This window comes from Rhamphochromis sp. 'chilingali' (genome assembly GCF_963969265.1).
Source record: "Rhamphochromis sp. 'chilingali' genome assembly, chromosome: 13".
NCBI classification, from domain to species: Eukaryota; Metazoa; Chordata; class Actinopteri; order Cichliformes; family Cichlidae; genus Rhamphochromis; species Rhamphochromis sp. 'chilingali'.
Window position 1 is genome coordinate 2,014,358 of NC_137940.1, and position 141,593 is coordinate 2,155,950.

General features: G+C 43.8%; 9 protein-coding genes across 13 annotated transcripts in view; 6 read left to right on the forward strand and 3 right to left on the reverse strand.

The window, feature by feature from the left end:
- Positions 1–8,493: 8,493 nt before the first annotated feature.
- LOC308408332 (fibroblast growth factor 4-like) lies at positions 8,494–15,245 on the forward strand (the record flags this gene model as incomplete). The annotated part of the gene is made up of 3 exons (XM_080900530.1): positions 8,494–8,785; positions 11,631–11,734; positions 15,069–15,245. The coding sequence occupies 3 exons, from the start codon at positions 8,494–8,496 to the stop codon at positions 15,243–15,245; spliced, it is 573 nt and encodes a 190-aa protein (XP_080756656.1).
- A 7,678-nt stretch (positions 15,246–22,923) lies between these two features.
- Positions 22,924–37,002, reverse strand: immt (inner membrane protein, mitochondrial (mitofilin)). 2 transcript variants are annotated; one of them, XM_080901731.1, is made up of 14 exons: positions 36,851–37,002; positions 35,195–35,262; positions 33,812–34,001; positions 33,302–33,428; positions 31,578–31,670; positions 29,604–29,741; positions 29,343–29,476; positions 27,926–28,029; positions 27,490–27,625; positions 26,683–26,812; positions 25,447–25,670; positions 25,224–25,355; positions 24,167–24,296; positions 22,924–23,930 (listed from the first exon to the last, which is right to left on the reverse strand). In XM_080901731.1, the coding sequence occupies exons 1-14, from the start codon at positions 36,890–36,892 to the stop codon at positions 23,323–23,325; spliced, it is 2,256 nt and encodes a 751-aa protein (XP_080757857.1). In that variant the 5' UTR covers positions 36,893–37,002; the 3' UTR covers positions 22,924–23,322. The 2 variants fall into 2 exon arrangements, with proteins under 2 accessions (XP_080757857.1, XP_080757858.1); XM_080901732.1 differs by lacking the exon at positions 31,578–31,670.
- Positions 37,003–37,455: 453 nt separating this feature from the next.
- On the reverse strand, positions 37,456–41,970 carry slbp (stem-loop histone mRNA binding protein). Its single transcript, XM_080900840.1, has 8 exons — positions 41,533–41,970; positions 40,459–40,602; positions 39,878–39,991; positions 39,701–39,772; positions 38,987–39,109; positions 38,724–38,879; positions 38,527–38,635; positions 37,456–38,088 (listed from the first exon to the last, which is right to left on the reverse strand). Exons 1-8 carry the CDS (start codon positions 41,589–41,591, stop codon positions 38,029–38,031), a joined length of 837 nt encoding a protein of 278 aa, XP_080756966.1. The 5' UTR covers positions 41,592–41,970; the 3' UTR covers positions 37,456–38,028.
- A 5,068-nt stretch (positions 41,971–47,038) lies between these two features.
- On the forward strand, positions 47,039–65,930 carry ccdc142 (coiled-coil domain containing 142). Its single transcript, XM_080901675.1, has 17 exons — positions 47,039–47,356; positions 47,959–48,027; positions 49,953–49,999; positions 50,325–50,528; positions 50,740–50,958; positions 51,297–52,612; positions 53,777–54,054; positions 54,769–54,855; positions 56,238–56,423; positions 56,843–57,003; positions 57,383–57,535; positions 57,710–57,824; positions 61,948–62,125; positions 62,274–62,384; positions 64,854–64,954; positions 65,179–65,347; positions 65,480–65,930. Exons 3-17 carry the CDS (start codon positions 49,997–49,999, stop codon positions 65,586–65,588), a joined length of 3,390 nt encoding a protein of 1,129 aa, XP_080757801.1. The 5' UTR covers positions 47,039–47,356; positions 47,959–48,027; positions 49,953–49,996; the 3' UTR covers positions 65,589–65,930.
- A 3,710-nt stretch (positions 65,931–69,640) lies between these two features.
- On the forward strand, positions 69,641–73,950 carry LOC308408957 (E3 ubiquitin-protein ligase TM129-like). Of its 2 annotated transcripts, none has more exons than XM_080901438.1 (7): positions 69,641–69,893; positions 70,325–70,383; positions 71,415–71,672; positions 72,969–73,129; positions 73,208–73,367; positions 73,452–73,524; positions 73,605–73,950. In XM_080901438.1, exons 1-7 carry the CDS (start codon positions 69,689–69,691, stop codon positions 73,790–73,792), a joined length of 1,104 nt encoding a protein of 367 aa, XP_080757564.1. In that variant the 5' UTR covers positions 69,641–69,688; the 3' UTR covers positions 73,793–73,950. The 2 variants fall into 2 exon arrangements, with proteins under 2 accessions (XP_080757564.1, XP_080757565.1); XM_080901439.1 differs by having other exon boundaries at positions 69,794–69,916.
- A 1,651-nt stretch (positions 73,951–75,601) lies between these two features.
- atoh8 (atonal bHLH transcription factor 8) lies at positions 75,602–87,287 on the reverse strand. The gene is made up of 4 exons (XM_080900274.1): positions 85,585–87,287; positions 84,707–84,862; positions 83,295–83,486; positions 75,602–76,182 (listed from the first exon to the last, which is right to left on the reverse strand). Exons 1-4 carry the CDS (start codon positions 86,212–86,214, stop codon positions 76,156–76,158), a joined length of 1,005 nt encoding a protein of 334 aa, XP_080756400.1. The 5' UTR covers positions 86,215–87,287; the 3' UTR covers positions 75,602–76,155.
- Positions 87,288–100,194: 12,907 nt separating this feature from the next.
- On the forward strand, positions 100,195–118,337 carry abhd18 (abhydrolase domain containing 18). 2 transcript variants are annotated; one of them, XM_080901288.1, is made up of 14 exons: positions 100,195–100,349; positions 102,457–102,565; positions 105,949–106,033; positions 106,117–106,226; positions 109,328–109,403; positions 110,916–111,000; positions 111,404–111,431; positions 111,827–111,965; positions 113,649–113,738; positions 114,297–114,398; positions 114,681–114,880; positions 115,420–115,553; positions 116,675–116,837; positions 117,416–118,337. In XM_080901288.1, the coding sequence occupies exons 2-14, from the start codon at positions 102,474–102,476 to the stop codon at positions 117,471–117,473; spliced, it is 1,362 nt and encodes a 453-aa protein (XP_080757414.1). In that variant the 5' UTR covers positions 100,195–100,349; positions 102,457–102,473; the 3' UTR covers positions 117,474–118,337. The 2 variants fall into 2 exon arrangements, with proteins under 2 accessions (XP_080757414.1, XP_080757415.1); XM_080901289.1 differs by having other exon boundaries at positions 106,117–106,217.
- Positions 118,338–122,885: 4,548 nt separating this feature from the next.
- LOC308408229 (uncharacterized protein) lies at positions 122,886–125,673 on the forward strand. Of its 2 annotated transcripts, XM_080900400.1 has the most exons (5): positions 122,886–122,904; positions 123,223–123,861; positions 123,934–123,993; positions 124,081–124,175; positions 124,605–125,673. In XM_080900400.1, the coding sequence occupies exons 4-5, from the start codon at positions 124,108–124,110 to the stop codon at positions 125,440–125,442; spliced, it is 906 nt and encodes a 301-aa protein (XP_080756526.1). In that variant the 5' UTR covers positions 122,886–122,904; positions 123,223–123,861; positions 123,934–123,993; positions 124,081–124,107; the 3' UTR covers positions 125,443–125,673. The 2 variants fall into 2 exon arrangements, with proteins under 2 accessions (XP_080756526.1, XP_080756525.1); XM_080900399.1 differs by having other exon boundaries at positions 123,223–123,993.
- A 4,151-nt stretch (positions 125,674–129,824) lies between these two features.
- Positions 129,825–141,593, forward strand: part of rnf103 (ring finger protein 103) — a 13,489-nt gene continuing 1,720 nt past the window's right edge. The window contains exons 1-6 of the mRNA XM_080901800.1: positions 129,825–130,444; positions 135,032–135,180; positions 137,534–137,649; positions 139,224–139,646; positions 139,738–139,870; positions 140,693–140,779. Coding sequence (XP_080757926.1) covers positions 130,219–130,444; positions 135,032–135,180; positions 137,534–137,649; positions 139,224–139,646; positions 139,738–139,870; positions 140,693–140,779 — 1,134 coding nt within the window. The 5' untranslated portion in view covers positions 129,825–130,218. The remainder of the gene's footprint in view (positions 130,445–135,031; positions 135,181–137,533; positions 137,650–139,223; positions 139,647–139,737; positions 139,871–140,692; positions 140,780–141,593) is intronic.

Genomic DNA, 141,593 nt, shown 5'->3' on the forward strand with positions numbered 1-141,593 from the left:
TCTGCCATTGATGAGCTTCAGGCTCTGTCTTGGGGAATCTTTCACTCAGATCAACCAGTACCAGAGAAAATCAAAGTCAACAACCAACAAATAGAAGAATATGTAATAGGAAAAAGAAGACAAAGGACTGTAAACGGGAGAACTGAAAATTATATAGACTGGCTAAATAATGATGGTGAAAAAATACAAGTCCTTAATGAATGTTATCAGATTAATTCAGGGAAAGACATTAAAAATATAATTCATCACTTTGCAAAGAATGGAGAAACAAGGACAACATACCTGAAGATCAATAACTGGATATATGAAGTTGAGCATAAAAAACTGTACGTGTTCCTGGTTGGAAAATGGCTTGACAACAATCAAAGAGACGAAGACGCTGAGATTGCTAAGATTAAGAGATGTATTAATGCACAGGTGGGCAGAGAAAGTTACACAGACATGAAAAACAACATTTTAACAAACAATAGAAATAGCCAAAACAAACAACAAAAACAAATCTATGCTGAATATGTGGGAAATATTTTTCGTGGAGAGCACGCACATGTCAACCAAGGACTATCCACTGAGGCCTGGTTCACAACATATTTCACTGCATCAGTTATAAGTGAATCTGTGAGAAATTTCCGAACATTCCCTTTGACACTTATGGCCTTGGATATGGCTTTAAATCAATATGACTCAGCTGGCCTGGATTTCTTCTTTGACAATCACCCAATGGCAAGAGGAGGAAGCTGGGTTGACCCAGAAAAACGGGGATTCACTAACTCAAGAGAAGAGTTCTTAAAATTGGAATATGACCTGTTTGATAAGTGGAGTAAAAATGGTAATGTAGATGAATGGATTGATATGATAGCAACTGATTACAAAATATTTACAGAAAACGCAAACACAAAAGCTGATTACAAGAATTACAAAGAAAAATTTGAGCAATCTCCCAGCATCGTAGATATATCTGAAGATATTATGAAAACTTCCACATCTGGAACACTGGGAGGATACGATGATGGCTACGTCACAAGGCGTGACTTGAATTCCGCCTCAGAATTCGAGAATACCTTCAAACATGAATCCTATTTCTCTAGAACATCTGCATCGTTAACTGAAGAGGTCCATGCTGCACTAATGGCAAGATATGGTAAAAATCTGGCAAGAATGCGTCTTCAGGAGGGATCGGCCCGAATGGAAAACGGACAGTTTGTATGTGAGCTCGTGTCAGAGAGAGCTGGTGCTGAGCCCGAGGAGTTCAGGGTCGATTTATCTCCACAGAGTCAACATTACAGTGAAAAGATGTGGAAGAACATTGAGACATCAGTGCATGAGATGGAGCAGCACAGTTCAGCAGCCTCCCATCAGGTCAACAAACATGTAGAGAGGACTGGAACTGCTGTTGGAGCTTTGGGCCTGATGCTGGGACTGAAAGGAGCTGCTCGTGCCTTTGAAGAGGGAAACATCAAAGATGGTGTGACGGGGTCTCTGCAGACGGCTCATGGAGTGACGGCTATGACAACATCTGCTATTGCAAGCAAAGCTCTGACTTCAAACACAAGAATCGCAAAAGCTGCAGCAACAATCATGAGGAGCCCTGCAATGAAGCGTGCTATGACAGTTATACCAATAGTGGGAATTGGATTTGGGATCTACAGTGTGGCAGAAGATTTTAGAAGAGGAGATGCACTGGGATACATTGATGCTGCATTAGATATTACCATGACTGTGTTAGATGTTGTTGAGCTTGCTCAGCCTGAACTGGCACCTTTCATCGCACCTATAAATCTGGCTCTATCAGTAGTGCGGATGGCCATTGATGATGTTTATATGGGCATCCAGAATGAACTGAACAGCCTCCCAGCGGACGCTGGAGTTTTGGACAAAATAGCTGCTGTTTTTGTTGGCTTGGGAAAAGGGATCATGCACTTTGCTATACATGTGGCTAGTGTGTTTTATGACTGGCGTTATGATGAAATTGAGGAGGGACGAAGACTTGTTGCACAGATCTCAGATTATCACCAATATTATAAAGTCACAAAGCAACAGGATGGAACGACTGCCATTGATTTTGCTGCTGGCGCCTCCTCCTGGAATGGAGGAGGTATTAACTTCTGCCTCGCTGATGAGGGTCAGTCTGAGCTCTGCATGGACTATTTTGTTTCTCGTGATGAGAGTCCAAGAAGACAATGCTGGAGCATTAACACAGATGGAAGCAAAGATATAATTCTTGGTCTGGGAGAGTCACATGGATTAGAGCACGCGACATATGAAAGAAAAATACTCATGTTCATACCAGCTGGATCTGTGACAGTGGTTTCAGGTTATAAAACTCTTTCCTATTCGAGGTACGGGACATACAGGGGAAACAGAGACTCTAATCGATTTTTTGCAGTTCAGAAATCACAGGACGAACACATGATTGAAGTCATGTTGAGCTACTATTACAGACTTCATGGGGAACCAGGGGATGACACATTCTTCCTCGGTCCACAGAGAAGTTATGTCGAAGGCTCAGGAGGAAGGGACACCTACATCATTCCTGAGAATGGAGGGAAAACGATCATTAACAACTACGATCCCTCCAGAGCACAAGACACTCTGCATTTCAGTGTCGACTACAGCCACATTTCTGTGTCTAAATCAGGAAACGATGTTGTGCTGATGTATGAGGGCAGTCATACTGTAAGAATACAAAACTGGTTTTTAGGAGAAGATTATCGTCACATGAACATGATGTCAGGAGACGGAGTCTTATTTGAGATTTCCTCCACGGTGGTTTCTTCAGTTCAGCTGGTGGCCAGAGGAATTAACAAGATGTTCGAGGCACGCGGTGCAGTTGTTGATGCATCACAGCCACTTTTACGCACAGTTACAAACATCTTTGGGTCTCAGTATGGTGATGAACTCATTGGAAATGGAGAAAGGAACCTGATAGATGGGGGAGGAGGGCGAGATCGTCTGATTGGTGCTGAAGGAGAAGACATTTACATGGTGAAAGGCAGAAAACGTTCCTCTGTGCTCATTGAAAATTACTCCAGAGACGAGAAAACTGACCTGGCCATCATAGAAGCAAATCTTCATACGTTTCGAGTCAGAGTAGAATGTGATGATGTTCATCTGGTGGCTCAACATGGCAGCACTCTTCTTCGTGTTACTGTAGTGAACTGGTTCAGGTCATCAGCACACAGACACTTGCTGTTCATCACAAAGGATCTGATCACCTTCACAGTGTCAGATAACAAAGCTGACTGCCTGCAGAGGAACATCTTCACCACATGTATAAAGAGCCTCAGCATTGACTACAGCAGCTCCCCGTCTCCTCTGGAGGTGGACCTTGAGAAGGATGAGGCTTTGGACAGCGTGACAGAGATCCGCGGGTCAAACTATAACGATGTCATCAAAGGAAACAAAGAACACAACGTTGTCGTCCCTGGATTAGGAGATGATTTCATTGAGGGGAGAGGAGGAGAGGACTGGTACGTTATCACAGCAGGACAAGGAGTGAAAACCATCAACAATCTATCACCAGATCTAACCTTGGACCTGCTCTTCCTTAAAGAACAATATCAGGATATAACATGTAGATGTGAAGGTCAGAGCATCATCATTCGGGTACACGGCAGAAGAACTGTTATTTTACAGAACTGGTTTAAATCAAAGAATTATCAGCACCTGCAGATCAAGACCAGTGATGGAGTAACAGCTGAACTGAAGCCCAGCATCAGCAGCTGTGGATGGGATTTAATGCTGCCTTTAACCATCGACTACAGAAACCAGAGATGTGAAACCTGTCTGGGGAAATGGATGAAACTCAGTGACTCAGTGAAAGAAATGTACGGCTCCTCAGGATTTGACGTCATGGTTGGAAACAGCAATGATAATTTACTGGATCCACACACCGGGGGGGCACTGATGATAGGAGGGGAAGGCAAAGACACTTACATAATCAAACATGTGGATGAAAGCATAATCATTGATAACTTTGCAGAAGATCAGAAAACTGACACTGTGCTGGTAGATATGGATTTCCTTGATGGAAGTCGAGTCATACTGTACTCAACAAGAAATAATGTTCATGTTAGAATCATGAAAAAAGAGGGAATATTAAAATTCATTCTTTTCAATTACGGTAATGATGAAAAATATCAGCATCTAGAATTTCAGAGCTCTGATGGCGTCCATTTCAAACTCAAGTCTCTAAACTCAGCTGGAGACGACTCTTTCTATCAGGTAGAAGCTTTCAAAGTGACTCTCACACAGTCTCCGGTGGACTGTCGTTTGGACCTCAGCGCTCAGAGAAATCTGTCAGAGGTTCACACAGTGCAAGGCTGCCCCTCCCAGTCGAATGTTATAATAGGCAACAACCGAGACAACGCTCTGATTGGTGGGTGGAAGGACGACGCCTTGGATGGAGGTGATGGAGATGACACGCTGGTAGGAGGAAATGGAGCTGACATCCTGATTGGTGGGAGAGGAGACGACACTCTTTATGGTGAAGATGGAAATGACACACTGATGGGAAACTCTGGCCAGGACGTCTTCCTTCCTGGACCAGGAGCTGATCTGGTGGACGGAGGTCCAGGCAGAGACTCGGTTCTCTATCGGGGTGATCATGAGAAGGGTGAAGGGGTTTATGTTAACCTGCTGACGGGCCAAGGCCACCATGCTGACGCTGAGGGCGACGTGTTGAAGGATGTGGAAACTGTGATCGGCACCATCTATTCGGACATCTTAGTGTCTGGTTATGAAAGTTCTCTTCTCAAAGGCTCAGATGGTAACGACATCTTGGTGTCCACTGGTGGAGATTATCTGGTTGGAGGTGATGGAAATGACATTTACATGTTCACTTTCAGCAACGGCTCAGTCACCATAGACAACTGTGCGACAGACAACGCCACAGATGTCTTGTATTTAGCGTCCCAGTCAACGCTGGCATGTGACTATCAGGTTTCATCTGAGAAAGTTATTCTGACTTTTTATGGAACCAACCAAGAAGCTATGAAGATTTCTCTAAGGGGCTGGATCAGTGACAACAATGAGTGTGGGCACCTGAAGCTGGTTCTGAGAGAAACTAATGTTTCAGTGGATCAACTGCTCCAAGAATGTCAGTCACGATGAGTAAACGGTGCTTTGCTTGTCAGTCATCTGCTGAAAAATCTGGTGGTGTTTTAATAAAAAAAATGTAAATCAATGCATTTTAGTGTAAAAATGCTACAAAGTGTTTTACATGCTAAAGTTTCCTGAAACTGTGCAAAACGACTTAAACATTTTTGTATGGTTCTTTAATTATGCTAAGCCTGAAATCAGCCTTCAGAAGACAAAAAGAAGATGTTGAAATGGCACAAATAAATTGTAAACCTTTTCCGTGTTACAATTGTGAGTTAATATCTATTAATGCATCGTTTTTTTCTTGAAATGTTTATCCATCCATCCTTCCATTTTCCTCCAATTACTGGAGGTGGGTCGTGGCGGAAACAGCCTCAGCAGTGTGTAAGACCCGACCTGACATATAGACACAGACACAAACATGCATTCCCACCCTCATGCACACATATACAAACACTCAGCACTCACCCAACGTAGGGATAGACATACATGGACACTGTACACACAATCACACTCCCCACACAAACTCTATACCTCAGGTCCAGGTACCCTCGCCCCTGGAGGGGGAAACGGCACCTAGACCCAGGAGATGCTACCCTTTCCCCCGGGGTGGAGGCAGGAAACCGCCGTTTACGTGTGGATGAAAGGTGCAAACGCATAGAAAAATCTGTGTTTTCAAAAATACCCGTGTAGGTGTGGACGCAGCCTCAGTGAAAATCAGTCAGTGTTTTAGAAGGAAGTAGAGAAATATAACAGCCTTTCATTCCTAATGTGTGGTGTAGCAAACATTTTGTGCTGCTTTTGCCCTTTGTCATCTTTCTGGTTACATATTTTACGATAATCGTGTCAAAGTATAGAAATGTAACATTGGCATAGATAAAGTTCTGCTTTGTATGTGGATTTGTGACGCTTCTTCTCCTTTTACCCAAGTTATATTCATAATCTAGGTAAAACAGAAGTAAAGCAAACCTTATAATTACCTGCTAAAAATGTGTTCTGATGTGTTCTGTAGAAGAACTTTAGATTTGTCCATTATTGGAAGATCAGCTCCTTCGGTTTTGTGTAGGTCCGTATTTGTCAAGGATCATTTTTTCCAAATCTCAAATACTTGTTAACTAAACATTTATGAAACTAAATGTACAGATAATAAATAATTGTTTGGCCAACCTTGCTTAAACAATAGTGAGGCTTAGGGGCCCAGATGTCAAATGGGATTAGGCTTACATCCATGGAAGCGGAAAAAGAATGGGATTATTAGGATTTTCCGAGCCTGTCAGTGTCAGTTTCTCTCTCATGGCTTGGGGGAACTCTTTTGATGACGTTTGATGTCAGAGCAAATGTTGATGAATAGTTACCTACGTCACAACTACTATGGGGTTTTCTCCCAGTGGGCTGACTATTCCTTTGCATGGGTACACAGACGATCTATCACTGGCTCTGTCTGCTTTATCTTTCCGAGCCCTGCAATAAGCCCTACATGAGCAGTGTTCTGACGCACCACATGTCGCATGATATCAAGCCTCCACTGATGTATTGTTCACTAACAGTGACAATGTTACCAGCACAAGCATAGACTAAGTTTCATATTATTCACACACACAGACATGTTTGTGTGTATGTGTGTTGTTATTGGGAGGGACTATCAGCATTTATGTCAGCGGTCACAAAGACAAAATACTGCAAGTACATAATAATCAGTCTAATCTGATAAAAACTGCTTCAAAGGTCGGGCACCATTCCCCCAAAATACAGTCATATTTCTATATATCTGCAAAATTTCAAAACATTACTGCTTCATTCAGGAGCAATGCTTCTGCGTCACCATGCTAACTGGACAAGTCAAAAAGAAACACAGCTGGAGTTACAGTCAGGGGGAAAACAATGATTTGAACCCCAGCTGATGTTGTCAGTTTGGCCAGCTGATCATTGCAGTGAGTAATCAGCCTGCTGTATATGAAAATAGATGCTAACACACGCCTAGCTTGGCTAACTGCTAATCACCTACCTTTCCTTATGATGATTGTTTATCACTGCTTTAATGATTCTGATAGTAAAAATACACCCTAAGTGTCAGGAATCAAGCGAGCCCCTATCAGAAAGCACCTGGTGACAGTGGGAATGAAAAACTCCTTTTTAACAGGAACAAACCTCTAGTAGAACCAGGCTCAGGGAGGGGCGGGGCCATCTGCCATGATGGGTTGGAAATCTGAGACAGAAGAAGAAGAGCAAGAAAATGAACCATCATGAAAGGACAGGACCCGCACAGCATGCAGAAGAAGTGGCTTATGTTTAGAAGTCGCACCAATGGCTAGCAAAGCTGCACTGAAAGAAAGCACATGCATTAATCATGGCAGCACATAAGGCAAGACCCCAGGTGCAGGCTGTGCAAAGATGCCCCTGAGACCATCCAGCACATAACAGCAGGGTGCAAGATGCTGGCAGGCAGGACACACGTGGAACGCCATAACCAAGTGGCCTGAAGCTGCAGGTTTTGTCACTCTCCATCCAAAATTCACTGAATCAGCAGCAAAAGAAGGTCCAAGCTACGCTTGACGTTTGATAAACATGAATTGACTCTGACTTTGGCTGTTTTACTTCCACCAGGATAAAATCACACTTCATGCACTCTCTCTCAGTGTACTTCAAGAACAGTTTCTCATCTCAAATCTCTGTTTTCTGCATTTTTCGCTTGCTTGTTGTGCATCAGTCTACCGTTGTTTACAGCGCTGTCATGTTTTGTTTTGTTATTTCAAAAATGACCTCCAAGAAGAAACGTTTTAAAATGATGCCAAATCACAAACTGCTTAGCTGTGTCTGTAATCAGACCTCTGTACCTTTGCTCTGCTTCACTTCAGCAGCATCAGGTAAAGTGACAGAGAGAATCATATGTTGATTCATGGTTTTCTTCCGTTTTTGATCTGCTGCTGAATATTTTCAAGGCAGTTTCTTTGTTTATTATTTACTGTGTTTCTGTGTGCTTGCGTGTTCCTCTTTGTTTTCTGTCACAATGTATTTTATTGATATCCCAGTTTGTGTTCTTCTACGGCATCTATGACTCACAGGCAAATATGACAGCAGGTGGTGCGTGATGTAATACGGGCCACATATAAGTGTGTTCTCTGTCTGCTGACTCTACCTGAGGACAAAGCAAAATTTGGAAACGCGAAACATTGCAAACTGGACCCCCGCTGGGTTTTGAGGTGTTTCAAGATGTCTAAATATGCACACTGAAAATGTTTACCGGGCTTTAGAGAGTGCAGGAGCTAAGTTATTGTCTTTAGGATAATTCTCTGATCACTGGAGATTTTATTACCAGGTTTTATTCATACTAACTAAACATTCAGTTGGATAAGCACAACACAATCGTTGTGTACTTCTATGACTGGTAGGTAGAGTATGTCATCACCAAGGTCCAAGCTCCCGCTTCTTCTGTATGGGATCCTCCTGTGCAGCGCCTCTGCTCCGCTTCCAGTTATCAGCCGGACGAGACAAACGGTACGAAGCGCCGGATCACTGGTTTCACCCAGCAGCAACATCTGGGACAAGAGGGAAGTGACAGCGAAAGACGGAGAATACCTGCTGGGCATAAAGAGACTGAGAAGGCTTTACTGTAACGTGGGCATTGGTTTCCACATTCAGGTCTTACCCAATGGGAAGATCACGGGCGTGCACAATGAAAACAGATACAGTAAGTAATTTTTCCTTTCCCTGATTCATCACCTTTATCATTTGTTGCTATGATAAGAACAAATATAAAGACACAACTATCTCAAAGTTTGGTCGAGTGATTTCTGCGTGGATTGAGGAGACTGCTTGTTGCATGCAAACATACTGTACATTATTATATTCTTCTGTTTTGTATCTCTACATCAAAAGATAAGAAATCATGCAGTTGCATTATGTTAATAAATAGCTTTAAAAAAAAAAGAATTCCTGCTGACACTCAGAAAAATAAAGTCAGGTTTGCAATAAACTTGAAAACAATGGCCAGCAGGGGGCGGGTTTTCTGCAAAAAGTCTAATTATGTTGTCTGTAAGAAAATCATTGGAATCACTGACACGTGTTATTTAATAAATGTTTGTAAATTATTCTCCAATAATGAGGAAATTGTTTGTCAGTCTGTCAGTCAGATCAGCACATCGGCTGAAGAAATATGACACGAACCCAGAAGTCGACGTGATTTCATGTTCAAATGTTCCCAGAACACTTTAGAGCGACTGAGTTGGAGTTCAGGAGGCAGAGCGACACATGCGAAAGTGTCCTTTAACAAAATACTGAACCCCAAAATGAATCTGTGTATGTGTGTGAATAATACATTAATGCCTGTGTTAATGCGTGCAGTGAAAAGCACTTTAAGCTTTCAGTTAAAGTAGAAAAGTTCTTTATAAGCACCAGTTTGTTCACTGGCCTCCAGATGTTGCCTCCCAGAACAGAGCAGAACCTTTAACCCAGTCTCCACTTATATCATCCCCAGAGCCCCATTTATAAACCAGGCTTATAATTAGTTTTGAATTCAAATATGATCTTTGCAGTAAACTGTGTGTAAATAGATATTTATAAAACGTATCTGATCTCAAAAGCAAAGTGATCTTCCTGCCAGGTTGACGCTGCTGTTTGGAACACAGTTACAGGTTGAATGAATGAATTATCATAAAAAATGGTTGGAATTATGGGGCACAGACTCAGTAATGACTGCACTAATGTGTTTGTGCATTATAAGCTTTCTCATCTGACCACCTTTTTAGGCTCAGAGGTTTTGTGTTTGTTGTTTGTCTGATTGATGTGAGGAGTTCTTCTGGTGACGACACACAGAATCCAAAAGAAGGAAAACACAGCAGGATACTTCAGGTGAATCATACGAGAAAATAAATGATCTAAAACTTGCAGCAACATGGAAAAATACAAACTACACAGGAGAGAAGATGAATGTACATGTCTATACGTATAGCAGTGACATATAAACACATGCAGGAGATGGTGTTTATGACGTGTCTCCTTAGCCTTCATGATATGAGAGGTCAGTGCTACAGGCCTGCAGCCCCTGGATGCTTCTTCTAAGGCACTGGGACCAGCCACATCATTTTCCATAGCACTGGGAGTCTCTGGAGTTGCTATGGAGGCTGACGTTGTAGAGGTGATAGAGTACTCCACACACTTAGCTAACACAGGCCTTCAGCACAGATGCTGTTTATGTGAACAAACTGAAATCAGATAATCAAACCAAAATAACAAAGTGCATATTTGTTTTTGTGTCGTGGAAATGGAGAAATATTTTATAAGAATGAGCCTTTTGTCACGGCGGGGTGCGCTGGTGTGAGGAAAGAGGTAGACCCAGATGCAGACAGGGTGGAGACAAAGCGTAGTTTCAAAAATAAAGCGAGCCTTTATTGGCTGATTGCAGAAGAAAAACAAGGAACTAGGGAAACTAAGGAGGCTATGAACGCTGTTAACAAAAAGGCTGTGACACTCAGTGAAAAGCTGTGACAAACTATGAACACTGAGTAAGCTAGAAAACACAGAAAAACAATGGAGTAAACCTATGAAAACTGTGGTGAGGTTAACAGACGATCTGACACCGACTGAGCAGAAACACATGGATTAAGTACACATCACAAATCATCAGGGGAAGCAGAATCACACGGGGAAAACAGCTGACAACAACTAACATAATGACAGGACAGGGGCCGTGAAGCTAAATACAATAAACAAAAAACACAAGGATCCTTCAAAATAAAACAGGAAACATAACGAGACCCAGACATGACTCGAACTGGACAAACAAAGAAAACTTGGACATGAAACGTGACAGAAACACAGAAAACTTCACACAGGGATGAGACAAATGGGAGCTTGATAAATCATGAATTAAAACTGTAACCCAGGCATGACAGAATGTAACCAGATAAACTGAAATGAAACTAGACTGAGAGGAATAAGAGAAACACCAAGAACTCAGAATACTGGCTCACATGACCCAGGACCGTGACTCCTAGTGTAAGTGTGTCTGCTTTAACGCCATTGTTCATATATGTCACAAACACAAACTTTCAAAAGAAGGCCCGTGTCGACCCATCAGGGTGGAGAACATGGCGGGCTCCAACCCTAAAACAGAAAGATTGTATTAAAGCAGGGGTGCCCAATCCCGGTCCTCGAGAGCTACCGTCCTGCAGCTTTTAGATGCATCCTTGTTCCCACACACCTGAATCAAATGGTTTGATCTCTTCAGCATGCCATCATGTTTGGCAAAGGCCTGATAACAAGCCATTCATTTGATTCAGGTGTGTGGGAACAAGGATGCATCTAAAAGCTGCAGGACAGTAGCTCTCGAGGACCGGGATTGGGCACCCCTGTATTAAAGTATGGTCGTTGTTTTCTATGTTGTTGTTATGGGTTTTTCAGGTTTCATTATATGACATGAACCATTTCACTAAGAAACATAAACATACAGGAGCTGTGCTAATCTTCTGCAGATATGCAGCAAGTGTTGACTTTACTAAGCATTAGCAACTTGTCCTTTTCATGTTTCACTCCAGCCCTGCTAGAAATTTCTCCAGTGGAGAGAGGAGTGGTGACTCTCTATGGGGTGAGAAGCGGTCTCTTCGTTGCTATGAATGACAAAGGGAAACTCTATGGCTCGGTAAGAACCTTTAACTGCTGCCGTTGTTGCACACGGGGGCTTGTGATGCATGCCGTGAGTTGGTCCAAAGCATTACACCCACATGTTCATGCTGTAACCCTCCACCAGCCACTGTTCACTGACATTTGTAATAAATGTAATAAGTGGAAATGTTTTTGAAACGAGCGGCATCATGCTAAATGCTACAGTCTTCATGTTATCTATTAAGCCTTAAATGGGCATAAATAGTTTAAGTTATGGTTTAACTGGCAGAATGAAATGACTGCTGGATGTGATGGTGGTCAGCTGTCCCACCGAGTGATAGAGCTAAAAATATGAAACTTGAAATGAGCAACTTCTAATGAGGTATACATCCAGCCAACCCACTCCAGGACTATGAATGAGACAATCTACACTTACTTGTAATTACACACACACACACACACACACACACACACACACACACACACACACAAACACACACACACACACACACGCGCGCACACATACATCTGCATTTGTATTTGCTGGTTTTGAGGGAAAGTACATTAAAACAAATGATACAAACTGTGATTTACTGAAGTTTGTAGAACGCATCTCCAAAAGTTGATTCTGTTCATCTGGACGTAGCGTTTTGTGGGAGAAACGTTTCGTCATCATCCCGGTGACGTCTTCAGTCTCAGCTGACTGCAGGTTTCAATCTTATAAACAGGACATTTGCATAATGACTGAAACCACTGAAGGAACAATGGGCTGGGAGGTCAGTTCCTAAATCTTAATTATGCAAATTCTCATGACCACTGATCAACAACCACTGATCAATGGCCACGAGTCCCATTCACAGAGTTGGGGAATGGCTGCAATCACAGCATTGTAAGATGGTGACAGATGTACCCTTAGGCCCCTCCTCCATTCAGAGATGGTCTTTCCCTTTTCACGTAAATGGCCTCCTTGACTCCGCCCTCAAACCAGCGTTCCTCCCTGTCCAGGATGTTACATCCTCATCATTGAAAGAGTGTCAACTGGCCTGTAGGTGTGCATAGACTGCAGAGTCCTGGCCTGACGAGGTGGCTCTGCTGTGTTGTAGCCAGAGGTTGTTTGGTTTCCCTGCTGTATGAATCCTGCCAATCCTCCTGCACTTAACAGCGTACACTATGTTACTTGGTTTGTGTCGGGGACCCGATCCTTGGGGGGGACCAGTTTTTGGCGCAGCGTGTTTTGGGGTTTAAAAGCCACAGAGATGTAGTGTTTATTACAAATGCGTCTCAGCTGCTCCGATACTCCTGACACGTACGGGATCACTGCAGGTTTTCTCTTGTCCTTCTCTCCTGGATCAGCTGGAGCTTTCTTCAGGAGCCTTCCCAGCTCTGACAAAAGTCCAGCTGGGATAACCACATCTACTCAGGTACATCAGGTAAATAAGGGTACATCTGTCACCATCTTCCCTAATGCTGTGACTGCAGCCATTCCCCAACTCTCTGTGAATGGGACTCATGGACATTGATCAGTGACCTTTGATCAGTGGTCATGAGAATTTGCATAATTAAGATTTAGGAACTGACCTCCCAGCCCATTGTTCCTTCAGTGGTTTCAGTCATTATGCAAATGTCCTGTTTATAAGATTAAAACCTGCAGTCAGCTGAGACTGAAGACGTCACCGGGATGATGATGAAACATTTCTCCCACAAAACGCTACGTCCAGATGAACAGAACCAACTTTTGGAGATGCGTTCTACAAACTTCTTGAGCATCAAGACATTTGTAGAATGCAGTTTGTGTTAAATTGTGCTGAACGTAATGCTGAAACAAAGCGTGTCTTATTTGTGCCTAATGTGGTTGTGATAGTTGCTCTTAGGCTTATTCATTTATCTGCAATATCAAATTCAGTTAAATCTAAAATCTTTAAATTAAGACAGTAGTTTTATTCAAATTTATAAGAAGTAAAAGAGTAATTAGCTAAACATAAGCTAGACACACCTAATCACCAGCTGTCGTCCTATATGTACACATTTATACAGATACAGACCTGCATGCACAACTAAAGATTGCTTTAAACAGTCGTGTCTTAATGTACATACGACTGAACTTCCAAAACAAACCGAGCACAGGAAAACAATACTCCAAAAAGCTGCTTCAGTCAATAAATAAGCTGTGAGGCTGATATCAGAAATAAACGTGCTCTAGCTGCTCACACACTGTGCAGAAGCAGAAACCTGACACATGCCGGAGGACAGAAACAGGCACCGTGGGGTGCAGCTGATCTGGAAACACACAGCAGTTCACAGGGACATGTTTCTGCTCGGTGTGTGGTGCACATGCAGAAATATATTTGGTTCATGTGTCTAACAGATGTTTCTGTTTTTGTTCGATGCTGAAGGCGTGCATGTAGACATTGTGACATCAGATCACAACAAGCGTTCTAATCATCAGTGTTCGTGCCACTGATGGCAGCTGGAACTATAACCCAGCGTTTGCACTAACTGACAGTGTTTTACACTGTTTGGATGAATTCAGTTGCATTGGAGGGTTTTCCAGCAGGAGCATCTCAGCTGGATTCCAGTCTGGACTTTGACTGCACCACTCGAAAACCTTTTTTTACTTACATATCAATGTACTTGTTTTTATGTATTGGAGCCTTTCAGATGTGGACTTGATGTGTGTCAGATTATTGTCATTCTGCAGAAACGCTGCCCTGAACTGATGGGGGATATTGTCCATGTTTCTGGCAGAAAACAGAATTTGTGACTCCATCGATAAGCAAGTCCTCCTGGTCCTGAAGGAGCAGAGAAGCTGTATGGTGCTCTTATTACAAAAGAGTGGAAAACAATTCATTTTAGATTTATGCAAACCTACCAAAAAGTTAAACTTTTGTTTCATCAGTCTCAGAATATTTTTTGAACGGCTTGGAAATAATCGGGCATAATAACTCGTGTGGACCTGAGGAACGTGACGTCTGCAGCTCTTTGAAGCTTGTTCTAAGTACTTTAGTGACTCCTAAATACACTATGGAGTGATTCTGATTCTGACTTTGGCTCTTCTTCCTAAGTGTGTGTGGTGATGCGGTGACACATCCAAACTTGTATTATGTACAGATGTTTGAGCTGGTGATCTTGGAATGATCTTGATGATGCTCTCCCCAACTCGTGTAAATTTACGTCTTAGATCGTCACGAGTTCCTTGGGACCGATCCATCGAGAAACTACCAGTTGTACTCAGTCGTGATCACTAACGAGATGTAAATAGGCTTTGGCCTTGTCAAATTAAAAGACACTGTAGAAACTTTAGCACCACTTATTAAGTGCTGACATGTAAAATCTTTCGTGTTTCTAACGTTTCACCTTCCTCTTCCTCTCAGGGACACTACAACGATGAATGCAACTTCAAGGAGAATATCCTGGCCAACAACTACAACGCCTATGAGTCAGCTGCGTACCCTGGCATGTACATCGGCCTCAGTAAAATGGGCAAAAGCAAAAGAGGCAACCGGGTCACACCCAAAATGACCATGACACACTTCCTTCCCAGAATATGAATTATGATGTGAAAACGCTCAACAGTGTAGACTGAAGTGAAGGGCTCCAACTTACATTTTGTGTTGTCCATTCTACAGTGAACGATGCTGCGAACTAAGACGCAGTTTAAAAAGCAGAGTAAACGCCGTGAGATTAACCAGACTGTGAACTCAAATACACTAAACTAATCACCTGAATTTACCTCAAAACTACCAGATATAGTGACAAGTCATGAAGTTCATCCTAATGAATAAATTCAATTGTTTTAACCCCTTTTTTTAAAATATGTTCATGTATAATGAATATCAATCGGAGTTTTTGAGGAGGAGGACTAAGTCATGGCGGTCGTGAATCACTCTGTGAAAAGCATCACTGACATTAAAAGTTTGAACAGTTTGGTGCAACTGAAAATTCCCCAGTTTGTGCTCATAAAACATCAAACATCAAACCAAAACTGAGCTCTTCTCCTTTGGAAACTCCACCATACCAGTTACTACATACTACACCACACAACGTACTGCATGCATACTACACCACACAACGTACTGCATGCATACTACACCACACAACGTACTGCATGCATACTACACCACACAACGTACTGCATGCATACTACACCACACAACATACTGCATGCATACTACACCAGTGGTTCCTCCCAGCCTGGATGTGTGTGGAAGAGACGGAAACCACAACAAAACGTTGCTGATTGTTAGCACGGCCAACTGTCTGATGTTTGCACTTAAGTAGTGTTTTAGTTGTTTTGAACACTATTATAACACGCTACTGCTAAATATTGGCTGTATATTGATTGTAATGTAAACTGTAACTGGGTTAAACTGGCGCACGCCCCTTGAAATGTATTTATTCTACATATTGTAAAGTGTTAGATTTATGACACATGGTTTATCTTATTATTCATAGAGTTCTAAGCTTTGTGTGAATAAATGCGCATCTCATTTTTAAATATGTTTATGGTCTCATTATAAATATTTAATTAGTCAAACCTGATCAATCATCTGCAGTAGAGAAGCTCGATTGAAACCACTTGAATAAAAGCCGTGCCGAGCTGGTTCGAATTTGAAAACCGAAGCACTAAGAGCACGAGAGGATTGTGTGTTCGATTGTGTGGAAAGTGAAGGCTTCAGCTCGGGATTCCAACAGGTCAATACTGCACGAGTAGGAAAGCACACTGGTGGCAGCAGCAGCAACATGCTGATGATGTTTACCTGCTGCAAGAGTGACGAGGAATGTGAGAAGGAGACATGCAGCTGGTTCATGTACGGCTGCATGAGAAAAACTATCAGGCAGAAAAGATTTATTCTATTTCAAAATGCAAAACTTTCCTTCCAGGCTGGTCTGACAGGTTGGTAGGCACCAAAGCAGGAACCAGTAAGAGGGATTAGTGGACGTGTGTTTGACTGACCTGGCATAATGGCTGATAAACACCTAAGTAGGATTTGGGACATATTAGGCCTGAGCATGATCGCCTTCCCTCGCTGACCTGTGCTTGAACTCCATTTAAAAGTCCTCAGCTCCTTTTTAAAAAGGACTCTTGCAGGCAGAGTTTGGGGCCAACCTGCTATGTTATGGTGAGCTGCTCCAAATCATGGGTGGGACAAAAACTGGAGGCTAGTGCAGCTGACAGAAGCTGAGAGCAGTAACCCATCCCTGTTCATGCACAGCACTGGAGTTTCTTCTCTCTTTGACATGACTGCACATGCCCCAAGACCCTACAATATGTGAAAGAAACCAAAAGAATCACACAGCCTGCAGTGAACAAGCACCCGGTGACCCCGGGGTGTGTAAAACTCCCTTTGACAGGAAGAAACCTTCAACAGAATCAAGCTCAGGGAGGCGTGAGGATAAAGAGCAGAGAGCATATAATAGTGCACTACCTGGTGACTAGCTATGGTTATGGTTATAATACTATGAGCACATTAGCAGAGCAAAGATGCAGGATGAGCATTAATGTTTTATCGCCTCAATAAAACTGTGAGGCAGAGACAAATGCAGTCATACTGCAGGGAAAAGATGCTGACGACGGGCCAAACTTCACTCGAGAGCACGTCCGTGATCGTCCATCCACAGCAGGTTAATCATATAATATACCATACAAATCCTAAACTGAGGCGTCATCCACACATTCAAATCTTAGTTGCATCAGTCTTTCTTTTCTGGACCATTTAAATATTTGGTGTCTGTTCAAACTGTGGGCTCATGAGCTTAGAGGTACAATGCACATTAACAAAGAGGCCTGCAATAATCAAAGATTATTTGTAGGAGCTTGTTTCTATTAAATAAAAAGACACAAAACATTTCAGCACCTCCAATGAATGGAGTAGGAGTTTGGACCCACACGGTGGCAGCAGTGTAAAGGACAGAGTTTACTTTGGTATCCTGACGGAAAGCTGCTGATGGATTTATCACACGGTCAAACTGATTTGATTTAATCTTCAAACTGATGGACAGTGTCAGAGCTAAATGCACTGAGTGATCTGGAACAAACATACAGTACAAAGCTCTGACATGCAGCAGTCACATTGCAAACTAGCTCAGGGTGCCAAAGGAAACTCATTAATTGGCAGGTTGAACCGTTTTTTGTAACATTTGTTTCTTGCAGCACAAAGTTTCTGTGGCAGTGAGCAACGAGCCACTTGAGGGAATTTTGTGTTATTTCCAACTCGCTGACCAGACTTTATTTATCATTTAAACCCTAAGTACACCTTTAAAACTGTGAATAATTGAATGATGAACTCAAAAAGATAAGAACATGAGAATCAGAACCAACAACTGCACGTGTTAAACTGTGGCCTCCTGAATCCTCCAGGATTCATTCAAACTTTATTTTACTCCAAAATGAAGTCCATCCATCCATCTTCATCCGCTTTGTCCGGGGCCGGGTCGCGGGGGCAGCAGCCTAAGCAAAGAGGCCCAGACCTCCCTCTCCCCAGCCACCTCCTCCAGCTTGTCCGGGGGAATACCAAGACGTTCCCAGGCCAGCCGAGAGATATAATCTCTCCAGCGTGTCCTGGGTCTGCCCCGGGGCCTCCTCCCGGTGGGACATGCCTGGAACACCTCACCCAGGAGGCGCCCAGGGGGCATCCTTGTCAGATGCCCGAACCACCTCAGCTGGCTCCTTTCGATGTGGAGCAGCAGCTGCTCTACTCTGAGCCCCTCCCGGATGGCCGAACTTCTCACCCTATCTCTAAGGGAGAGGCCAGCCACCCTTCGGAGGAAGCTCATTTCTGCCGCTTGTATCCGCGATCTCGTTCTTTCGGTCACTACCCACAGCTCGTGGCCATAGGTGAGGGTAGGGACGTAGATCGACCGGTAAATTGAGAGCTTCGCTTTTACACTCAGCTCCCTCTTCACCACGACGGACCGGTGCAGCGTCCGCATTACTGCAGCTGCAGCCCCAATCCGTCTGTCGATCTCCGGCTCCCTTCTCCCATCACTCGCGAACAAGACCCCGAGATACTTGAACTCTTCCACTTGGGGCAGGAACTCATCCCCGACCCGGAGTGGGCACTCCACCTTTTTCCGGCTGAGAACCATGGCCTCAGATTTGGAGGTGCTGATCCTCATTCCCGCTACTTCACACTCGGCTGCGAACCGTTCCAGTGCGAGCTGGAGGCCATCACCCGATGAAGCCAACAGAACCACATCATCTGCAAAAATCAGAGATGAGATTCTGAGGCCACCAAAGCGAAAGCCCTCCGCCACTTGGCTGCGCCTAGAAATCCTGTCCATAAAAATTATGAACAGAACCGGAGACAAAGGGCAGCCCTGGCGAAGCCCATCACCCACCGGGAACGAGTCCGACTTATTGCCGGCAATGCGAACCAAGCTCTTGCAACGGTTGTATAGGGATCGAATGGCCCGTAGCAATGGGCCAGACACCCCATATTCCCGCAACACCTCCCACAGGACACCCCGAGGGACACGGTCGAATGCCTTCTCCAAGTCCACAAAACACATGTAGACTGGTTGGGCAAACTCCCATGCACCCTCAAGTATCCTGGAGAGGATAAAGAGCTGGTCCAGTGTTCCGCGACCAGGACGGAAACCGCATTGTTCCTCCTGTATCCGAGGTTCGACTAACGGACGAACTCTCCTTTCCAGCACCCTGGCATAGACTTTCCCAGGGAGGCTGAGGAGTGTGATCCCCCTGTAGTTGGAACACACCCTCCGGTCCCCCTTCTTAAAGATGGGGACCACCACCCCGGTCTGCCAGTCCACAGGTACTGCCCCTGATCTCCACGCAACATTGCAGAGGCGTGTCAACCAGGACAGCCCTACAACGTCCAGAGCCTTCAGGAACTCGGGGCGGACCTCATCAACACCAGGGGCTCTGCCACCAAGGAGTTGTTTAACTGCCTCAGTGACCTCGCCCCCGGAAATTGGCGGGTCATTCCCCTCATCCCCAGACTCTGCTTCCTCCTCGGAAGACGTGTCAGTGGGATTAAGGAGGTCCTCGAAGTATTCCTTCCACCGCCTGACAATTTTCTCAGTCGACGTCAGCAGCGCTCCGCCAGCACTATACACAGTGCAGGTAGAGCACCGCTTTCCCCTCCTGAGACGCCTGACGGTTTGCCAGAATCTCTTCGAGGCAGTCCGAAAGTCTTTTTCCATGGCCTCTCCGAACTCCTCCCACACCCGAGTTTTTGCTTCAGCCACTGCCCGAGCCGCATTCCGCTTGGCCTGTCGATACCTGTCGGCTGCCTCCGGAGTCCCACAGGCTAACCAAGCCCGATAGGACTCCTCCTTCAGCCTGGTGGCTCCCTTCACCTCTGGTGTCCACCATTTGGTTCGGGGATTATCACCACGGCAGGCACCAACCACCTTGCGGCCGCAGCTCAATGCAGCAGCTTCGGCAATGGAGACGCTGAACATGGTCCATTCGGACTCAATGTCCCCAGTCTCCCTCGGAATGCTGTCGAAGCTCTGCCGGAGGTGTGCGTTGAAGATCTCGCGGACTGGGGCCTCTGCTAGACGTTCCCAGCACACCCTCACTACGCGTTTAGGTGCACCAGGTCTGTCCAGCGTCCTCCCCCGCCACCTGATCCAACTCACCACCAGGTGGTGATCAGTTGACAGCTCAGCCCCTCTCTTTACCCGAGTGTCCAGAACATATGGTCGCAGGTCTGCTGATACGATTACAAAATCGATCATCGACCTACGGCCTAGAACGTCCTGGTGCCACGTGCACTTATGGACACTCTTATGTTCGAACAGGGTGTTCGTTATGGCCAAACTGTGGTTAGCACAGAAGTCCAATAACAGAGCACCGCTCGGGTTCAGATCAGGGAGGCCGTTCCTCCCAATCACGCCCCTCCAGGTCTCGCTGTCGTTACCCACGTGAGCATTGAAGTCTCCCAGCAGGACAACAGAGTCTCCAGGTGGAGCACCCCACCAAACTTCTATTGGTTTATTGTCTGTGTCAGGACTTTGGTTTATCTTCCTTTTACCTTCAGCTCATTAGTGGCTCAGTGCAAAATGTGGCTACCAGGATATAGAAGCACATAGGTGTTTGAAACTTTGCTGCCATTTTTAGACATGATGTTTGACAACCTTGTGCTCCAACTCACATGTTGTAGAAGAAACTTCATGACTGTTCTCTGATTTTTCCTCTTAATAAGTCCATTACACTTATTTTCCTTCTCTTTTAAATTTCTGTGGAAGAGAGCCAGAGATTAATAACAAGTGTGATTGAGTGCAGAGAGGTCTATTAGCACATAGTGAGTGAAGAAGAAACACCCAGTGCATCATGGGAATCCCCGGCAGCCTACGTCTATTGCAGCATAACTAAGGGAGGATTCAGGGTCACCTGGTCCAGCCCTAACTATATGCTTTAGCAAAAAGGAAAGTTTGAAGCCTAATCTTGAAAGTAGAGATAGTGTCTGTCTCCTGAATCCAAACTGGAAGCTGGTTCCACAGAAGAGGGGCCTGAAAACTGAAGGCTCTGCCTCCCATTCTACTTTTAAATACTCTAGGAACAACAAGTAGGCCTGCAGAGCGAGAGCGAAGTGCTCTAATAGGGTGATATGGTACTACAAGGTCATTAGGATAAGATGGGGCCTGATTATTTAAGACCTTGTATGTGAGGAGCAGGATTTTGAATTCTGGATTTAACAGGAAGCCAAAACAGGAGAAATCTGCTCTCTCTTTCTAGTCCCTGTCAGGACTCTTGCTGCAGCATTTTGGATTAGCTGAAGGCTTTTCAGGGAGTTTTTAGGACTTCCTGATAATAATGAATCACAGTCGTCCAGCCTGGAAGTAATAAATGCATGAACTAGTTTGTTAGTCATATCATTAGTGACGGACTAAATGTGTGAGTTTAATACTGGAACAACATTCAAAAAGTGAGGGCCGGCTTGACTGCAGTGAAACAGACTCTGTGCCTGTTTCTATAACCCGACAGTATCTGTTTGAGGCCACAGGAGGGTTTGTCTTGGCACAGATTGTTATTAAATCTGATATCATGACGATCGCTTTGAGCATTCATTATGTCTTCCTGCACAAAATAGCCACACTAACTGAATATTATAAATTCTGTCTTGGAGAAAAACCACAAGAAAAACCCCCAAAGTGGTGCAGCATTCTGCCAGCACTACACCTCTGGTTGTGTTATAGGCACACAAAGTTTTTCTTTGTAACATTACTATTTGAATACTGTGTAAATGTTTTGAACCACCTTGATTTCTTTAAATGGTATGATCTTTCTTCAGCAAGTCGATGAACTAGCTTTGATGGCAAGCTTTCCTTTAGCTTCAGAGGATGAGAGAAGAAGAGGCAGCTGTGCAGCAAAGACAGAAAAACTCCAGCTTCGTGTCTTTTTCATTGTAGCTGAAGTCCGGGACAAACTGCTCCTTTTCACCTCAATAAGAAACGCGTAATATTTTCTCTGAATACAAGACGATTCCATTTTTTCCTGAATCCTTTATCATCTGTAACTGAAAATAGTTGTGGGTGATTACTATACCTTTCTAATGTGACGTTGTTGTCCCTGCCTCTCTCTCTCCCTCCCGCTCTGTTCCTGTGCTACTGACTGTAACTACCCCCCTCCCCCCTCTTTAAAACCTCAGAGGACTTTGAGCTCCATTTCTCTGGGTGTGTCTATGTGCACACCCAGGAACTTGAAGCTGGACACTCTTCCCACGCACTTCCTGTTGATGCCGATAGGCTGCAGCTCAGACTTCCTCCTTCCTCCTCCTGAAGTCGAGTGTGACTTTGTTCTCAAGTTATCATTGAAAAAGCACCGATGGCCAAAAAAAGAAAATTAAACTTTGAAAGGCCGCTGAAATCCTGGAGACATGTTGCTCAAGACCACTTATAAAGTTACTACGAAGGGTTGGCTGCAGCACAGCAGGCAGCGCAGCTCTCCTACTAACCAGAAGGTTGGTGGTTCGACCCCTGCTCCAGTCTACATGCCAAATACACTTGAGCTGTGTGTGGAGAGAGAAAGCACCTATGCAGAAAACTCATGGGAAAGGTGTTTGGAGTGCTCAGGTAGAAACTGCACCACCACAATGAAAGTCTCGCCTTCATTATTAGATGTAAACTCTACCGTGGTGGAGCACAGAGGTAAACTGTCCATGTGTGGGGACAACACTCGCAGCGATGCAAACGTCTGCATGAGAGCTCTCATTTTAAACCGTAGTCCCTATGACAAGAACAACGAAATGAAATACAGCGTTTTCTTTTTTCCAGGATTTATTTAACATGTGCAGTATTCACAAACATCCAACTGTAATTCGTAGGACGACGGTTCCATAACACACGGGCTGGAGACGAATAGCTGGGCCAAACCTGCAGTCTGAATTGATAAGACTAAGCTAAGAAGTGCACTGAATGTATCATATAAATAAGTGGCCACAGTGAATTAGTGCTTTCAGAGGAATACATTTATGTGGTTCAGGTAACTTAAAAGGAAGAAACCATCTTTCTGTGCTGCAGACTGCCGATGCTTCCCTGCACAAAGGATTCAGGCTGAAGCTCCTCCTGAGCCACTTCCAGCTACACTCGGGAACTTTGATACTTCTTGGAAAAAAAGACTTTTAGCAGATTTTTTCCCTTAACGGTTGCTGTGGCAACCTACGGCGCCTGTGTGGTACCCAAACCCACAGCATTTGCGTAAGCAGACAGCAGATTCACTACCTGCCTAGTTTCCAGTGTGAGTCTGGCTTCAATAAGCCAGTCCTCCACCACTCTCCTGGCCTCTCCTCTCAGCTGGTTCACCAGTTTAGCTGCTAGCTCCAGGTCCCCGTGCTCTAAGCAGTAGCTAGCATATGACAGAAGCTTGAATGGATCTAAATCCTCAGAGCTCAGCTGGCTGGGCGGAGCTTCCTGACTCTTCTCAAACAGCAGTGCAGCTTGAAGGTAGGACAAGAAATACTGATACAAGGAGTTACGAGATTCATCGATGAGAGCGACGCGGCGGATCAGCGATCGCAAGGAGTTGAAACGGGCACGGAGAGAGGCCTCGCTGTACACGCCTCGCTGCAGGGATTTCTCTGGAAGAGCCGACGCCAGCGCCAAGGCAAAGTCGTTGTCTCGGCAGCTGTCGCGAACAGCCTGAGCGGCGTTCTCCAGAGGCACAGTGGGCACGTCGGCTTCAGCAGTCTTTAGGGAGTAACTGAGAGCCTCCACAGAGAGCCACAGCTGGTGGGCCTTACGAGCCTCGTCCTCTGCTACCACGTGGCCTGTGTTCAAAAGACAAAGAGATTTACATGACCGAGTGGAAAAGAACGTGTCTGTGTGCACGTGGACATCCAGTCCCTTTGCACACCAGAAAAAAATTATCCAACTATTCCAACATTCATCTACACACATCATCATTCCTACATGTGGTACTCCTCTGCAGCACTCCAGATAACAACCTACCCGACTAATCACTCAGTGCTATTTCTTTGCTTTTTTGGATGCGTGTATCTCTTACTGTCTATAGCTTCTTCCACCCCCTTCAGCCTCGCGTAGGCTGTGTTCATGTCCAAAGTGAAGTTGTCGAGCTGTTCCTGGGTCAGCTGACGGTAGCGAGTCTCCTGTTCCAGCATCTTACTGCTCAGTACCTGAACACAACCAAAGCATAGCTCTGAAGGGCTGAAGGATGAAAAGCACACAGCGTGCAACTCGCAGGAACAGAGTACGCTGCTGCAGCCTGACTCGTCTCAGGTGTCTTGGCCACGCCCCCTTTACAGGATATTAGTGGAAAAAAGCTTAAGATATGGCAGAACACAAGCTGTCAGCTTCCCGTATACAGCAGCATGTTTATTTTATCCTACGCTATATCACAGACCTCCAACAAAGCAAAGGCCATCAGAGTAAACACAAAACAGTTTAACACGTTTACTGAAGACAGAAGGTTTGAAAATAAAGAAATGATCCAGAGCAGCATCTTTGCTGCAGATGTCAGTAAGCTGTGGTCATGGTAGTGTTGCAGCATGAAGGAAGTGACCCTTCTTGTAAGTGCCAAGTCCTTTCAAATGCACTTAATGTTTCTAACAGCTCAACAATTATCAGCTGAGCTCAAGGTACAAGAGAAAAGATCAGTTTACTCAGATATGAAGAACGATGCGAGAAACAGGACGTGAGGAGAAACAAAGAGGGTTTTCAACCAAATACATTCATTACAATTCAAATGTGAGGTGAAGCAGAGTTTGGATTCTTTGTATTAATAATAGTTTATGGCAACAATGACACAAAGAGCTGTTTTACTTTGAGACAGTTCAAACATCTTCTTGACTGTTTTTACTTTTAGCATTTTGTGCCACTGTTAACATCTATTAGCAAACTTTCTGTAGGATGTTTGTCAGACAGCCAGTGCAAGCTGGTTTTATGGATTAAGTAACTTAACCAAGCAGACCACGTTTTATTCAGTATATATTTTGTGTTTACTCTGGTTGCTTAGACGCTCCAAACCTGGCAACTCAGAGCCACTAGTGTCCTGTAAGTACTCATTTCTGATGTGTAAGCAGACTCTGGGGTAGAGAGATCACCTGCTCAGCCTCAGCTTTCAGCTCGTGCTCCTGGACTTTGAGCACATCTTGGACGTGGTCTGTGTGAGCTGCTGCCTGCCGCCGCAGCTGAGTCCTCATCTCTGCCTCCATCACTTCTCTTAACTCAGCCAGCTGCGTACACACAGAGGAAATCGTAACACGTTTTAGATACGCTCACGTTAACTGAAAAACCAGAACAATCTAAAGATGTTTTTTCCTGCACCTTCCTCTCCTGGTCCAGCCGGGCATCTTCTTTGACATGTTGCAGGGCAGTGTTGACAGCGTTGTCCAGAGCTTTCTGGTCCTCGAGTTTCTGTTGCTCCAACGCTGCATCAATGTGGATCTTCTCTCTGACCTTCTGCTCAGCCAGCTCTCGGTTCAACTGGTCAATGCGACGATGTGCATGGGCGATCAGAGCGTTGAGGTCGTCTGTGGACAGTTTACCAGCTAACACACAAAAACAAGTTATCATTGAAAACGTACTTCCTGATCAGCACATAGTTTTGAATGTATGAAAGTAACTAAGAGTTACGGTGACATGCAAGAACGTGAGGTTTTGACTGTAAATGCACATTTCAAAAACCCCGTGGATGTTCAGACGGTGGACTTAGAGCCACCAAACGTTAGCTAACAAAAGACGCACAGAGCTTAAACAACATATTAGATTGTGATCCGATTGTATTTGACGTGCCTGTCACGAATGATACAGGTTATACTGATGTTATTAGTACTGAAACACTAATCATGTGTTGCTGTAGCCACAGACACTGAACGTCGCTCTAAAACCTCAACATCAGTATGGAAACCTAAATATTGCTCCTCAGAGGGGAAACGTTGTCACATTCTTTCACTGTACTGTCATCCATGTCAGCAACACAATGAGTGTCCTAATGCATGCTTAATAATCTGGGAAAGTAAATCCCAGACAGCTGATTCTGTTCTTCAGGACATGCCTCGCTCTGTTTATTATCGTACCAGCTGGGAGAGGGTGAAGGCGGCGGCATGAAAGACAGCTTCAGCCACACAAACAACCACATAATAACATGAACTGAGGCTACAGATCACGACTAATAACACTGCGCTGATGTTAGAGACCTGGCTTTATTCATCCATCCCAGACACCAGCTATGGCTAGCAGGCTACATGTAACATCTCTGTGGTTAGAGGCCTGAGGCTGCACGTGCACGTCGACCATCTGGGAATCGAGCAGGTGCTTAAAGGTACATCTGTCACCGTCTTACAATGCTGTGACTGCAGCCCTTCCACCAACTCTGTGAATCGTACTCATGGCCATTCATCACTACACATGACAGTTTCCATATTAACACTCATGAAACTGACCTCAGGCCCATCGTTAGTCCGATTAGCGACCGATGAAAACACAATGTCCAGCTGAACAAATCGAATCAAACTTTGTGTGTGTAAAGACACGTGTTTGAGTGTGTATGCGTGCTCTTACTGAGCCCTTTCCAGTTGGCCTGGATCTCTGGAGTGAGACTGCTGACTTCCCTTTGAAACTGTCGTTTGGCTTCGTTAACCAGTTCACTGTACTGGGAGACGATCTTAGCCTCTGACTCTGCAGACTGAACCTTTAGTTGGTAACATTTGTTAGCAGAAGAACAGAGAGGTGTGAATAGAAAAGGACGAGTTAATAATCATGACAGTGGTGAAGATAACACAGCCAACACTTTAACTGCACATAGTGCTGGTCACTAGAGTTTAATAGGTCATACCACACACATGCTCACAGGGTGTGGGCAAAATGATAATCATATTTCTGATGACAGAGAAAAGGAAACATTTTATCGACACTCACAGCTTGCAGGCAGCAACATTTGTAAGGAAATGAGGAAAATCAAAGGCATTTTGTATCCTTGTTTTAAAATGAGTGTGTATCTACTGAAACATGGCGCTGCCAGCAGTGCAAAGTAGTGATACAGTATTATATCCAGTCATATCTCAGCATAGAAGGAGCCTACGTAGCGCTCCCATCACATGGACTGGAGCTGCAAATATAGCTGCTGCTGCTGGGTTGAGTCACCTCCTCACAAGTTTTCTTGCCTATTTTACAAAGTACTGTGCTTTGATGCTAAGGTAGCTCTTATGTTTGGTACTGGCCAACAGAGGCTAACGTGCTGCTGTCACTTTCATTCAGCTTACAGCTGAGAGGTGCAAATGTGAACTTGAGCCTCAGAAAGGAAGCAAACAGGTCACTTTAATCTCCTGTAGTCGTCCACAATGCACCAAAAAAGAAAACAAACTTTACCTTCATGACCATTTTGTCCAAGTCCACAACCATGTTATGGAGATTCTCCTCTGCTGCTAAAACCAGCGGGCGAACAGAGGATATCTTCAGCCCTTTGGACTCGTCAATCACTGACCTGAGACTGTCCAAGGACTCGCTGCAAGGAAAGAGATGTGCTGATAAGGAAGACTGCCAAAATAATTGAGTTAGGCAGAGATGTACACGGCACGCTGCACTCATCACAGCCCTGAAAGCTGAGTGATTATTACATCTTTCAGATTAACCTTGTGCCACACTGGTCATCATAATTAAAGAAACACTTTTACTCCAAGCAGGAGAAATCACAATTTAAAGAAAGAACATTTATGATTTTCAAGCTAAGTGGAAAAGAAAGAATTCTTCTTCACACACATTCAAGTTTGTAATAAGTATGTTTGTGTGTGTGTGTTTGTGTTACTTGGCTTTCGACAGAGCGGCTCTGGCATCGTTCAAAGCCGTGGTTCTATCAGCAAGAGCAGCTTCCAGGTCCTTCCACTGGTTTGACTTCTCCTCAGGAAGAACCTAAGTTTAAGAAGAACTTCGATAAATCTACTGCAAAACAGTGACGCTTCCCATTCAGTGAGCCGTGGCTTAAACATTACTAATACAGCGCTGTGGTGGGTGGACCACACAGGCCACAGCAAGCAATGTATCTGATTAAAAACAAGAGTACGCAGGTCTTCAGTGACAGCGCTGCTGTGAGACGATGCAGACGAGCCCAGTCCAGTGGTCTGCAGGACATGTGGGCTTGAGGCAAAGATGGAGTCCTGCCTCATTCATCAGCCTCGATGGAGCGTTTGCAGGTGTGAGCTGGGGATGTCAAATAGATACATAGAAACATTCATGTGGAATTGAAACATATGGATACTTATTCGCAACAGTATCCATCAGACAGGCAGGCGGACAGCAGCTCCACCCTCACCATCAGCTGTAGTAGCAACACTGAACATTTACTGCCATCAGATTCTGTTTAGCAGTTATTAGAAATGTTTCCCTGACCAGCGCACATGTTACCATTAGTCATTTAATGTAAGGTAATACTATTACTTTGTTACTCTATTGAAGTAGGTATGTGTACTTTACTTGAGTATTTAATTTTTACTTATACTCCCTACATTTTGAAATAAATATCTGTGCTCTTTAGATTTACCAACAGACTCATCTATAGTTTATACTCCGAGGTTAGCGGACAGGAGGCGTGCAGGTATCTGTGCTACAGAAAAGGAAGCATGAAGTGTGCAAGTGGTCCCTGCATTAGTGGTTAGATCTGTCCCGACAAGAGTTACACAGAAACCAAACAGACTAAACCAGAGCTGTGAAACACTAAAGAGCTGTGCCCAGAGATTCTACTGTACTCTACTGAAAACAATCTGAACTGAACATCACAGGCTTCCTTCAGCCACACCAGCACACCGTCACTCTCCCTCCAGCCTGCGGCCTTTGGCTCAGATTCAGTCCATCACAGACGGTCCATTTACAAAAGTACTGGACGCTCCCCCTCAGCCCCCAGCAGACTGACCTACTGTATGAAAACCCCGGGGGACTTCCTTCTCGAGTTAACTCATTCACCACAGAACACTGGACTAAGTTCAAGGACTCAAACTCGTCCCAGGTTTTTAGTAGATGGACCGACAGTATCCAACGTCGCCTTCAAGCTGAGGGGTAAAAAAGGCCCTAAAGGGCACGGTGGCCTGTTTTGGTTTTCCAAAAGTACAATCACTGATTTGTACTTCATGTTACATTTGGAGTACCAGCTGAGCACAGTCCCCATTTGCTGGGGGTATTAAAACATAAAAGTTGGCACATGCCTTCCTTATGAAGTGCTTGCTGTTTACCTCTGCTTCCATAGCCTCCTTCAGTTTGTCTGTGTGCTGCATGATAGCCTGCAGGGCTGCTTCTTGCGCTCCTATGGCCTGCAGAGTAGCTTTGGCCGAGCTCGCCAGTGAGTCTTCAAGACTGGCTGATACCGCTGCAAAGCAATCACACAGGAAGACATTTACTGTCTATAAAATGACACGTCATTATTCAAGTGGTCAGTATGCAACGACGTCACTCTTTGTGTGTGTGTGTGTGTGTGTGTGTGTCTGTCATCCTACATGCTGAAATATCCTGTTCCTCCTGCTCTTGTTGAGCAAGTCTAGCAGCCACTTCTTCTACTGGACGCTCTTTCATTGGTTCTGTGGGTGCAGGATGGACCGCTGTCGCCTCCTTGTGTTCATGGCACTCATTGCACTCTTCGAGAGAAAACACAAACACAGACCTAAAACAACCCCAGTAATCCTCGAGACTGCTGGACTTTCAGCCATGAAAGAACATGAAGTGCTATTATTGTATGTTCACAACACGAATGAAGTTTTTGCAAAACCTTTGCAAATGTAGATGCCTCAGTGACACTGCATGTTAAAAACATTTCAACTTTGGTGCAGATTTGCTTCTTGCTTCATATTCTGTCTCCGGCATTAAATGAAAACTACCGTAACTACTTACTCAACCTGAGCTATTGCACAAGTTAACTAGTCTCCATCCATGTTTCACACAACATGGAGAACTCATGGAGACCAGCAGGTTTGATGCACAATCAAACCTTCTTGCTGTGAGGTGCAAATGCTAATCACTACCATCATCCTGACCAACATAATAATCATATGTGCTGCATTTTAAAATGACTATTATTTTGTTTGTTTCAACGTTATGAATTTAATCGTGAACGTCTACAGATCCACAACAGAAAGCGTCCTCTATTGTGGAAGCTTGTAAGCTGTAAACAGCATTGGTCCTAGCACTGAACCCTGTGGAACTCCATAATTAACCTCAGTGTGTGAAGAGGACTCTCCATTTACATGCACAAACTGGAGTCTATTAGATAGATATGATACAAACCACTGCAGTGCAGTACCTGTAATACCTACAGCATGTTCTAATCGCTCTAATAGGATATTATGGTCGACAGTATCGAACGCTGCACTGAGGTCTAGCAGGACAAGCACAGAGATGAGTCCACTGTCAGAGGCCATAAGAAGATCATTTGTAACCTTCACTAAAGCTGTTTCTGTGCTGTGATGAGCTCTGAAACCTGACTGAAACTCTTCAAATAAACCTCTGCAGATGATCTGTTAGCTGTTTGACAACTACTCTTTCAAGGATGTTTGATATAAAGGAAGGTTGGAGATTGGCCTATAATTAGCTAAGACTGCTGGGTCTAGAGATGCTTTTTGAGTAAAGGTTTAACTACAGCCAGCTTGAAGGCCTGTGGTACATAGCCGATCATTAGAGATAGGTTGATCATATTTAAGATTGAAGCATTAATTAATGGCAGGACTTCTTTGAGCAGTTTTGTAGGAATGGGGTCTAAAAGACACGTTGATGGTTTGGAGGAAGTAATTATTGAAGTTAACTCAGAAAGTGTTTGAGAATTATACCACGGAGTCAGGTACTTCTGATTAGAGACCTTAGTTTTCACAGGAGCTACAGTATCCAGAGTCGTACGTAGTGAGGAGGTGAAATTATTAACAAGATAATCGACCTCTGGAGCAGCGTTCAGATAGCTGCTCTGTGTTGGTACAGGGCACTGAAGATGATAACAGTGGGTGGATTATATTCTTAAACGTAGTTGCTGCACTTTCAGAAAGACGTCTACTGTGATGAAGTTACAGGTTACATGTATTACGAGAGTCGTTATTACTAAAGGAAGCCGACTAACTGAACATCTGAGCAGGAAAGTGCAGGAGAGAACGGTCGGTCGACTACAGACTCTGCATAAAGCACGTAAAGATAACATATCAATATTTAATTCAATTGGCTAAAACACTGCTGTGCTTGTAACAGGAACAGGAAGTGGTACTCTACTGCACAGAGCGCCAACACCAAGTCAGAGCTCCACCCAAAGAAGAGGATTTAATCGTATATACCATGTGCCCACTGTGGATTTGTCTGTGGTTTAGATACTGGCTCTTCTAAGCTGCCGCCCAGAATTTTGCTTTGTGCTGCATAATGACAATAAAGAAGGACAGCAGAGCGTGCAGTGGTTAGCACTGTAGCCTCACAGCAAGGTCCTGTTTCAGTGATGATACCTTTGACTGCTGCTGCCTCTGTGTCACATGGAGCAGGGACTGATGGGACCTCACCGATGGCTGAGATGATATGAGTCGCCTCTGCTGAGGCCTCTAAATGGGACACAAATACAGAAGGCAAGAGCCGCTCAGGAGCTTCCATGTGTGTCACCACGCGCAAAGCCACTCATACACATAGTAAAGACCATCCATCTACTGGTTTCATCATCACTTCAGCTACAGTGAGGTAGTATTTATGGCAGCATAATGGCTTTAAAGCTATCAAAGATACAATGGCTGCTACAAACTAAGAAGCCTAATAGCAGTGCAAAATGAAATTTCACACGGGAGCAGAGCAACAACAGGAGAGTATAGGAGAAGACAGCTTACCCTGAGAGGCTTCTGCTGGGGCTAAACAACAGAGCGCACATTTACAAACATCTCAAAGAAGAACGGGTGGAGCTAGCAGCTAACAGAGCACACCGCCCCCCCCAGAGTGGAGAGTTTGCATCAGCAGATATTAAACGTTGGCTTGTCCCAGAGACATTTACAAGTGAGGCTGATTTGAATGAACTTGAATTAAAATAATATTAACTTCATAATGTAAATAATGATATTACGGCACTGTCGAGATGGCTGATGATCAGGCTGACTCTGGTGAACACTTTCATGAAACAACTGCATCCTTTGAACACCATCACAGTGGATTTTAAATCAAACTGTCAAGATGAGACTGAAGTGATGAAAGCTGAAAATCCTTCCAAGTCCATCGCTGCCTTTAATGTAGAATCCACGGACGTCACAAAACGCCACCTTTGGTTTTGCAACTGAAAGCGTGCTCTACAAGAGTCAGGTGACCAACTTTATACTATCACAGATTCCTGGTGCCATTTCAATCAGCAGTTACAATGTCAGCAAAAATAGTGACCTCGTACAGCACATTCCTTTACATGCATTATGAGGTGTCGCTAGATTTTCTTGCACGCTCAGTCGTCCAGGTAAAGAAATGTGGACGCAGCATCTTCAGCGTGTTAAAGTGGGTAAAATGCTCTCCCACTACGTTTTGACAGTCTACCTCTTCCAGGGTGTTCTTGAATTTGCTAAATGTTGCACAGGGTGTCCCCTAACCAAGGAAGGACTTTTGCGATTACCCACTTTAATCCCTCTGTCCTACAGGCTTCTCAGTGTCGCTGAGGTCGCAAGTGCATTTCTTCTTTTAAAGAATTTACCAGATTACTGACTCGGCCTCTCCTACAGTTGTTGCCAGCTCTCTCATACATCTGTTGGGTTTTCAGCGTAACGCTGGCCTCACTCACTGTACCAACATCACTTTGGAGCGCTTACTGCAAATTCCAGAAAAACAAACCAAACACAAGTCCAACTTTATCTGTTTCATTTGTAATGGAGTCCTTACAAACTTTGTCTCTGAAAGTGGTTTATTAGATATACAAGTGTCTATAATGTATAACTCAATAATCCAATACTAGTGTTAGAATCCTTGAAATGAAGCTGCGCTGGAATCACATCTTGGCTGAGTTCAAACCCACTGTGGTGGTGTACAAACACAACAGCCCCTTACTGTCACTGCACAGATGCAATGAAACTGTGGGCGCTCCACCCGACTACTGTGAACGAACTATAACAAAACGGAAATAGAAATAAAGCTGATAGAATCAGAGCACATGATAAAAGGGAGATGGCAACATGAAGCCATGAGTTATAATGACAGTGGGCGTCACACTTACCCTCTAGGCTCTGTGCAGGCTGACTGGGGGCGGGGCTGGAGTCTTTGACCGGACCCTCGGCTCCCTCCTTCTTCGCCGACTTCTTCGCTTGTTTTTCTATCATAGAGGGCGGCTGGGCCAACTCCACCTTAACAGCAACCATTTAAATCGAAGCATACGTTATTACAGTGTGGTTCTAAAAACGTGGTTATTCTTTCTATACAAATATTTAGATTGTATTGTGTGGAAGTTTATTAGCTGATATCACCAATTCTGAGTCGAATTTTAACAGACACACACTGGAAAGGTGGAGGTATGGGGGTGGAGGTATGGGGCTTCAATGCAGTCTGATCATTTGAAAAGCCATTGTAACGTACAGTGAATCCTCCTTAAACCATCAGAGACCAGACACTCACACATGGAGAGCCAGTAAAAGAAAAAATGCTCGACTTCAATTCTTCTGAACTGACGGTGAAACACAAACAAACTTTGTGTCCTGTAACTATGACTAGGATGAGCTGAGCACCGTACCCGTTTCTTTATGGGGAGGCCAGGATCTTGGGCAGCGGGTCCCAAAGCCAAACCCAGCAGCCAGTCTGAGTACGGGACGTTCTTCTCAACCGCTGCTCTGAACTTATGGTCCCATTTGGCGTAGAGTACGGTCCCTCCAATGCCACCACTTACTGTCAGCAAGCCGGCAACAACCACTTTGGAAGCACTACTGAAATGAAAAAGGACAAGCAGACATGAATGAATGGACAGTCTCGCTAACAGCCTTTGCACTCTGTGTGTATCCTAGTTCAGCCGACTTGCATATAGTGATCTCAGGAGGAAAGCGATGCTGTAGAAGCGGCACGCTCTTCACTACGATAGCACTGAAGATCTTCTCTTGAGGATGAGAGATCCGTGTTTTGAAACGACAGGGAGCAGTCGCATGTAAACATGGAGCCAGAGCGCAGCGGCCAGCGGGACACAGATTTTGGTGGCAGGCACAGCACATGTCGCATCCATGTGAGAGGCCCTTAAGAAGACAGCTGAAGCCCATGTGCTAGTCCTAAACAATTCATTAGTGTACTGTGTGTGTTGGTGTGTGAATGGGCTCATTGAGTCAGCACGGAGAAGATCTTGGAGAACGCACGGCTGCCGTGAACACTCAGAACAAGAGCTCTGAGTGAAAAACTGGATTACATCTGGAGGGGCTCGCTCGAACAACACCTTTGAGCGCAAATTGGATCACATCTTGGGGAAGTGCACTGCGGTCGGAGGTCTCAGAACCTGCTCTTTGCGCAAAAAGAACGACAACATCACGAACGTAAGTTTGATAACATCGTAGAAAGCTCGCGGCTCTCCAACGGGAGATTGAGAGACCAGTGTTGGACTGTAGAACTGCTTTGAAATTCATATGAGCTGTTCGCACTAAAGTAAAAAGCACCATCACTTCATGCGGAGACCCCTTCGGCGCCAGCTGCAGCCTCAAGGCTGGAGCTGAACAACAACTCCCTGATAACGACTGTGTTTAGACTGTTCCCCCCATTCCATGCAAGGCCCCCTGGGTTGGCTGGATGCGCTGTCTACGCCGGCTCTCTCTTACCCTTTACCCGCCCCTGTTGCTTGTCTTGTGTTTCTATGGTGTATTGATAGTCATGTGCTTTTTGTGCTGAGGTGTTTTTTCTTTTATCAAACTGTTCTCCCACTAGGAGCTCAGTCTGAGTGGAGTTTTTTTCTCCTCCTCTCACCTCATGTTATGTATTTTTGTTGTTTTTTTCCTATCAGCCGACCTTTCTGACGTGTCTCCCCAGTGTGATGTTTGTGTAAAGTTGGTCAGAAGGTTCCTTTGTAAGTGCGCATGCGCCATTAGCGTGCTGCCTGCTGTAACCCTAATTTCCTTCGGGATTAATAAAGTATTCTGATTACCTGCTCTCTCCTGCTGTGTAGTGCCGACACTGCTGCAGACTGGTAAGAGGGATTCTCCTGTAGTTCTTCTGGAAAGTGGTGAGGAAAGCGTGGCAGTGAAAAGAAATCCATGTCACACAGATCCAGAACGGGCACACATTCACAGCAAGCACAGAGCAACAAATTTCAGTGCAAGCAACAGACTACACAATGTTTTCCTTATCGTCATATAAAAAATTGGGGAATTAGGTGCAGAGATGCTGTTCATAAGGTAAAAACAGACTTTGTGCAATTCTAACAAGCCTGAAAATCAGTACTTTGTCTGAACACCTTTACTCTTCAAAACAGCCTGAGCACTCTGAGCCATGCTTTCTTGTAATTACATTAAATAGCCTTCAGAAACAGAGGTTTCATTCTCTGTCAGGACGGTGCCACACTGCTTGGATGGACACGGGTTAGTTTCAGGACAGCTTCATCAATTGAATTTTTCAGAGGGAAGGTGGCAGTCAAGAAACCACTGATTTAGAGGAGAAACAGACAGGGGTGGGTGTGCCAACATAAACAAGGACTGGACTGAAAGAGCGCAGAGCGCAGTCCCAGGAACAGCTAAGATACTGCGCAGAGCAGCCGAGCTGGAAGGGTAGACCGCCCGCAGAGGCGCAGTGCTATACCGACAGGTCGATCACAACCAGCTAATCAGCATTTGATGATTTCAATTTTAAATTTCATGATATTCACGTCACACACGAGCTTGCCCATTAACTGTAGCGTAAGTAATATATGGGTTTTAGTAATAAGTAAGTAATAAGTTTAGCACAGTTTTTCACTTGCTGTTAAATCATAAAAATAATTAATTTGTCGTCATTAAATCTAAACAACAATAAGCAAAACTGTTGATTTACCATTTAAAACAGATCAGCAAATGAAGTACAAAGCATGATTTCTGAGCAGTAAACTGCATTCTTATTTTGTAAATACAGATTCAGGTACATGGCGAACACATCCAAGCTGAGTCCGGCAGAGACGAACATGTTTCCGTGTCCGGTGGAAAGAAGAGCCGAGGTGCAACAGTGTGATGCTGTAGCCCAGGGATGTCGAACTTATTCCGGCCCACTTTAACAGGTGAGAGCCACCTTTCTGTCACTGTACAGAAGTCTGGCTGCACACTTAATCCCAGAAACAGAACAAAGTTTTCGAGAACGCACATCATGCGTTAGTATTTGTGGATTTTACGAAGACAACCTGCAGCGTTTGTTCTGATTCATTATAAATACCACGTCTACGTGCAAACGCGTTTAAAGGCTAGTGCCGCTAGTAGCATAAAATACTGCTCCGGTTAGCTGGTATCAAACCTGTGGCCGATAAAAGGTCAGACAAGTTTTGGTTTTTGCCATGATGACCTCTCCGCTCAAACTTAGCCAAACTCGTTAGCTTGGTTATGCTTAAAACGCCATTATCCATCTGTCACCGGAAGAAACCCGGCTAACGTTAGCATGCTGCGCTGTTCTGACAGCGTCCACAACCAATTGCATGGCATCAAATACAGCGCTCGACAGCACCGAAGAGTTAACAGCCCGAACTAGTAAATTCACTGTGGCACCTTGAAGCAGGCTCTGGGTCACTGAATGACAACACGCTAACGTTAGCCCGCGGCTGCGGAGCAGGCAGCAGGCTTACCCGGGCGGTAGCATTAGCCCCTCTCAGACACGCTCTCAGCATGGTCTTCTCCTGCTTTGGTTTCTGAGTTCGTAAATAAATTGACCTGCACAGAAACAGATAAATTCTTTGCTGCTCTTCTTCGTCTTCTCGCGCACTCTTCTTCTCCTCAGTACTTTGCGTGGATTAAACGTTTGCGTGCACAACAGCGCCCCCTTATGTTGTCCCCGTCATTCTTCCATCTTTTTTGATGTCCCACACATAGATTTATAAGAGCACACAAATCAGTTTGTCCACCTTCGTCCAAGCCTCGATCGAAGACATAAGTCAGACAGATGATCCTTATTTCCCCAGCGCTCCTAAACTAAGCTAAACAGATTCTCACCAGTGCCAGGCAGTTCTGGTTATCTATACTCTCTAGCATACAACACTGGTTATGTGTGAGCTCGTACAGTATTCCAGTTCAACACACATTTTCCACTAATTACTACATCAGCTGTGTGAAGTGTGTCAGAGAAACTGGTTTCAAAGTCACTATTTAAATCTGTGGCATGCTGTCCAATGATGGACCAAGTTTTCAACAGTTTTTAGCCAAAAAAAAAAAATTCACAAAAAAAGAAGAAACATTGATTTTTCTTGTTTGTTTTATTTATTTGTTTGTTTTTTTATTTCAAGTTCTATTAAAGATACAGCAGTAAGAAACAATTACATTTGTATTAAAACAAAAAGCCACAGCCCAATATTTCTCAAGGATAACTCAAAACAACATCATTGCCTCCGTTTCTATTAAGACGACTCCTCCGAGTTCAGACAGTTTCTATGCATCTGGAATCTTCTCAGGTAGAATATGAGAGACGTAAGCTCGCATTTGCACAAAACTAGATGCACACTCCAACAGGCCTCTCACTGGTACAGCAAGTGGGGGTTTTTTTGAATACCAAATTCTGAAACATGCGTCGTTAAAAATGTAAAATCTTGTCATAAAATACTCGGAACAGATAAACTACAACAAATGGCCCAAACGATGGATGGAGAAACATATGGTGAAAACAAAACTCAATATTAATAATAATCAGTGACTACCAGCCAAAGACACAGAGTGTGTCCACACAGACTCTTAGCTGGCAGCTGCAGCAGTTTTTTCTGAGTGGACTGTGTGAAGTCGATGTGGGGGGAGGACTGAACCATTCAATAACAAGCTATGCAATATTAGGCTCTGCCGTCCTTTGTACTTTGACCGGAGTACCGCAGTCTTCATCCTGAACAACACAACACAAACAATATAATTTAATACAGTGTTTGTAAGGGTGGCTTTTTCATCTGTGGATTAAACTTTGCACAACAAGTAAGGAGACCTGTGTTTGCTCCCATTGGACAGCCTGCTTGTTTCACCTTAAATGGGCCACATTTGCCAGAATAAACCAGAATAAACAGCAGAGTTGAGCAAAGAGAAAGCTGAGCAAACACGCTTCCTTTCTTTTTGTGCCAAGTTTACAAGCAATCCCACCATCATCATCATCATCATCATCTTTATTTTCTTAAAAACTGATGATCGTCTAAACAATGGACCAGATAAATATTTAAACCAAGGTTCCAGAAAGATTCAGTCAAAACCTCTGAATCAAACGCTACGATTGTCAGTCGTCAGCACGTGTGGGCCTCAACATTTCAGCAGCACCTCAGTGACTTCCACTCACCTCCACTGACAGGCTGTGTATCGGCAGCGAGGTCTGGGTGTTCTGGGAGTCAGTAATGGTTGGGAAATCTAGTTCAATGTCCATTACATCATCAAGGTTGAGCTCCTCACTGGTGGGAGAAGGAGAAATATACACATCATACATGAGGACAGCCAGCAGCTGACTGACGACGTGCAGAATGTGTACGAGTGTCTTACACGACATCGAGGGTCTTGTCCTGGCCTTCCTCTGCAGGGGGGTCCCAGGCGTGTAGTTTGACCTTCCACAGTTTGATCTGCTGGTCCCAGGAGCGACGACTGTACTTCCTGAACTTATTGGGAGTTTTTGGATGAACGCCTGGCTGACGCATGTGTCTGAAAAGAAGAAACACGAGGGTTAATGCTGACCAGTGTATTACACACACCAGCAGCGGGCAGGCTTTACACTGGATGCTCCACAGCACGCGTCTCTGTCGACCTACTTAGGAACTTCTTTGATGTAGCGGTCGTAGGCCAGCGTGTTCTTGCCATAGTTGATCTGTTTCTGTCGTCGTAGCAACACAGCTTCATCGGTTTCCATGTTATCTCCCTCTCTGGAGTCACAGCTGCAGCACACAGACACATTTAGTCCCGTGCACACAATACAAAAAGACACAACTCTAACATTCAACGCGACAAGAGCCCGACTTCCTTCATAATGATTTTACTCGTAAATGATTGTAAACACAAAGTTACTGTCGTGTTAAACAAGCCTGTGTTACCGTTTAATGAACAAAACTCGGAGTTTTTACATTAGTAACGAGCTCAAAGCCGTGACATGGCAGTTAAAGCGATGTTTGACACGTCGTGTTTCAGCCTCGCTGTCACAAGGACAGAAACCCTCATCGTCTCATAGCAGATATGATATTTATCGCATCATATTCTGATGCTGAGCACTTTACTTTTTGTTACCACATAACCGAGCTCCATTAGTGCAATCTGTTTTACCGTACTCGCTGCTTTGTTCGGTGATACTGCATTGATTTTATTTCATGTTTCCATCATTTTTGGGATGAATACATTTTGTCTTGCCTTATTTAATGGTAAAACTACATTGCACACTTGTATAGCTGCAGGTGGACATGTGGTTTGAGAAGCGAGTGTTCCATCAGTTCGTGAATATTCTGAGTTTAAAGGTCTGTGAGAGAATGAGATACCTTCCAGACGAGCCAGACGAGGCCCTTCTCTCCCTCTGGGTGAATTCTGCCCCCAGTATCCTCCTCCTGTAACTGAACACAGTGCAAACAGTGAGTCTGCAATCCAAAACAGGAAGAGAGTATCTGCTTTCATGTGCTTAAAAGACACCTGAAATGATGCAGAAACTGTTTAATTACCGCTGCATGTCTCTGTGCACATCCCTCCTCATCTCATCGTCCTCCACCTGGCTGCCCCAGTCAGCCTGCCGACCACAGCGGGACACTGAGCCTGTGCTCTCTGGTGTAGTGAAGCTAGGAGGACAATACCACAGGTTACACACACACAGGGATGTTACTGCTACAGTTCCAGCAGATGTCGTGGCCACATGTTGGTAATGGAGTCAGTAACCTGATTTTTAGAGTGGTTCATTAGCAGAGACTGGCTTGCTTCACTCAGTTATAGTGTAGTTAGATTTTTTTAAACACTACCATTCAAACTAAAATCATTCTAATAATTGTTTTTCTTTTTCTTCTCGAGCCTACACTGGAGTTTGGATGTGAACTACACAGACCAATGAAATTCTCACACTGCACGGTCTACATTTAACAAAGCACCTTTGAGCAGGGCCATTGAAGCTGTGGGTTTTTGGTCCAGTCTGAAACATTTCCCCAACAAACGCCAAAAACCCACAAAGCTTCAGCCGCCTCGTGGCTTTTCAGTTACAAGTCCGCTGCCTTACATGTTTATCACTTTCCACATTAACTGATCTTACTCTCACCTAGTATGTCTGCGATCAGGGTGTTTGTAGCTGGAGTCGGTGTGTCCGTTCCTTCCTCTATCGATATCATCTGCCTCGCTGTTGCTCCGCAGGCTCCCATTGATCCCCCTCTTCCTGCAGTGGGACCACCGAGATGGGCCAAAGCTACACAAGAAGACACAAAACACGTGCAGATTTAAACATGCTAATTCATTCTTGTTTTGATATTAGATTTCTGCAAACACGTCTCAAAAACATTCTCTTCTGTGTCAAATTAGAAAAAATAAATCACGGCTGTTAAAAATGCAAAAGCAGCAAATACATGCATGGACTGCAAACACACGGTGGGACGCACGGTCCCACGCAGGAAAGCACTCATGATCGTTTCACGTCTCCGTATTCAAAAATGGCAAAGCTGCACTAACTGTTTCAAAATCCGGGAATTTCTTTTAAACCTTCTTAGACAGATTAAAGTCTAGAGAAGCTGAACTTTCTTCAATAATAAATGGTTAGTTGAGTACAGTGGGTAAAACTGGAGCCATACACTTCCTTTAATAGACTATTTCTCCCGCCAACTTCTTCCGATTGTGCGGACCATCATCCATCTGTGACTCTTGTTTTTCCTGGAGGGCACTTAGGACCGCGTATTCTAATATCAGACGTTACAACTACAGCTGTTAACCACCTGTCACGGTTCATCCACTCACTTGTGTGTTACACTTAGCATTCACAGTCCACAATGTACTCGAGCGTTAGCTTTAGCAGTTGTCTGTATTTAACGCCTTACCGTCACCTTTTTACCCGCACTGTTAGCTAGCGTCACTGTCAGGTCCACTGTTCACGACAGACCTGCTACAGACTGCTAGCTTCTACGAGCTTAAAGAAAATAAGGTAACCATAGATACTAGCAAGAACACAGCGTGTACTAGAGTCACGCGGGTCCATCAGGTACAACAAATGTTTTTTAGCCTTCAAAATGTCCAGATCATCTTTGCAGACAAAGGTTAAGCTAATCTGACGCAGTGGCTTCCATTTAACGAACACAGACAAAGGTTTAGCCGCTAATGACAGACTGAGGCGGGAATGTAAACAGACCTTTTTTCGTGCTCGATGTTGTGATCCTCACGTCGCCGCTCTTTGGTCCAGTCAGACATGTTCTCGGTTAAAAAACAAGACTGCGTAGCAGGAGACTTCTTTGTGCTCAGCTGGGAACTTACAGCACCTACAGTCTGAAGATACGCGCCAACTCTGAAAGACGCGCGACCTCAAACGAGCCAATTGGTCACGTGGCCGGAAGTAGGAACGGAGGAAGACCACAGCTGTCGAATATGTGCTGGGCTGAAAGAGTGTGCTCACGCTGTGTCTATGGCGTTATTTTTGTGCAAATAACGCCATGTGTATCCCCCTCTGGCAATAGTCGTGCGGTTTTCTTGTGGCCTCTGGTATACACAGCTTCTCTGAGCTGGCTCCAGGATGTTTAACTGCGGATGTGCTCGATCGACGAGTGGCCAGAGAAGGGGCGGGCCTAAGGTGCTGCGCTCTGCCTTCTTCTTCTTCTTCTTCTTTATATGGTTGGCAAACAGCAAAATGACGCATTACAGCCACCAACTGGTGTGGAGTGTGGACCGAAAAGACAAGAGAAAAAAAATCAAATCCTCCTGAACAAATGGGTCTGCCTTAAGAACCAAAACACAGCCTGATAACTTTCACTTATAGAGTTCGTGCGAAATAAATCAAGCAAGTCCAACTTCACTCTCATATCGTCCAGCTTTTTGATCAGTTGTCTCCTTTCAGCATCATACTTAATGCAATAAAACGTGTTCTGTTGTTTCCTGTTCCCTACTGCAGTCACACTCCCCTGTACAGTGTTTTCCTATTAAAAACAATGTGCTATTTTATTTATTTATTTATTTTTAGAAAGAGGGGCAATACATATTAATGAACATTTTAACAAATGTAAATATGCCAGATTACAGCCTTGGGCTAATTTCCATCTGCAGACCCTCTGGCAGGTTGGTGTTAAACACAAGTTAGTAAAAAGATACAGAGACACTATTTACAGGTCATGTGACAAGGACAAAAACAGTGATCACATTATACTAGAACAAACAATGACGAGGAGAGTGGACACAGAGGACAGTATAGATAACAATAACGGAAACACATCAATTATATTGCACAAACCCCAGTATTGCACATGCCCTGACTGTCCTGACACTGCACTGACCCATTGCACTAACAGTTGTTTCCCTTTTTGTAATACACTAACTCTTTTTCCCGTCCAATATAAAACATGATTATTAAACATAATCACATGTTTGTGTGTCCCTCAGCCGCCCTTTTAGGTGACTCATAAAGATGGGTAGACTTGTACTTCCCTCACTGACAGTGGAGGACTATTCCAGAAGCTCACTCCCTGATATGACAGAGCATCTGTGAAAAGGTGGTCCGTCTGAGTGCCAGTTCACAATCACCTCTAACAGCGGCTCGAGTCAGTCGAGACCCGGCAACACTGCTAGACTTTTGTTTAATAAAATCACTGATTGGTGGAGGCGCCAGACCATGTATAACTTTGTATAATAGACAGGCAGATTTAAATGATTTGAAATTAGTAAAATTTAAAAACTTGGATTTTTCTAAAATTTGACAATGGTGATATGAAAAAGGGGTTTTCATCTAATATTTTCAATGCTCTCTTGTAGCACACTTCAATTGGCCCAATAGCAGCAAAGCTCGTATAGCACCAGCTTGTAATACAGTATTCAATATGAGCTGGTATCATAGAGTGCAGGAATGTAATCGCTGCTGTGTCTGTTAATGATGTGCAGATATGTCTGAAGTTCTATATTAACATTTACAGTTTTCACTACTTTTTTAACGTGTTTTTAAAGGATAATTTTGAGTCTAGTAGCACTCCCAAACACTTAAATTCCTCAACATTAATTAGTTCTTGTGCACCCAAGCAGACTTTTACTGCAGCCACGGTTGTTTTAGGTTTACTGAAAAACATTGATACGGTCTTTTTAACATTAAGGCACAGGCATGAGTCATTCAGCCATTTTTGTAAATCATGTAATGCCAGTGAAAGCTGATGGGCTGCATCATCAGCAGTTCTGGCTTGTGTAAAAATTACCGTATCATCAGCATGCATATTCAAACCAGTGTGTCCGAATCTAAGTCGAGATATAACCATGTCGGAATGTGCCATTTATAAGAAGCACGTGGCAGCAGTTTAGTCCACAGAGATATCATGTTCATATGGTGGAAGAGTTCGTAATGCTGTAGAGAGACTGCATCACAATAGTTTCCCCCATAGCCCATAAAAATAATTACATCTTACTGTCTTATATTTAAGTGCTGTGATCCGGTGGAACTCCATTCTGCTGATATCATTCCGGTAAAAGCTTTCCTAGTTGTGACATTAGACAAATTTAATTAGATGTGCATTCACCAGAATCTCAGGAAGCTGTGACTTTACATTTTGTGACTTAGAACAATAAGGTCCTGCAGTCCCTGATTCTGATTATTAGATTTGGAGCAGAAGGTGTCAGGTGTTATATTACCAGTGTCATTTAATAGGTGCATCATATACCAGATTCTGTTCTCCTGCCAGTTTATTTAGCAATAAATCTTTATTCCTAAATACCACATATCTACTGTTCCACAGTGGTGGATTATGAGGGCTGAAGTTGCTTGTAGATAATTTCAGTATAATAATTATGAATGAAATTAGTCTTTGTGTTTTTCTGTCACAATCACATCTTAGAAGAAAACTCGTGACCCACGGCTTCTTAAATATTCAGTTAATGATATTAAACATCAAACTGTCTGTTTTTAAAAGAAATCTTAGCCATTTTATTTAAATGGTAACATTAATGCACTCGACAATAATGACTTTCATTCCTCTATTTACACTCTTTATTTATTATTGCTTTTCTAATGTAGTGCATTTTTCTAAATTAAGTGAAGTTAGCCTTGTTTATAGCTTTTACTGCAGTCTTGGAAAGTGGCCAGGACCAAACTGGAGTCTTCAGATGCATTCCATCTTTAGTAAGTTAATTATGTCTATAACGTTTTCCCTAAATCCAAGCAACTCTGAGGAAAGACTGGAAATTAAATAAAAACTCATTTAACCCAACATTGTTTTTATTTATGTGCACAGGAGCTGTTCAATAACAGAAATACTGATGTAAATAGTATCTAAAAAAGACAAATCCAAAGCACACACATGACTGTATTACTATAAACTGTTACAGTGAATGTCTGCACGCCACAGTAGCTTGGAGCATTTAAAGCCACAGAGCCAGTGTTGCTGCCTACAGCTTGTCACAGAGTTTTGTCATAGCGCTGCTGACTCAGCCTCCTGGAGACGTTGCTTTCGTAAGCTCCCCTCCTTTTCCTGGGAGGTGCTGGTGTTTACATGGATGTGCTCGTGGTGCTGGCTGGGCTCTGTACCAGTACTGGGTTCCTCTGGTTTCATACCTAGCTCTGTGGTCGGCATGAAGCTGGACACTCTGGTGACAGTGGCAGAGAAAAGGACACTAAAGAAACTGATGGACATTATGAACAATGCTGGGCATCCTCTGCACACGGCCATAAACAACCAGAAGAGTCTGTTCAGTGACAGGTTGCTTCTCCCCAAGACAAGAACTAACAGACTTAAAAACTCCTTTGTCCCACACGCCATCAGACTGTTTAACTCCTCTCTGGAGGGGAGAGGGAGGGGAAACAGGAGGACAAAGGAGGGGGGAACAACTAAGCTGTAGTGCCTCTTCACCTCACTGTACAATACCTTGTGCAATACTTTTGTAAATAGTCAACAGTGCAATAGACTCAATACTTGAAATGTGCAATTCACTTGTATTTTTATTTTTATTCCTATTTATTCTATTTATCCCCTTTGTATATTTTATTTATATTGTCTCTGTATTTATATATATGTGTGTGTGTGTGTGTGTGTGTGTGTGTATATATATATATATATATATATATATATATATATATATATATATATATATATATAATATTCTGTAACTCTGTAACTTCTGTCGGTGCTGTGCTTTTTTGGAAATCGAATTTCCCAGAGGAACCCACCCGAGGGATTAATAAAGTTCTATCTAATCTAATCTAATCTAACCTCAGTACCATTTGGGAATAAGGGAATGCAATGTTGTATTGGCCACAAGGAGACTGCCCATTTCACTAAAAAACTGGAAAAGAACTGTTCCCTTTCCATTTGATTTACTATTGTCCTTCACTTTGCAGACATCAACACGTGTATTCCACCTGCACACTTTGTCTGGGCAGAAAGGCTTAAAACTGGCCTGACAACTTCTCTGAAGTTTCTTGCCACAAAGGTTTTTTGTTTGATTTGGAGGTTGTGAGGTGTGAGTTGATTGTATTGTGTCTTGCTGAGGCCATCATCTTCATGATAGCGGTGCTACTGCATCAGGTCTATGAATGAGTATTACAGTCTTCAGGACTTTTGTGCCATGCTGGGGCAGCAGGTGGAGGGTCGCAGTAATGTTGTGGGGACGGAGCTGGACTCCCTTAGGGTGGTGTCTGAGAGGTGGATAAGGACAATGGTGGATAATACCTCCCACCCACTCCATGATGTGCTACAGGAGCACGTTCAGTGAGAGGCTGAGATTACCCATAATGCACCACTGAACAACACAGATTGTAGCCACCTGAATTCTGTTTTCTTACCACTCATGATTCAACTGCATAATCCTAGGTATGGTGGCTGAAGAAGGACAATCAACTCTGGCCACCATTCATCTGCAGTACATGTAGGTTGTCAGTCCACCATTTACCTCAACAGTCAATAAACTTTTATATGATGGCAGGACTGTTTATCAAAGGGAAAGTGTGACGCTTAGGAGCCAGCTAGCTGACATAATGTTACCTTTTAACCACCTGTTGTTGTTATTTAGCCGTCTCGTTGTCATCTGTCCAGAGAATAAAAAGCATGTTCATGCATGTTTTTCCTGTGTTAGAGCCTTGATTTCAATTACAGACAGGAGGCTTGAGGCGAGGAAGTAGAAGAATGAGGGGGAGCAGAGATGGAGGAAAAAACAGAAATCTATAAATCTTCAAATGTATGTTGTATACAGCGCTTTGAGTAGAAAAGTGCTATATAAGAATCAGTCCATTTACCAAATGTTAAATTGTCATGTATAGCATTAATGAGCTATTTGCGATATTTAAATTGTAAATAAAGGCCGACTGCAGATGTGGCCGGCAACGTCAATTTTGGCCACTGTATTTAAAATGACGGGGAAACATTTTGAGTACAATTTAAAATCTTATATATTTTAATCTTATGCATTATGTAAATTAACTAACTTTCCTGAAAATAACCAGTGATTTTTTCTTTCCTTTTTTAAACGATTGTTTACATCACGATTGTGTTTTCAGGATAAATGAGGCAACATGCTGTTTAATGTGATCGCTGTTTTTGTACCGTAGTTACGGTGTTACAGCCCATTACTTTAATTATGTCCGTAAGATGCGGAAGGATCCTCTCGCAGAGGAGCAAAAGTGACGCAGGCGCAAGAGTCACCGCCGCTTCTTGTTTACCATAACAACTGGCGACGCTTTCTCCTGATTGGCTGCAGCTACATCCTGTTTTCCCAGGCTTCTGCCATTTAGATGCTATTTTAAACGCTTCCTTCGTGGATTAACGGGAGCGTCTTTAGGAAAGGCGTAAGTCAATAATAAGATCGTTGGCTGGCTCTTCCAGTGAGGCGAAACGTTAGCCACAGTCAAGTGCGGATAGCAGCGCTGTGTCAACGCTAACATGAAGCTAACAGCGTTTCTTCTTCTGCGGGGAAAAAGCCAGTCGGTACTCCCCAGAGAAGTTCTTCTGTTGAGCCGAGATGCCCCAAAGATGGACGCAGAAACACAGTTTTGATAAGTAAGTGTACGATGGCTGGAAATAACACATCTGCTGGCCCTAACTAGCCTTTGTTGAGCTGACTGTGGTGACTCCATTAGATCATTGCCGATGTTGGACACAGGAAGATATTAGCATGTTTTCCATGTCCAGAAGAAGAGCACAGACTCATGGATACACTGAGCTTTTACACCGTCATCTTAAAAAAAGGACAAGTGAAGTTGGAACATGTAGCTCCTGTTGTTGGGTGGTGTTTACATTATTGTTGAAGATCTGTCAGAAAGTTCACAGACTGTCCCCACTGAAGCAAACAGGCGAGCACTGTCACAGAGTCTGTCGTGTAGACACAGCAGAGAGCAGTGTGGCTGAACCACAGTGTGATACACAGAAAGCAAAGAGGACACACTTGGCATTGCTGACAGAGTATAGCAGGCAGCCTTTTTAGATGTCAGCTGTTCATAAAATGATTGTGGAGTTCATACCTTTTCTTCATATTCACATCACTGACAGATGATTTGGAATATAGACATTCTGTGACAACAGAAATGCTGGAGAGTGAATTCTGAAATAAACAGGCCCCTTTCTGTGCCTTGAATTCATGTTTGTGCTTCGTCCTTCCACAGCTTTGTCTACTATGGATCACAACATCCCAGAGATACTGAAAGATGCTGATGTAGAGCGAGGCCTGATCGGTAATACACATACATGCCTGCACACACACAAACACACTCATGATTGGTGACATGGCCAAGATGTGCTGTGATAGGCTCCAGCCCACGACCCTGAGGAGGATAAGTGGAAGAGAATGGATGGATAGACTCGCATTACAGATTGTGAAGATAAAACATATTTTAGAAGCTACTAATAAACCAAGGGCACAACAAATAACAGAGCGCACAAAGAGCATTATGGGAAAGATGAGCTTCGTGTACTGTGTGGCATTAGTTCTGCTAAAATAAAGACCATTCAAAACAAAACAGAAGGCTCACTGTGAGAGTTTGAACCGGTCACTGTCGGCTTGGATTAATTCTCCACACTGTGGCCTCTCTGCCCAGTTTAGCTGTGGTTTCCCCCACTGGTCTGCACAGCTGTGTGCCTGTAATCCACTCAGCATTTCCTCATTAGTCGCCACGTTAATGATAACACATGGCTAATGTGGCTGCTGGATAACTGCTAATAATGAAATGGCTAATGTTAGCGTGCGTTAGCATTTCTGAGAACTGTTCAGTACTTTAATGCAGCTGAAATGAGAACTTTACTGACCTTAGAGTTGTGAACGTCAGCTGTTAGTGAGGGGTGGAGCTGTAAGCTCGTCTGTTTGAGGCAGAGACAGCTCTGTTTGTATCCACACTGTAGCAAATGAGTATTTAAGTTTAATTTTAAGCTTAATATCGATTAATACAACCCTAGAATGTAAGCAACAAATGTATAAATGCTTTTGTAATTGATTCCAACCTGCTTCACACAGCTGCAGTTACAACAAGCATGCACAAAGAGCCCTGTTTAAAATGAGTTTCAGCTCGCTCTGCTGATTCCCCGTGTCTGCATTATTAGACAGCGGCACGGTAACCTCTAATGTTCCAGTTTAGACTTTTACAGCTTTACTGTGCAGTCAGATAAACAGGATCACTGAGACCACACTGAGCAATAAAATGATCAACTAATTTCCTCATTCGTAAAGTGTCAGAGAGCCAATTCATTGCAGAAGTTTTGATTTCTACAAACACTGAAATGTCAGGAAGTTGCAAGTTTGCTATTCTGTGCTCTTAATATGAGCACTTTTACAGCAGCATTTAATGTCAGCTCAGCATTAAGCCGACTCTGTGATGCAGAATCACATCAAACGTCTCTGCAGAGGGTTTTACACACACTCATCATTCGTTGGTCACAGTGAGGATCTGGACATAGTGGAAACATCTCAGTGAACATGAGGCTAAAATGGTTTTAATGCATGAAAACTAAACTAAATGTATCGTAAAGTGACATTTTAGAGCTAACCTGTAGACTGATTTGTAATCTGATTACATCTGATATTCAGTCATTGAATGCTGCCAACATTTTGGTCTGGAACCTTAATGGAGACGTGGGGTGTCTCCAGACCTCAGTCCTATCTGTGGAGCGAGCTGGAGCTGGAGAGGAGAAGGCCAACAGTGCTGCTGAGATGTGAGCAAGCCTGGAACGTCTGACCGCTGTGCTGTTCTCCACCAAATACTGAGTCATCGTTTGCTCGGGGATCAAATACTTATTTCACTCAATGACATGAAAAGTTCATTTAGAACTTTTATGTAACATGTTTTTCATTTTTGTTGGTTTATGAAATGAATTCGATTGTTTATTTCTTTGCAATGAGCCAACTTATAAACTCAGCAGTGGGTGTGCAGTCACCTATAATTATTATATGTACGTGGCCACATACATAAAACATGATTAGGCCTAACAGTGACACCTCGGCCTCTGTGTTCAAGATGACAAGGCAACGTTACAGCTTTGCAGTAATATGTATATATTTTATATATGTATTACTGTACCTTGAACATATTACATGAACCAATGAAATGTGAGGGATTTTGAGCAGGATGAGCTACGACTGATCATTCATTGTTGTTGTTTCTTTCAGAGCAGTTTCACTTCCTGTTTGCTAAACAGAGGATCTGAGTGCAAATGGTATGATTTATATATGCAGCACAACATGTTGTTTTTCTGCCCGATACTACGGCACAATTTCTACTAAGCTGATTGATCAATAAACATTAATCCTCCACTGTCCATGTGAACATAGCTCCTCCCATTTCAGTCTTGACCTCAACCCAGCCCTGATTTCTTTATATTTGGAGTGAGACCTTGTAGTTTTTCAAAGGTTTTCCTCGGACTGCTTTTGCCTGTCCTGACCCTTTACTGAGGACTGTTTAGGTTAAGCCACTTCACACTGGCCTCTGCATCATCCCGTTCGGGTTGCTGATTACAGATGTTCATGTCTCGTTCCTTGCAGCAAGCTGAGGTGTTAATCAGGAGCAGCTTTAACCCCAGTCTGAAGTGGTTATTCCGGGGTCACGGTCAGGATCAGGAAGAGAAGAACTTTGTAGTGGCTCACAACCTGGTGTCCCGCTCCTCCGAGCGCCTGCTGCGCCTGCAGCAAGCGCTTCTTTCTGTGGCGCCTCAGTGGCAGCTGGTGGGCAGCGCACGGCTGTCTCAGGTGAATTTATACAGTTTGCAGTGTAACTGGATTGTGATGGGTGTGAGGAGAACATGAGTGAATGAAAGCTCTCGTAGCTTAATCTCTTCAAAGATTACATCCTCAACATTCTGACTCTTTAATTGCCATTTTTGGGAAGAAGCCATAATATTGAACAAACATCGATCTTGTTATAACTGAGTTCATAATCTCCTCTCTCCCACCTAATCAGGTCTGTTTTAAAGGAATGCCAGATGAAGCTGGGGTTCTTCTCCTGCCCTCCTCATCCTCCCTGCAGGGTAAATACAGAGCTCAGTGGAGACTCCTGGAGCAGCGATCCCTGCTGATTTTTATACACGAGTACACGAGGAGGGCTCGGCTAGCAGCGGTTTACATATCCAGTGTGAGCAGACTGTTGGAACATCATCGGCAACACCTTGCACCTCAGCAGGTGAGGCCGAGCGCTCAGCACTGTGTGATCTAAAGCTTTCTGAGCACTGTGTCATATAGTCACGCGCTGTACATCACACTGTGCCAGAGGCTACCAGAGGTCCAGTTGTGCTGAACGTTTGCGTCTTCACATGCACCTTCACTGGGCGATGTAATGAAGAGTCTGTGTAACAAATCACAGACGTCCGCCACAACCAGTAGTTGGATAATTGTTAAAAATGGTTGCAGGAATGCTTCTGTAACGTCCAACATTTGACATCTTTGTCAAAGAGTTTTAGATTTCTGTATCGCCACCAGTGCCTGTTCACACAGTCACAGTCATTCTGCTCTCTTTTCCAGACCCCGTCAACTTCATGCAGGCTCGATCTGGGTTCACTGAGTCAAGAACTCAGAGTTCATCTCAATCACTGGTCTTGCCTGTTTTCCAAAGTCCAGTCTGACCACTTCTTGAGACGTGCTGCTGGTCAACATACCAGGCTACTGCTAAAGATCAAGGAATCTCTGGACTTACTTGGTCTGCAGGCTCTGGTTTTGATGGAGCACTATGTCCAAGCGATCCTGTCTTCTGTATTCCAGACTGACTTAGACTCTGTACCAAAAGAAGTCTTGGAGGATATTTTAACAGGGACTTATCATTACAACCAGGTTGTTGATGAGCAGAGAGGTCAGCACAGCGCCTCCAAGCTAAAGACTGCAGTAATGCAGCAGGCACATTTTTCCACATTGGATTCCAGTCTTCCAAGGATCAAAAGCCATCGCCCTTCTCCTTTCTCAGTCAAAGAGTTAATGATGATTTTAGCAAGCTATCATGCAGAAATGGCAGCCAAGCAGCTGCACTACTGGGCTTCAGAGCCGCCCTGTTACTTCTGTCAGATCCACAGCAACCATGAGACTTGCACGTGTGCTCAAAACCCCACAAGTCTCAGCTGTGGGATTTCCACATTGAGATCTGAGTGGACCTGGGAGCAGCTACATTATACATATCTAATTTCCTCTCCTCCTTTCTCCATAAGTCGTCCCACCCTCCAGATGTCTTGTCAAAATAAAAATACAACACTTCCTGTTTACACGCCTGATGTCCATTTGAACAAGCCAGTCGTGGAAAATCGTCCCTCTGTTTCAGCCAATCCCGCAGATACAGAACATAAAGAGGAGAACTCTAAAAGAGAACAAAGTAACCGGTGTCAAAAACGCACGTCCCATTCTGCTTTTACTCAGAGCGGCGTAGAAGCGTTGGACTTGGTTCAACCTGATCCGACACGTTTAGAAAGCGGCGCGCTTCTGCAGACAGCTTCACCTTTGTTAATGAGCTCCCAACGTCTCCGAGGCGTGCCACCGTCAAGGATTTTCCAACTTCAGCGTTCCTCAGCAGAGCTGCTTTTTCAGGTGTTTGTTTCGTCCAGTGATCTGCTGGCTCCGCTGGTTTCACATACACCCACACCAGAAAGACTCAACGAACAGCTGCTTCAAACCCCAGCAACGGACGTGGTAAATGGGAAGGTTGACTCAACGATCTTGAGCGCTCGAGTACCAAATACACCCGATCCAGTGGAATTAGACAGAGAGAGCTCGAAACTGAACAAAGACCAAAATGTGGAGAGAATTCAACAGGAATGGGCCGAACTGGAAATAACTGTGCCAGATCCCACCAGCAGGTATGGTCACACCATTGTTACCACCTACCAATGTTACTGGTAGTGTTTCTGCGTCCGCGTCATTCTTTGTAGGGATGTTGAGTCCATTCATATCTGCCTTACATGCTGGGCCAGACCTCTACTGTATTCTTAGAAGCAGACTATGACTGTGACTCGTACAAGTGTGGTGTTTATTGTAAACATATAGAAAGTGCTGTATGAAGATGTCACATTTGATCTCTGACCTCTTCGTCAAGGTCAATAAATGGATCTAAAGATCAAAGTAGTAATAATGCTACATAAACTACTTAAAACGACGTTTCTTACCGCCTGTTTGTATTAATGATTCATGGCAGGTTCTAAATAGCAAGTTACTTTGTTCCTCTGACGTCTTCTTCAAGCTCAATAAGGTTCAACTTTAATTAGTTTAAATTTTTCATAAAATGAACAACAATGAAAACATGATCTGGATTTATGGGGATTCTAAATATCACTCTACAGGTTCCAGTGTCACATTTACACTCAGGTCTAATTTCTGCCACATCCTTCAAGTCGGCCCCAGAATGTGTTATTTTAAAGAAAGTGTTAATAGAAATGGAATGAACTGCCTTGTTAGTCAGAAATATGCTGTTATATCCTGATCGATCTTGATTCATTCGGGGAATATCTTGAAGTTCATGCAATGATGAAGTTAGTGCTGTTTTGCCACATGCATGAATTTGCACAATTCTCTTTGAAGTAAAATTGACAAAGTAAACCATGAAACAAAGACTGAAAGCAGTTTTCTCCTGACAGAAGTTGTTTTTTTGTTCTTCCCAGTTCTTATGTTGTCCCTGTTGGGCATTCCCAAACTAATGATTATAGTAAGCTGGACAACTGCAGGTGGAGGACAGTCGCACACAGTCTATCTGTTGTAATTAAATGTGCTATATAAATAATTAAACTATTAAACTATCTGATAATATCATGCATTCATTCCGACTCGTACTGTCTTGAAAGCGACGCATTAAAAATGCAGACTCGGGCCAAGAAACACGGTCTGTTTCTGAAGAGATGATCATTCAGGCATGAAACCAACACCTTCAGGTGGTGTAGGATTCATGGAAACGAGTGCATGTTCCTACGCTACTACAGTGTTTCTATCAAAGGATGGTTAAACATTAAGAGGTGATTTGTATCTTTCAGATCAGAGAAGGAGGAGATGTTTGAAGCAGACACAAAGACACTGGAGTCGGACCTTGTTTGCTGGTCTCACTCAGTCCAGTGGTTAGACCTGGGTGAGTCTCTGGTCTTTGCTGATCTGCTTGAACAGTATCATACCCTGCTGAGGGCTTTCTGCAGCAGAGCCCTGTGGCTGCAACTACAAGTCCCTGTAGCAGGACACACTGCAGGAAGCCTCAACCTCCAGGAGCACCACAGGGGTTTCCAGGTCATCCACCGGCTGTGTCAGGCTTCAGACGCTGGTAAGAACGTGGCCTCAGCAGCCACTGTGCCCACCGTCTGATGATAGCAGACATGTATACGTAAAGTAGAGTCCAGGCTGAGCGTGTAGTGCTGTAATGTTGTACACTGCTTTCCTTGTTACGTTTACTTTGCTGCTTTGTCTACAGCAGCTGTTTTGTGTCTGCGTTGTGTGTAACCGCTTCATATTTTCTCTTCCTTTGGAATGGACACGTTTCTGTTGTCTTATCCACGTTTGTGATTGGTCACATTAATCTATGAGCACATTCACATGAAAGTGGGGGCAGAGTGGGAAACGCTGAGCTGACTGGAGCTTTGCCTAAACTTAGAGTCAGTATACAGAAGGTCTCTCAGTTATGTTAAATATTTATGAAACTCCGGGGAAAGGCTCTCAGATACTCTGAGACTCAATGATGATCTGCACAATCTGAGTGCCTGATCGTTGTGTTTGCTTCTGGCACACATTTGGACCTGATGGATGGGGGAGGCAGTGTGCACAAAAAAGAATCGTCTAATTTCAAAGTGTTTTTATCCCGCAGCCTCTCATCAGTAATGATCACAGCTTGTGCTGTCAGAAGGAGCTGGGGGGAGCTTCTCAGCACTCAGGTTAACAGCAAAACCTCCGAGAGCAGCTCGACTGCAAAACTCTTTGAAAGGAGAAAACCGAGCATATGAAATTGTGTTGTGTGTGTGACACTCCTTGTTGTGTGTTGTAGGTCAAGTTCCAAAGGAGAGTGAAGTCATGCTGGAGGACCTGAGTCTGTGTGTGTTACTGGTTACTGCACATGCTCAGTGGGACTATGGTTAGTGCGCTTAGACTCACACACTGACCGGTCTGCTGCTCTGACCTTACATATTACATGTTTTTACATATATGTCATTTTTGTTTTAGACACGGTGTGATGTCATTAGCTTTGATTTCATATTTGATTGACCAGACACACTAAGTTATTTTTAAAATCATGTTTTACTTCATTTTTAACAGCAGCAGAATTTCCAACAGTTGATAAATATAAAGTAGAGCTGGGCGATACAAGATTTGTTCATATCACGATATGTTTTTTTCATTTCAGGCGATAACGATATCTATCACGATATAAGCCAAATAACTATATTTGTAAGATTTAAATGTGCCGTTGCTCACAAGTAAAATGTGAAATAATCAGCAGCTTGTTTTTATTTAAATATTTATTTCCCATAATAAGTTCAACAGGGTAGATGTACTTAAGGAACATGAGACTTTTTCAGATAAATAAAGGCAAATATTGCAAACTACACAAAAGGCAGCCGCTAAAGCGTTTAAGTTTCAAAATAGAACAAACGAAACAGACTAAACTGTCAATTCCACTTAGAAACAAAATATTAATTCTAAAAATAAATCTTAGTTTGTTTTACAGAAGAACAGACAAAACTGACTAACTTTTGTCAATATCAAATAAACTGAGAACTAAAAGGAAATTCTCAATCTCTCCTTGTTGTATAGCTGAGCTTTTCAAACAGTTTTAACAGTTACTTTAGTCTGACAAAAGCCGAATGACGAATCAGCGCTTCCAGTCAGAGACTGAGCTGCACCGCTTTATTGTATTTCCAGACTTGCTTTCGGCACATTTACAGTGCAGCTACTCTGTTTTTGTCAGACTTGAAATAGCAGAAATACCTTCACACTACAGAGCTTCTGTGGCTCTTCCGTTCAACAATCTCTCCGGCGTTGGAACCATCATCTGTTTTCTCTTCGGTAACCTTCGGTCACGCTCTCGGTTGATTTTTCTCTAGTCGGCACACTCCTTTCCTCCATTACCCGGGCGGCACGGCGGCTGGCTGCTTCCCAAACAAACACACATGTGCGGCTTGACGTGACGCTGCGGCTGTGATTGGTTCGGCTCTGCACTACTTAATTTGGATTGGCTGTTCTTTTTTTCTTTTTTTAAGAGGACGAGCGCGGTGAGGTCTATCGCAATAATTTAATTTTTCTATCGAAAAAAAGTTATTTCGCGATACATATCGTTATCGTTCTATCGCCCAGCTCTAATATAAAGTACATTATGGTGTTTTTTTTTAATTCCTCAGCAACAATAAATAACATCGGACATCGCTCGTCTGTAAAAAAGAATAACATTATCTGCAGACTGACTTTGAGCTGAATCGCTGTCCCCTGCTGTGCTTCTGCTTCGTCGTCTCTCCTCAGAATTGTGCCGAACTTTAGGTTCAACCCTGACAGATAAATGTTTGATAAATCAAAGAAGCTCGTTTGTGGTGACATCATCTGAAAAAGATGAAAATGTGACGTCAGCAACAATGGGGCGTTTCCTTCTGCTGCTGCCACCCCTCCTGTCTTCTCTGCGCTGCCGTCAGTCACACAGCAGAGCCTCAGGTAAACGTTCCACCAGCAGCACTCTAACCAAACCCAGTGGAAATGACATCAACTCATATCTTCATCTGGACGTAGTGTTTAGTGGGAGAAACGTTTCGTCACATCCAGGTGACGTCTTCAGTCTCAGCTGACTGCAGGTTTCAAACTTATAAACAGTACATCTGCACAATGACTGAAACCAGCCCACTGAGGGAACAATGGGCTGGGAGCTCAGTTCCTTCATCATAATTATGCAAATTCTCATGACCACTGATCAACAACCACTGATCAATGGGTCAGTGGGCTTTGATCAGTGGTTGTCTCTCTTTAATATTGCAGAGTCTTTGCCTGATTTTTCTTTTTTAAAAACAGTTTCTACATAAAATAATAATAATAATAAAATTGACTTGATGCCCGTTGTGTCTGTCTCCCCTCCACAGGTCCCTTCAGCCTCTTCCCCTGTACTCTGCAGAGGCAGACTGTTGGTTTGGTGCTGGCCTCTGTGCAGCTGCCTACTGTATGGGTGATGTCCAAGGCACACCAGTTCCTCTCCTCCTGGAGTCTCAATAAGTTCCTGCTTATTACACAGGGGGACCTCACAGTAGGTTACTCATATATTACAACCAGAACACGTGTTCTGTAGAGCTGGGTGATCAGAGACTGATATAAGTGCAAAGGCTGTTTCATAAACACGATGCAGTGAACTCTGATCATAGTCACACCACTTTGTACTAACACTGGAGTAAAAACAATGCAAAGCATGATGTACTGTGAGCTTCTAATGGCTGTCTTTGGTGCTGTACTTATTTTTGGCCCAAAGTTCGTTTCATTTATTTCACTTTGCTTCATATTCATGTATTAAGGATTTCATACGTTTCGAATAAAAAAACAAAATGAGTTTGAGCAGTGGTGCCAAAACGTTTGGACACAGTTCATCTTTAAGCTCAGTGTCAGTTTAAATGTGTTTTTTGTGTCTGCAGGTGATGAGGGAGTCATTCGAGGCGATGGTGCATCAGACCAAATCACTAGTGATGAATTCACACAGTGACCAGCAGTCTGCTCTACACACCCACAGCCAGCTCCTCCTGCAGCAGCAGCTGGAAACGCTGGAGCGTGCTCGGTCTGCTCTGCAGGTGAGCTGTCTGCTTTCTTCTCACAGCCACGTCAGAAAGCTTCACTGCTGCTGTGCAGACGGGTGGACTGTGTGTTTAGTGTTGCTGAGGATCATATACCAGGACTATACAGAGCCACACATGATTCCCTAACCACATCTAAGCGGTAATGTTGGTGTCTTCACTGTCCGTCAGACCTTCTCTTCTGTGATGCTGAGGACATTCTCCAGTGACTGCAAGCAGAGGTCAGGAGAGATCTTTGAACACACCATGCCTCCTGCTGTACACTGGAAGCCCAGCCACAGGACAGGTACTCGTATCTGAGTGTATGACTTCAGTTTACCTCAGTGTTTTATGTAGATTTATGTTGTAAGGTAAGAAACTCCTCTGAGCACTTAGTGACCGTGTGAATAATAACTCCCTTTCACGGGAAACCAGAAAACCAGAACCAGAGTCTTAAAAGGTGGCTGTAAGGTTTGGGTGAGAGGAAAGCTGACAGAGAAGTGTGGAGAACAACTATATACTATATAAATAATATACCGGTCAGTAGAGGAAGAGGAGTTTCAGAGTAGTGGAAAACTTACAGAGACCGAGAGGACAAAGCACAAACTAAAAGACAGGGAAGTTATGAACAGATCTGAATAAAGACCACATTGATCAGGTGATCAGGTGTTCTGTTTCAGGTGATCAGGTGTTCTGGTTCTGGTGATCAGGTGTTCTGGTGATCAGGTGATCTGGTGATCAGGTGTTCTGGTTCAGGTGATCAGGTGTTCTGGTGATCAGGTGTTCTGTTTCAGGTGATCTGGTGATCAGGTGTTCTGGTTCAGGTGATCAGGTGATCAGGTGTTCTGGTGATCAGGTGTTCTGTTTCAGGTGATCAGGTGATCAGGTGTTCTGTTTCAGGTGATCAGGTGTTCTGGTGTTTAGGTGTTCAGGTGATCAGGTGTTCTGGTGATCAGGTAAATGGTAAATGGCCTGTATTTATATAGCGGCCTGTATTTATATAGCGCTTTACTAGAACTAGGTGTTCTGTTTCAGGTGATCAGGTGTTCTGGTGATCAGGTGTTCTGGTTCAGGTGATCAGGTGTTCTGGTTCTGGTGATCAGGTGTTCTGGTGATCAGGTGTTCTGGTTCAGGTGATCAGGTGATCAGGTGTTCTGGTGATCAGGTGTTCTGTTTCAGGTGATCTGGTGATCAGGTGTTCTGGTTCAGGTGATCAGGTGTTCTGGTGATCAGGTGTTCTGTTTCAGGTGATCAGGTGTTCTGGTGATCAGGTGATCTGGTGATCAGGTGTTCTGGTTCAGGTGATCAGGTGATCAGGTGTTCTGGTTCAGGTGATCAGGTATTCTGGTGATCAGGTGTTCTGTTTCAGGTGATCAGGTGATCAGGTGTTCTGGTGTTTAGGTGTTCAGGTGATCAGGTGTTCTGGTGATCAGGTAAATGGTAAATGGTAAATGGCCTGTATTTATATAGCGGCCTGTATTTATATAGCGCTTTACTAGAACTAGGTGTTCTGTTTCAGGTGATCAGGTGTTCTGGTGATCAGCTGTTCTGGTGATCAGCTGTTCTGGTTCTGGTGATCAGGTGTTCTGGTTCAGGTGATCAGGTGTTCTGGTGTTTAGGTGATTAGGTGTTCTGGTTCAGGTGATCAGGTGTTCTGGTGATCAGCTGTTCTGGTGATCTGGTGATCAGCTGTTCTGGTGATCAGCTGTTCTGGTGATCTGGTGATCAGCTGTTCTGGTTCTGGTGATCAGGTGTTCTGGTTCAGTTGATCAGGTGTTCTGGTGATCAGCTGTTCTGGTGATCAGGTGTTCTGGTTCAGTTGATCAGGTGTTCTGGTGATCAGGTGTTCTGGTGATCAGGTTTTCTGGTTCAGGTGATCAGGTGTTCTGGTTCAGGTGATCAGGTGTTCTGGTGTTTAGGTGATTAGGTGTTCTGGTTCAGGTGATCAGGTGTTCTGGTGATCAGGTGTTCTGGTTCAGGTGATCAGATGTTCTGGTGATCAGGTGCTCTGGTGATCTGGTGATCAGGTGTTCTGGTTCAGTTGATCTGGTGATCAGGTGTTCTGGTGTTCAGGTGATCAGGTGTTCTGGTGATCACGTGTTCTGGTTCAGGTGATCAGGTGTTCTGGTGATCAGCTGTTCTGGTGATCTGGTGATCAGCTGTTCTGGTTCTGGTGATCAGGTGTTCTGGTTCAGTTGATCAGGTGTTCTGGTGATCAGCTGTTCTGGTGATCAGGTGTTCTGGTTCAGTTGATCAGGTGTTCTGGTGATCAGGTGTTCTGGTGATCAGGTTTTCTGGTTCAGGTGATCAGGTGTTCTGGTTCAGGTGATCAGATGTTCTGGTGATCAGGTGCTCTGGTGATCTGGTGATCAGGTGTTCTGGTTCAGTTGATCTGGTGATCAGGTGTTCTGGTGATCAGGTGTTCTGGTGATCAGGTGCTCTGGTGATCTGGTGATCAGGTGTTCTGGTTCAGGTGATCAGGAGTTCTGGTTCAGTTGATCAGGTGTTCTGGTGATCAGGTGTTCTGGTTCAGGTGATCTGGTGTTCTGGTTCTGGTGATCAGGTGTTCTGGTGATCAGGTGATCTGGTGATCAGGTGTTCTGGTTCAGGTGATCAGGTGTTCTGGTTTGGTGATCTGGTGATCAGGTGTTCTGGTGATCAGGTGATCTGGTGATCTGGTGATCAGGTGTTCTGGTGTTCTGGTTCAGGTGATCAGGTGTTCTGGTGATCAGGTGTTCTGGTTCAGGTGATCAGGTGTTCTGGTTCAGGTGATCTGGTGATCAGGTGTTCTGGTGATCAGGTGATCTGGTGATCTGGTGATCAGGTGTTCTGGTGATCAGGTGATCAGGTGTTCTGGTGTTCTGTTTCAGGTGATCAGGTGTTTAGGTTTTCAGGTGTGGATCTTTAAGGAATGGTTTAAGTACAGCAGCCTTTGAAGCCAGTGATGTCTGATGGGCTCTTACAAAGTGAAACAAAGTGAAGTGGTTTTGTAGGTTTTGTGAATTCTGAACATAAAAACTGCAGCAAACATCAACACATTACTAAACACGCTGTAACTGTTCAACGAAGAAGTTATTTAGGGGTTACTTTTATTCGGCTAAACTCATCAGGGTTGGGTTTAAAAATCGATTTTAGTTTCAATAAAGTGATATCCATTCATTAAGTCCTGAATCCATTTTTAAATATAAATGTATTTTTGTCAGAAACGCCAGAATCTCAGGTTGAAGCTCACAACATTATTTCAGCAACCATCAAACAGCTAAAACAGCAAATGAGAGCAGGTTACAGAGTCCGCACAGAAACACAGAGCGTGGATCGTTCACCCGACGGCACGGACACGCCGTCGCTGATTCTGTCGACGTCTCACAGATTCTGACGCTGCAGGTTTCATCACTCAACACTCCAACAACAAAGCCTCATTTCTGCTGTTAAACATCGAACAAATGTAAACTTTTACAAATGATGCCAAATAACAAACTCTCAGCTGTGTCTGTAATCAAACCTCTGTAACTTTGCTCTGCTTCACTTCAGCAGCATCAGGTTCACATCTGATTTTCTTATCTGCTATAAAAAGCCAGGCCAGGAAAATCTGCTCCATGTTTTTATCCTCAGTTACTTTGCACAAAGACATCTGCTGTGATGATCACACCTGTGATGAAGTCTCACAGTGTCAGCTTTGTGTTTATACACAGATAGTTACACCGAGTTTGTAATTGCACATAAATAATCAAATAATTTGGAATTCAATATTTGTAATTTACAAGCTTTAGAGAGTTCTTTCAACAGTACAATAAATGATCATCATTATAATATTTCTATCAGCCCTGCTGATCATTCAGACTAAGCCAGAGAAGACTTTGGTTTGAATAATAAAGGAAAACACTCATGACTGTTAAAGTGTTTAAATGTTTTCATTAGGAGTAACACTCAGTACTATGTGACTGTAATACAGTGAATGTAGTTTTCCTGTGAGAGAACAACCCACAAACTCAGGTGTGAGCAGGTGACCCTGTGCCACACCGCTGGAGTGCAGCAGGTTCTCACTGCTGGCTCTTTGCTGTGTGTCTGTCTTCACTGCTCCAGCTCCAACACTTCCTGATCTTTGTCATGTTTTGCACTCAAAGTTTTGTCACTAACAGCTGCAGGTTGGACTTCCAGTCTGTTCCTTCCACAGTGACTGATCCACCCATGTATTATGAACAGAACACCAGCTGTCATGTTTGTGCTTTGGGTCGCTGTCCTGCCAAAGCAGCAGCTACAGCGTGTAGTTAGTGTCATTGCTTATGAATGCTTTTATATTCGCACCAACCACACTGAAAATAAATGGCTGCTGTAATATTTCAGCAGCATCTCAGTTCAACAGAAGCTAAAAGTTTGTATTTCATTTTCTCTCTAAATGGCCTTTTTCATTTTACGCTGTGTTTCCAAAGGTTTTCCCAACAGTCCCAGTGAATATGCATCTCTGGCAGCTCAAACTGTGATTGGTCAAGTGTTAGAGGGCGTGGCCCCTCTGTCTGACGACGCACGAGTCCAAGCATTGAGTATAACGATGACAGCGTTCATGGAGGCATGGATGGAGCACATCCTGAGACAGAAGATCAAGTTCAGGTGTGTTTTAGAGCACAGACGGTGTTAGCCAACAAACTGATGACATCATTAAAAACAGCAGTTTGGTACATGTGCGTGTGACTCTTCACGTCACATAAACACAGACCATCTTCAGATGTTGACAAATGTCCTTCTGCTCTGTTTTTAGCGTGCAGGGCGCTCTTCAGCTGAAGCAGGACTTTGACTCTATTAGAGAAATGATCCAGTCCAACCAGTATGGTCTGTCAGCTGAGCTCCACCAGCAGCTGCTCAGCCTCCGGTATCACCATCTGGCTTTTTCTCTTATTCATTGCCATCTTCATCTCCCTGTAAATCTCTTGATTGTTAACTAATCAAACCAGTAACAAATATCCAAAACCAGCCCAAACGAGCCTACGTGTTCAATTCAATTCAATTGTATTTATATAGCACCAAATCACAACAGCAGTCGCCTCAAGGTGCTTTATGAAAGCTTAGCAGCTGTGCATACTCCACATATCTGAGACCACTGCTTTACTGTGAGCTTCAGAGTGTGGAAGCCGTCATCTTTCTAGTCTTACTGACCACTGAACGTCACATTTTTCCATCTGCAATTTTAAATCACCAATGAATCACACAGTCAGTAAATATGCAGCTTTTGGGGCTGTGGGAAGAAACAGGCACAGAGGAAGCATCCAAACTCCACCCAAAAAGACTCCAGACAGGTTCAGACTCTTTCTGTTATTTGGCAGTGCAGACCTCTGCACCACTGTGCCAGCTAAGAAGGAAATGAACACACTGCTGTTTGCACTGCGGACGTCATGTTCTCTTCCACTGAGGCTGATTCTACAGGGTGGGCCATTCATATGGATACAGCGTAACAACATGGGAATGGTTGGTGGTATTAAAGTCCTGTTTGTGGCACATTAGTATATGTGAGGGGCAAACTCCTCAAGATGGGCGGTGACCATGGTGGCCATTTAGAAGTCGGCCATCTTGGATGCAACTTTTGTTTCTTCAATAGGAAGAGGGCCATGTGACACATCACACTTATTGGTAATGTCACAACAATGGTGTGCTTGGTTTCAACGTAACTTTATTCTTTCATGAGTTATTTACAAGTTTCTCTTTGTTCACAGCCATTGACATGTCGAAGAGGTTAACACGTGAGGAGCGAAATTGTGTTGATAGCTGGTGAACGCATTAACCGGGTCATTGCAGAAGATTTCAATGCAAGACCCCCTACGAGACCACCCATCTCCCATGCTACAGTCAGCAAACTGCTTGCTAAGTTTGGTGAAACTGGTTCAGTGTTGGATTTGCCAAAATGTGGACGCAAGAAAACTGTCACTAATGAAGAAACATCAGTGGCTGTCCTAGCTTCATTCAGCAAGAGCCCACAGCGTAGCACTCGCCGCATGTCACTGGAGAGTGGCATTAGTCCAACATCCCTTTGGCGGATATCAGCTACTCACAAATGGCACCCTTACAAACTCCAGCTGCTGCAGCATCTCAACGAGGATGACCCAGATCAGCCACAGAATTTGCAGAATGGGCAAAACAAAAACTGGAACAGGACCCTCAGTTCACGCAGAAGATTTTGTTCAGTGATGAGACAAACTTCTATGTGAATGGTGTTAACAAACAAAACCAGCGCTATTGGTCTGACACTAACCCACATTGGATGGATCCCTCCAAGACTGTTGGAACAACAAAAGTGATGGTTTGGTGTGGTATATGGGGGACAACGATAGTGGGTCCATTCTTCATCACTGGAAACCTCAAGGCCACTGGATATTTGAAGTTGCTACATAATGATGTGTTTCCCTCTTTGTGCACTGAAGCTGGCACGTTCCCTGACGTTTTCCAGCAAGATGGTGCACCACCACATTATGGGTGCCAGGTCCGAGCATTCCTAGATGAACAGCTTCCTGGAAAGTGGATTGGTCATCGTGGGCCAGTTGAATGGCCCCCAAAGTCTCCCAATCTGACCCCCTTAGACTTTTATCTTTGGGGTCATCTGAAGGCAATTGTCTATGGTGTGAAGATACGAGATGTGCAGCACCTGAAACTACGGATACTGGATGCCTGTGCTGGCATTTCTCCTGCGGTGTTGCTATCAGTGTGTGAAGAGTGGGAGAAGAGGGTTGCATTGACAATCCAACACAATGGGCAGCACATTGAACACATTTTATGAGTGGTCAGAAACTTGTAAATAACTCATGAAAGAATAAAGTTACGTTGAAACCAAGCACACCATTGTTGTTCTTGTGACATTACCAATAAGTGTGATGTGTCACATGGCCCTCTTCCTATTGAAAAAACAAAAGTTGTATCCAAGATGGCCGACTTCTACATGGCCACCATGGTCACCACCCATCTTGAGGAGTTTGCCCCCTCACATTTACTAATGTGCCACAAACAGGACTTTAGTATCACCAACCATTCCCATGTTGTTACGCTGTATCCATATGAATGACCCACCCTGTATATAAGTCACTTTGACGTGATGTCAGAGTGGGACTCAGTTTTCCAAATGCAGCTGCAGTGCTGGGACCAGATGTGCACAAGAAGATAATCATACAAATGTTGCTATTTTCAGTATTTAGTCACATCTTTGTTGTACACCTCAAACATTGTGACTTCAACTGTTTTTGGTTATCTCCTGGGTCTGTTCAAGTAAAAAATATTAAAGTGTTACTTTTTAATATTTGCTGGCAGAGTCTAAATAATAAGTGATGAAGTTCCTCGGTGCTCTCTCTGCCTGCAGGGTTTTTCAGCAGGTGGACTCAGCAGTGGTGTGCCTGCTTCAGCAGCCGCAGGCTAAACCGTACGTGCAGTCTCGATCCTGGGAGCCTTTCTCTCGCTGCTGTAAGTGTCACGTCAGTCTGCAGCGTTCAAATGTGCCAACACGTCACAGTTCATTTCCCTCGTTCCTTCAGTACACAGGCGTTTCAGAGGCGTGTTGAGCTGTGAGAAAGTTTTCCTTCATCAACCAAGCACATGTTCTGTTAGGATTCACAGGCTGTGTGGTTGCCATTCATGTGACAAATACAATGAGAGGCAGTGGTGATGAGCCTGCTGTAATTCTCCAGGTCCGGCTGACAGAAACGGGGACAGCACTGATGCTGCTGTGGGGAGCAGTATAGCCAACCTGAGGTGCATGGAAGGCGAGGACCTGCCTCAGTCTGATTCCTCATGCACGCCTACCGACCTCCCTCCAGTAGACCCATCGACCCCCGCAGAGCCATACCTCGCTCCAAGGTACAGTTCTCCCATTCTCTCTACGGAGGTAGTGCAGAAATTCATCATTTTTTTGACACATTAATGGGCCTGATGCACACTTCTCCCCTTGAAGTCGCTCCCAGTTAAGAAGTGTTTCCTTTGTGCTCACAGCCTGGTGCTGGGTGCAGCTCAGCAGGACTGGTTAGACCTGAGGATTCAGACCAGTGCCCGTCGCTGGAGGCTGCTGGGGCTGTCCTGCCTGTCCAACTCTGAACACTGAACACACACACACACACACACACACACACACACACACACACACTTTGATTTAGTAGCAACATTTGAAGGAAATATCATGTAAATACATAAAAATAATGATTTTATTTTTGATAAATAGACATGAGGGGCACCATGAAGCAGGTGCAACATAAACCCCAGTCAGACACACTGGGACAACACTGGTTAGAACTTCTCGCTCACATATGTTTGAAATGTGTCAAATGAATGAAATGATAATTAATTTAAAAACAAAATGCTCTTATTTTCAGAAATATTTCTTTTGCCTGTGTTTTATATACCTGAATAAATCAGTTTGTGTTTGCATGTTCATGTGCTCGTGCTTCTTTTCATTGCTGTTGTCAGTTTATCAGACTGGAACTGGACTAAGTGCACCATGAAAACCATTTGATGCTCCTTATCTCATTCAGCTGAATTCATTTCTGTGCTTTGTGACTTTATTTCAGTAGTTCAAACTGCAGAACAACAAACACAGGACCTGAAGACAGAAGCAAAAGTGATTTTCTTTTACTTTTGATTCTGTTCCCTGTACTCTCGATGGACGAGAAGCACAAATCATTTCTTTACTAACCCCTCCTGTTGTTGTTCGCACAAATGAAGTCAGGACCGAGAACAACAACAGTTCAGACTACTCAATGACAGGAATACATTTCTAATCATCCATCCTGGTTGTTATTAGTGCACCATCTCAAAGCCATGCATCATCGCAGGTCTCGCTGCCGTCTCGTAAGCACTGTATGACGTCACTGTTATACCTGCCTCACATTTACACACATTCTGTCTTGTTTTCACTGACCGCCAACTTTCCGTTCTCTCATCTACCTCCTGCCTCACTACAGATCTCAGTATTGTCTTCAAACATCACGGTCTATGGACGCTGACTTCATCTGTGTCCATCAACACAGCAACCAGCAGTTGGGCTTCATGCCGAGAAAGAATGAGAGTCTCTTCTTAACCCAGCTTCAACAACTCGATCCTATCTGAGCTCTGCACATCACCCTTGTTCCTGGAAATAAATACGTACAAATCCGTTCCTCGGGCATCCTCTCACTCTCTAAGCTTGTGACAAACAATTTGGTCCATACTACACAGGTACCAACTCATCCTCTTCACAGCTGCCCTCCTCTTCATCAATCCTCTGTATTTCCTGATTCACTAACTGTCCTCCATCCTCAACACGTTTTCTTCACTCGTTAGTACGTTCACATCTCTGTCTTAACTCACTACAGGTATAAATCAACACAGACCCCAGGATACGACATTCTCACCATACTTCACTCACTAAACGACACATTTGCAGCTTCAGAAATGTTGTGATATGCGGTATTGCAATAACATATACTGATTATTATCACCTTTTCTCAACTGCAGATTGTGTGCATACAAGCCCTACATGACCAACCACAATGCAAAGTGTTGGATGCTGTGATGTAAAGCATGCTGCCGTCTAGTGGAGGCCTGTTCTCTGGACTTTGGCTTTGGTGATTGCCAACAGAGCGTTACTTCTCTGATTGCACTGTGCCAGGTGTAAAGTTTGGTGGAGGGGGGAATTATGATGGGGGGTTGAATTTCAGGAGTCGGGCTTGCCTCCTTAGTTGTAGTGAAATAAACTCATTAACATTTCCTTTGACAAAGAGCAGCTGTACAGAATCTCAGTAGGCTCATCTTGTTCATTTGAATCTTTTCTGCTTATTTATTCATTTCTGTGTTATTACCAGTGTAGGGACTAGTTAACTACGTTAATAACTACGTTATTATTGTGGTAACGAGCACGGTAACTAGTTATTATGCCAAAATCAGGAACGCGTTAATCGTTACTGGGATTTAGACAGGCTCCACAGAGCTTCCACAGATTCAGTAACATCAGCAAGTGGTGGAGGCCAGCAGGTGGATGAGGGAGATCGGAGGCAGGAGGAGAGCCCCGAGGCGGCCGCCGGTCCGAGTGTCAGGAGAACTGAACTTCAGGTAAGAAGTTATGACCTGCAGTCTGTCTGGGTCAGATATGAACCAAGTTTAGGTGGAGTTTATTTTCATTGTGCTGGGTACGAGTTTCTATACAGCTGGGTGGGTGCTATGATGTTACTGATGTTGAACTTTATTTTATTCATAAGGTTAGTTAGTAGAGTTGCCGTAAAAAACGGAATCGTCTGGTATTCAGAGAAAATATTACGCGTTTCTTATTGAGGTGAAAAGGAGAACAGTTTGTCCCGGACTTCAGCTACAATGAAAAAGACACAAAGCTGGAGTTAATCTGTGTTTATGCTGCACAGCTGCCTCTTCTCCTCTCATTCTCCCCCCTCTCTCTCCTGTTTCTACTTCAATCATGAAACTGATCAATGATCAGCTGATCGTCTTTTCTCTCTTGTTTATTTATCGCCCACTTTGAGCCAGAAAGAAAAAAAAAACAGTGGAGGTCGCGTTAAACAACAGCAGCACGTTTAAGCTTGATCAGCTGTTGTTAGAATTTATTTAATATTAATTTCTAGTATCAGCTGATGTTTGCTGGAGCCACAGCTGTAAAGCTGCTGGTCATGATATGGTTTGGATATCTGGTCAGAGGGAAACATGAGGATGAAACCAGGAGATGTCCTTACTGAATCATCAGAGCTGAACAGGTGATGGAGAAACAGGTTTACCTTTCAGGTGACATGGATGAGTTGAAGTTATGAACTGTTTCTGAGAGACGAATAACACCAGGATCCTTTTCTAAGTAGCTGACAGCTGGTAACTGTGCAGGGGCGGATCTATCAAAGTGTTGCCAGGGGGGCATGTAGGGCATTAACAGGGAGAGGGGGGCACAAAGACATACTTCTCTTTCTTATTCTCATTTAAAATGTCTCGCTTTTAAAAAATAATTATCTGAATCTTACAACAAACGATTGATAGATTGATGCATATATACCATCAGAACAGTGAACATCACTGTCACAACAGTGTTTATTTGCATTCAAAGGCTTTATGATTTTTCCTATAATGGTGGGCCGGTCTCTAGTCAAAACGCCCGGGACTATTTTCTGTCCCAGTCCAGCCCTGTATGCAGCTCATCTGCAGCCTGATGTTACCTGCATCTTCCTATTCAGAAGGCAGAATTTCCGAGTTCTGAGTGCAATCAAAGCACCACGACTGCAGTTTTTGTGTTGGATGTAAAAGGTGCACATGACGCTGTGACGTAGGCTAGAATCATGGCAGCAGTCAATGACGGTCCAGGCGTGGGGTTTCTCTCGTGGAAATGTGCACATTATCTTTTCCTTTCTGTTGGTAGGTGGCACAGTGCACTGTGGCAAGTAAGCAAGCTAGAAGACTGGTAGTCTGGCTGGGTATCCAGTTACAGAAGCAACACATTAACAAGAGAAGTCTGAGTAAAACCAAAGTTACTTTCCCTAGTAACTAGTTACTTTGAAAGTAACGAGTAACTTGAAGTAACTGAGTTACTTTTGATAGAAGTAACTAGTAATGTAACTAAGTTACTAATTTAAAGTAACTTACCCAACACTGGTAGTTACATATATTACATGATATGTGGCAGCCCCCAAGAGTACCAAATACCTGAGGCCACACATCTAGGAGACATCTGTGCGCCTATCCCAGGAGGAGGAGGGAGGACCGAAGTATTGTATATTGTTTTTTGTTATCTCTTTTGTGAAGCACTTTGTGACATCTGTCAGTGAAATGTGCGATATATAAATAAACTTTTACCACGGCCAAAGGTGAGAGGACCAGCGGGGACGGACCAGCCACCCTGGTACCAGTCAAGAGTAACCCTGACCCAGCAAGTTTGGTGCGGAAGATCTTTCTCCTGGCCTGCGCTGACTCTAACCTAGAATTAGACCCGAGACTGTGGCCTCACAAACGCACTTCTAGAAGATTTTCCCTTTACAGATGAGCTGAAGCTGAAGTGAAGAGCATATGTGTGATAGGCAGACCAGACTTTCGGTTCGTCTTCTTTAAGCCGGTAGGGGGCGGTAATGGCTCAACCCGGTGTTTGAAAACGGCATTTTGAAAAAGCGTCGAAGAAAAGAAAAGACGACGAAGAAGAAAACGTATGCGGAAGTGAGGTAAATATACTCGGACCTTGGCAGTAGTATGGAGAGCCCGGAGCTGTCGTTTACTCTGGCTTACGTGGTCCTCTCCTTCTGTTTCGTGTTCACGCCCAATGAGTTCCGCTCGGCCGGCCTCACCATCCAGAACCTGTTCTCGTCGTGGCTGGGCAGCGAGGACGTGGGCTTCATCCAGTATCACATCAGAAGGACCAGCATCACCATCGTGGTCCACTCCGCGCTGCCTTTAGGTAAACTCGTCACTGTCACACAGGTAGAAGAGCACTCTGTTCCCCGCAATCACGTCACGCACACAGTGGGTGTTAGAACCAGTGTCACCATTATAACATTTTGGAACCATGGGTAAAAAAATGAGGCATTAAGAAAAGATTAGAACAGTTTAAATAAGTGAATAATTTGTACTTTAAATCCACGCACAGGTCAGTAATGATGGAGGACACGCCCGTGGGAGCGATAACACTTTGATTTTGAGCTTTTAAATCAGTGCTTGTCCGTAGACACGGGTTTTATATACGAGAGCCCCGAGCAGAGGACAGTCGCGGTGTCGTCTGACCTGGTCTTGGTTTGTTGCTCCGTGGAGGGGCCTGTGATGTTTGTGTACCTGATAAACATGGAGCAGGTTCGTGTTTGTCTGATGCTATATTGTGTCTTCTCTCTGCAGGTTACTACATGGGAATGTGTGTCGCTGCTCCAGAAAAAAACCTGGTTAACATTTACCAGGTGGGTTGGCTGATGCTCTCTGCCTGCAGCCTGCACGGGGCCACGCCCTCTGTTGTGTACTTAAGGAAACACATTTATGCTGATGTAGATCCTGGAGAACAGGCGGTGCATTTGGAGAGTGAGCCGTGCTATGAGTTTACACTGGCTCATATAAAACATTATCAAAAAAACAAAATCAGTTAAGTAAAAACCCACGACACAGGGCTTTGGAGTCGGTCATTAACTTTTATCCTTTCAGGTTCGATCTAATGCTCACCACTGTTTTTAAGCAAAGTCAGAGAATGGATCGTTAGCATTCGCAGTACACATTCTTCTTTATCCGTGTTAGCTCACTGGTAATGATGCTGGTGAAAGTCTGACAGAGAAGCAGGCTGACCAGCAGATGGCGGCGCAGCATCTGTTATTTATTTAAACCAAAACTCTTCCAAACAGAAGAAACGGCTCCTCTCGTGGTTACGAGCTGCTCTGTTCTCATCATCGTCCATCTCTTTTACTGCAACACGTGCCCACGCTCTGCTACAGCGCTTGGGTGAAAGTGATGTAACTGTGCGTGACAAACGGTGCATTTTCCACTGATTGTGTGTTTGATTTCTGCCTTGTTGATCAGAGTAAGCTGTGGGCTGTGGCATGCAGGGCCCACACGTGCACACTGTTAAAGGACTGCTTATGCCTACAGCCTTTTAGCCGACTCGTTCCTGGTGCAGCTTCCCCGTCTCTGGGTCCAGCTGCTGTAGCTGGGAAGAAAACCTTATGAGGCATCACATTTCCACGAGGGTTTCATGACTCTGTGGGGTAGAAAAGTTTGAATTTATGCAGGAAATGGCTTTGTTTGCAGAGTAGCACATTTGATGAATTGAAAAAAGAAGACAGTTTTCCATAATGTAATCTGTAGGAATAACCAGAACACAGGAGCCAATAAGCAAACATGTTGGAGTCATTTTGTTGTTGTCGTCTTTTGTTTAGGTTTAGTGGTTCAAACTCTCTTGATCATGAACCTGAAGCAGTGATCTCTTGTGTTGTTGTTTCTCCAGGTTGGTGACAACTGGAGAGCGTTTCTCCTTCTGTCTCTCTGCCTCCAGTCGGTCAGCTGGATAATTGTCTTCTACTGGTCCCGGCGTCGCTGGCACAATCATCCAATCAGTAAGGTGCTGCAGGCCCATGTGCAGCCCCCTTTCTCCAGCTGGGGCTCTGTGGCAGTCAGCATCAACACTGAGTTCAGACACATAGATAAGTTTGCTACAGGAGCACCGGGAGCTCGAGTCATCGTCACTGACACCTGGGTGTTAAAGGTGAGTGTTAATAAATATGCGTATAGCTTTTCTTTGGCATTATAACTGCACAACTCTAGTTTCACGCACTGCAGAGAAACTCTGAGAAATCCTGATCCTGTGCTTTCCTACGAGTCTCAGTTGTCAGGACAACAGTCCACAGAAAGTCCTATCAGAAAAATGACCCTTACATCATAAACATCTTTTTTTTCAGCCTCTTCTCGCTATCGTCAGAGAGAAACGTGTAAATGACTGTTTCTGATAGACTGTTGATCATAAATGAAACAAAGCGTCCGTTTGTTTCTGCTTTTATAAAGTCTGTGGTTAAAGGGCTCGCAGCTGATGTGAGATCCGTCACAGTTAGGAACCGTTATCACAGACGTACTAGAAGGAACCTTGACCCCGTTCAGTTGAAAACTGATGATATTTATTATTGCCATTGTTTCCCTGCACTCTTCGTCTCCAAGGCAACCATTTCAGAGACGGGAAAATTGCAGATTGGTTGCACGTTGTTGCGGTAATGCTGTCGCGGTAACGTTGTCGGGGTAACGCTGTCGCAGTAATGTTGTTGTGGCAACGCTGTCGCGGTAACGCTGTCGCAGTAACGCTGTCGGGGTAACGTTGTCGCGGTAACGCTGTCGCGGTAACGTTGTCGCGGTAACGCTGTCGCGGTAACGTTGTCGGGGTAACGCTGTCGCGGTAACGTTGTCGCGGTAACGTTGTCGCGGTAACGTTGTCGCGGTAACGCTGTCGTAGTAACGTTGTCGTAGTAACGCTGTCGCAGTAACGCTGTCGCAGTAACGCTGTCGCAGTAACGTTGTCGCGGTAACGTTGTCGCGGTAACGTTGTCGCGGTAACGCTGTCGCGGTAACGTTGTCGCGGTAACGTTGTCGCAGTAACGCTGTCGCGGTAACGTTGTCGCGGTAACGCTGTCACACTTGCGGTCTGACCATGGAAAAGTGATTCTGTGCACGGCGAACAAACAAACGCAGACCTGAGCTACAAGGACACAGAGCGACGGCCGTGGGCTTCCTGTGGGCTCTAATCATTGTGATGATTAACTGACCAACTAGACAAATCCATTCTGAGCTTTTCATGTAATAATTTTGGTACATAAATATTTTTAGAGCATCTTCACTGGTTTTCTGTTATCCTGCATCTTAATATGTTTCGTTTTTTTAATGTTGGTTATTTATAGAACAGGGACTTGGTAACTTTGCTGCATTTCAACAAGAATCCAACTGCTGACTTGTGCGCATGAGCTGCAGCTAGACTTTGTCTTCTCAGGCACATCTGACCCTCTTTGTCTGCTTCTAGGTGACCACGTATCACATTTACATGGCCCTGCAGAGCGATTGCCACGTCACAGTGACAGAGTCCACACAGCACCACCTGAGTCCGGATTCAGCCTCGCCCACAGAGATCCTGACCCTGAGAGTTGACAGCATTAACCCTGCTGTCACACCATTCAATATCAAGTATGTGTTGTCTCGACAAAACGGCACGTCTCGTGTCAAAACAAAGAGAAATCAAATCGTCTTTCCAACTCGTTCCAGGCTCAACTCTGCGGAGTACGCAGAGCTCCGGGAGAAGCTCCGGGCTCCCATCAGAAACTCTCCTAATGTGGTGATCCATCGAACGCTCGGTGAACTCTTTTTGGAAACGTTCAAGGCTCAGGTGGACCTCAATCAGCCGTACGCCCTCCCCCACGGACAGGTACACACTGCTGCATTCATCAAATTGTGTCCAGTGCTGAGATGAGTCAGTCAGTCAGTCAGCATGTGCTGTGTGCGTACACAGGAGTTAGAGCCCTGTATCGGCTGCATGCAGGTTCCAGCAAACGCCAAACTGGTCACGCTTTGCCACGAAGCAGGTAAAACTACGCTGATCGTTTTTTGGGTGGGTTCATATGTGCTCGTGTAACTACGCCTGTGTGATTCCTGTCTGCTACAGAGACCGATGATGACGATTCAGACTGCCAGCAGTGTCACTGCAGACCCATGTGGTGTCTGTTGTGTCTGGGTCGATGGTTCGCCAGCCGTCTAGACGAGCAGACACCGGAGACGTGGTTGTCCAGCAGGGTTCCCTGCCCTACTTGTAGAGCCAAGTTCTGTATTCTGGATGTGTGCGCAGTCCGATGACGGGCACACGTCTCCCCCCACACTGACTTTTAATGTTTCCAATGTTGACCAAGGGTTTCTGCTCAACATCCTCCAACCAGAGCGGCACCTGGACTGGATGTGGTCGTGTTCTATTTCTGCTTTTATGGAAACGAAATAAAAACAATTCTATGAGGAATCATTTATTTCATATTTGTATGTTGTTACAGCACCAAATCTTCTCATGAAGGGCCCTTTCTGCATCTTTTCTTATGCAGCGTAGCAACAAATATGAAATAAGTAAACATGAAAAGTTTTAGATGGAACATTTATCATGTAAGGGCAAAATTCTGATTACTGTGATGTGGAGCGAATGTATGAATCTACAGTTTAATAAAGTTTAACTCAACTTGGTTTATATTTTAAATGTTTGTATGAATACCAAATATTGAAAAAGGGTGTAAATAATAAATGTACTGATATGGAAGGAAACCTCGCAGACATGGATGAAAGCTGCTGCCTGCGGTGGATTAAACGATGCCTGGAAACGGCTCACACATCCAGTCACCTGACTTTGTTTGTTTTTCAAATGTATTTGAGAAAAATAATACAACAGATAAACGACACCATTAATAAATGTTTTCTGTACATTTGTCCTGCTGTTTCACATTAGCATCGTTTCCTAGCAGGGGGCAGCTTCTTTAGTGTTTAGTGGTACAGACGTCTGTGGATTCTCTTCATCTGTGACACTTTCATAATGAGTTTGCGGTTCTTACTCTAATTTTAAGTCATTCGTAGATTTATAGAAGGATACTTGATTGATCCCATCAGCGTGGGCTCAGATTGTGGTCATAAATATTTTGTACTTGTAAATTAGGATTCATATGTGTAAAATAGATTTGTGTGTGGACTCCATAAAGCACCCCCCCATAGCCAAACCCACCTGTTCTCTGATTGGATAGTTACATTTGTGATTGACATGACATTGGCCAATCAGATGAAAGGAAGAAAAACTGGGTCAAAATTCGTACTTGTAACTTGAAACTTGTGTGCAGAGTTTCACACGTATTTTTTGGCTAAGTCCACACACAAATCTTGTTTACACACACAAATCCTAATTTACAAGTACAAAATATTTATGACCACAATTTGAGCCCATACGTCAAGATTTCTGACTGGGAACTCACCATTGCCCCGGCCCAGATTTGTAGAAAGGTACAATTCAAGCTTTTGACAGCGACCTCTGTGTGTGGACCCTGATGGGCTGCGGAGCTTCTGACTATAGACGCGCTACCATCCACATTTGCACATGGACAAAGATTTTATTTTATTTAAGACGTCTTCATTTATCTGATTTTTTTTTATTCAGAACTATTTATGTTGCACAGCTGTTCCTGACAGACTGAAAGTGAAAAATCACAGAGTCCATGAAAACTACAGATAAAAACCAAAGAGGAGGAGCTGTGACAGAATATGTACGGAGCCCCGCAGGGGACATGGGAGGAAAAAAATTAAGACGGACTTTTGCGAGATCTCGCAAAAGTTGAATTCCAACAATGGCGGCAGCTACTTAGTTGTAATATTACTCTTTCTGCGTCACAAAATACACTTTTAACATATTTTGAGGCGTGAATGTAGTTGTGTAAACGTCAGATATCTGCTCGGGTTACAAGACATCACATATGCAAAAGTGCTCCGACGTTTTCGGAGATGTATGAAACTTTTGCGAGATCCCGAGTTAGTTTTGCGAGATCTCGCAAAAGTCCGTCTTAATTTTTTTTCTCCCATGTCCCCTGCAGGGCTCCGTAAATATGGGACAGAAAAATGAATGTAAGAACACTTCAGTGGGGTTGGAATATATCATTTATTTATTGAAGGTATTTATTTTAATTCCAAATCTGTATGGCCTTTCATTCATACTTTCTCTCACCTTAGGATTTGTACCTTAGTTTTAGCATCGTTCACATTTAATGTTGAATCCATACAAGAAATCAAGATGTTTAGTAATGTTGCTTAAATTGATATACAGAACAGAGAGTAGCAAAGAAACCTAGATTTATGTAAACATTGTCATATTATTGGTTAAATATTTAGGTAACTGCCATGTCGGGTAAATTAAGCAAAGTTAGGATGATCATTGTTCACATACTTGTAAACACTACTATCTATTATTAATTCTTAGGTGTCATCCTGATCATCCTTCTGTCCACCAGGAAACATTATCAGCTATTTCTCAGGAAATCTAAATTGAATCTGAATGACATGAGCCTCTTTGTTTTTACAGTAAATGCTACTGTTTCATGCTTTTTTCGTTCTACACAGTGCAACAGTAGAGTGTGGCCTGAGGCTGGCTGTGTGATCGTGCAGTGGGAAGAGGTGATTCTGGTAGCAGTAGTCTCAAAACATCAAACATCCTCGGGCATTCTTCCAACCTGCCAACATAAAATCATTTCAGTTAATAAAGGAATGCGTTTATTGTGTGTGCTGCATGAGGAAGCATGTGATGAGGAAAGCGTTCATTTAGATCTAAACCTATGCAGGACAAAAAGTGATTGTGAATGGAAGATAAGACGAGAAGATGATCTTCAATCCGATATTATTTATACAGCGCCAACTCATAACAACAGTCACCTCTGTACTGTAAGGTAGACCCTACAATAACACATGCAGAGGAAAACTCAACAATCATACGACCCCCTATGGAAGAAACCTCCGGCAGAACCAGGCTCAGCGAGGGGCGGGGCCATCTGCCATCAGCTGGGCAGTGTTATTATTTTTCATGTAGCAACAAAATGACCTTCTTCTGATACTCAGAGTGAAAAGTTGCAGAGAATCATTGCTTAACTAAACTGTCACAGAATAATCTAAATGTATTAGTATTTACATGGTAACTGGACTGATGGCTCTGCACTTTTCTGCTCTCCTGGAGGACTCAACGCGCTCTATGCAACACGCCACATTCACCCAGTCACACCAGCACTTTCTTCTTTCAGTGCTGTTTAGCTAACATTCACGATGGATGCATCAGAGAGCAACTGGGGGGTAGTATCTTCCCCAAGCATATTTGGCATGCAGATTAGTGGGAGCCCAAACCAGTTGAGGTGGTTCAGGGATCTGACAAGGATGCCTCCTGGGCGCCTCCTGGGTGAGGTGTTCCAGGCATGTCCCACCAGGAGGAGGCCCCAGGGCCCATATTTCTCGGCTGGCCTGGGAACGCCTTGGTGTTCCCCGGATAAGCTGGAGGAGGTGGCTGGGGAGAGGGAAGTCTGGGCTTCTCTGCTTGGGCTGCTGCCCCCACGACCCAGCCCCGGATAAGCGGAAGAAGATGGATGGACGGGAGCCTGGATCAAACCCATAACCTTCCAGTCAGTAGCTGACCTGCTCTACCACCTGAGCTACAGCCAACCAACATACCAACTTGTACTCGTACCTCACTTATTTGCTGCATAGCGCTGTTTGAACGTTGATGAGGGATGTTGGGACCTCGAGGAAATCCCACCTTAATTTGTGTAAGTGGGATTCAGACCAAAGACAGCTGTGACGATTCAGTAATTTGTTTTGAGGTTTTCCAAACACGTAAACACTTAACAGTGGCGATATGAATACAAAACACTATTTTCCTGTTATACAGGAATTTACCAGGAATATGCACATTTATTTGCACAGCCTGGTGATGCTCGAGATGTAACAAATAACCCTTGCATCCCATTTAGAAATGACAACTTCACCGCCTCATTGTTACTTTGTGACCTCTTATATAATGTATATTCTGTGCCTGCTGTCATAAATGCCTCATGGTTTTAATGCTCTCCAATGGTTTGATTTCTTTACTGCTGGTTTTTAATAACTTTACTTGAACCCACTTGCAGACCTCCAAAGTCTGACCCGGTGACCTCGCTGTCGTGACGTTTCCATGAAAAGTGACCAGGGTGCCATTAAAGGTCCCTGGTTATATTTTTGTAAATATGATTAAATATGGAAACTTGCAGGAGTCCTGGATGTTTCGTTAATATTTTAATTAGCCAATACTTTGACATGTTTTGATGCATCTATCCCTGTTACAGGTTTCATGCCCTCACATCTCTGATGTCGTCATGTTTACACTTTCATCAAGACTGGACAGTGTACATCCACGCGCCAGTATTATGTCACATTAATAGTACCACCCAGTGGCAACATGCCATCAACAGTAGGTGATAAACATCCACTATACAGAACTTTTTCCGAGTGATGTGAAACACACAAACATATAAACACTGTGTTTTGTTGTGTATTATAGAAGCTAGATTCAACACGGACACAGACTTTTGCTCCTAGCTTTAGGAGGATTTACGAGATATTCCACAGACCTTCAGCATTTATGACTTTCTGTCCACCATCTTGGTTTTGAGTAAAACAAACTACCCATGAGTGGCCAATAGTAAGCAGAGATGAAGGACTGGCGTCCACTGTGCTGGCTGATATGCAGCTATAACAAAAAACGCATGCATAGCAACCACTATAAAATCTGATGCTTACTGAGAGTCTGGCAAATATTAGGCCGCCCTCATAGTGCCACCAAGTAACAAAAGGAAATCAGCATTAGGTAACAAACATCATGTGATCTACATGAAACCTTATCGATATTTAGAAATACTGATATAGTGAGAAAATATTGTTAATTTTACTTCTGTCTCCTCAAAACTATTTGTTAGAAAGTAAATAACAACCTTGTAATTAGAATTATTCATAGTGATTTTATGAAGCTGTTGTAAACATTCTCCCAGCAACAGAAACAAAGATGCAGCCAAATTACACACACCTGAGAAGGTTAATGGTAGTGTGTATAACCAGTCTCACCCACAGTAGTACAAAGTGGCCTCTTCAGTGAATGTGTAATGTTTTGTGCTCTCTGCTTTTCATATATGGATACAGATACAGCATGGTGCAGGTACAGAGGCTTCACCATTGAAGCGGTTGCTTGATGGTTTCCAGTTTATTAGGTTTGTCCTGTATGATGAGTGACCCGCAAACTGGCCTACCATTGGAGGGTTGCTACTGCAGGCTCTTTGTTGCATACAAACAAAGCTTTTTATTTTATATTTTTAAGATATGAAACGGCACAGCGGCAGTTCAAACCTGTTTTTGTTCAGTCTTCTTTGTCCTGAGTATGTGTGACCTCAGAGCCAATGAAACAAAAAGCTTTTTTTCCTGCTAAACGTGTATACAGACTCAGAGGCTCTGAGAAAAGCACACACACACACACACACACACACACACACACACACCACTACCCCCTACCCTGTCTTTCCACCAGCTGCTGCTGTCTGACAAGCTGATGATGACTGTGTTTTTTCCCCTCCTTGTTTCAAAGTATGTTGGAGCAGATGGCCCGGAGAGGCAGAGCACGGGAATGTGTTAGAGAGACTGCTGGGGAATGTGCCAAGTGTGTGTGTGTGTGTGTGTGTGTGTGTGTGTGTGTGTGTGTGTGTGTGTGTGTGTGTGTGTGTGTGGGGTTTCAGTTCGCGTGCCTTCTCACTGCCCTCTGCCCTTTATGGCGCCAGCTTTACTTCCCCTTCACTCTAAACATCTGGTGTCTGGGGTTTACAGAACACGCACATGTAGACACACACACACACACACACACACACACACACACACACACACACACACACACACACACACACACACACACACACACACACACACACACAGCACAAAAAAGCTAGCCAGCAGGGAAAAAGCTCTAAACTCGTTTACATCTAAAAGAGCAACGTGACTCGATTAGTGTGAAGTGCAGAAGTAAGAGTCCACCGACTCTGTGGTTCAACAAAAATGTGTAATGCTACGCAACATGTAAATAAAAAGTGCAACACCTTTCATACAAAATACAAAGTTCACATTTATTTTAAAGGGTTAAAGTTTTTGAATTGATACGTTCAGCACGTTTCAGCATCAGCTCTGCTCTGCGAGCTCTGGAGAACTAAGGAGGACGTTTGAAAGCAGATATTTGACGGGCACATTTCAGTTGCTCAATAGTTGGACGCCATCTTTGTCCTACTTTTTCTTTGATACTGTTCAAAGGTTCAATATATCTGCATATAAAATAGACAAAGTATGCAATGCTTTTGTTAAATGTCTTGAATTAAAGGTGAAATTCTGAACTTTCTACACATTTTGATTGTTTGATTTAAACTTAGTTGTGTTGGTCTACAGAAGCAAAATGACCAAGTCCAAACACTTATGGCCTGACTGTATAAATACACAGCAGCCCTCTGGATTTGTTTCAGGAAGGGTGTGAAAACACTGACAAATCAAACCCTTGTGAAAAGGAAGCAGCCAAAGTAGCTTTAAGTTACTTCTAAAATATTTCTGTGTTTCAAACTTTTTATTCTCTTGCTAATTATGTCTGAGCACTCAATGTCACAACCACTGTACTCCTCCAATCACAGGACTATATGAGGACTAAGATTACTTCACTTTATATACATTTGGTTTTATTTATACAGCACATCAACAGTGACCTCGAGGCACTTTATACTGGAACCCAATAATAAATAACAGAAAACAGAGAAAATGCCCAAACTCAGATGACCCCCTATGAGCAGCGGTTTCCTCCCTTTTAACAGGAAGAAACAGGCTGATGGAGGCGGAGCCATCTGGCACGACCGGCTGGGAGTAGGGGGAGGAATACACAGTAATGTAGATTTTACACCATCTACTAAAGTCCCCTGTACACCAACACAGTCACACCTGGATCAAACAATGATGTGATGGAAGTTCAGACTTTTATCTTCAATTTGAGAAATTCAATTCAAATGTATTTACACACATCAACAGTCGCCTCAAGGCGCTTTACACTGTAAGGTAGACCATGCACTAATACAAAGGAAACCCCAACAATCAGATGACCCCCTATGAGCAGCACTTTGGCGACAGTGGGAAGGAAAAACTCCCTTTTAACAGGAAGAAACCTCCAGCAGAACCAGGCTCAGGGAGGGGCGGGGCCATCTGCTGTGATTGGTTGGGGTGAGAGAAGGAAGACAGGATAAAGACATGCTGTGGAAGAGAGACAGAGATTAATAATAACCAATAATTAAGTGAAGAGTGGTGTATACACATGGTGAGGAACAAACACTCAGTGGATGATCTGAAAATCCGCTGAGTGTTTGTTCCCATTCTGGGAAGCCCCGGCAGCCTGGTCCAGCCCTAACTATATGCTTTAGCAAAAAGGAAAGTTTGAAGCCTAATCTTGAAAGTAGAGATAGTGTCTGTCTCCTGAATCCAAACTGGAAGCTGGTTCCACAGAAGAGGGGCCTGAAAACTGAAGGCTCTGCCTCCCATTCTACTTTTAAATACTCTAGGAACAACAAGTAGGCCTGCAGAGCGAGAGCGAAGTGCTCTAATAGGGTGATATGGTACTACAAGGTCATTAAGATAAGATGGGGCCTGATTATTTAAGACCTTTAAGTTTCAGGGAGTTTTTAGGACTTCCTGATAATAGTGGCTCAAGAGTTGGGAGTTCGCCTTGTAATCGGAAGGTTGCCGGTTCGAGCCCCGGCTCTGACAGTCTCGGTCGTTGTGTCCTTGGGCAAGACACTTCACCCGTTGCCTACTGGTGGTGGTCAGAGGGCCCGGTGGCGCCAGTGTCCGGCAGCCTCGCCTCTGTCAGTGCTCCCCAGGGTGGCTGTGGCTACAATGTAGCTGCCATCACCAGTGTGTGAATGTGTGTGTGAATGTGGTGTAAAGCACTTTGGGGTCCTTAGGTACTAGTAAAGCGCTATACAAATACAGGCCATTTACCTTTTAGTTTCTCAGCATCATACATGTCATGTCTTAAAAATATCACTTAAAAAGCTTATGTGTATTTTATGTGTTTGTATTGAAACAAACATCTGTAGCCTGCTGCTTCTGTCTGGCAGCCTTAAACAGTTCATGCAGTACTTTTGTTAAATCCCCTAAAATCCTCTTACACTGTGTCTGCTCGCAGACCACCACAAACCAAACAAAAGCAATTGAAGTATAAAAAACACAAAGAAAGAAGAACTGAATAAAGAAATGTAAAAAATATTGGACCCCATGGAGAATGCAAAACACAAACTGGGAGACAGAACTGAGTGACATGGAGCGCTGATGTAAAAACACCTGAGGAGTAGAAACAGGTGAAAAGAATCGTTGGAGTCTCTGCAGCCTAAGCCTACAGCAGCATAACACATGAATGATTAGTTATACTGCTAACTATTGGCTTTAATAAGGAAAGTCATTAGCCAGTCAGCAGAGTGGGTGTCGTCTCCTGAGTCCACACTGGTGGCTCTGTCCACAGCAGCCTGACAGCTACAGTTCTACCAACCTGATTCTCTAAATGTTGGGATGCTGTCTCAAACATATATAAGAACAGAATGCGATGGTTTGCAAATCTCATGACGCCATATTTTACAGAAAACTGTTAAATAAACTGTTTAAATTGAGACATTTTACTATTTCCTAAAAAATGAGCTCACTTTGATGGAAGCATGTTTTAGAAGCTCAGGAGGTAGACTGTGTCATCTAATTGGAAGCTTGCTGTTCCAGTGTGCATGCCAAATATCCTGGAGCAGAATACTAACCCTAATCTATCAGAGTACAAATGTGGGTAAATGTTAGACAGAAAGCACTTAGGAAAAAGTGCTAGCTTGAGCAGGTGAATGAGGCACATTATACAAAGTCACGTGAGTGCTCAGGCAGAGCAGAAAGATGCTAAGAACCAGTGCAAAAGCTGCAACGGGAGGAACAAAGTAAGTGGTGCCACAAGAAACAGCTGGAGGAACATTTAGCAGCTAACCAGATTAACTGGCAACAGGTAAGTTACATAAGGCTGCGAGTCAGTCCTGGATGATCCTCAGGTGTAGACATCGTTCTGTCATGGACGTCTCTGTGAACACGCAGCAAGCGCTCATGCAAACGAGCGACATGTGAACATGATGCAGAAAGGCTGCTGTCATCGTTTGACCACAGCTCATTAAAACTGTTCTGCAGCCCTCGTTTAAAAGTCTTCATCTATGACACTTTGATGGAAAAGCACCATCGAAGCTGGAGGGCAGATACAGGTTTTAGACCAACGTGTGCTCCCATGTAGCCTAAAACAAACAGAGTGAAGCTGTTCAGCAGCAAACTGTTCTACACAGCTTTGAGTTTTAGTCTCGCTTATCTTTCTTGATGCTTCTCTACAGTAAGCTGAGAGAAAACATTTGAGTGCGCGTCCTGCTCCTGTCAGCAATCAAACACTCTTCAACAACATCTCCAAACGTTCTCTGAGAAGCGTTGCTGCCATCAAACACTTTTCTTAAACTGGCACATTTTCTCACGTTTCACCTGCTTTCTGTGTTGTAAAATGTGAGTTTATGACAGTTGTTCCAAAACGTTCACGAACTTTTGGAAACTACAGGAAGCAAAGTTAGCCTGCAATGTGCTGTTCTGGGATAACGTGGTACTGTGGTATCTTTAACATATGATGGGGCCCAATCATTCAAGAACGTGTGTGATAAAAGTTAACTGTAAATGCATGTTTATGGGAGTTCCACCTCACCTTCCTCTTCTTGCTCCTTCCCTCGGCCTGCAGGGTCCGTGTGCACTGTTCAACACACTGAGAGAAGCTCACGCTGCTGTGATCTGAACTGTAGTCCAGCTCCGCGAGCTGAGCCAGAGACAGGATGTAATTGCAGGCTATACGTAGGATCGCCAGCTTGGAGAGCTTCTGCCCGTACGAGTAACACGGCACCTAGAGCACGGTCCGTGGTTGGAGGAAGGAAAAGAGAAGGAAATGATTCTCCTTTAGCCTCTTCTCGTTTGTCTAAAGTGTTGTGCTGTTTTCAAAGAGAAACATATGGACTTATCCTCTATTACTGTTGTTAGTGCATCACGTATTAGCTCATCACGTGGTACCAAAGACAAAACCACATTTTGATTAAGTCTTTGAGGTTTAAGGAAACCATGGTTTCACACTTCCAAACCTTTTCACCATTAATGGAAGTGAGTAATATCAATCTCCACATATGACCTCACAATGCAGAGAGTGGAGCCTCCAGAGGGACAGTGATAAGTAGTGTAGTTAAGGTGTTTACGCCGTTACACAGCTACACTGAAACAACTGCCATCACGTGTTGTAATGTATTGTGAAATAGATTCAGAGATATACACGGAGAAGCTTTACTTTACAAACTGAAGACATCAAATATATGAAGCAGGACATATGGAATCATGTAACTAAAGAAATAAGTCTAAATATGTCTTATATTTGAGCCGCGCTTCGCTTTGTCCACAGTGCTTAGTCTTCTCTCAGTGAGCTTCATGAAACAGCCACCTGACATGGATTCACCTCACAGGTGAGCCTGTCGGGGTTCACCTGTGGAGTTGGGACCATCAGGTGTGTTGGCAGCAGTCAGGTTGGTGCACAGCTGACAGCCTGTTTGACAACTGTTAGAATTCATATTATGGTAAGAACCAATCAGCTAAGTAAAGAGAAACAACATCAAGAGCTATGATGAAACTGACTCAGCAGCTCTGGGAACCCCATCAGACTGCTGGAAACCATTCCAGGCGACGACCTCGTGAAGCTCATGGAGAGGATGCAGAGAGTGAGCAGGAATCACAGCAAAGGCTGGATATGAGGAAGAATCTGAAATCTAAAACATGTTTGCAGAGATTTCACAGCTTTTGGGTTTAATGCATAACTCCACATGTGTTGATGCCTTCAGTGAGAATCTACAATGCAAACAAACAAAGTGCAAACAAAGGCTGAGGAAAACTTTAGGATGGTGGACAGACAGTCACTCATCTACCCAGGTTTTCATCCTGTCAGCGTAGGAGTCGGTGCGACACCTTCAGAGTTTCTTTTTAGGGAGATGATGTGTGTCTCTCAGAAGATGAACCTGGCTGTCAACCAGCCATCAGAAAACATATATTTGTACATAGAGGGACATTATAAAGTGTGAGTCTGACCTGTTTCCTCAGAGCCTCGAATGCAGCACTGATGGTATGGACACGGGTCCTCTCCCTGGCGTTTGCTAGCAGCCTCCTGGTCTGCTGGATAGCTTTGACTTCTGGAAGATGCCCAGATCCATCAGGACTCAACCCAATCCGCTTCCTCAGAGACTCCTGGTGAAACACGGGCCATGGGGTTAGGCCTGGAGTTAGCACACTATCACTGAGCTTACCCTCTAGGATGCATTTCCTACTTACTCTGGCAGCAACCTTTGGATCGTGGACTATCTTAAACGTTTTTTCCTTTTATTTGATTACTTATCAATCAATTAAATATATATTCAATTCTTCCAGGAGTCCTCTTAATCTATAAAAGGTGAGAATTTTTGTGAAATCATAAATGGCTTTTAAGTCTGACAATTTAACCCTAAGAACATGATGTGGAGAAGTTAGTCGATGACTTGATTGGCCACATTTCATTGAACAAGTTTCAGTTGATTGGACAATTAATGAGGTAATTTGCTTCAGTTCACTGAGGGTTGCAAACATTATGCACAGCTCTCCCAAGGTCCCACCACAGCATTTCACTTCAGTGTAGCTCAGGAGGTAGAGCAGGTCATCGACTGATCAACACTTTGGTGATTCAGCCCAGCCTACATGCCAAACGTCCTTGGGTAAGGTTGTAGTTGGTGGTTCACACATTGTTTCTGTATTTTGGCTTATTTTGAGGTCAGATGAAAAATACCCCTTTTGGTTTATCCGTGGCTGCATTTAAATCGTTTTAAACCAGCTAAAGACCAGAGGACTGTTTATTATTTACTGGCAATTAAAACCTTTGAATTTAAAGAGGGTGTACATTCTTTTATACACGATTATATGTGAAAGGACATATTCACCTTATGCGAAGGGACCTGTGGATCCATATGTTCGTGACACTCGGAGGACTGTGAGAGTCTGGCGGCAGACTGGCCGGGAGGCGCCTCTAAGGAAAACACCTGGTGACTGGCTGAGTTGCAGGTTGATGTTGAAGGAGGGAATATCGACTGAAGGCCCAGTTTTAGTCTGCTGGACAGAGGCTGGGAGATGGAGGTGGGCCAGTGGGAGATCTCTGGGTTAGAGAATGAGGAGGTGGGCACCTGGGAAACTTTGGAAGCATCAACAGGCACATTACTGCCAATTCTCATATCTATGGCACCACCACTCTGAGCTGCAGCCATGTCTTCTTTTAATCCTGACAGAATCCCCGTGGTACTGGCCATCGGCTCTTGTGACATCATCAGGTGTCTCTTGAGTGGAGCCAGCTTGTGGACATTATGCGACTCCATATGGGCGTCATCTACCCAGTCTGCATCAGTCACGTCAACTGTGTAGGTGTTCATCCTGTCGGGCTCGGGGCCATTGAAAAACCTTTTAGGTTCGCGGGACTTCCTCTTGAACTTCTTGTTAGTGCTAGGCACAGAGACCTGCTGTGGGTCTTTGTTATCAGGTCTGTTCCACATATTACTCAGAGGAAGGGGATTCTTCATTTTGCAACAGTTAGGGTAACAAACAGGTAACGTAAAATCGGATTTGAACACAAAAAACGGTGATATTTGGAAATGTACATGAACTACAAAATCTTAAAAGTTGTCCAGTAAATCATTTCAGTTCTTTCACTGTGTAGGAGCGAGCATCAGCTGAGCCTTCACCTCCTGGAAGAATGTGTTTCACTACTGCACAAAAAAGACTTTTGGTCCCAGTGTTTCATTCAGGAATACACCGTTAGCTTATTTCATTGCACGGACAACTGCACAATCGTGTGCATTACTTCAGTTTTACAAGCAGGTTTTCTGTGGCTCCACTCTGTCTTCATAGCAGTCTCTGAATAATCCACGTTAGTACATAAAGCTGTGTAACATCTGCTGCTCAGTACAAGTTGTCCCTCTGGATGGAGAAGTGCAGAGCTGTAAAGGTTTCTTTCTGTGAATGCAGTCCAGGCCTCAGAATTGGGGTTACAGTGGAACTGTCTGAGCGTGGCTCCAGTCAGTCTGCATAGCAGCACCGTGAATAACCCACACTGATACACACACTGAGCACAGATACGCTGGAGTGCAACTGCTGGACATAAAAATGAGAACAGCGCATGAAGAAAGTAGCAGCTCTTCAGGAGCACAATCACACACACGCTATAAAACCACTTATTCACACTTTGCAAAGCAGCCGGGGGAGCAGACTCTCGTTAGAGTTGCAGGATTTAACGAATAACTTTACATACTCTGCGTAAGTGTCAGCATGGTACCGGACAGAGTCACACGGTAGTTTCCAAACACCTCAAACTTCCCTGAAGGAGTGTCAGCAGCAGTTGCGGTGATACCCCCGGGATCGATCCATCCCTCGGCGAACTTCTGGGCCCTTCTTAAGGAAAGCTCCGGTGAGCTGAGGTTGAAACTCGGTGCGCTGTAGGCAGTGGCGTCGATCAGTGATTTGCTCTCCCGGCGTTAAAGACTGAGAACTAGTTCACTGCCTGGACTCGCTCAGTTGTCACCGCACACATCGGCTCTGGTCCTCCGCGTCCTCCTGCTTCACTGCACGCGAATACAACCTCGCGCTCCTCCAGCTCCAGTCGCTGGCGTCTGACTGGCTGGAGCCCCCCCTCCCCTCCGCGCGCGTGCACACGCACACACGCACGCGAGGAAGGATTTGCACATTGGTTTGTTGACGTTTTGTTTTTTAACCACAACTTCGCTGTTGTAGCAGGACATCCGCGACGAAACAGATCAACGGTGCCATACGCTGGCACGAGACTCACGAGCTGAGGCGCATGTGCTCATACGACGCTGCGAAACTTACAGTAAAAACAAATCTGCGGACGGTGTTTCAGTGTACCTGTGACTGGGATGAGACAGTTCATCTTCCCCGTGTAACTTGCTCGGTGCCAGCATTGAGGGGTAGGGGCGCCGTGAAAAAACGTGGATACCGCAAACCATGACAGCCCTAAAAGAAATGGATCAATATCCTACTTAGGTAAGTAGATATTTTTGCAGGGGTATATGATGATAACATTATTAGATTTTTTTTTTTTACATTGATTGGTACCAAATACAAAAAAATACGTTAACTTTTTGGAAATGTCATCTATAAAAAGTATTTTTATAACTTAAACATTTTTATTTGTAACATTAAGTATTGATAAATATTACTTAAATATTTTTTCAAACAAAGTATAGCCAACTAAAACAATCTGTCATAGGCAGTGTGCAAAATATAATAGACACCTTTCCAAAAATGCTCTGTTTATGTGAGTTATAATGAATTATTATTACAAAATACATGAAAAAAAAATCTGTCAAGGCAAATGGCAGGACTCAAACTCAACCTGCGTTTATTTACAGAACCCCGATTCTGTACATACAGTAGTGAGAGGAAGGGGGCGCCAGGGGATCCAGGGAAAGGGAAGCAAACTCTTCTGTTCACAGAGCCGGTCACTCGCACGTCCCAGATCAAACTCCATGCTGACGCTCCTCACAAACACACTCATCACCCAACAAGGGTCCAAGGTGAACAGCAGGAATCCGACTCAGCCGCCACCTTAAGTGGTGACCGATCAGATGAAGATGATGCGCAGCAGGTGAGTTGATTGTCAGCAGGTACGTAGGAACCCGAGAGAAGTACTGTCCAGGCAGGGAGGAGTGCAGAGAAAAGAGACACACACAATTAGGGCTGGGCGATATGACCCAAAATTCATATCTCGATATTTTTTAGCTGGATGGCGATATAAGATATATATCTCGATATATTTTTTTAAAGCCATAAAGTAAGAACAAAAAGAGAGTTCTTAGTCAAAGCTGTGTCCCAGATGTCACACAGGCACTTTTATTAACATAGAGCAGATGTACATAAAATTTACTCAAAAATAAATTATGAGCATTTATTAAATAATAATGCTCCATAAATAAAAGAAAACAATGTTGTTTTTGTGCTAAACAAAGAGCTCACAATTGTGCAGTCAAAATGTAAACTAACAGACGAGCACAATAACAAAGACAGATTTCACAGCTGCTCTGTTCCCAACTTGTACTGCGTGACTGACAGCCTGGAGTTTGAAATCCGCTTCGCAACCACGTCTCTTACAGGTGCCATTTATGGTCCTTATACACAGTAGGGTAATATTACGTTGAAGCACAGTACGTATCACTCCGCGAGGCTCAGCCGTAATGCTCCGACAATCCATCAAGCGCTGCAGCTCCGTAGCTTACCAAAGTCGTACTAAAACATTTTTTGACAGATTGCTGAGCGCCGTGTTCCACATAAGATCGGTTCGCGGCCATCAAGCACAACCAGAATTCATACATAAGGCGCGCTGTCAACTTTTGAGAGAATGAAAGGATTTTAGTCCGTGCAGCTCCTCTGGGCTGCATGGCGTTAGCGTGGTTAGCTCGTTAGCGTGGTTAGCTAGCTAACACATTGACGCCGTCCAGCCCCACGCACGGGGCGATGCGCAGTAACTCGTTAACGCAGATTTGCCGTGTCCATCTTGTCGCTTCCTGCAGGTGAAGCGATGGGGGAGGAGGGGGAGTTGTGTTCAGTGAAAGAGAGGCGAGGCCGAGTAACGCTGCGTAGAGACGGAAGTGGACGAAAGAGAGGCAAACTTGCGGCTCCACAAGTATAATTATAACGTAACATAGACTATATCGATATAAAGGATATTGTCAGATCTTATATCTCGTATAAAAATATATCGATATTTTTTAAAAACTCGATATATCGCCCAGCTCTACACACAATAACAAGCAGTGACAGGACACCAGAGAGGACTGCAGGACCAAGACAATTTCCCAAGGAACCTCCTGCAATTAGACACATTTTTGGCAAAAGATTTTACTTCTTAAGAAATCAGTGGTGCTGGTTCAGTGTCAGGAGTGTGGGTCTGAGGGGATGGGAGTGGGACAGCTGCCTAAGCCAGAGATTAGATCAGTATAGGTCTTAAATAATCAGGCCCCATCTTATCTTAATGACCTTGTAGTACCATATCACCCTATTAGAGCACTTCGCTCTCGCTCTGCAGGCCTACTTGTTGTTCCTAGAGTATTTAAAAGTAGAATGGGAGGGAGAGCCTTCAGTTTTCAGGCCCCTCTTCTGTGGAACCAGCTTCCAGTTTGGATTCAGGAGACAGACACTATCTCTACTTTCAAGATCAGGCTTCAAACTTTCCTTTTTGCTAAAGCATATAGTTAGGGCTGGACCAGGTGACCCTGAATCCTCCCTTAGTTATGCTGCAATAGACATAGGCTGCTGGGGATTCCCATGATGCACTGGGTGTTTCTTCTTCACTCACTATGTATTAACAGACCTCTCTGCATTGAATCATATCTGTTATTAACCTCTGTCTCTCTTCCACAGCATGTCTTTATCCTGTCTTCCTTCTCTCACCCCAACCAATCACAGCAGATGGCCCCGCCCCTCCCTGAGCCTGGTTCTGCTGGAGGTTTCTTCCTGTTAAAAGGGAGTTTTTCCTTCCCACTGTCACCAAAGTGCTGCTCATAGGGGGTCATATGATCGTTGGGTTTTTCTCTGTATCTATGAAGCGCCTTGAGGCGACTTTTGTTGTGATTTGGCGCTATATAAATAAAATTTAATTGAATTGAATCATACCATGGAAGCACGTTGGCACATAAGTGATGTAATACATATATGTATTACATTTCACATTTGTAATTGGTGCAGGCAGGTGCATGTTGGCTAAAATAACAGAAACACATTATTTTCTGTTAGAACTGAAGTAAACTAACTAATATTAAAAAAGTCAAGCAGTTTCTCTCATGTGGACTTTGGTATAAGTTTCATTTCCATCTGTCTGTCTTTCTTTTGTGAAACATCAGCTCTCAGCATCACCTTGGAGCACGTGCACCTGAAAGAAACCAAACCAGTCTTTGTTGGCAAAAACAAAACAACACTAATGCCATGAAACAAACACATTTATAAGTACCTTGTGAAGCAAACGTTGATGGTGACATGTTAATACTTTCTGTCCCTGTCAGTCATGGGACCTTAGATTCATCACTTTTCTCCCCCTTAGGGCACTTCTGAGCAGGGGTGGGCACATGAGAAACTAGGAGGGCCACACCAGTAAGCTGAACTCTTATCTCTTTAGATCCTACAATTAACAGTACAGATGTTGCAATCAGGCAATGAAAATGTGAAATAGGCATAGTGAAAACACTAACATGAGAAACCACGACTAAGGAAAAGCAACAAGCAGAAGAGATTTGTCCGGGTCAAGAAACACGAGGAGTGGACATTAGACCATCTGTGCTTTGGTCTGATGATGTCACGGTTCTGGGTCATTGTGACCCAGCATTTTGAGTTCTTGTGTTTTGGTAATATGTTATATTATGGTTTTTGTTCTGAGTCCTTGGTTGTGCCCTTTGGATTATTGTGATTTAGCTTTCAGGTTTAGTTGTGCGCGTGTGTTTATTGTCTTGTTCCCCAGTCAGTCATGTCTCATGTAACTCTGGTTCCTGGACTCTGTGTTCCCTCTGTTCTCTGTCAGTGTTGCATCTCTGAGTCCTGTCAGTTTATTTCCTGTTTTACATTGAAGGTCTTGTCTCATGTTAGTGTATTCTGTTTTACTTCCTTGTCTTGCCCAGTTACTCCCAGCTGTGCTCTCCCTCTGTGTTTCGTTCCCTCGTTATCCCTCTGTGTATTTAAGCCTTGTCTCCGCCTCTGTTAGTTGCTGGTTCGTCTGCGTGTCTTCCTGCCGTGTGTCTCTCCAGGTTCCACGTCTCAGGTTTTTGTTCCTTGCATTATTATTTTGTAGCTGTTCCCAGTTTAGGTTTTTGTTAGCATAGTTCCCTGCGATGCTTTGATTTGAATTTTGCCTTTCGTTATTAATAAACTTTCTCACAGCTACGTTGCCGTCCGTGCTTGGGTCCACATCCTTCATCTCCCGACAATCTGCCCTGCAGATCATGACAGATGAGTCCAAATTTGAGATCTCTGGTTCCACTGTGTCTTTGTGCCATGCAGAAAAGGTGATGGGATGGTCTCTACATGCATGGGGCGATCGTGGCTCAAGAGTTGGGAGGTCGCCTTGTAATCGGAAGGTTGCCAGTTCGAGCCCCGGCTTGGACAGTCTCGGTCGTTGTGTCCTTGGGCAAGACACTTCACCCGTTGCCTACTGGTGGTGGTCAGAGGGGCCGGTGGCGCCAGTGTCCGGCAGCCTCACCTCTGTCAGTGCGCCCCAGGGTGGCTGTGGCTACAATGTAGCTTGCTATCACCAGTGTATGAATGTGTGCGTGAATGGGTGGATGACTGGATGTGTAAAGCGCTTTGGGGTCCTTAGGGACTAGTAAAGCGCTATATAAATACAGGCCATTTACCATGTTTCCCACCGTGAAGAGTGGAGGTGATGTGAGGGGGCTTTGCTGGTGACACTGTTGAACATTTATTCAAAACTGAAGGCACACTGCAGCAACATGCATCCCATCTGGTTTGCATTTGGTTGGACCATCATTGATTTTTTGATTTGATTTGATATACCTTTATTAGTCCCACAAGGGGAAATTTCATAAGGCTGCCGACCTATTGCACGCAATGGCGGCGCCATCTTACCCTCCGACCATACATACATTACACAAACATCACATGGGGAAGACAGGTCAGAGAGGTATAACAATGGAAAATGCACCACATGAGGAAAGATAAGGAGAAAAAAATAACTCCCCCCAGACTGAGCTCCAACAGTTTGAGAACAGAAAAAAACACCTCTGCACATGAAAAACCTCTTAATACACCAAAGAAACACATGACAAGCAACAGGGGGGTAAAGGGTGAGAGACAGCCGAATTAGACAGTACATCCGGGCCTGCGTGCGCTGGTCTCCTTGATCCACCGTCAAGGGAATAAGCATCGAAGGCATTTGGAAAGGGAGGGGGGATGAGTGTGTGCATATCAGTGTATATGTATGTGTGTGTGTCCAGAGTTCAGCTGAGACAGTGTCCTTCACCCTGCCAGGCTAAGTAAACAGTCTTCCAGCCAACCCAGGTGGCCTTGCATGGAATGGGAAGGAACAGACTCAACACAGTCGTTATCAGGGAGTTTTTGTTCGGCTCCAGCCTTGCAGCTGGCACCAAAGGGGTATGCGCATGAAGTGATGGTGCTTTTTACTTTAGTGCGAACAGCTCATATGAATTTCAAAGCAGTTCTACAGTCCAACACTGGTCTCTCAATCTCCCGTTGGAGAGCCGCGAGCTTCACCATACTTGCGTTCTGTGATGTTGTCATTCTTGTGCTCAAGGAGCCGATTCTGAGAACTCACGACAGTGGGCCTCCCCGAGATGTCATCCAATTTGCGCTCAGAGATGTTATTCTGAGTATTCACGGCAGCCGTAGCCTCTCCAAGATCTTATCCATGCTGCACTCAATGAGCCCATTTTGAGAAACTCACGCCTCTCCCATCGTTCCAATCCCAGCGGGCAGCCTTGTGGGGGTTTGAACAGCCAGTTCCACTTTCTCAAGCCAGCTCCGATCAGCCAGAACCCTGTTATCATGGTTCCGAATAGGTAGATATCTTCAGCACTCAGGCTCACCCGAGCCCAAACTTCTCGTTGAGAAAGGGGTGTCAATTGCATTTAAGGACCAGTTTTCAACAGGACAATGACCCCAAACACACCTCCAGGCTGTGTACTAGAAGAAGTATACTAGATGGCGGCGCGCACAGACGCAGCGGCTCTATGCTCTCCACTTAGGTGCCTTTCTTTTTGGTTTCTCCACTTTTTCTTCTTCTTTTGTTTTCCTTATTGTGAAGCCAAATTTTCCTACAACCATCTGGAATTATGCAAGATCGGATATAACAGCCAGATCCCCATTACCAGTGATTATCAGAGGGTGCACAACATCCCCCCGGAGATAGCGAGAACATCGGGTGCTCCGTGGATTGTTATCGGCTCTGCCAAGAAACGCAGGCGGCGGAAGGAACGCAAACAAAAGCGGGGATGCCTGCCGGGCCTGCTAGCCAGGCTAAAGAGGCAGCCTTTCAAACCACCGCTCCCGAGCATCTTTCTGACCAACGCACGGTCGGTTGTCAACAAAATAGACGAACTGAACCTACTTCTCGCCGCACAGCCAATCGTCCGTGACTGCTGTGTCCTGGTCGTCACGGAGACATGGCTCACTCCGCGAGGCTCCGCCTACGACAGCCGTAACGCTCCGACAATCCATCAAGCGGTGCGGCTTGGTAGCTTAGCAAAGTCGTACTGAAACATCTGACAGATTTTCGAGCGCCGTGCACATAAAATCAGTTCGAGGTCAGTAAACACAACCAGAGTTCATACATGAGGCACACGGGATTATAAGGGGCGCTGTCAACTTTCAGACAAATCAAAGGATTGGTTTTAAGTGCGCCGTATTTTCCAAACAACACGGTAATAACGACGGCCCGCTAGCATGCGCTACCAAAAATAGTGCTTTGTTGTGTATCTGACGGACGAAAGCTAAACCAGTTCCACACCAGTGAAGCTGCATTTTTACAAACCAGTTCTGGTTCATGTTTCATTCAACGATCTGCTTTCGCTCTTCTCATTCTGCGTCATCATCCAATTCCACCTGTGATCTTGTGTCACCATTGCTCCCTGAGCTTTGTGTTGGTTCTTCACCTGACAAATAGGACAAACATGACAATAAGAATAAAATGTGGAGCTGCTTCAGTGTGTCTGTCACTTTGTGCAGATCTTGACTCATCAGTAATGTTTGTAGGCTGAGTGCGTTTTTAAAACAAGTTGTGCAAACTGCACTACAAGGTGGAATATTTGCAAAATCATGACTATGACCTATGAATACGTCAGTGCCATTAAGATGAAATTATTGTGTCACCAACATTTTAAAGTTAGACATATAATCCTAACAGCCTCTGTAATCTAATATCCTGGCTGCTCGAGGCTCCGTTTTCTCTGACAGCTTCAATTAGATTAGAAACGCTGCTCTGAGACTGAGAGAACTAACAGTGCTGCCTGCTGTGCAAACACGTTATTCATGGTTACGTACAGTTTTAGACTGATGTGGGACAAAGCCTAGCATAGCCTGTAACGTTATTGTGACGGACACATTTTATGTGTCAGACCCAGGACCCTGAGCAGTTATGGACTAATATTATGATGTATGTATTTTGTATTGCTGTCCCTCGTTCTCCCTGCTTGTAGACGTGTGTGTGTGTGTGTGTGTGGCCCTGGCAGGTGATTGGCCACACCTGAAGACCTTGACACACCTGCAGCTGATCAGGCCTGTCGGAGGAGCTACTTGAGAGTGTGGTGGAGCTCTCTCCGGCGCTGGATCATTGCGTGGCTTCACGTCAGTCTCTCGACCAGTTCCTAGTTTGAGTCTGCTGCATTATTGTGTGTCTGACGGCTTCCTCTCTCTTATGTCCCCAGGAGTTACGGGGAGACGAGAGGACAGCGAGCACGGGGTGCTCATCACGGAGAAGCGGAGACAGGAGCACTAGCACTGAGAAGAGGACACGTCACGGGAGTCGGGAGAGCACGGGATTTATTGTCATGTCTGTCCATCACTGTAAATAAACGCACTGCTTGTACATAGAGCACCGCGCCTGGGTCCTCCTTCCCTACACCCCCACGGTCTGCCAGCCAGACCGTGGCATTATGAGTGAACTTGGCTTTAAGTGACTTACAGGTTTCTCTGAAAAATACTTTCTTATATCCAGATTCTTCCTCTTCGCTGCCGTCCTCCTCCTCGCAGCGCAGGCTTGCCGCTGCTAAAACTCAACAGAGCTCCCTGAAAGGCTCAGCCAATCACATTGGCCATATTTGTCACATGAGGTAGGACTAGTGATGTGACGTTCTGTATCGAGGCTTCGGAGCGTGTGTCGAGTAATGGAGGGGGCGTTTCCGCGAAGCGCGTATCGAGGCTTGCTTCATTTATGGGAGGAGCTGAAAATGATGACGTCCGAAGCCTCGCTGCCCGGCTGTACCACGTGACTGGTTCATGAAGTGCTTCGAACTTTGCCGCGAGCTATGACAGCGATATAAACCCCTCAGACTTCATTCAAAATGTGGGTGTTTGATGGAGAGTTGTGGTTAGAGAGAGTTTGGAGACAGTTTGGAGGTTTATGAGAGTGAGGAGAGAAAGTCAGGAGAGAATGGAGCCAGCTAAGAAGAGGAGGATGTCCTCCCCTGTGTGGGAACATTTTGATCTTATTCCTCCCAACAAGGTATGTAAATTTCTACAGAAGATGTATTTTCATGATACTGATGGTGCAATAAAACTTATGTTAAGCTGTCGTTACTTGTGTACAAGGTGAAGTGTTTGCTATGTGCCAGGGAGCTGGGATATAACAACAACACCTCATCCATGCTTAGGCACTACAGAGCTTTGCATGAGAATAAGGGGAACACCAATTGTGGAGCAAGACCAGGTGAGCCATCAAATGCAATGATAATATAGCATGCAGTAATGTTACTAAATGATATAACAATATTATACAACTGTTATAAGTTACGTGTGTGATATTTATATTTGTGCTTTATCTTTATTGTCTTTCCTCAGGAGAACAATCTCAAATAGATGAAGACCTGGTTAGCATGGTGATTGAGGACTCCCAGCCATTTAGCATTGTGGAGGACAAAGGATTCAAAAGATTTGTTAAATCATTAAATCCCAGCTATGTTCTCCCCACTAAAAAGGACGTAAAAGCAGTGAAAATTTAGTTTTTACAGAATAAAATGTGAACAGGCAGGACTGAGGCTCAAAGCCTCAGTGTGTAGCTGTCCATACCTCAACGTTACAAAAGCACAACCACTGTCCACACCCCAACCACACCTCACCTCACAGTAAATGATCATTTCCATTTCAAGCATTTCCAAATAATCATTTCCCATACTGCCAGTATAAATATACACAGTATACTGCCATCACTACAATATACATGTTTTACACACTCCTTTTGTTGTTGACATTTACAGGCTGTGTGCAAAATGCCACACTCTTCAAATTCATGCCAGCTATTATTTTTACGTCCAGTAGGTGTCCTGCTAGAGCAAATGAAGCTTCATGAAGCTTCGCGTTGGGGTGAACCAATTGGATGAAAAGCTTCAGTGCTTCATGGGGCTTCATCTGCCCATCACTAGGTAGGACTCCAGTAGAGCACGTAATTTAACTCTTTCTGCACCGCTGGGTGAATGAGACGCTGACAGATCGCTTTTTTTTCTTCTTCCTATCAGGTTTGTTTTTCTTTACTCGAAGAGATCAAATTATTGGTGGGGACAATTCAATAATCGCTGGATATTGGTGGGGACATGTCCCTTCCGTCCATGCCAAATCGACGCCCTTGCCCGAATCGATTCAATCCATGATTCGATTCGATTTGGGGAAATTTGGCCTCAGTCAGTAATATTATAATTTAGATCATGCATCTGTATAATGAAGACACTGGACTCAGCAGTTCGAGTGAAGTTCACCAACTTTACTTCGTTTCCCGGAAGTACCCCCCCCCCCCCCCCCCCCCCCCCACACACACACACACACACACACACAGCCTTATGGGTACAGTAGTCTCCCGCTACACCTCCTCCTTTTAGCTAAAGACACACTTCATAATGACTCACTCAGCTCACAAGAACAGGAGTGCAGAGCATTATCAAACGTTAAAATGATACACATCCCTCACTTGTTCACTTACATTTAAACGAAACACACAATTGTAAACATCTCTAACAGCCTAAGCCAGCTTTGAATAGGCCATGAATGGATGCCTTCAGAGAATTACACATCCAATCTTACAGGAGGTCTCACCACTCGACCAGATCTGGTAACAGTCCCTGTTGGTGTGAGGTGGCTCCTCTCCTTAGAAAACCCGTCTGTAGATCTGGGAGCACTGGCAGGTCCAACTACTGCTCCAGTGGTTCCTTCAGTAGTAATCCACACCTTCTGTCCTGACTCTGTCTGCGCTTGTAGTGTTTTGCCTGCTCACGCCTCCCCTTCTCATCCTTCCTGCGAAAAGCCTGTAGGTCGGGCCACTTTGGCACCAGCTTCGCTGCAGCTTGTGGCAGAGAGGTACGCAGGTGTCTCCCCATGAACAACTGTGCCAGTGAGAGCCCATGTTCCAGTGGGGTGGCCCTGCACGCTAGCAGTGCTCTGCTGTAGTCACAGTCCTTTCAAGTCTTTAATGGTACGAACAGCACGTTCTGCCTCCCCGTTGGCTTGGGGGTACCTGGGGCTGCTCGTTTCATGTGTGAACTGGTACTCTTTAGCAAAGTGCTTGAACTGTTCTGATGAAACTTGCGGCCCGCTGTCCGATACCACAGTCTCGGCAACTGCATGTCTTGCAAAGGCCTCTTTTATAGCATTAATAGTGACCTCTGCTGTTGTGTGTCTCAGTTCAGCAAGTACCACGACCAGATTTGGTGTGTGGTAGTAACAGGTAAATGAACTTTTTTTTTTTTAATGATTTGAATATATATGAATGCTTGTGCATGAATACACAAACAATACACATATGCTTTCATGCTTTCAATTGTGTAATTTACGTGATCTAGGTCAGCGGTCTCCAACCTTTTTTGCGCCACGGACCGGTTTATGCCCGACAATATTTTCACGGACCGGCCTTTAAGGTGTCGCGCATAAACACAACAAAATAAAACTAGTACCGGTACCGAAAAAAAGAAGATTTATTCATAACACACTGAAAAGACCCAGGAAAACCGAGTAAACGATAAAAACGATAACAAAATAACGCTGAAAACCGATAAAAACCCTGAAAACCAGACATTTCACACCTGAGCCTCAACTCTCGCGGCCCGGTACCAAACGACTCACGGACCGGTACCGGTCCGAGGCCCGGGGGTTGGGGACCGCTGATCTAGGTAGCTCTGCTTTGGAAGTTCAGTTCAAGCTAGAAATGTGTTTTGAAGTTTGTACGTGTTTTGTCTCTAGGGGCCACCACATATATTTATATATAAACATATATAAATAAAAATACTTTTTTTTTTACATTAGTAATTCCTTTTGTGCATAATTTTATATTATTGTTAATAATAAATGAATTAAAGCAACAAAACAACCTGCAGAGCCGGTTCTCTAAAAAGAGCCGGAAATCCCATCACTACTGGACTCAGCACGTTCGGGTGAAGTTCACCAACTTTACTTCGTTTCCCGGAAGTACCCCCCCCCCCCCCCCCCCCCACACACACACACACACACACATACACACACACAGCCTTATGGGTACAGTAGTCTCCCGCTACAGCATCAGTACATTTCCACATTTTTATATCTATAAAAAGGAAGCTGACACTTGCCAGACTTTATCAAAGGTGTGAGCATCACAGCAGAGGCCTTTGTGTCAAAGTAGCTGAAGATAAAACACAGAAAAACATGAAGGTGATTTTCCTGTTCTGGGATTTTATAAAAATATTCTGCAGTAGATCAAAAAAACGAAAGAAAACCATTAATCAGCATATGAACATTACCTGATGCTGCTGAAGTGAAGCAGAGCAAAGTTACAGCGGTTTGATTAGAGACACAGCTGAGTGTTTTGCAATTTTGCACAATTTTAAAAAGTTGAAATTTGTTCAGTATTGAACAGCAGAAATGAGGTTTTCTTTTCGGAAGTAAGTAAAAGTAAAAAAACAGCGGCCCACAGCGCTGCAAACAACGGTAGACTTGTGCGTAACAAGCAAGCGAATAATGCAGAAAACAGATTTTTAGACGGAAACTGTTCTTGAAGTACAGAGAGAGAGAGAGCTGTGCATGAAGTGTGGTGGAAGCAAAACAGCGAAAGTCAGAGTGAATTCATGACGATGCTGATCAAATGTGAAGCGCAGTTTGCTGCTTCTTTTGCTGCTGGTTTGGTGAATTTTGGTTGGAGAGAGATAAAACCTGCAGCTCAGAATCAGCGCAAAAAGGGCGCAAACACAAAGCGCGGGCCCGCCGAAACAGTGTCCGTGCCTGTGGGACATCTCACTGATCCTGATGCTGTTTACGTCTTTGTGCAGAATCCGTGTTTCTGCTCTCATTTACGGTTTTAGCTGTTTGGTGGTTGTTGAAATTTTGTGAGGTTTAACCTGAGATTCTGGCTTTTCGGGCAAAATAAATTTATAATAAAAAAGATGGATTCAGTTATTTGTCCCTCCTAAGCCAGGGGAGGAGCTGGAAGTGTGGCCAGTCAGCATGCTGCTTCTACCCGGCAGCCGTGTCTGTCGCTGCCACAAAAAACGGATATAAGAAATAAGGCAAGAAAGTAATTAACCCGCTGATGAAAATGGCTTGTAAAATATTCCGTTGTCGTCCGGGGAACAGTCGCTTATTTTTTATTTCATTTTATCGATAATAATAATAATGATCTTACAGATTTTTTAAAAAATATTTCTATCTTTAAAAAGTCATGTTTGATACTCTGAACTAAACACGCGTCTTTTAAAATTCAATTTCTTCCGAAAATGTCTGAAAATGTGGCGAATCTGAAACTTGGAGCTTGTTCTGACAGGTTGTACCGTTAACAAACACCAGATAACGTGAAAACCGGTTAATCTGGAACACCGGAAGTTCCGACCGTTTTTTCCTTTAAATTGCGACCATTCCTCCCAGTAGCTTGACGAAGTCACTACATTTGCCTTCCTTAGCTCAACTAGCCGTGCGAGCAAAGCCAGAGATATACGTTCGGGTACAGACTGAGGTAGTGCTGTTGTTTCTCTCTGTGTTTGCATGGTTTGAAACTCGCTAATGAATGACTAAGGCGAAGTTTGCTAACTTACAGCTAGCAGCAAGTTGAAACGCGTGGCGGTGTCCGTCGTACAGCTGGTCTCTGCGTTATATTGTCAGCGTGTTGTTGTTATTACAGTTACTACCCACAGCGACCAGTGGAAGACGATATAGCGTTTTATGCTGTAACAAGGTGATGATTATGCATGGAAATGGAAATTACGAGTCACCCCGTCATTGTACCGCACATCACTGACAGCTTTGTTCTGATTTGTTTCTGTCATAAAACTAAAGCGCCGTCGTGATCCGAGTATGTGGAGGAAGTATTTCCTCTGAAGGCTCACTGTTAGAAATGTGCACTAATCAAGCTTTAGGTCAAGTCAGCCGCCAGACCTCCCTGACGACCTCTGCTCATGTCAGTGTTGTCAAATCTCGCGAGAAGAGCTAGAGTTGAGAAGTCACATGAAATATATAAATTTGTTTATGTTCTTATATCTGCTCAGTTTCAAATGGCAATGCAACCAACCGGGGAAATATCACTTTATGAAGAGAAATGTGATACGTTTCATCAGAGTAGTGTAATGGGAGATCTGCATCATCCTTCAGATTACTCGGCAGCTCTGTTCTGTCACATCTTAAATGTACTCTGTTGGACTGAGATCTGCGCCCTATTCCAGGAAGATGGCTAAAAATGAGTCTGTTAACTGTGAGGTGGTGGCTGACAGACTATGTGAACGTAACATGCTCGCTGGCAGATTTTCTTCCTGACTTATCCCTTCCTGCTGCACCTCAACCAGCTCTCTGACACTCTTTCCTCATTCATAAAGTCACTGCCAAAGTGCACAGTTTGTTATTTTGTTATATCTGGTTTGCTTTTTTTGTACTTAACATAACTGCTTTTACAATAATTCACTCATATGGACAGAGACTTTAAGAATAAAATGTTTTGTCTCCATCTTTCTAACCCTGCCTCAGTAGATGATCATGCTTATGTCAGCCAGTTTTCCTGCAGTCGTCATTCATGCTGTAATCAGTCACACTGATTGAGAAAAGGTCTGGCACATGTTTGAGTGAAGACTAGGCTGAAGTTATTTTAAGACTTAAGTGGGATGAAATGTGTTTCAGAGCGAGTTGTTAAATACAGGATGCTCAACTGTTTATGTTGAATTTGTTCACAAGTTAACATTCAGCCATTAAATGCTGGCAGAGTCTGAACCTCAATGTATTTTCCACTGAAAATATCCTAAATCAGTCTTGATTTTTCAAAAATGATTATTAACAATATAATAACCTGAATTAAAAGGTTTGAGCAGACATGGTTAGCTGTCTGTATATTCAAGGAGACATTAAAATAGGAATAAAAAACAGAATTAGGAGTGTTGGCATGTAAGTGGTGCTCAAGCAGCTGTTCAGTGTTCCAGTGTTATTAGACCCAACGTTCGATAATGGTCAGCTAATGGAGTTAGCAACGTTTTCACCCTTTAGCATCATGTTGGCCAAGTGGTTAGCAAACAGAAACTTGTCTATTACGATGCTAAATCACTAAAGCTTATTTACTTGCTAATGCTAGCTTTTTTCCATACCAAGCACTAGTCCTAACTGATCTCAGGACAGTGAAAGCAGACCCATTGGCAGCTTGTCTCGCAGGTTGCTCTCCCATCAGTTTACTGTCATAGACCAGTGGTTTATCCATAATGTACATGCACAAACCACCAGAAAAACACTGCTGGCCTCTGAGCTTACTGAGCTCCAGCCGTTATCACTGTGAGAAAGACACGCTTTTAAAACAGATGCAAACTACTGTTTCCTGTGAGATTTGAAATTTCCTTTGTCTTCATGTATCCTCATCTTTACATTGGACATTCAAGCACTTCCTGCCTTGCTTGTCCTGACAGAACACGACTGACTCAAAGGAATCGGTGCTCGTAGAGCGACTCGTTTAACCTTTTTTGGGGGAGGTATATTGCTCAGTTGTCAAACAAAGATGTATTAGCATCTGACTTTTTTTTGTTATTTTCTGTTCTTAACAATCCTACAGGAAGTAAGCACTTTCAGAATAAAGCATGTCCTTCTCTTTGTAGATGCCAGGGGCTGGTCCATGGGTGTGAGCCGACTGGATGTATTCTACCGAAGGCTGCTCCTCACCAAACTCTTTATTGGGGGATGGGGGAAGCCTGAAGACCTCAAGAGGTATGAAGCATTTTGTCATGGCCCTTTCACATAGGACGGGGCATGCACTGCGCTCTGAAACCCAATGTTTTCTGTACGTGCACCAAACAATAACTGTTTCCCGCCTGCGTTTAGCAAGTGCAGCGCAAGTGTCCTGTCGGGGAGTACTGCAGTTGTGCTAAATTCAACCACACAGTGAAGCCAACCACAGAAGAAAAGTTGATTCTTTGTGATATCAGAATCAGAAAGGGTTTTATTGCCAAATGTTGAGCAGGTTTACAACATTAGGAAATTGCTGCGGTACTTAGTGCAAACATACTGTCATAAATTACGCTTAAATAAACATAAAAATTAAAAGTGCTAAGTAGATAGATATATACATGAGTGCAGGTGGTGATCAGTGCCAAACATGGAATGATGCAGTGAACACAGCATAGGGTCATGTGTTAGTGGTGGGAACAGTCATACGGTTATTGTTCATGTGTCCAACAGCAGAGGGGAAGAAACTGTTCTTATGGCGAGAGGTTCTGGTGCGAATGGACCGGAGCCTCCTGCCTGAGGGGTGGAATTGTAGATGCCCACTTTACTCTACAGGGTGGGCCATTTCTATGGATACACTGTAATAACATGGGAATGGTTGGTGATATTAAAGTCCTGTTTGTGGCACATTAGTATATGTGAGGGGGCAAACTCCTCAAGATGGGTGGTGACCATGGTGGCCATTTAGAAGTCGGCCATCTTGGATACAACTTTTGTTTTTTCAATAGGAAGAGGACCATGTGACACATCACACTTATTGGTAATGTCACAAGAAAAACAATGGTGTGCTTGGTTTCAACGTAACTTTATTCTTTCATGAGTTATTTACAAGTTTCTGACCACTCATAAAATGTGTTCAATGCCCATTGTGTTGGATTGTCAATGCAACCCTCTTCTCCCACTCTTCACACACTGATAGCAACACCGCAGGAGAAATGCCAGCACAGGCATCCAGTATCCGTAGTTTCAGGTGCTGCACATCTCGTATCTTCACACCATAGACAATTGCCTTCAGATGACCCCAAAGATAAAAGTCTAAGGGGGTCAGATCGGGAGACCTTGTGGGCCATTCAACTGGCCCACGACGACCAATCCACTTTCCAGGAAACTGTTCATCTAGGAATGCTCGGACCTGGCACCCATAATGTGGTGGTGCACCATCTTGCTGGAAAAACTCAGGGAACGTGCCAGCTTCAGTGCATAAAGAGGGAAACACATCATCATGTAGCAATTTCAAATATCCAGTGGCCTTGAGGTTTCCAGTGATGAAGAATGGACCCACTATCGTTGTTCCCCATATACCACACCAAACCATCACTTTTGTAGTTCCAACAGTCTTGGAGGGATCCATCCAGTGTGGGTTAGTGTCAGACCAATAGCGCTGGTTTTGTTTGTTAACACCGTTCACATAAAAGTTTGCCTCATCACTGAACAAAATCTTCTGCGTGAACTGAGGGTCCTGTTCCAGTTTTTGTTTTGCCCATTCTGCAAATTCTGTGGCCGATCTGGGTCATCCTCGCTGAGATGCTGCAGCAGCTGGAGTTTGTAAGGGTGCCATTTGTGAGTAGCTGATATCCGCCAAAGGGATGTTGGACTAATGCCACTCTCCAGTGACATGCGGCGAGTGCTACGCTGTGGGCTCTTGCTGAATGAAGCTAGGACAGCCACTGATGTTTCTTCATTAGTGACAGTTTTCTTGCGTCCACATTTTTGCAAATCCAACACTGAACCAGTTTCACGAGCAAGCAGTTTGCTAACTGTAGCATGGGAGATGGGTGGTCTCGTAGGGGGTCTTGCATTGAAATGTGCTGCAATGACCCGGTTACTGCGTTCACCAGATATCAACACAATTTCGATCCTCACGTGTTAACCTCTTCGACATGTCAATGGCTGTGAACAAAGAGAAACTTGTAAATAACTCATGAAAGAATAAAGTTACGTTGAAACCAAGCACACCATTGTTGTGACATTACCAATAAGTGTGATGTGTCACATGGCCCTCTTCCTATTGAAAAAACTAAAGTTGTATCCAAGATGGCCGACTTCTAAATGGCCACCATGGTCACCGCCCATCTTGAGGAGTTTGCCCCTCACATATACTAATGTGCCACAAACAGGACTTTAATATCACCAACCATTCCCATGTTGTTACGCTGTATCCATATGAATGGCCCACCCTGTGCTCAGACTTTTCTGATTTAGTACTCAGGTCAGATGAAATCATTCTTTAAAGTTACAATAACGGATTACACAGCATTTGGGAATACATTAACTGACAGTATGTCTTGAAAAGTGTTATAACTAAGTTTAAGGACATAATTCCTCCTCTGTCATGCTCTTCAGTACTGTGCACCACACAGTACCCAAACCCTCCACACAGGTTGATCATCTCGTTAATAGACTTACATCCTCACTGTGTACGACTCTGGATATGCTGACCCAAAAACAAAACCTCAAATCACAAGTACTTGACTCTCTTATGTCTTAAACACACATCGTAAAGCAGCTGACTCATAAGCTTGAGAAGAAATGGTGTCTTAGTAATTTAGAAGATCTTCATTCAGCCTGGAAAAAGAGTTTGTTGCTGTACAAACAGCCCTCTGCACAGCTAGGGCATTTTCCTGCTCATCACGCATTGAAGAACAACCCTGAGTTTCTCTGCAGTACTGTAGCTGATGACCAGTTAACTGCTTTACAGACACACAGCTGCTCTTTCAAGAGTTTTGGAAATTAAAAGGAAGGATTGGCCTATAATTAGCTAAGAGAGCTGGGAGGAGTAATGCACAGTTTAATTACTACCACTTTAAAGGTTTGTAGCCCATCAGTGGCATAGACTGATCATATTTAAGACTGAAGCATTAATTAATGGTAGTACTTATTTGGGCAGCTTAGAATTGAATCTAATAGACTTGATGGTTTGGAGGAAGTGATAGTTGAAGTTAACTCTGGATCAGTCAGTGTCAGTCTTATGTAAGGCAGCTGGGGTTGGTTCTTCAGTCAGTGATGAACAGGAAGGTGTCTTAGCTTTTTTTCTATAATTGTTGGTTTATCATTATTTTATATTGTTCTAGGCTAAATGATCTTCTAAATTAGTGAGACCCCCCAAGAGGGTCATGGACCCCCTCTTGATCCTCTACCCAATCACACGAGCCAAGGCGTGAAAACGGGTGTGGCTCACAATCAGCCAGGGTGAGGTCATTGTGAAACCCGGCCCCGCCCTATCATGTGATTTCCTAGAGCTAGTGGTGGTCGAGCTGCCTTCGCCCGCACTTCATCAGGTGGTAACCTCCAGCTTACAGTGAGCAGGTCGTGGATGAGATCAGCACGTCCTCAGCTGCAAACTGATGTGTCTGTTTGTTTTGTAGAATCTTTGAGTTTCGAAAGATAATTGGAGACAGAGAGAAGTGCAAGTCTCTGGTTCCTCAGGACTATCCCGTTTATATAAACAAGGTACATCATTTATTTCCTCTCTTTTCCTTCTTGTGCTGTTTTGTTTTTGTATTATTAGTTATTATTTGTGTGTTTGTGTGCAGACAGAGGAGCTTGCTGACTGTCATGTCCAAGAGGGCTTCTTTATCTCTCCTCTGGAGCATTTGGTTCCTGGGATCCTGCCACAAGAGGCTGTAAAGGCCAGGTACAAGAGGTGCTGTTGTTTGCCACTGCAATGAAAGGAGACAGAGAATAGACAGGAGAATGGGTTGTTTCCGAGTTTGATGCGGTGCTTTGTCCAGAGGGCCAAGTGGATGCTGGTTTAGGGTCTTTCAAACATACAGACGGGGTTTTAAAATAAAGTTATTCAGTTATTGTTTTAAACTTGAAACATTCATTGAATAACCTTTTTTTAATGAATATTTTCTGTTATAGTTACAGGAAAATAAGCTCAGGGTGGCAGACGCATGCAATGACCAGCTAGAGAAAGACGAGATAAAAACAGGAACAAGAAAATGATGCAACATAATGTTCGGTTTAGTTTTCCTTCTTTTCTCCAGCATTGTTACCCTCAAACTTCTTGAACTCGTGACACATATACCCTCTGTCACGTCTGAGGTTTTGCATATCAGCACATGGTTAAAAACATCTTGTTCTTACCAATTTTTCAAATCAGGTAAATACAACCTCAGATGTGCAGAAATTACAGCGTCGTTATTTATTTAACAAAAATTCAGCTGAAGCTGACCCTGCTGTGTAATGGTACCCAGCCATCCTCCTCATGGCTCCATTTTGTTATAATACCACTAACAGCTGACTGTGAAATCTATGGCAGTGACTCGTTGCACAGGTGACATCCTGTCACGGTGCTTTGGTGGAAGTCACTGAGCTCCTGAGAGCGACCCATTCTTGTTTATAGCAGCCGTAAATGGACTGGTTCTTATCTAGTGCTTATCTACTCTACCTGAGCACTTGAGGCGCTCTATAGGGGCGGGTTCCCAGACAGAGATTAAAGCTAGTCCTAGATTTAAACAGCCAATGCAGACTAACAGAAATCTGCTTCCTCAGTCACGGTATAAACAGTGCCAGACTAAGCCTATTCCTGACTAAACTACGCTTGTTTACTGGAGGGAGATCAGAGCTAGTCCAGGCATAAACTGAAGTTTAAATAGAACGTCCCAGCAGGCAGGTTTAACTTCAGAGTTCATGTTGTTTGGTGAATAACATGGGTTACTTGGAGAATCTCAGAGATGATCAATGAAAACCGTCTGCTAGACAAATTGCTGACAGAAGTCATCCACTGAAGCTTTTTGATGACATCAGTTTTCGAGCTCGTTTCGAATGCATAAAGTAAATGATGTGGAGATCACTTCATTTTGGAACCCAGTCTTTCACCCAGTAAGTCCAGTAAGTCTGCAGGTGCTCTTAACTTTGTGTCTTTTGGCACCTTCCACAGAGAAGCTGGGGGTTTATGTGGGCTCGGTGAACCAACAGTGTCGTTCACTGTGTGCAGGACCATTTGTGGATTGAGAAGACAGAACATAAACTTCCCAGATGCTGAAACCTGAGTTAATTACAAGTTCTATGAATTTGGGAACTTTCCAGGAGTCATCGGCTGCATCAGTGGAACCACAAAACGTTGCTCCATCCCAGATGCTGAGCAATACAGGAATCCCAAGAACTGGTTTTCCATTAATGTCCAGGGTGTATGCACTCCCCAGTTACAGTTTTCAAATATTCTTTCATGTTTGAAAGGTGTCACTCATGATTCCTGGATTTTAACTCATCACTGTGTTTGGAAGAGGAGATGATCATTATTGTTGCTTGGTGACAGTGGGCGTGCTCAAAGTTTTTGTTTACACCACACCTGAATTACACCTGAGCAAAGGTGCTACAGCCATATGCACACTGGGAGTCTAGTGGAGCACGTTTGGAGGAGTCGTTTTCAGAGTGCACTTCGATTCACACCAAGAAGCTGCTGCATTGTCATTAATGCAACAGCTGCTCTTCATAACTGCCTGAACAGCATGGATGCCCAGACCCTCCAATACTAGACCTTCACTTCCAACAAACCACAGAGGAGGCCTGACAGAGGAACGTTTGCATTGTGCTGCTTTAAGTAGCAACTTTTGACTAGCACTGGTGTTTTAAATGTTCTTAACTCCTATACAAACAATAAGAGTGTTTCTGCAATTTGGCTTAATTTCTATTAAATAATTAAAGATAGAGCAGGGCGATATGACCAAAATATTTATCACGATATACATTTGAAAACTTGCCATAACGATATAATTGACATGAGACAAAATACTTTACAACTTTATTAGTGCAAAAAACAAACCCATCAATGTATTTTCACTGAAACAAGCAGCTTTTTTTAAGTGCATTAAAGTTATATAAACATTTAACAGTGCAAATGCAAATCCGTGCTGCCAGTTTAACCAAAAGGCATTTCCAGTGGAAACTGGCCGACACATCCTCAGCATAACCATGTATAATATCCACAGAACTTAAAAAGAGGTTATACACACACAATAAGGTAACATTATGCTGAAGCACAGTACGTATCACTCCGCGAGGCTCCGCCTACGATAGCCGTAATGCTCCGACAATCCATCAAGCGGTGCGGCTTCGTAGCTCAGCAAAGTCGCACTAAAACATCTGACAGATTTTCGAGCGCCGTGCACATAAAATCGTTTCGAGGTCAGTAAACACAACCAGAGTTCATACATGAGGCACACGGGATTATAAGGGGCTCTGTCGACTTTCAGACAAATCAAAGGGTTGATTTTAAGTGCGCCGTATTTTCCAAACAACACGGTAATAACGACGGCCCGCTAGCATGCGCTACCAAAAATAGTGCTTTGTTGTGTGTCTGAGGGACGAAAGCTAAACCAGTTCCACACCAGTGAAGCTGCATTTTTACAAACCAGTTCTGCTTTATCGTTTCATTCAACGATCCTCTTTCGCTCTTCTCATTCTGCGTCGCCGCCATGTGGGTATGTAAACAAAGGCACTGCGCATGCGCATTTTGCCCACATTCTATCGCCATATTTCATTTCTTATCGTTGCCCAACATTACACCGGTATCACTGTGAACGGTATGATATGGCCCAGCCCTAATTAATGATATAGTTTAATGTGCCATGTTCTGCTCCATCTGAGGTTGTATTTGCTGAATTTGGAGATAGCCACATGAGTCGTTAGGGCTGAAATGTAAGCTGTGTTTGTGCTGAAAATGTTTGAAGAGGATTTACTTATGCTGTGGGAATGCTGCCTGTAGACCTGCGGCTCTCATCGTTTGTGTTGTTCCAGGTTCCAGTTCATAGTTCCTAAGAGATGGCAGAAGAACAGACCAGTATGTATCCACTTAGCTGGGACTGGAGACCATGTAAGACTCTTACCTTTATTTTAATATGAATGTGCTCCCAGGCAGCCGCCACAGAACTCATAATGCTGAAACAAATACTTACAATACCAAACCAAAAAAATAAAACCATGTAAGTCCAGAGTTGTGCTGATGGATTTCTGTCTTTGCCACAGCAGCTTTTTCTTTATCAAGTAGAAAAACAGTTGTAGTTGTAACTTCTTTACACTGACAGAAGCGGAGTTTGACTGGTCCAGACCATCTAAGATCAAAGTGGGCCGTAAAGGCCACTGACAATCTTGTTTTCCTTTGAAATAACAATGAGCAGTGTTCACTTCCCTCCCACAATCATGTAAAACAAAGCACATGGATATAAAGAAAGTAGCTTTTTATCACCAAGTATATCATCCATTATCAGGCTATAGGACAGAGTCCCAAACACAGAGTAACCTGTAACGTTTCGATGTGCTCTGATGTTCAGCAGCTCTCAGAGTGCACTGAGCAGTGAAAGAAAGAATTTATATGACGTGAGCTCGTGATCATCAAATCACAAAATTAATATTTTCTGCAGCAAGACCGACTCACATGTCTTTATTTGCAGCAGCACTGTTATATATGTTCGTGTTGTTTACAGTTCTCTATCCCGTGTGCTTTGATAATGTCACTAACTGCAGCAGGCAGCGCTCACTGGATCCAAGGGGTCAAACTCCCTTCATGTGAATGCACACAGAGGAAGGAAGCCTTGTGTCAGCTGACACAAAGAAACCCAGCTTATGTCGTAGTGAGCCCCCGTGGTTCTAAAACGAGGTGATCCAAACCTCACGTGGCATTTTATCATTGAGTGGGTGAAAAACTACGTAGGCTTTAGCAGTTTGTTAGTCTGGAGCATTAAGGTGTCGATTAACACCAAGGAGGAAAGACCCAGCAGCCATCTGCCTCCACCGATTACAGTGAGCACAAAGGTGGAGGGGGATGATCTGTGTCTGCATCGATACACAGACCCCGGGACCACCCACTCCTCTGTATACCACAACATTAACTGAAATGTGAGGCTGTGTGTCCAGCAGCTGAAGCCTGACCACAGCTGGCTCATGCAGCAGAACAATGATCCCATCCACAGAAGCAAGTCTGTAACAGACGAGCTGAAATGACCCGTCACAGTCCAGACCCCGGATCAACTCCAGTCCTCTGACTTATAGAGAAGAGTGTCGTATGTTTAGTGCTGTTGTTCATTTGAGGTCATATTTGCATAATTATAGAAGCTGTTAGGGACCAGATGATTCCTCAGACCTAAGACTTGTGCTGTGTTTTTGACATTACTGCAAGAAATCCTCAGAAGTTGAGCAGCAGACTTGGTTCAAGGTCCAGATTTACTGTGAAGCAGAGAAACGCGTCAGACGAGAAGATTTAATAAATAAATGGTGTCAAAGTGTGTGGTTAACTCTGGAAACTGACCCCACCAATCTGTAGGATCCAGGAGCTGTGATGATGACCTTTGGAATGCTGTTTCTGTCCTTGTGTTTCTATGACCTGTAGTTTTTCTGGCGTCGGCGGACCCTGATGGCTCGGCCCATGATCAAAGAGGCAGGAATGGCGTCATTACTTCTGGAGAACCCTTATTATATCCTTCTGTTGTCTTCAACAACAACATCGTTTGTTGTTAACTTTCTTTCAAAGTAACTCACGACAAACATGGAAACTCAGTCAGCGAGTGTACAAACCAGTACGATGGCTGTCGCCGCTGCTGCTGATGAAACAAGCACATGACGAACATGCTGTGGAAAGTTCCCGTAATAACCTGTTTGTAAACAGAGTGTGCACTACCAGCCACCTGTTCAGACACACATTCATAGAGCACTTGTGTTATAGACGCACTTGGATGCATCGATTCACGATCCTGCCCGAGGACACTTGTAGATCAGAGGAGCTGGGAATCGATCCAGTGACCTGATTAGAAGACAGCTGTGTCATGTTGTTGTTTTTATTTAATGTCTGCTACGAACGTTCCTTGACTGATGCTTCACATGGTTATCGAAAACCCAGAGACCAACTGTAAGTTGACTTGATCGATTAAAACCAGTTTGGTTGTTGGTTTGGAAAATTTAGTCGATTTAAAAAAAGTGATTTTTAACTTTGTGACAAAGATTCTCATTTAGTTTTCATGTTTGCAACAAGAAGGAGAAAAGAGGCAGAAACGTCTTCGATGTTTCCAAATCAGACTTATGGGCTGATTCAAACACCTGTTGGCTTTATTTACGTTTTAAATGCAAGGCTGTCGTTTTCAAGCATCGTTTGTTTCTAAACTGATTCATTTGACAAAGCGAGACTGTGTGAGACGCACTGAGCTGTTGGATGTTGTTATAGAAACAGACTTCACGGCTCGATTTTTCTCAAAGGTCAAATGAACGTATCGTAAATTGAATATAGATATCATTTGAGTGTTTTAGACGATCCAGTCTAAAAAATGTGTCGGACCTGTTTGTGATGGGCGGGGCTTTGATCCTGGAATCAACAGTCCTGCTTCGCTGGCTGGAGAGAGAAGGATACTGGCCCCTGGGAATGACGGGCATCTCTATGGGAGGATATGTGAGTCAAAGAAACTTGTCAAATAACATTTTACCACTAAATGTTTAGTTGTCGATCTTGTTATACGAGAGAGCAGCATCTTATTCCAACTTTGTTTTATTGATTTCAGCCACGACATACAAAGTTAGCAACAGCAAACCCCCATCCGAATTCTCCCCCTACCAGGTCCACACGAGACAAGACGCCGCAGAGATCCAGTCTCAACACTAGGGATGGGTATCGAAAACCGGTTCTTGTTGAGAACCGGTTCCCACTGTTTCAATTCCTTGGAATCGTTTGCCACTTTTATAAACGATTCCCTTATCGATTCCAGTCGCCCCGAATGACGTCATCACGTTGAGTAGCGTCTTTTACCCAGTAGGAAACACGGCGCCTGAGCGGCACAAACGCTCAAAAGTTTGGTTACACTTTATGAGAAAGGATGACAACAGGGCAACGTGCAATACTTGCAAAGTAGAGATTTCATCAGAGGGAGGAAACACTACGAACATGCAAAAGCATTTGCTCAAAAAACACGCGATTGCTTTCAACGAATGTCGTGTTTTTGATCCGCTCCGGACTAGCGAAGCTCAACCCAGCAGCAGCGGTAGCGTTTCCACGTCCTCTCCCGTTAATACTGCAGGTAACTAATCAATTAGCATTGCACATTATGTTAGCGCGATTTACCTTATTACAAAACCTGCTATTACTGTGCATTTAGATAACCATGATGAGAGAGACAGAGTCTGGCTGGCTCAGATGCTGGCAGTTCTCGCTGCAGTCTACCGGTAGCGTCTCCTTTCAGGCCAGGATAGACGAATGTCACCGAGCAGTGACTCAGTTTGTGGTCAAAGGCTTGCACCCATTTGCCACAGCAGATGCCCCCGATTTCACTTTGGTAAGTGAATGTGTTTAATTGTAGGCAGGACATTACTGGATATTCTTGAGTAATTGCTACAGAATAATTTATGTTAAACTTTGTTATTGCTACAGGAGAATATTTATTTTATTATTTTACATATACATTTTTTTTCCTGGGGACCCTGTGACACCCCATTGAAGAGCCGTAGGCTGTGGCTCTCTTAAGATCTCACTGTTGGGTTTGTAAGGCCATGTTACTCCTAAATTTCTATCTTGTTCAAAGAGAAGATATAAAACACAGTTCTAAGCTAATCGACTTTAGTGTTCTCCTTTTTAAAAAAAAAGAATCGATAAGGAATCAAATCGTTAAACAGAATCGAAAATGGAATCGGAATCGTTAAAATCTTATCAATACCCATCCCTACTCAACACCCATACACACAACAAGCATAACAAGAAGGACCAAACTAAACAAAAGGAGAAAATAAAATAAAGTAAAAATAAGATCAAATAAAAAAACACCAAACTTATGATGTCGCCTCGCTCAGTTCACTTCAGTCTCAGGACTGAATGGTGATGGTGTCCACCAGTAAGAGACATGATTTCCAGGTTTTGTTACATTTCCTAATAAAACCTTTGAGAGAGAATCTAAGTTTAAGTTAAAGAGTACGTCCCCCACCCATTGGGCTCATGTTGGGGGTGGGGAAGCTTCCACTTCAACAGAACAAGCCTCCGAGTTCGTAAAGTGGGACAGAGCAGCATCTTGGTTTCATTTGGGGAAAGAAACTTGCAAGCCCAGTGTTATCTCTCTAAAGTGTGTCACTTGTGTGTCTTTGTGTCCAGATGGCGTCCCTGGCAGTGACCAACTGGCCCAAACCCATCCCTCTAATTCCCTGTTTGTCCTGGTCCACAGCCTCCAGTGTGTTCACCACGGTCAGGAGCAGTTCTACCTGCTGTACATCTATAAGGACACATTCACTTATTATTGCTTTCATACTGTTTCTGCCTGCAAAGCTGCTGTTACTGATCCAATACTAGTGTTAAATTCATGGTTCAGAGTCTGAGTGCAGCTGAAACTGGGAGTCAAATTGTTTCAGTTTGTCAAAATCAGATAAGACTGTTGATACTGAGTCTGGCTGAGCTGACATTTATTGATCTTTCAGGAGTTTATTTGTGGTGAAGACTTTAAAGTGGAATAAAATATTAATATATAAATTTTTTATAGCACTTTTTTGGGCGTGGTCGATTTGTGGCTCTAAGCCCAATAGTGTATGCATTTTTCTAGGACCCTCCAGGGGTTAAAGTTGTATGTTTATCTGCATTTTGATCATTTCTTGAGCAGGAGGAACAGTTAATGACTGAAAAGTGTGTGTGTGTGTGTGTGTGTGTGTGTGTGTGTGTGTGTGTGTGTGTGTGTGTGTGTGTGTGTGTGTGTGTGTGTGTGTGTGTGTGTGTGTGTGTGTGTGTGTGTGTGTGTGTGTGTGTGTGCAGGGTGTGCTGAGTAAAGCAGTGAACTGGACACAGCTGGAGAAGCAATATGCAATTAATTCACGGTATGAAGAGGAGATCATCAAGCTGCTGGAGTACTGTGGGGTAAGTGTTCCTGCAGTTTCACAGGAGTACAGAATATTACTCGGATTACTTTCACAACTGTACGAGTACAACTGACTGGAGAAAGTACCCGTGTCTTCCTTTCATCACTCCCTCTGCACACACTAATACGCTGGTAAAATGTTTTTTGCAAAGATTGAATTTTTCTTTGTTTACTAAAAGAAGAAGTTAAGTGTGAAACTGTGCTTGTTGTGTTTTTGGTCTTGTGTCATACGTGTAACACATGCATGACTACATCTTTTGCTGCGTGTCCACTGCTGGTAGGCTGATTCCTTTAAGATGGGTCCCAAACTTGTAACGAATGTGGACGAGCATTTCCACGAGCTGTCTGAAGACCACAAACTGTCAGTGAGCCAGTGCAGCAGAGTGGACGGAGGACGTGACTGTGGTGGGGCCACAGACGGAGCAGAGCATCTGTTGTCACTGGGGAGCAGTGTTGGAGCAAGCTTCGAAACTCTGCCAACGTGAGTGTTCGATCACTACACCTGCTGATGCGTTGGAATTTTTATAACATTTGAAACTGGTGTGTAATCACACATTAATGCTGCATTGTAAGAGTACAGGTGTTTTAAGACTTGCTGTCGAACATCTGGTTGAGCATCTGTTGCATGTTTCAAACAGTGCACAGTAACATGCAATTTTCCATCAGTATAAACCTGTTATGGTTACAGTATCAACAAACATGGACGTCCAGTATCGTGCAAAAGTCTTGAGCCATTTCCATTTTCCTGTTTTGCTAGGAAAATGTGAAAAAGGGTCAGACATGTGAAATGCATTAACTTAATAGTATACAGTGCACTGTAGTATACAGTGGGGAAAATAATAACTTGATCAAGTGTGCCAAGCTTCTGCAGGCAGGTTCCACAGCCACAAACATTTGACCGAAGGATGCAAAGAAGCTGTGAAAGTGATATCGATAATGGAATAAGAATAAGCAAGTCTTATCCCCAGTGAGAATGTTTCATTATTAAGGGACATAAAACCGTTTCTTCTGTCTCCTCAGAGCTCTTGGTGGATATAACGCACACGGGAGAAGGACGGATCCCGCCGAATGTTGTCGTCCATCTTTACACAAAGAATCTATAAGTTTCATGAAGGCAGTGATGGATGAGTGCACACACATGGCCAACTTCTCTGGTGAGTGCTGCAGTGAATGATTACACCTCTGCTTAAAGAAGAACAAGCGAAGAATCACAACACTGAATTAATCCCTGTGGTCAGAGTTGCTCCTGGACATGAAGAACAGTAACTGGATAATACAACATATTACAAAGTTACAAAATATATATACAAGTATATTCTACACATGCCAGTATATAACACAAATGTATATGGTTGTTGTCAGCAGCACATCACAGCCGTCAGAAATGGTTTTGACCAATAAGGTTGCAGGTGGTGTCGTTACAGTTGGCGGTGATACTAAAGAGCTGATGCTGTGATAAAAGCGTTGGCTGCTGACCTTTGATGAATTGAAGGTCGTGATGGTCATACTGGTTTGTTTGTTGCCATTAAAGTGTGGATACTGGAGCATGGCACAATGAGTGAGACTACTGACGCCAAAACAGAAAGATGGACAATGACACCACGGGGGCGTTGGCTTGTAAAATTGAAACCGTATAGAAGGAATATCAGCCAAGTGTGGAAAGAATTAAGAGACTCGCAACAAGCTGATGAAAAACGATGTTCTCCTCAGATCAGAGAAACTCAGCACCGTCTTTTTCGCACCTGTAGAGCCTTTGTTTAATCTGCTTTTACACAGGAAGTGTCAGTTTTCTGCTCGTTGCTAAAATAGAGACTTGTCCCACCTGTGTCCTCGCTCCTTGGGCCGTATGTAGACAGTTCCTTACGAGCTCTTTTGTCTCTGTTACTTGAACAGCGTGATTATTTTTACTTTTAATATTGTGTTCAAAGGATTTATTGAATGTTTGATACTGATACACCATCAAAAGGCACAGAAGATCAGTTCTGCTGCTGAATGAACAACGCAGGGATTGTAATCATTCTCCAGGATTGTCATTGTGAAGCTAGAACACTATGAGGGAAATAGGATGAGCTTCGTCCTGGCTTATACAAGAAGGTGTGAGGTGAGAGGAGGCACAGGTCACTGCAGAGGACCCAGCTGATCTTCAGTCATGTTTAACAGCTCACTGTTCCTGCTGTGTCTACCACCCTCTTCTGGCAGAAAAGATTTGCATGTGTTTTGCACAAAAGTGAAAGAATGTTGTGTAGATGTCCCTGTGTTTCCCTCTCTGCTGCAGTTCCTGTAGATACCAGTCTCATCGTTGTCGTCCAGGCCAAAGAGGATGCATATGTGCCCCGAACAGGAGTCCTGAGTCTGCAGGAGATCTGGCCAGGCTGTGAAGTCAGATATCTGAGAGGAGGACACATCAGTGCATACCTATTTAAACAGAATATATTCAGGTAAAGTTATAGTGTTGAAAATGATCCAAAAGGTGTTTTTTAAGTTTCTCATTTATGCCTAATTAAACTATACTCACACAAAAACATGCTAAATCTGAGAATACACACAATCCATATTTATCTGCTCTATTCTACAAGCTCTAGTTTTGAAACGTTGCTGTTTTATAGCAGAAAGTTGACATTAGTAACAATGCAATGAGCATTATGGACCAGAGCGTCCTTCATTATGAATATGAATTTAGACTAGATGTCAATGCCTGAATGATGTCTCCACTGTACCAAATATGACGTCAAATTCAAAGAAAAGTCTAGAAATTGTTCACAGGAACCAAAGTTGTTTGTAGAAGTGTCACAGCTGCACTTCCTGGTTCAGGCGTGGTACATATAGACAGATAACTCTGGCTGTGGACGGTTTAACATGTCTGAGAATGTTCGTTAAACTGTGGCTGTTGTCTGGTTAATCTGATGTTAGAGTTGGGCCACCCTCACAGTATTTCACACATTTCATCATTTTTACGTATATGATTTGTTTGTCATGGACAGCTTTGCTACGTTAACGTTACCTGTTTCATTTCCAGACAGGCCATATATGATGCCTTTGACAGATTCTGCGTGAAGTATCCCAACCTGCACTAGCCACTGGAGCCAGGCTGGACGTTTGCCTTCACCACTCTGTGTGGCAGCTGAGATCTTTCCTTGTGAGGCACGTGTGACATTTACAGGGTAGCCTCAGAGAAGGTGGAGCTGAGCACGCCTCTTCCTGTTTGTATAAGGCTGTGTGATCTAGGTGTGCGACAAACCTCGCCGTGCATAACTGAAACTGTAGCAGTTTAAAATGTTGTTATGTGCTGTGAAAGAAACATCCGGGTGTCTAGCTTCAGTTTGATAACTGCTGGTGATCATTGATAGCACTGTGTGCAGCTTTTATTGCTCCTGTATCACCAGGCTGCAGGTGTCCTGCTGTTTTCCACTTCTCTTCCTTATCTGACACAACCTTGGATGTGATACTCGAGCCCGAGCCATTCCATATGAAATCACAGAGCTTCCTCAGAACTGACCAGTTTATGTTGGACTGACTTTAGCATATTTGATGAAACCATGAAAGATTCTTACTGAAATTGTGACGGTTGTACAGGTCCCTGAAATTCTTAGGAGCTGGTTGAAATCTGGCTCTTTTTTATTTTGATGCTGACGCTTAAATCTTCGATGATCACATGAACTTTTCTGGGCTGAAAGAAACGTTGAGTACGAGATGTGGGATAAAACACCGGGGGGACGCCGCTCGATCGCTTCTCCCTGGAATGTTGTCCTGATGTCACATGAATCAAATTTAAAGGAGGCTGAAGTAAATGTTAAATCCCAACAAAGTTTGATGGTAATGAAAGTCGAAGCTTTGTCCTGTGTCCACTGTGACTGGTGCACTTTGAGGTTAACTGGCTTCACTGTGTTTGCTGTGCTGCTCACATGTAAAGTGGAAACAAATAAATCTCCTTTCTGACAGTTTCAGCACATTTCTTCTTCTCTTAGCTGCTCCTATCTGTATGTTTCAGCCTGTATTTCTGTAAGAACTATAACAGTGTGGACAGCAGGACCCTATGATTGTCTGTTATTAACAGTATTGAGTCTGAACTCTGTGGGAAGAACATTGTTATTCAATATTTAACCCCAGTGCGTGCATTATGATAGAAATGGACAATGAACAGGACGCTGGACGCTCCTTAGAGGCACAGGCTGACACTCGATGATGTCTCAGACAAATCTGTGCTATGGAAACAAAGATCGGCATCATTCACTTTCAAATCAGCACATTTTTGGAACATTTCCTCCGATTTCAATGTCTGAAAAAGGACTAAAAGTGGGTGGAGGGACCATTTTAAAAACATATATAAAAGTATTTAAAGCAGAAAATTCACATTGTTATGAATATAAACATTTTCTACCGTATAATTTTCCTACCATGTTGGAGCAGGAGGGTGGGTGACCCACCATCCTGTATTTGGACCTACTACATCAGAGCATCTGCGTTAAAATAGTGATGTCGCTCTATAATGAGTGACTTTGAGTTTAGTGAAAGAAATGTTCATTCTAATTGTAATTATGAACTATGTGCAGATATTCTTGATGCCATTACAACTGCTGAGCAGTACAGGCAATGTTTAAATCGCCACGCCTCACTTTTAAGTGCTTCACATGTTAACTGTGTTGTGTTTCATACATGACTTCTGCTCTTTTGTTTCTTAGAGTTCTCGTTTCTACACTGTGAAGCCTGCATCAGCATTAAAGGATTTCTTCAGCCTGCTCGAGCTGCAGGTTCTTGCTTGGCAATAATAATCTTATGGTCGCCCGCTCGCTGTGTGTGCAGTTTCTTTCTCACAGCTCATCACTGGAGTGAATACTCACTCACTACTTAAGTGCGTGGACGGGTGTTTATGTGTATCATAGCTTTCAGTTATAAACCACAGACTTTATAATGAAGCAGCTTCTCTGGTTGAATCCTGTCATCCTCCTGAGGTATCAGATTTCTCCAGAGAGCCGCTGTCTTACAGCCTCCGACTACCTACATGGTCTCCGTTAGGGGGGGCAGAAGAGGCCCCAGCCCTCCATGCACCAACAATCTGCAACAGCTGATCCCGGGAAACACAGACGTTCCCAGCATAGAGACAGAATCTGTCCACTGTGATCTTAGTGTGTGCAGTACTGCAGATTGTGGGATAGATGTGATACCAAGTAAATGTATGGCCAGTATTGCTGATACCAATGCTGATACTATAAAAACAGCTTATGTAGGGGAGAGCAGTGTATCATAACTTATGACATGAATCATAAGTTTGCAACTTCTGCAGACGTTTTTAATGAATCACTGTGATTCTGCAACACTGAGTTAATAAAAACACACCTGTGAGCTTTTCATTTGAAACTTTTTGTAGACCTGAAAGGTCCGTGTGCGTCTGCAGAGCACAGTGTATGAAATGTGCCTGAGACCTGATAATATTGCCTTAACTGTTCACCAAAGCCTGCTGTATGTGACAGTGAAAGAATGATATCGATGCTCCAAATAGATTTAGACTTACAAACCGTTGTTTGAGGGCAAGTCAAGGCAGTTCACCTCTACTCAGTTATGGTGCATTATAAGCCATATATCTTTAATAATTCATATTTTAATTATGAACTATCAACACTTGAAGATGCCCCCATCTCCTCTGAACAGAACGGTCTAAGAATGACCGCTCCAGCCCCTACGGTTAGGAAATTATGGCCATTGGTTCGAGGGGAATCCATAAAACCAGGAAGATTCAAATTGAATATTCAGAGTGGTTGACTGACATCCTGTGTGTCTCTGTGCATTTGTGTTTCCATATGTGCTCATATTTCTAATTGTGTGTATCTGCTGGCTGTTCTTTCGTGTGTTTTTAAAATTTCTGCCAGTTTTTCACAGTTGAACAACAAGTAGTTTTGAGTGAACGTCACCTTATTCAGCTTTTTTCAGCTGCTCATTTTCCAATATTTCTGCTTAAGTTGTTACTTTTCTGCTGAATTGTCGTGTTTCTGCTCTGTTTTAGTTATTATGTTTCTCTTAAGTCACGATATTTTTCAATATTCAAAATGAGCAGATCCAGTTTCACTGGCATAGATACACACAGGCCACACGCTTAATAGTCCCTGTTCACTCTATGCTCTGTGTGTGCGTGTCCTAAATTAAAGGTAAGAACACACACTCTGACACACGGATGCAAATATAAGTCATCTTTATTTATATAGCACATTTAAAAGACATCAAGTGTCGGCCAAAGTGCTGAACAGAGGGATGATATGGTGAAAAGAATTAAAATAGATAAGATGAAAACATCATAGAAACATTGAGACATCCGTATATGTTTGTAAAAAAATATGTGTACATGCAAATATGCACATATACAAAAATGTACACATTCACACACAAACACACATATGTGAACTTAAACTACACGTACACGTGACTACACATGCAAACATCATCCAATGAGATAAAAGAGCAGAATAGCTGAAACACAATAACAGAGGTGTCAGAGAGATCCTTGGAAAATAGGAGGGGCTTCAGATTGGATTTGAAGACTTCCAAGGATGGAGAGGATTTTATGAAAGGGGGACGACTGTTTCGGGGCAGCAATGGAGAAAGCTGTCATCTCTAGATTTGAACTGTGAGCGTGGAAGTAATGACAGCATGTGACTGGAGGAGCGCAGAGTTCGAGTGGGGCGGTGCGGGCTGAGAAGACCTGAAATGTAACCTGGAGCCATAATAATAAACGCACACGCATGCGTCTTCAGCATTACTGGGTTTCTGCAGCTCCTGGTTTCCTGTTTAATACATTCACACAAGCAATCAAACGCTATGAATCCTTCCACAATGTTCGCAGTCACTTTGTAAAAGTTGTACAAAGGCAGTCACGGATCAGCACTATAACATTTTGACAATAAATTGTATTTGAATCAAACTGTTGCCTGTAGCCTAAATACGTCTCTGTACCTGAATAGAACTAAAGATTTTTCTCGTAGGGTTAATGACACGTCTACCAACTATTTCACGTCCACATTGCTGCTGAGAGTTACTCCAAAAACTTCCTTTAGTGGCTCTTCATCAGAATATTTACTTAGTTGTTGACATGAAAATCAGTCATTGTGTATTTTGAACACCTAAACTTCAGTGCGATGCCATTATCCTGCCAAACAACATCAAAGTCTCTAAAAAGGTAAGTATGGAGCAGCATCCTTTTTTATGGAAGAGGAAGGAAAAGTCATGTTTATTATTATTCTCATATTACACAGGCGGTGCTGACTGAACAGGCTCAGGCTGAAGCAGTGCAGATCCTGGCCTATTTTCAAGTACCATTAAAGTTCTCACGTGTATAAATCTCTCCATTAGATGTCAGTAGACGGCAGATTGCAGTCAGTGCAGTCACTTCTCTTATCCCTCCTGACTCAAGAGCATAAAGCGATCTACGTTAGCTCGGGCAATTCTGACGGTCGTCAGTAAATCTTTGTTTAATCTCTTTATTTGCTTTTTGGAGAAGTGAAGGTACAAAAACCTCGTCAATCAAATTTGCTTTGGTGGACAGAAAACAGTCGTTGTAGACTGTCTGGGGTTACCTTTTATAAGTACTGAATTTTCAAAAGTGAAGTCAGTTCTTCTGACCAGGTTCAGACCAGGATGAACACAAGTATGATACTGGACCCACTAGAGAACTGGTCCCAGCTGTGGGTTCACCTCCTCCTGCTGAACTCATAGGACAGACTGTAATGTAGCATCACGTTCATCGGTCACTCCTGACCTCCTGTGAAGCATGACCAATGTGTAATTAATGACTTCATTATTTGGGGTATTATTGCTATAAAAATAATATTAATAGTATTATTATTATTATTGTGTTTTAGGCTGCACTGATAACGCAGAGGTCTCTTCTTCCTCTGGGCTGTTTAAAGGGCCAGTTTATCCAAAGCTGTGTATATACCAGCTGCTGTCAGGCTTCAGATGTCTGCATTAGTCCACAGTCCACTGTTTGTAAGCCATTGCTTTACTGCAAAAGTTCCCATCTACTGTAAAGAAATGGAGATAAGCAGGCACATAATATGAAAAGGCATGCTGTAGCTGACTTTGTCTTTTCTGATCCATCGGTTTGTGTGGCTCGTTCCACAGGAGGGACCTAACCCACACTTTATTTACTTATATGATAAGTTTAGTGGAGTGGAGTGCAAAATACACAGTGTTTACTATTAATTTAACAACATGAAGCTGCATCAAGTTTCCATGGTGACTGCTCAAGAAATTCTGCATTCATAAATAAACATCAGACTGTCAAAAGAGCTCATGTAACAGGGTCATAAATCACATTGTTATAATTACACAAAATGTGTTCTAAACCCCCAAACTGCTCCTTTTATACCTGACTTTTAGGACCTCCAAGCCTGTAGTTGTGTTCATTATCAGTTAGAGCCCCTCCTCATTCTTTTCTTCTTCTTCTTTGGTGCAATCCTATAAATACAGTGTACCCCTTTTGCCTCTCCCCTTTTCTACAATTCCCCTGTGGGAGAGGTGGGTGTCATTTCTTTCCAACACCTTAAAACACACATAATTCATATTTAGCCACCCTGATGTTTATGATTGCGATTTTAGTTCAGTTATTGTCATTATTGAGCCTGTTTTTGTAAGATGTTATAAGTGTGTCGTATGTGTGTATCATAAATGTGTTTTAGGCGCCATAAATGCTAGCATGAATATATACTCCTTGCTAGCTTGGGAGCTGTGGTGGGTGGAGCTAACCCTCTTCCCCACTGTTTGTATTTGGTCTAGGAGCTGGAGTGGGCAAATTATTTACTTGGAGGTCTTTCTTTCTTTTACCTTTTTTATCAGGTAAAAGATCCTCCACTGGAGTATCCAAGGGGCCCGTCCAGCCATCAGCGTCGCCTGCAGAACAGCAGCCGGTGCCATATGCGCTGGGCATGAATCAAACATTTCTTTGGGGTTACATGTTTTAAATGTTTGATTTTTGGGTGGGGGGAACTGTTACGATTCGGTGTTGTCAGTGTTTTGTTTTAGGCGTGACGGTTATGTTTCCTGTTTTACTTTGAAGGTCTCTGTCTTATCTCAGTGTGTTCAGTTTACGCTTCCTTGTCTCGTCAGTTCTGATTTGCCCCAGCTGTGTCTCCCTCCTGTTGTCCATTCCCTGATTGCTCCCTCTATGTATTTAAGCCCTGTGTTTCAGTTTGTCAGGGTCGTGATCTTCCCCCCTGGTTGTAAATAGTTTGGTGTTTTGATGCAAATAAATGTCTTATTTTGCTTTGATGTAAATAGTTGTCGATCCTTTCGTTTTGGGATTTTTTTTGTGGAGACCCGTAGTAGTTTTTTTTTGTTTTGTTTTTTTTCCCTTATTTTTATTTTTTCTGTGTTGCACGCCGGTTGCCTAGGCCGGGGTGTAACACCACCGAACCTCACTGCTGAAGATCTGAGAGATCTTTTGGTGGAGAAGAGCAGGGAGACACTCAGAGAGCAGTGAGTTACTGTCACACCTGAAAGTCTGTTTGTGATGACGTGTAAAACCTCTGCTTTGCTTTCTTTTGAAAGCTGTGGGAGTTTGAGTTAGAGGATTTTGACGAAGAGGAAGCCAAACCTCTTCTAAGGCTGGTAAGACGAGAAAACCCACAAGACTTTTTCGTTATGTGCACATAACCTTTAAACATAAGCGCACTGTAAATGTGTTTTCTGTTTCAGGTGTGGGCGGTGAACGTCAGCAATAAAATGAGGGACGTTGAATTTGAAGCCAGGATGCTTCTTCAGTTCCCAGAGGCCGTACCTCCTAAATTTCAGTGAGTCACATGTATACAGTCATTAACCCTGTAAGACCCAACCCATCAAACAGCCAGAAAATTCAGATTCTTTGGAACTGAGATGTTTATTAACCCTTTAAACAAAAGCCACAAATTAGTTCTTTGCTATGTCATGTTGTGTATGATTTACTTTTATTGTGTATCTATTTTTTGTATCACATTTGATACACTGGGTGTTTTTGGCAACTTTTTGTTAATGACAATGTTAACTTTAGACTAAAAAAGAGTTTTGTCCACAACATTTAGAAATTATAGCAAGTATTGATCATGTTGATGAGATCGAGGTCTCAGAAACTCATGTATGATACAAAGGTGGTTACAGGGTTAACAGTCCAGCTACAGTGTTTCAATATTTAAGTGATGCTTTGAATATGTTTAACAGATAACTCTTATCATGTTTTTCTACAGAGCACCTAAACTCCTCCGCGTGGTGAAGGATTACGTTGAAATCCTGAAAAAGAAGCAGCAGGAACAGCCTAACAGCAAACTGCTCACCGCGCAGGAGGTAGTGATCGAGGTAGTTCCCCGCGTTCTCCAGGGCTTCTGGGAGCTTCCTCCTCGTCCCCTCCTAAACATGGCCTCCCAGAGTCTAAGTATCCTCTCCACGAGTGTCACCAAGGCCACTTTAGATCGTGTCTCCAGGAGTCTCACGGCGATGGAAACACAGGCCGTCTTCACCCGCTCTATCCGAGACGATATGGTCGACAGCATCCTGACGGAGATCAGGCAGAAATTTCCTGAAGAAATTCTGTCTATCAAAGTTGCAAACTTTGCACCCGTGTTGCTGAAGACCATTGCTGATGTAGCAAGGATCCGGATATGTGAAATCTTTGAGCCCCCTTCAAGTCCTGATGTGAAGAGCACAAATGGAGAGCGCTCCTCTGACGGCCTTTCAATGGCAAATGTTCCACCAGCCGAAGGAGCTCTGTCAGAGAGTGTTCCAGAGCCCGACGTTCCCCGTGAGGAACTTCTTTCTGAAAGGGCATCCAGTCTGAGTACTCGAGACCTTACGATCGAAGGAGCTCTGTCAGAGAGTGTGCCAGAGCCCGACGTTCCCTGTGAGGAACCCTATGCCGAGTCCAAATCCTGTGTTGAAGGTGAAGATCATAAGATCAAAGGATCTTGTTCGGAAATTGGGCCGGTTCCTGATCTTCCCTTTGAGGAACCTTCTCCTGAACCTGAAGCCAGCATGAAGTCAAAGACCGTCAGATCAAGAAGAAGAAAAAGGGCTTCTTCAAAAGACTGAGAAGTCTGTTCTGCTGCTGTTGCAGACCAAAAGTCACCGACCGACACTGAAGCTGTGACCCAGTGTTGGTGTTGCAGTAACTCTAAATATGTAAATATGTTCCTTGATGATTGTTGTTCATGTTTTTGGGGGTTTCTTTAGTTTTCAGTGGGCTGGGTGTTTTTTCTCCTCCGTGTTCTTTACTTGATTCTTGTTCATAGTTCCTGATTTGTTTTCCTAGTTCTTGTTTCTTAGTTTCTTGAGTCCACCTGAGTTTCCAGCAATAAAAGCTGCCGATTCAAGTTTCATTCCACGTAAGAGTCCTGTGTTTGGGTCCTACTACCTGCCTGTCACAGCACACCATGACAGAAACTTTATAAACTCATTCATATTTCTACACGAGTCTCCAGCTATGTTAAAGATTTTTTTCTTTCAAACATTTATAAGAATCTCTTATGGTTCTCAAAATACTTCCACAAGTCCAGTAAGTGTAGTGCAGTAACATATTGATGGTATTATTTTTCATTATTTTTAATGCACTTTGAACTGAAACTGGTATATAAAATGTACTTCCTGTAGAAAATGCAGTGTGAATGCTAATAGCTGAATAGTTTGAGTTGAATTTTTATAATTGCTGAGATTTTTGGTGAAAAACATGTTACAGTTTTTGCCCGTTGCTTGAACACATTTTGCAAAACGTCGCTCATTGTGCCAAAACTCTAAACACAAGTAAACATGACACAACAAAATATACCATTCACATCTGTGCCAAACTGAAACTCTGCTGTCAAAACCTAACATTCCTCTGTCAAGATGTAACTCTGTTGACAAAATGACACATACTTGCATCACATGCAGATCAGATCAGGGGGACACACTAGTCTACTTCATATAAAACACTGCAGTCTTTGATTGTCATTGGTTATTCTGAAGGCATATTTTCAGGAGACACAAACAACCAAAAAAGCAAATAGACCTCAGTATTGTCCACTGCAGCACCATGAATTCAGATCAAGCAAAAACAACATAATACTGCAATAGAAAAAACACTATACTGTACACACAAAACATGACAATTGTGCATACGTGGGCTCATGGATCCCGCCGTCTGTTGGGGTCTGGCCACAGGACCTCATCGACATCGCAAGCAGTGTCTTCTCCCGCTGGGCACCGGGGAAAATATCCTCTTGCATGTCGAAACCATCCATGGATTGCTGTCACCTGACTGTCGCCGCTGGCCTGTTCCATTGCCTGCAGAAGAGGCATGCGGGCATGTGGTTGGCGGTCATATACTCGCCATCTCCAAGCCGAAAAAAATCCTCTATAGGGTTTAAAAAATGGTGAGTAAGGGGGCAAGCATACCACTTCAAATTGGCTGTGGTTGGAGAACCAGGCCTGGACCAGAGCAGCCGATGGAAACTGACATGATCCCATATCACCACAAACCTGGGCTGATCTGCTCTGTTCTGTACAACTATATCATGGAGAGCATCTAGAAATGTGAGTATATGTTGCCTATTGTATGGACCTTTACATGGACAATACTGTATTGTCATGTAAGGGACAGTTACACGTACCCGTACATATTCAGTTCGGAGTCCTTTGACCCCGTCACTGGTCCTCTCAAATGGGACTCTGTAGAGCTGCTTCATGGTGATGCTGAGTTTTCCCAAGATGCATCTGATGGTGGTGATGCTCACATGGTTTATGTTGTTGAACACTCGCCTGTCTGCAAGTATTTGCTTTCGTAGCTGGTGGAGACGGATGGCATTGTCTGCCCTCACTAGGTCCACAACGGCGAGTTCCTGCTGTTGTGTGAACAGGCGTTGGCGTCCTGCCCCAGAAGGTCTTCGAGTCATTCTAGAGAAATACAACCACATGCTGTCATCGCTTTGCTTACTTTACTGTATATAGTGTATCATCCACTGTACAACACTGTACTTCAATATAAGTAATCATGCTATGTTTCACAGAAACTACCACTTTGGCTGCAAAAGGAGCATTAGCACCCTGCAGTACCCTGCACACTTGATATGGTGATGTGATATACTGTAGAACAGTGCTATGAAACCATCTGAGTAGAGCAGAAGGCAGAGAGGTGAAGACAGACCTGCTTTCTAGTCTGAATGTTCGTATTACAGATGCCACTGTGAAGCAGCTTCGATGTGGGTGGACTCTCTGCCCAGCTTCCCTCATAGTCAGGCCGTGGTTGATGACATGGTCCACCAAAGTTGCTCTTATATCATCAGAAATATGGGTCCGTGCATGGCCTCTTCGACGACGATGATGACCTCCTCCTCCTCCTCTTGCTCTCCCTCCATCCATGCTTGCAAAGTTCTTGAATTGGCTAAACTGAGGGCTTTTTGTAGTTGGCTAATTGGTGTTCAGTTTTGCAGGTAAGTGCCTTCAGGTGTGTATTTGAGTGGTTGCAATTACCCGATGTGTTTTGTATTTTGGATACATGTGTTTTCCAAATGGCACCCTGAAATTTCATTTTGTGAACAAAGTGTCTTATGTATGAAATAGAGTGTAGTATGCAGGACCATGTGTGTTGCATAATTGCAACTAGGGTGCAAAGCAGCGCTTTTGTTTAAGGTATGAGTACATGTGTTTGAGGTATGGTAACAAAAGCTTCAAGTTGTGTTACTTTAGTCTAAGCATGGCTTTATAGTGTTCAAGCAACGGGCAACAACTGTAAATGGGCTGAAATACAGCGAAACATTCACCTGACAGCCAAAGCACAGAACTGAAATTCACACAGAAGAACTTTGAAACCAGCTGAACAGCTTGAAAACGTACATAAGAAAAACTGTCTACTGGTAAAAGAAAAATTAGAACTAGAACACATCTGAGTGAATATTACAGTTTTTTCTGAATGCTTAAACCCTAACTGTGATTCTTACAGCACAATTCCTAAAACTATTACAGTTTTTCTCAAATGCTAAAACACATGTCACAAACGTTACCACCAGGTCCCCCAATGTCCTGACACAACACCCTTCTCTAAAGCTACATAAACACAACCACACCTTCCCACTGCAAAACTCAAACTCCCACACCAAGAGAGCAGCTCGAAGCTGTCAAAACTATAAACACTATACACAGCATTACACACTACAGCAAAACAATTGAAAACACAATGCTCAATTTGTGAGAAGGTTCTTTGTTCCATAACTGCCAATGCATATTTTAGAAACTATACAGTAACGGATCGTCGTAGATCTCTGCAGAGGATTAGGCATTTAGATTTGTGAGTTTCATATGAGTAGTATAAATCTATGGAAAATCCTGCATGTGCGTACACTACTGTAACACAACTCAATGCAAAAACAGAATCTATTGCACACAACAGTAATCTTGAAAACATGAACAGGGTGTGAAGTTTTTTTATTTACGTTATTCACACCACACACACCACAATCACTGTGCGGCATCATGTCGCTGAGCTGTTGCTCGCATCTCGTCCGTAATGATGGTGCGAGGTTGTCTTGCTCTCCCTCCTGGACCTTCTCCTCTCCCATGTTGGCCTCCTCCTCTTCCTCGTTGGTCGCTCCTCTTCCTCCTCTCATTTGAACTCCTCTTCCTCATTGGCCTGCTCCTCTTCTTCCAGGGCCAGCTCTTCTCCCTCCTCTGCATCAAATTCCTCTTCCCCTGACTCTGCCTTCATCCATTGTGTTTGTTTGGAATCTTCAGCATACTGTGCACTCTGAACTTGCTTTTACATGTGGGTACAGCATTAGCAACAAGTGTCTTCAATTTTGAGTCATTGTGTGTAGTGACTGACGCCAGGTGTGTTCCCTGTGTTCAAAGATTGGTGACTGTGGCAAGCATTTTGCATCACATGGGCTTTCATTTGAGGATATGAGCAGAGTTGTTTTGCAACATGTGTTTTAGCAAGGAAAAATGTGTTTAGATTTATGAGTACAGAGGGTTGTGTTTTGTGAATTGTGTCTTCATGTGACATGTGTTTATGGTACTGGAATATGGTGGCTACATTTAGTAAATGTGTTTAGACTACTGGTCATTTGGGTTACAGGATTGGCTTTTGTGTTTTAACATTTGAGAAAAACTGTAAGTTACACTGTTACACCACTTCTTCCAAGTTGTTACATTTGTGCTAAGTTGTTGTGCTTGAGCGAAACGATTACAAGTTTAGCTACTTTTCAAATGCTGACTTCAGCTTCTTCAGCTATTTTCAGCAGACAGCTGCAGCCTTACAGCGTTCACGCAGCATTTCCCTAGTTAAGATATTTGATTTAACTTTTGTCTATTTACACTTTGACAGTTTCATTACTCTGTGTGTGTGTGTGTGTGTGTGTGTGTGTGTGTGTGTGTGTGCGTGCGTGCGTGCGTGTGTGTGTGTGGAGAAGGGGGGTATTACAAGCGTCAAGTGGAACAGGATATGACGCCATCTTCTCCGTGCACACAGCTGATCGGAGACAGAAACAATAACGGTCACACTCGTCATTACTGGCGATTTGTAACCCAGAGAATGTGAAGCACGGTGTTAGCATCCAGGCTCATACGCGGCTGACTGTCAGCGGAAGCTGCTGCAGTGGCGACGAAGAGCTAAAGACGCTTAGTTTTGTTACAGCAGAGGCCTACCTGCGATGCTAAGCTAAGTGCTGAGCTGTCACCGTTAGCACGGTAAACAGTTGGAGGAACAAGTGAGGGGGTCTTCCCAGCTGTAATTAGAGACGTTTGTGTGCCCGTGGCTGCTGCAGATGTGTGTGTAAGCCTGTCTGCTGATCGCAGCCTCTCGCAGACCTTCTCTTGGCGCTTTCGCTCAGCCGTAAGATGTGGTTGAAACTGTTCTTCTTGCTCTTATATTTCATAGTGTTGTTTACGTTGGCGAGGATTTTTGAGGCAGTAGTTTGGTATGAGACTGGTATGTTCGCTACGCAGCTCGTGGATCCGGTTACTCTCAGTTACAAGAAGTTAAAGACCATCCTGGAGTGTCGAGGGCTGGGATACTCCGGGCTGGTCGAGAAGAAGGATGTGAGCGAGCTGGTAGAGAAATCAGGTAAAGCCAGAGGCATCACACAGCCTTCATCATTAGTGGGTTCATGAGCTGCTGTTATTTTCTATGTGTGTGTGTGTGTGTGTTTCTCAAGTTCAGGACTTTGAAACTGCAAAGAAGCGAACGGTTCTGATAGAGAGGGCAGGGCTCGCCATGAAGGGTCCTCACAAGGGTACGGCACCATCAAACGATTGCTTCTCCACAACATGGAAGCTTTTCTCAGGCATTGTAATAACCAAGCTGGGTAGGCAGACGAGTCAATACATTAAAACGGCTCTGAAAGACGTTGTAAATGGCACCGCAGGCCAAAGCATCAGCTCAGGGTTGATAAACAGGGGCTCTTAAGACAGGGTCAACCAGCCTGAGCACTGTCTGGATGACTACACGAATCTAATGCCCCACACATGGATACTCCAGAGCCTGGCATTAAACAAGGGTAATTATGTGCTAAAAACATTGATGAGGAAGTCAGGGGGATTGGAAGACAACACTGAAGGCCAACTCCAAGACAACCCCACACATTACCATCAGCTGTGAAATATACCAGTGTGATGCATTGTCCCCACTCCTGTTCTGCATAAGCCTCAACCATTCAGTCAGCTCAGGGTGGACACAGACACAGATTCAGCTGCTGAGTGACCATCAGCCACCTCCACTACATGGATGGCATCAATGTGTATGCCAGGAGCGAGATATCGACTCACCGGTCAGCCTCACCAGGATCTACAGCCAGGATACTGGGATGCCATTCAAACTGGATAAGTGTGGCCAACTGTTTGCAAAGAGAGGGAAAGTGATCCAGACTAAAGAGATGGAGTTGCACCAAGGCAGAATAGCATAGAGGACCGCTACCAGGGCCTGAGTATCCCATGGGCCAATGAGAACCATGAAGAAGATGCACAAAGGTCAACCATAGTCAAATACGTCAAGTAGATGGGACAGGTGCTGAAAGGCACAAGATTCAGCTCATCAGTACATGTTCCCTATCAGCCATCAGATACCCTGCTGGGATAACAAGCTGCCTGCAGGAGGAGATGAATGCCAGCGATGCCACTGAAACACCTCACAGAGTGTGTGCGTGTGCGTGCGTGTGCGCGTGTGTGCGTGCGCGCGTGTGTGTGTGAGAACAAGTATCGAACATGTCACCTGTTTTCTAAGTAAATATATTTGTAAAGGTGCTATTGTCCGTCTTAACTCATCCACACGTGCGAAGAATCAAACCGTAGATGATCATGAATTATGTGTAATAATGAGAAATTAATTCGTTTTGAAATGTTTCTGTAACCAAATCTGTTCTTATGTTTTCCACCAATAAGGTTGTGAGTGTCCTGCGAGAGCGCATTGATCTGACCTGTTGTAGATGTTTCTTGGACATCTTGGTATTGGAACAGGTTCTGATTAGGGCTGCCACAAACGATTATTTTGATAGTCGACTAGTCACCGATTATTTATGCGATTAGTCGACTAATCAGATCATCATCCACTGGACGTAAAACTACAGCTTATTGCACCAGCAGCATCTGCTCTTATATAACTATCATTAGCTTACAGCTTGAAGTGTTTAAGGTCTGTGCTAACTAAAAATAAAGACAAGATGATAGTTTATTCAATTTTAATGAAATTTGCAGATTGTTTCGGTGAAGTTTAATAAACTCCTTGCTATCTAAAATATAACAGGACACCGGAGTAAATTCTCGAGCATCTCACACTTTTGATAATCAGCTGTCTGCTTGACGTTTATTCAGCTGTGTAAAAACTATAACTTTAATCTCAGCCAAACCGATTTACTCAGGAACAAATAAAATACTAAAAAAAAAAAGCCAAACAACAACATTTTTAATTTATCTAAGTGACTCATATATGTTTAACCTGAGTAGCGAAAGACGGCGGTGGGTTTGAAAACAATTTGCGGGGAGTCCGGTGTTCTCACGGCTCTAGTGACCTAGCCCCCGGCTCACTATCGAGCTAGTGGGTAACAGACGTCTCCGAAAACGTCGGAGCGCTTTTGAAAATATGCGGTGTCCTGATAAACTGAGCAGATATTTGAGGTTTACACAGCTACATTCTCGCCTGAAAATATGTTAAACGTTTATTTTGTGACCCAGAAAGAATAATAAGAGTAATATTAAAACTAACTAGCTGCCGCCATTGTTGGAAACTGAGCTGGGCCGCGCTATGAATTCTGGGACACAGCTTCTTCTTCTTCGGGGTTTAACGGCAGCTGGCATCCTTGTACATGCAGTGCTGCCATCTTCTGTTTCAGTCCGTTATTACACTCTTAAATCCTACTACTCATTCCTGCGTCTTTTGGGATCTTACAAAGCTTCAAACGACGCGTCGACTATTAAATCAGTCGTCGACGATTTTGATAGTCGACGTAATCGTGACTAGTCGACAAATCGTGGCAGCCCTAGTTCTGATAGGCCATCAATGGGGACTGAAGCAGCTAATATGAGTTTGGGGGCAGGATTGTCTTCTAATTGATTGATCTCAGTTGGTGTGATGACTCCATGTCTGTAGCTGTAGTTGAATTTCTTTGCCGGTGTGGACTGGATCGGTGGTTCCTGACATTTGCTAACAATTTGATGTGTTTGCTCTTTTAAAATCATAATAACAGAAACGACCCAAATGACGTTTTTTCTTCGAGTCCTGCCTGTTTGCCAGCTGAAGTCATTTGTGGAGTTTTCTTTGCATCCTAAACACTTTTTCTGGAAGTTGTGGCTGTAATTTTTGTTTTGCTACCTGGTTTCAACTGAATCCTTCATTCTTCAGGTCTTAGTTTGAACACTGCTGATACAGTCCCTTGGGTAGATTTTGATTTTCCAGCTTTATAAAATTCAATCAGTTATCGGTAGGATTTCTTTGTCAGCCAACATCTGGAACGAGTCACTTGTATTGCAGCTGGAGATAGCGTTTGTGTTGTACCTTGTCTATGACAAGGGGAAGCCAGGGTGTCAGGTAGCCAACTATCGGAACTGGAGAAAAGTGTGATGAAGAAAAGTGTGCCCATGTCTGAGGCTTTGGAAACTGCTAACCTCCTGAAGAGTCCAGTATACCAGAGATATAGAGTCCAGGAGAATAAACCAGCTTTTCTGCTCAGTGTTAGGGGAACAATATGAGGACAGCTCCACTGAGACTGGAAGGGCACATGGGACAAGGATGCAACACATAACAATGCTTAGACCGCAGCAGTGGAATGCTTAAAAATGTACACGATCAATAGGAGTCCGAATGACAGGCCAATGTTATTGCTGTTATTGCTGTTATTGATCTTAGTGGATCAGTGAGCTGATCTCTCATTCACTCCTAGCATGCAGCTCGATGTCATCCATGCACAGGAGGTGGATAACAGTTGCTCTGTTCTGTAGTTGGTTTCTGTAGCCAGTAATGCAGAACAGCAGTGGAGGTCATCTCCTTTGTAAATCCTGCACTTAATAGCAATGGCTGACGAAGTGGCATCATCAGGACATCAGTGGGATGTGGCAAACAGCACTATAGACCAGCCTCAAGTGAACAGCACACGTTGCCACCTCCTGTACATGGATGACATCGAGCTGCATGCTAGGAGTGAATGAGAGATCAGCTCACTGATCCACTAAGATCAATAACAGCAATAACACTGGCCTGTCATTTGGACTGGAGACGTGTAGGAGGATGTAACACAAAGGGGGAAGGTGATCAGAACTGAGGGGATTGCACATTGCAGGCAGAGAATGTAGCTGTAATACTTGGAGTCCCACAGTCAGATGGGAACCATGAAGAGGCTGTTAGGAAAGCTGCAACCACCAAACACCTGCAGAGACGAGTCCTGAGGAGTCGGCTGAACGGGAAGAACAAGATCCAACCAATCAACACCTGCCGGCTGTCAGATGCAATTTCAATTTTATTTATATAGCGCCAAATCACAACAAAAGGCGCCTCAAGATGCCCTGCTGGAACAATATAACTGTTTGAAGCCTCTGGCGTCAATACAAGAAAGACGTGGAAGCTGAAGGCGACAGTGACCTCCGTGGTCATCGGAGCACTCGGGCGGAGTTCTCCATACCTGGGCAGGTGGCTCCAGCAGATCCCAGGAATGACATGAGAGATCAAGAGCACAGTCCTAGGAACAGCAAAGATACTGCACAGGACAAGCTCCTCTTCTGACCACGCTCGAAGAATAAAGACGCAGGATGAAGAATTAGGGTTTGTTTTTTTATTTTTTTAAATAGTATGAGAGGGAGAAATTTATAGATACTGTTCATTTCGTTATATGACTGGCACAACACCGGTTCATCCTTTGATTTAGGTCCCTTATTTCTGTTTGCTTGATTCGTAGGTCAGCGTTATGTGGCTTATCAAAGAAGGAGAAAAAAAGCAACTTCCTTTGAAAATGGTTCCGTACAAAAACTGGACTGAAGAGTGAAAAATGTTTGTACTCAAGACCACTTTAACTGTCCCGGCCTTGGATGTGACACAAAAACAAACATGAGGTGGTTCAAGAACTTTGCGCAGTGTGTGTATGTAGTCTTTGCCTGTACGTAGACCACTGCTGCATGGATGTCAAGTATCAGTGCTCTTTAAAAGCTGCTGCACTTTGCTCTGTCACAGGAGAGCTGACACAGGGGGAGCTGTACTCGGCCATAAAGAAGCAGAAGGAGCAGACAGAGGACGACGGCTCCAGCACCACACACTTCAGTGGAGAGGTGCACTTCTATGAATTAGTAGAGGACACTAAAGATGGGATCTGGTTAGTTCAGGTAAAAGCACATTCTCTGTTAAACCTGTCAGTGGTGAATGATTAAGTGTCCAAAAAAAGAAACTTACAGGCAGCAGCAGCAGCAGCAGCAGCCGGGTGTTGCTACTCAAATGCGTTTGATGAATTAATCTTTAGAAAGTGTGACCACCTCCATTAAAGCAAACATACGAGTAGTTTGTCGGTCTGGAGCTTTCAGGGGTATTAATGTAAAGCAAAGGAGGAAATGCATTAGTAAAGAATTAACTGCTGCTGCCTATGAGAAAGGGCTTATTTATCTATTTATATATAAGGAACCCCATTAGCTTCCACGGTAGTGCTTGCTAGTCTTCCAGGGGCCCGAGCCATCAAGTATAAGCTAATAAAACATTACACAATAAAGTAGATGCAAAAATCTCCTCATAATTTAGCTCTTACATCCACAGTGAGGTTGTAAGCATGTAAACATCAATAACACTGAGGCACAACATTGGCCTCTTACAATGTTTACAATAATTAAAAACTGTGAATAGGCTTTTATGTTTTTAAACTAGCAGTAGCAGCCAGTGCTCTCATTGTGTGAGGCTGTTTATTCCACTTTAAAGATGCTCCGAATATAACAGAGTTTTTCAAAACTGACCTTTGGCTCGAGGAGTTACTGCACTGCAGTCGTGTAGCATAATTGTGTATCTTATCTGGAAGTCCAAGTAAGCCATGGTGTAATTTAGCTTGTACTGGAAGGTTTATTCTGCATTTGATCGATGCTGGTATAGTATGAACATCTTAACACTAATGCGGTCGCCTTATTCTGGACTAACCGAAGTCTGTTGAGGTCTGTCTCACACGCTGCTGACCAGATGATTGAACAATAACACTAGTGCGTTAATAACATCCTTCATGACAGAAGAAGTGATGTAGAAAGATCAGCGGCGCCCTGCCCCATGTTCTTAACAACAGTCTTTATGCTGAGACCATGAGAGGTGGTGATTTATGGTGACACCAAGTAGTCTGATCTGGGTGACCTGTTCTAATATTGATCCAGCTATGGAAAGGCTCAGGGTGTAGTTGGGTGTAGTTATAGTTACTCACAAGTGACATCAAAGAAATCTTCTTTTGCTGCCACAGGACCTGGAAGCCTCGCAGTTACTGAGGTGACCATGACGTCAACATAGCATAGCATAATTATTCTTTAGTCTAATATGAGCACATCTGTTTGACAGCTAAAAGTCACTGTGTCCGTTCAGAGCTTCATAACCCAAAGTGTACTGCAAAAGCAACCCAAGACTTTCTGCAGGCAAAGAAATGTTCTTCAGTGGACAAGTCGGTCACCCTAATGAAGAATAAGGTTGAGTTACTGAAGACAAGATTGAAAGGAGAGATCCACAAACAAGCAGCAGCTGGAGATTGTTTTGGTAGTTGACTAATCTGCTAATTTTCTTTCATTATTCGATTACTCAACAAATATTTCAATAACTCTGATCTCCGCCTCTGTGGGCAGTCCTCCAGTTCTTCACCTGTTGTCCAGTTGTCTCAAAATAGGAAATGTATTAATTTGAAAATAATAGAAATGTATTTAATATTTACTCAGTAGGTCTATCAGAGTGAAAAATGAAATGAATCAAAATATTAGGTGATACAAAATATGATTACAGAGTAGCAGCAGCTGCCCCTCGAGCCCGCTGCACCACCCCTCCACTGCAGGGAGCCAGAGACCACGCCCCTGCCACGCCCCCGCCACTAAATGTTTTCAAAATCTGGCAAAAACTTGTTTCAAAGCAAAAATATATATTTGCAGTCAGTCTGAGTGTGTGTATGTTAGTCAGCTAACAAACTGAATAAAAGTTTGTACATCCAAAGCTGCATGCAGCTCCACTGCTGCAGCTCCACTGCTCTGAGATGGTGGATGTAAACGTTCACATCCCTGCACTGAAATTAAGTTCTTTAGGAAATTCAAGTAAAGTATTAGTTGGCATGTTAATCAAAAATAATGTGCTTTACTATTTTTCTGCTGCTTTTTTTGTAAATCAGGAAGTTTGAAATTTTAGCAATAACAATAATAATATTTTAGCATTAAAAATATTGTAATTCTAGAACTGAACTTGTGCTTGCTGGTGTAAACTATTTTAGTAATTACCCATACTGGGAGTTTAGGGCAGCTGTGGCATAAATCAAAGTAAATGCATGGGAAATGGCTGCACTGTCACAACAAAGCTGGTGCAAAGAGACAAAAGAAGCGACGTCGGTTCGCCCACAGTGACAGTCTCACTGGAACATGGAAGCCTTTTGTAATAAAGTGGGTTTAATCTGCAAATCATATTAAAAGCTGATTGTCCAGCACTACCAATGTGACCGTATCATGTCCCTGTGTGTGACGGCAGGTCATTGCTCAGGACCGGGAAGCTCTGCTCAGCCAGTCCAACTGGGGGAAGATGGTACAGAAGGTGTCCCAGTTTGGTATCAGAACTGGAACCTTCAACTGCTCCAATGACTACAGGTGATATGCTGTTACTCCACAGAAAGAGACACTACGGAAGTTGAACAACAGTTACACAATCTGACAGTCACACTAGGAAAGAACATGGTGGAAGGCTGCACCGCGACCCTGTGCAGTGATCCTGCAGTCTTTGAAGTGGTTGCTTTGAAGACGGGGACCAAGTCTAGGACCAGGTCTGTGACTTCCAGCCAGTGACCATCTTCAAAGCAACTACCATGCCACAATAGTGACAATATGGCGATAACACACGGTGTTGAAAATCACAGATGAGTTTGAATTTCAGTGACCTCAACCTCAAGGTCAGAGGTCAGTTGAGTTTCATTCATTTTTATTCATATAGTGCCACGTGGTGGGGCGGCTGTAGCTCAGGAGGTAGAGCAGGTCATCTACTGGCTCCAGTCTGCATGTCAAGTATCCTTGGGCTAACTAACTAACCCCAGGTTGCTCTCGGATGCATCCATCGGAGTGTCAGTGTGTGTGAATGGGTGAATGTGGCGTGTTGTATAGAGCGCTTTGAGTCCTCCAGGAGAGCAGAAAAGGTCGATATAAGAATCAGTCCATTTGCCATTCACCACGTCACAACAACAGTTGCCTCAGAGCGCTTGGGTCAGGTTTTCTGAAAGTGTTGTGAACGAGGCAACAATGGATGCCTCAGGTGTATCTACCAGGAGGCTGAGATCTGTTTGAGATAATACGACGATCACCTAAAATAACTAAATACTGTTACTCTGTTGATGCAGGTTTACAAAAATTCACGTTAAACAAATACAAATTTATATAATTATTCATATAAACTACTAACAGAGTCCAGGCAGAACCTGACACATCTGAAACAGGAATTCCTCCACAGGACGGCGGTTTGACTGCAGCAGGTGCTCAGCAGCTGTGGAGCACAATCAGATGTTCACAGGTTGACAACCGGCTGACGTGAGTCCTGTACTGCAGGAGGACATGTCGCAGAGTAGTTGTGCTCATTGGCACAGATGGATTCGGACTGATTGTATGCTGGGAAACTGGTTTCCTCCCAGCAGACAGCGTGAAATCAGCAGTGTTTGCTCACCTTCAGTTGGAGATGTTCTCCAACAGCAAAGATTCACTGTGCCACCAGCTTGGTCACGAGGAGCATTTATTGAAAAGCTGTTTTAGTTTCATTGACCTCTCAAAGCCACTTCATCCTTTTTTTTGCACAAACCAGGACATGATCAATGTTTCCTAGTTTGAAGGACAGGGTCTGATTGGACCGCTAAACTAAAACAAGCTGAAGTTCTTTGCTGTCAGAAGAACCAGTCAGAGATGAAATGTTGCTGTCACGGTCTTTGTGATGTGTGACATGTGCTGTTGGCAAACCCACTCTGACTACAGGGACTGGATGCAGTCCACTACATGTTCAGACACACACCCTCTGCCACACAGCAGCACAACTACGACGTACTGTATAACAGCGCTGGTATGTCGTGGAGCAGCAGTGGCTTTATATGGGGCCATAAAGCTGAGCGGTTCCAGTGGGACAGATGAAACTGCATGTAGATTTGACCTGCTGTGGATCACTGTTGGTTATGTCTTCTGTGTGCTAGGTCGTGCATCAAGCGTGGCTGGCAGCGCTCCACCCTGATCATGTCGGTTCCCCAGACTTCAGCATCAAAGGGCAAAGTCATGCTTAAAGAGTACAAAGGGAGTCGGGTTGAAACTGAGCAGATCTTCCGCTGGATGACCTCACATGTGGCTCATCGAATCAAAACCCTGCATCATTCTGAGCAGCTGGTGGAGGAGTGGCGTTCTGACCCAGCTCATCCACTGAAAATGTTTCTGTTTGCCCGCCTGGCCCAGCCGCCGGCCTTCTTCTCCTCGCTGTCTGTTAAGTTCACCGGCAGGATCGAGTTCATCTTTGTGGATGTGCGTCGTTGGGGTAACTATAGCAGCCTATCAGAGATTGGTGTGACACGCAGCCCCGCCTACATCCTTAAGATGCCTGAGGGCATATATCACTATGGCAACAGGTGATGACTGTTAATGAAGATGTCTGATTTTTTTAAAAGCACGTTTTTTATGTAAAGAAATTAAACTGCAGTCTGTGTTTCGTCCCCAAAGCACCGGGGAGTTCCTGTCCCTCGCTGCCATGGATACGTTCCTGCGTTCGGTCCAACCAGAGGTCAACGATCTGTTTGTCTTCAGTTTGGTCCTCATCAACTTGCTGGCCTGGATGGACCTCTTCATTACACAGGTCACTGTTTCAGTCTTCCTTAGTTGTAGAGGTGAAAGGGGACAAAAAGCCTCTACTCTCTACTTTGTGTTTTTACTTTACATTTACTATGTTCTACTCGAAGTTTACTTGTTCGTGCGCTACATTCATCTGACAGCTTTGATGCTTCTAGCTACAGTTACATTAGCTCAGCCTAACTACACATGCTGTCTGTGCTGCTTCATAGACCTGCACAGGAACAGGAAGTTTCTCCCAGAAATGCATCAGTTGTCCTTTTCTTTCTTCTTCCTGCCAATATTATTGTTATTACTGTCAAGTCTGAGTTTCTTCCTACAAATGATTTCAGACAGCATACACAATCAACTTTTCTTCAATCCACAATGTTATTTTCATAATAAAATAAATTATTCAGCTTTACAGTTTTCCCCACATTGCATTGAGTTACAGTTCTTCTCTCATTGAAACAAATAAAAAGTTTTCTAGTACTACAGAGATGCACAGGGAATTACCTGAAAAACTGCCATGCGCCTGTCTTTACCTGGAGTATTTTAGCTGTTAGTAAGCATGCATGTTGTCCATGACCAGCTCGGTTATACGTGATGCTGATTGGCCGATCCCTGGCCACTTGTCTGGTGCATCTTCAGTCCTGTTACAGACCTGTACGTCACTGTAAGATATCCTGACTGAACAGCTCTCTTCAGCTCTTACTGCAACATCTCCAAACCTGATGTTACTTTCTTTCCTTCTGTGTTCGGGTTTTGTTGCATTGTCTTTGGTCTTCTAGCTTCCAGGTCATGTAGTGCTGTTCTGAAATTCTGATGTGAATCGTTAACATGCTTTCAGGGAGCAACCGTGAAACGATTTGTAGTTCTGATCCGAACACTTGGGACCTACAACTCCATACTGCTGGTTTCCTGGCTGCCAGTTCTGGTAGGGAATCATCGGCACCACTCAGTCCTCACGCCTGACGTTTTTCTTGTGTTAAGCATTTTACTTTCAGTTGCTGCAGTAAAGAAAAAAAGACTGAACGAGAGCTAAACAATAACGATTTATTTACATAATTTTAAAAAAGTGGTTTTTAGCAGTCATCTAGATTTAAGGCAAATCTTCTGTGATTTATTAAACATTTATTAAAAGTCATTAATACAAAAATACTGAAAATCCATTTTAATACTGATTGAAATGAATATTTGGACGGGCACAGGGAGCGTGCTTCGTGTCCGCAGGAGGAGGCCTCTCCTACTTTATGCTAACTAATAAAGATATTAGTGTTTCCATTTTAGTGGAAACACTAATATGTTTATAAAGTTTTCTGATTTTCTTCTTATAAATAGATTTATAAATGCTTGGATTATTGTACTACAATGTAATGTGCTGTTCAGGGCGACTTAAAGTGAGTGAGTTTTCACTTTTAATGGTTAGCCAACTTAAAGCTCTAAAACATCTGTTCCAGTGCATTTGCAGTTAAGCTGCATTCATTTGCACACATATTACTTACATAAATTTAAAAAATAGGAGGGACTTTCAAATTAAAAGCGACAAAATTACAATTTTCCACAAAATCACAATAAACAGCCGTCCACTGTGGGCGTTTCCTGGAGAATGTTGGTGGATGAACCGGACCTTTACCTGTCGTTCCAACCAAAGGCCTGCATGTGGCCTGCAGGCCTGCACGGTGCCCAGTTTTACATCCACCAGGACATCACGGAGCATTTGCCCTCGTTAGCCTTCATGGCAGTGAATC

What these genes read in the sequence shown, in the direction of transcription:
- abhd18 (XM_080901288.1), top strand. Translation starts at nt 102,474, where the DNA reads ATGGGTGTGAGCCGACTGGATGTATTCTACCGAAGGCTGCTCCTCACC. An exon ending in ATCCCGTTTATATAAACAAG is followed by an intron (nt 106,034 to 106,116) that starts GTACATCATTTA and finishes GTTTGTGTGCAG; the next exon opens with ACAGAGGAGCTTGCTGACTG. An exon ending in ACTTCTGGAGAACCCTTATT is followed by an intron (nt 111,001 to 111,403) that starts ATATCCTTCTGT and finishes CTGATGCTTCAC; the next exon opens with ATGGTTATCGAAAACCCAGA.
- LOC308408229 (XM_080900399.1), top strand. Translation starts at nt 124,108, where the DNA reads ATGAGGGACGTTGAATTTGAAGCCAGGATGCTTCTTCAGTTCCCAGAG. An exon ending in GCCGTACCTCCTAAATTTCA is followed by an intron (nt 124,176 to 124,604) that starts GTGAGTCACATG and finishes GTTTTTCTACAG; the next exon opens with AGCACCTAAACTCCTCCGCG.
- atoh8 (XM_080900274.1), bottom strand. Translation starts at nt 86,214, where the DNA reads ATGAAGAATCCCCTTCCTCTGAGTAATATGTGGAACAGACCTGATAAC. An exon ending in TCGAGGCTCTGAGGAAACAG is followed by an intron (nt 83,487 to 84,706) that starts GTCAGACTCACA and finishes ACCGTGCTCTAG; the next exon opens with GTGCCGTGTTACTCGTACGG. An exon ending in GAAGGAGCAAGAAGAGGAAG is followed by an intron (nt 76,183 to 83,294) that starts GTGAGGTGGAAC and finishes TTATGTTGGCAG; the next exon opens with GTTGGAAGAATGCCCGAGGA.
- LOC308408957 (XM_080901438.1), top strand. Translation starts at nt 69,689, where the DNA reads ATGGAGAGCCCGGAGCTGTCGTTTACTCTGGCTTACGTGGTCCTCTCC. An exon ending in CCACTCCGCGCTGCCTTTAG is followed by an intron (nt 69,894 to 70,324) that starts GTAAACTCGTCA and finishes TTCTCTCTGCAG; the next exon opens with GTTACTACATGGGAATGTGT. An exon ending in ACCTGGTTAACATTTACCAG is followed by an intron (nt 70,384 to 71,414) that starts GTGGGTTGGCTG and finishes TTGTTTCTCCAG; the next exon opens with GTTGGTGACAACTGGAGAGC.
- slbp (XM_080900840.1), bottom strand. Translation starts at nt 41,591, where the DNA reads ATGTCTGACTGGACCAAAGAGCGGCGACGTGAGGATCACAACATCGAG. An exon ending in TACATCAAAGAAGTTCCTAA is followed by an intron (nt 38,880 to 38,986) that starts GTAGGTCGACAG and finishes TCTTCTTTTCAG; the next exon opens with ACACATGCGTCAGCCAGGCG. An exon ending in TACACAGCCTGTCAGTGGAG is followed by an intron (nt 38,089 to 38,526) that starts GTGAGTGGAAGT and finishes TGTGTTGTTCAG; the next exon opens with GATGAAGACTGCGGTACTCC.
- ccdc142 (XM_080901675.1), top strand. An exon ending in ACATGCTCAGTGGGACTATG is followed by an intron (nt 54,856 to 56,237) that starts GTTAGTGCGCTT and finishes GTCTCTCCTCAG; the next exon opens with AATTGTGCCGAACTTTAGGT. An exon ending in GGAGCCTTTCTCTCGCTGCT is followed by an intron (nt 64,955 to 65,178) that starts GTAAGTGTCACG and finishes GTAATTCTCCAG; the next exon opens with GTCCGGCTGACAGAAACGGG.
- immt (XM_080901731.1), bottom strand. Translation starts at nt 36,892, where the DNA reads ATGCTGAGAGCGTGTCTGAGAGGGGCTAATGCTACCGCCCGG. An exon ending in TACACAGCAGGAGAGAGCAG is followed by an intron (nt 34,002 to 35,194) that starts GTAATCAGAATA and finishes TTTTCATTTCAG; the next exon opens with TAGTGCTTCCAAAGTGGTTG. An exon ending in GGTGGAAGAAGCTATAGACA is followed by an intron (nt 23,931 to 24,166) that starts GTAAGAGATACA and finishes TTTTGAACACAG; the next exon opens with GCCACGTGGTAGCAGAGGAC.